Consider the following 105,105-nt stretch of genomic DNA (forward strand, 5'->3'; position numbering starts at 1 on the left):
TTAATAAAATGAAAAGCAAAATCACATCATAAATACAGGTTATGGAAAACTGAAAGCAAGAAGAAGATACAAATTGTTCCAAACTCAACACAAAAATATGAAGATACATTTCACTTGCTCAGAAAAGGAAAAGAACATCATAGGAAATTTCTCACTTCTGAAACAACTCTACCCATTTCTGTTTCACTTTTATTTTTTTCTTCTACTCCCTCACCTCAAAACTGTAAAGAAATATTTTATATATACACACACTCTCTTACTGTACTCTTGAGTTCTCTAAACTCCAACAGAAGAATCACCTACAAGAAAATTTGTTTCCAGTTTCCAGAGAAGCTTCCCACAGTCATCACCCTTCCATTTAACAATTTATTATTTTTTTTCCCTCTGTTTTTAATTTGCACCATAGGATGCCATGCTTAACATTCAGAATTTATTCCTTATGGTTCATGTCAAATCTGTACGTTTCTTTACCTACAGTATGGACAACAAGGATTGTGACAGCTGTTCTTGAGTACAAGAGCAGAGTAGATTATACACTGGCAATTTATTTATTTTTTAAAATTTGGGGTTAGGGTTAGGGTCAGTGGTTAGGCTTAGGGTTAGGGTTAGCATTAAGGTTAGCCTTTGGGTAGGGTTAGGGTTAAGCTTTGGTTAGGGTTAGGGTTACTTTTAGTGTTGCGTGTTAGCGTTAGTTTTACAGTTCAGGGTTAGTATTAGGGCTAGGTTTAGGCTTAGTGTTAGCATTAGTGTTTGTCAGCAAGTAAATTCAGCGAGTACGTCCCTGTCATGAGTCACCAAATTCAGACTATCTTAAAATAAAAATCCATGTTAAATCTCAAATATTTTACCACACCTAATTTTCATGACTTAATCTCTGGATGACAATCACTGAAGAAATGCACACTCACTACAGACGTATTTAGAAGTGTATCTTCCAAACGATTCTCCTCATTCGAAACTACTCATGAAATTAAAATCATGCAAGAGAAGTTCACGGAGAACTGCCTCCTGTGAGAAGGTCACCACGACATAGCAGAGAAAACACTCCTCTCCCTAAGCAAACTGAAAATATATCTGGAGTGACAAACTGGCTAAACACCCCCTTGCCCTGTCTTCCTCCATTGTCGATAGAAATAGGGAGGGGCTGGGGGAGAAAAAAGTTGTCTTAAAGGCTTAATTTATTCCTCATTATCCTCCCCTTACTCTGTTAATAATAAATTTACTTTGTACCTTTAAGTTTAAGCCAGTTTTGCCCATACAATTCTTTCTCCCAATCCTTAACTCATCAACCCTTCGTCACAATTTTCATGGGTGCCTAGTATTTTAACCAGTGTCAAACCATGACACATTGGTATGTCAGAACCATCCCACAAAAAATAAATATCAAAAATGTAAACATTCACAGTGGGTAGCTGTTCCAAATTTGGAGAACATCAGCTTCTGTTGGGCAGTGGTTAACTGTTTGCCAAAGCTTTTTCATACAGAAAGAATCCAGCTGGTGTTTTTTGCAGGGTCTGATGATTTCTGTGGCCATCACTTCCTCAAGCACAAACACTCTGTTCCATAGTGAATGGAATATCCTGTGAATGGCTCTTGAAGCTGCTCTCAGGAGCTACTAGCCTTGACTTTGAAGGCAGAAATAGCTTTTTATCACTGAGTGCTCCCAGTCTGATACGGAATCACAAAAGCAAGCTTAGAAGCTGTTCTTGGTTTTTCCTGATAGATCAAGCATTTTTTCTGATGCATCAGGATTTAAGGAATTCTGTATGACCAAAGCAGTACGCTGGGCAAGTCAAAGCCCTAATTGAGCCACTCTAGTCTCATAGATTGAAGTTCTCTCTGTTGAAACATATTTTCTTGTTCTTGTACTCTTTCCTTAAGAGCAGGATATCTTTTTATTCTTCTGAAAGGATGAACTTGTAACTTCAGGATACTGGGATATTGGCCAGAACTACTCTGCTTGAAGTACAGAGGAGAAAACAGACACTCAGCAGAGACCCTTGAATGTCAAGACACCCACTATATTTCAATGAGTCAGGAGAGCACCACAGCTTAGTGGACTGAGACTAGGAATAGTCCCAATGACTACACTCCCTCTGGTTATAGTTTATTCTATAAATCTTGCAGTGAAATAATAACAGGCATTCTGACAACCTATGCAAATTGCCTCCAAAAGGCAGACTACAACACTGTTGACTCTTCATTCAATTACCCTATAATATATGTTTAGTAGCTCTGGAAAAAAAATAGACTGATGAAATCTTTACAAACACATCTCTCTAAGAAAATTATTTTGAAACACTAAACTTTAATAGATGAAGAAATGCTCTTCTCCAGCTCTCACCTAAGAGGGTACCCATGTATTTTCATAAGATGGACAAGCTTCCATCTTAAGTTTGCTGCATTATGAGGTGCAAACTGTAATTAGTCTTCCTTTTAAGGAGCGTTCTTATCCATATTAAAAGGGCTTTTCACAGCTCTCTTCTGCCTTGTCTTCTGAATGTTAAATGCCAAATCCATTCACACAATAGTTAATCCTATGAGACTGTATTTCCTAAAACCCTGATCCTTCTCAGCCTTGTTCTCCAGCGGCCTCTCATTAGCATCTATCTGCCATGGAAGGTGATCCTCAGAAACAGACATTCTGTCATCGGGGAAGCAACAGTAAAACTCAGACCAGGGATGACTCTGGGAATGGTTTTCCATCAGCCATCAGTCAATCTCCAGTGTGATAAAGACTCATCTCTGTGAGACTGCTGATGGGCAACACAGGTAAGAGGGTGTGGAGGTTTCTGGAGTCCACACCCAGGTGCCTGTTCTTCACAAGAAGAATTTCTTCTTGTCAAGAAATAAGTGGATATGTTACTCCTTTCACCCAGTCTCCTCTGCTGTCATTTTTGGCTGTGATTACCTGAACATACATGAACTCTTGGAGAGTGAATTTCCTATAGTTGGAATTGAAATTGAACAATTTAGTTAAAATAATATTACCATTTCTAATTAAATTAATTTTAATTTTGTATTTCTTTTCGTTTCTTCCTCTTGCTTCTTAAATGTTCACTATCCAAGTGTGGCAAACTAAAGTTGTGTCTGGAATAAGAGGTTTCCATATACACAAACCATGGAGTTCTACCAAGATTATTTCAAGTTCACTCCTTCATATTTTTGTTCAAGGCAGCCAACATGATTATAGGTGATACTGACAAAATTGGTTTGGCTCGACCTCCACTTTCTCTGCAATGGGGTGAAGGCACCATTGCCTACTTTATGGCAGCCAGTCCCGGACAACAAGAATGGAGTCTGCCAGAGGGCATTTCTCTGGCTGATGTGGCCAGCATGGACTGTGCTGCACCTGGATTTCACTGAACTTTGTGCAGGAAGGGCGACACAGCTTGGGCACTTCACTGCTCGCCCTCTGTGACTGTGACTGAATTGGCTCCTGACGCAAGCACACATGTTTCCTGCAGGAGCCCTGTTCCAGTGTGATTCTGTTTTGGGAACAATCTCGTGGAAAAAAAGGCTGCAGACAGCAGGATAACAGTGCAATTTCACAGAGGCCATGATGCCATGTCGTTTTCCTGTGAGATACTAGCAAGTAGTGCTGGGAGACAACCACTGCATGCCCCAGGGCCTGCACACACTCATCCCAAAGGAAGAGGGGCCTAAAGAAAGCTGTAGAGGGCCTGCTTACAAAGGAAGGTACTGATAGGACAAGAGGCAATGACTTGACAGCAACAGAGGGTAGCTTGAGATGAGATATTAGGAAAGAATTCTTGACTGTGAGGGTACGAAGGACCTGTCACGGGTTACCCCAAACAGCTGTGGTTGACCCATCCCTCAAAGAGTTCAAGGAAACATTCTAAGCCAAGGTCCAGACAACTGGGTCTCATGCAAAATATCCCTCCCTGCCAGTGGTAGGGGATCAGAGCTGGATGATTTCCAAGGTGCCTTCCAGCCCAAACCATTCCATGGCTCCTCCATTCGATGTTGCCCCTCCCCCAGTGGCCCCCGGGCCACAGGCCGCAGTGCCCAGGACACGGAACCCACCCCTCTGTGACATCAGCCCCAGGGCCGAGGGCACCACGGGCAGCGCGGCTGCTGCGGGCACTGCGGCTGTGGCTGTGCTGCTGCCCGGATCTCTCAGTGCTTGCAGCTGACACGTGCCTCTGGCAGCCATGAATTGGCTCGGCCTCCTCGTCCTGCTGACCGCTGCCGGGCTGGCGCACGGCACATGGGACAACTGTGGGTAAGTGGCCCCAGGCCCTGGGAGGGAGCCAGGCCAACACTTGGGGCCTTCCCTGGAGGGGGCCCTGCCTGTCCCCCATGGCCGGGCCACGGCTTCCCACCCGCCATGGGCAAGCCTCAGCTCCTTGCCAGCAGCCAGGTGCTGGCACGGACAGACGCACACCCCATGGAATTCCCTGGGCTGCTGTGCGTGCAAGCCCTTGTGGGGAGGGCAGAGGGCTGAGCTTCAGCCTGAGCCACAGCAGGCCACGGAGCAGCATGGAAATGACTTTCTGCTTGCAGAGGGACCTGCGGACTCAGAGCTACCTACCAGCCCATGAATTATTACTACGGCAACGTGGCTTATGACTATGGCATGACCCGCATCGTGGGTGGCACAGGTGCCATGGACGCATCCTGGCCCTGGATCGTCAGCATCCAGCATCCCTGGGCACCAGACCTGGGCCATTGGTGTGGAGGGTCCCTTATCAGACCTCAGTGGGTCCTCACAGCAGCCCACTGCTTCAACAAGTATAAGTAAGGAGGAGCAGGGAATGGGGACATCCCCACAATACCAGCAGGTACCCTGTTGGCAGCACCACCTGCTACTCCCATCCCCTTTGCTCTCAGTCAGCCCAGCTGCCACACTGCTGAAGAGAAGCCTGGGCTGATGCCAAGGCTTCCTAGTAGCTTCCAGCCCAACGTTCCCCCACCCTAAGGTGTGGGAGGGCACTCACTCCTGTCAGAGCACTGCCATGCCACGCAGAGGTCTGGCAGCTGCTGGGCTGCTGTGGTGCATGGCTCTGCTCCCTCTCAGCCCTCTCTCCATCTGTCTTCCAGTAATGTCAGTACCCTGTACGTGGTGCTTGGGACCAGCCAGTTCACCCAGCCGGGCCCGGGGGTAGTAGTGCGCAATGTCAAGCAGCTGCTGATACACCGGTACTACAAACGGGCCGACTTGAGCTACGACATTGCCCTGCTGGAATTGGACCATCCTGTCCAGTGCAGCCCCTACATCCAGCTGGCCTGTGTGCCTGACGCCACGCTGAGAGTGTCAGAGCTGCAGAACTGCTGGATTGCTGGCTGGGGTGCCGTCACTGCAAGATGTGAGTTCCCAAGAGGGATTCCTGAGCCAGCTCAGCACACTGGGGACACAGCTTGGGCTTCCCCACAGCAGAGGCCAAAGTCAGGCTGTGGGACGTACGCCTCTGCAGAGATGGACCTGCTCTGGTCCCCAAAGGCAGGCAGCAGAGACACAGAGCCTCTGCAGAGGCAAAACAAGCCCTAGGGAAAGGGATCCCCCACACAGGGGATGTGAGCTGGCAGGGAGCTGCTGGGGGCTTATTCCTTGCTCTGCTCACAGCTCAAGATTCAAGTGATCGCCTCCAGGAGGCCAAGGTCCAGCTCATCGATACCAAGCTCTGCAACAGCAGTGGCTGGTACGCAGGCGACGTCCACCCCTACAACCTCTGTGCTGGTTACCCGCAGGGCACCATCGACGCCTGCCAGGTAGGAGCGTGCCACGAGCCCCTCAGCCCCCAGCAGCGCGGGCAGCCCGGGCAGCACCGCCCCAACACAGCCCAGGGCCTGCTCTGCCCGGCCACTCAGTCGCCCTCCCAGCCCCGGCTCCCCACCGCTGTGGGGGCTTCCTGCACACTCCCCAGCCACACCTGCTTGCCCAGGGCCCCCTTGTGCCAGAAAGCCCAACTAGTGTTCTTGGCAACCCAGAGATCCAGGTGCCAAATGTCCATCCTCTGCACATCCAGGAGCCCTGTGCAGAGAGGACAGAGAGCACTTCCCTTACAGGACACCAAGCCTCTTGCAGACAGGATTCTGGATGCTCCAGCCCCTGATGAGCAGAGCCTTGCTCTGCGTGGAATGCAGCTCTGGCACAGGCACTGTGGGAGACAAGCAGACAGCCCCAGTGCTGACAGGGACCACCCAACACCACCTTAATCCTGTCTGCTCCCCTGCAGGGTGACAGCGGTGGTCCTCTCATGTGCCAAGACAACAACGCTGACTACTGGTGGGTCATCGGAGTGACCAGCTGGGGAGAAGGCTGCGCCAGACCACAGCAGCCCGGAGTCTACATCTCCACTCAGCATTTCTATAACTGGATCCTGGTCCAGATGGGCTTAAAGGCAGCTAAAAGTGCTTCTTGAGCAGCAGGACTGGCAGCATCCAGAGCAGGCTGCAGTGCACTGCAACCATTTGCTGCTGGGGCAATGCCTGCTGATCCAAAGGCAGCCTCAGTGTCATAAACCTGCTCTGTCCTGTGCTTGCTCCTCTCCTGTGTGCATGCAAACACTGCAGTTGATTCAGTTGTAGAAATAAAGTTACCTTTGTTCACAGGGAACCATCTTTTCAGTGCAATTCCAACTCCTGGGCAAGGCAAGGACTGCCACGCTCAGCACCTGCAGAAGGAGCCATTGGGCACAAAGGGACAGAGTGGCTCCAAAGAGCCCCCAAGTGCCTGGGCAGAGAGGAGAGTGCTCTCAGCCACCATGGGCTGCAGGAACCTGGTACATCAAGCCTAGCAAGGGGATAGGAAAAGAGCAGACACCTTGGGGGTGGTGCTCAAAGGTACATGGGCTGGGCATTAGGGCCCAGGGTATGAGCCTGGGCTAAGGGAACACCACACCTGGGAAACTCCCAAGCATGACCAGGGAAACTGCTGGCTCCTGACAGGAGTGCCAGTGCCCTAGGCAGAGCCAGATTTCATGAGTACTAAAGGGTGATGGATGTGCCAGGTGGTCACACTTGAGAGATACTCAAAGGAAGGGCTGGGGTCATTGTGGGGAGAGGAACCTGGCAGGAACAGTAGGAGAGCACCCCAGGAATGCCATGGAAGGCCAAGGTGAGTGGGCCAACAGCAGCTGCAACACCAAGTCTGTTCACAGGAGGGGCCAGCCTGGCAGCCAGGGGGAAAAGGTCCCTCAGCTTGGCTCCATATTTGGGAGGAGACAAGGGCAGAGAAAGAGAGGAGTTGAGGAAGATGAGGGGGCTGTATGAGCCTGGTAAATGGAGAGAAGGGGCAATCAGAGAGCCAGCTGCACAGACTCAAACTGCAGCTTGGTGTGCTTGTCTGCCTGAGTGCTGCACATAATCACCACAGGATGGGCAAGAACCTTCTTACCTCGACTCGCTAATCAAGAAATCATCTACAAACTGTACAAATTCACCCCCTAATTTTATACCCTTTTCAATCAAACCTCGATATTTGGGGTGGTGGGGGAGGGAAAGAAAAAATAGTAAAGGAATGCCATGGGGAAGACTTGTTGGAGGCAATGGCTGTCTTTTCCAAGTGAAGTGAGGCAAACATTGACTCCCTTCATCTAATGGAATGCTTCAAAGTGCCTCGGGCTAGGTGTCACTCCATCTGCTTCTGGATACTCTTCTTGGCTTCCAGGCCAGTGGAGTGCTGTCTCATGGTGGGTGGCACTCTTCCCTTTGTGTTTATCAGTATGGGCTGGGCTGAGAACAACCGCCCCGCATCTCTACTGGTCCCTGGCACCCTGGCAGAAGCTTCTTCAAATATTTCCTGAAGTCAGGGGCTGCCTGCTCACTAAAGATGCTGACCACAAGAGTGTCACTCAGGCTTGGGCATGGCCATTACCCTGCCCAGTGAGCAACCAGCTTAGAGCAGCCCGATCACCCTGGCACAACCTTATGGCGCTGTCTTGGCAGAATCCTGCTGCCCATAATGATTTCCCCCAGTTTAGCAACACCTCGGCCACAAACATTCCCTCACCTAAACCAGGGATATTTCCCATCACATCAAACACCTCGAGGCACGTGAAACCCCTTTTTGCATGCCAAGAAGGGTTCTGTGTGCGTGCCCAGGGACTCTAGCACCTGTTGTGTGCCATGATGGACACAAGGCTCTCCCTGTGCCTGTCTCCAAAGGCCTTTGAGCAGAGACTCAAGCGTCCTGGCAGAGACTCCAGCCCCTCCACCTCACAACTTACAGGGGCCTCCATAACTCCTCTGTGGCCACCTTATGCTGATCATGCTGCGCACCCATGCTCCACACGCTACCAGTGATGTCACCAAATATGCACCAAAGGGCACTGTAACACCCTACAACATTCAAATGCTAGGGGGTGACCTGAGGTTCCTTGACTTTGGGTCAGTGCATGGGAGAAATACCAACCACATTATCTCAAGAGGTCAAAATCACACAAAAATTTACCAACAAAATACAGAAAAACAATGAATTTTGGCAAAGGATTCAATACAGCATCCAATTCGACATAAAACACTTATCATAGCTCATTTTACCTAGAAACCTTTAAAACAGTTCAGTGTTATCTTACCCAAAAGGTTCCACAAAAAGAGAATTAGAAGAAGGAGAGAAAGACAGAAAAGATATAGAAAAACACACATAGAGTTGGAGCTACCAACTCCTGGGTTCCAGTGTGGATGGGATAGAAACTCCAAGAAGCTGATAGGGTCCAGGCTCTCGTGCTTCCCTCAGGGGGCCTTTAAGCCCCAGAGCCTCTATGGGCCCTGCCCCTAGGTTGGGCTTCCAGTCACCTGGCCACACAGGAGCTGGGTTAGCACAGCCTCTGGAGTGTGATTGACTGACAGCTCTGCCAGCCTGGGATTCAGGCTCTGGGGCTGGAGCAGAGCACATCCTCGCCTACACAAGGCCTGATCTGCCCCACATCCCACCACACACACACACACGGAGGCATCCCAAGCATTCCAAAATATCTCAAGACATCAATCTTATCCAGTCTCTGACAGCCACACAAATAGAGAGGCTCAAATCCACCCTTATAATTTACATGGAATCTGCACACGGAACTGTAACACTGCCCCTGTGGCTCCTTCCTGCTCAAAAGATCCCAGGAGAACTCACCTGCTGCCAGCAGTTGGATGTTTGGAGGAGGGAGGCTCCAGCAGTCCTGCTCTTGTGTCCCATCTGGGCTGCCAAAGTGCTGAGGGAACTCCTCTCCCCTGTGTGACCATTCTGGAGGCACGGCTGGCTCCAGTGAGCCAATGTGTGCCCCATTTGATTCCCTACACACTCCACTCTCACCCAGTCAGAGCGGGTTTCCGTACCCGTTCAGCCCCGGGATTCCCCCAGCAGACTCACAGATGTCTCATTCCATAAAGAGCCACCAGCTCCTGCTGCAGCTCTCCGTGTCCATTCAAATCCCTGGCTGGCACCTCAGCTCCCCGTGCCCTCGGTTATGCAAAGGCTGGGCAGCTCACGGCCCCTGGTCCCGGGCTCCCCCCAGCCAGAGCTCAATCTGCAGCTGGCACTGCAGCTGCACACCCAGCTCCCTGCCCCAAATGGATTCCTCAGCAGCTGCCTGCCCCGGGGACTGCCCAGGCTCATCCCGCAAGAAGAGGGGCCTAAAGAAAGCTGCAGAGAGCCTTCTTCCAAGGGCAGGCACTGATAGGACATGGGGCAGTGGCTTGACAGTGACAGAGGGTAGCTTGAGATGAGATACGGGGAAGGAATTCTTGATGGTGAGGCTGCTGAGACACTGGCATGGGTTTCCCAGAGCAGTGTGGATGCCTGTTTTTCATGTAGGCAGGGTCAGCACAGAAGACACAGATACCAACTTCAGGAGTGTCATTTCCTATAATTCAAAACTGCAAAGAATTGCAAAAGGATAGGTAAGCAGTACATCAAATCATCAGCAAACATTGACAAAAGGATAAGCTAAGCAATGCATGTAATCATTACTACAAAAGACTGCCTACAGTGATGAAGGAAGACACATCACCAGTTACCCTAATCCTTGACCATCATCCAGGTCTGCCCATCAACTGGGGGAAGCCACTGTCACAGTGAAGGACTGAGGAACCACTCCTGGCAACTGGGAAATCCTGCAGGTGCCTGCAGGCAACGAGGCTTCTGACCACGCTGTGAGAGGGTCCAGTTTTTACACTGTTGAATAAACAAGATACCAAAACTTCTGTGTACAGGAACATCTGGTTTCATTATTCTATTGGGATGCTCCTGAGGCCTGGGAGGGCTTCAGGAGGAACCAAGGGAGTTGTCTGTGATCCTACACCCCCAACACAAGGCCGGATGAGGCCTTATCTGTTTTTATGTATGGAAAGATAAATCCATGTTTCTCCAGTGAGCAGATTTAGATAACATTTGGTTGGAAAGTCCATCTAGAGGTCATCTTTTGGTCATGGCCTGTTGTTCCAGCCTCAGTCATGTCCTGTTGATCAGGACTTAGTACTTCAAAGCCCAATCCCTCAAAGTGTTCAAGGACAGCTTCTGAGCCAGGCTGCGTTCACTGTTGGCTACTGGGTCTAGTGGAAGCTATCCCTCCCTGCCCATGGCAGGGGATCAGAGCTGGATGATTTCCAAGGTGCCTTCCAGCCCAAACCATTCTATGGCTCCTCTATTCGATGTTGCCCCTCCCCCAGTGGCCCCCGGGCCACAGGCCGCAGTGCCCAGGACACGGAACCCACCCCTCTGTGACATCAGCCCCAGGGCCGAGGGCACCACGGGCAGCGCGGCTGCTGCGGGCACTGCGGCTGTGGCTGAGCTGCTGCCCGGATCCCTCAGTGCTTGCAGCTGACACGTGCCTCTGGCAGCCATGAATTGGCTCGGCCTCCTCGTCCTGCTGACCGCTGCCGGGCTGGCGCACGGCACATGGGACAACTGTGGGTAAGTGGCCCCAGGCCCTGGGAGGGAGCCAGGCCAACACTTGGGGCCTTCCCTGGAGGGGGCCCTGCCTGTCCCCCATGGCCGGGCCACGGCTTCCCACCCGCCATGGGCAAGCCTCAGCTCCTTGCCAGCAGCCAGGTGCTGGCACGGACAGACGCACACCCCATGGAATTCCCTGGGCTGCTGTGCGTGCAAGCCCTTGTGGGGAGGGCAGAGGGCTGAGCTTCAGCCTGAGCCACAGCAGGCCATGGAGCAGCATGGAAATGACTTTCTGCTTGCAGAGGGACCTGCGGACTCCGAGCTGTGGTATCTGACTATGGCCTCATGACTTATTACTATGGCAATGTGGCTTATGACTATGGCATGACCCGCATCGTGGGTGGCACAGGTGCCCTGCCAGGAGCCTGGCCCTGGATGGTCAGCATCCAGCATCCATGGATGCCAGACCTGGGCCATCTGTGTGGAGGTTCCCTCATCAGCACTCAGTGGGTCCTCACAGCAGCCCACTGCTTCAACGACATCACGTAAGAAGGGGCAGGGAATGGGGACATCCCCACAATACCAGCAGGCGCCCTGTTGGCAGCACCATCTGCTACTCCCATCCCCTTTGCTCTCAGTCAGCCCAGCTGCCACACTGCTCAGGAGAAGCCTGGGCTGATGCCAAGGCTTCCTAGCAGCCTACAGATCAACATTCCCCCACCCTAAGCTGTGGGAGGGCACTCACACCTGCCAGAGCACTGCTCCCTCTGTGCCATGCCACGCAGAGGTCTGGCAGCTGCTGGGCTGCTGTGGTGCATGGCTCTGCTCCCTCTCAGCCCTCTCTCCATCTGCCTTCCAGTAACATCAGCATGATGTACGTGCTGATCGGAGCCACCCAGTTGACTCAGCCAGGCCCTGGGGCACAAATGCGCAGTATCAAGCAAGTGGTGATGCACCAGTACTACAATCACGGTGACATGAGCTACGATATTGCCCTGCTGGAATTGGACCATCCTGTCCAGTGCAGCCCCTACATCCAGCTGGCCTGTGTGCCTGACGCCACGCTGAGAGTGTCAGAGCTGCAGAACTGCTGGGTGGCTGGATGGGGTGCCACTGCTGCAAGAGGTGAGCTCCCAAGAGAGACTCCTGAGCCAGCTCAGCACACTGGGGACACAGCTTGGGCTTCCCCACAGCAGAGGCCAAAGTCAGGCTGTGGGACGTACGCCTCTGCAGAGATGGACCTGCTCTGGTCCCCAAAGGCAGGCAGCAGAGACACAGCACCCCAGAGCCTCTGCAGAGGCAAAGACAAGCCCTAAGGAACAGGCCCCCTCCAAAGTCAGGAGAGGAGAATGGACAAGGAGGTGCTTAAAGCTTATTCCTTTCTCTGCTCACAGCTCAAAAATCAAGCGATCACCTGCAGGAGGCCAAGGTCCAGCTCATTAATACTAAGCTCTGCAACAGCAGCGGCTGGTACGCAGGGGAAATCCACACCCACAACCTGTGTGCTGGTTACCCACAGGGCACCATCGACACCTGCCAGGTAGGAGCGTGCCACGAGCCCCTCAGCCCCCAGCAGCGCGGGCAGCCCGGGCAGCACCGCCCCAACACAGCCCAGGGCCTGCTCTGCCCGGCCACTCAGTCGCCCTCCCAGCCCCGGCTCCCCACCGCTGTGGGGGCTTCCCGCACACTCCCCAGCCACACCTGCTTGCCCAGGGCCCCCTTGTGCCAGAAAGCCCAACTAGTGTTCTTGGCAACCCAGAGATCCAGGTGCCAAATGTCCATCCTCTGCACATCCGGGAGCCCTGTGCAGAGAGGACAGAGAGCACTGCCCTTACAGGACACCAAGCCTCTTGCAGACAGGATTCTGGATGCTCCAGCCCCTGATGAGCAGAGCCTTGCTCTGCGTGGAATGCAGCTCTGGCACAGGCACTGTGGGAGACAAGCAGACAGCCCCAGTGCTGACAGGGACCACCCAACACCACCTTAATCCTGTCTGCTCCCCTGCAGGGTGACAGCGGTGGTCCTCTCATGTGCCAAGACAACAACGCTGACTACTGGTGGGTCATCGGAGTGACCAGCTGGGGAAGAGGCTGCGCCAGAGCGCAGCAGCCTGGAATCTACACCTCCACTCAGCACTTCTACAACTGGATCCTGGTCCAGATGGGCGCAAACACAGCTGGAAGGGCTTCTCCAACATCACAAGCCTGGAGTCATTTTATGACCGCCCACCTAACAACTCAGAAGCCACGGCCGACACGACCCCCAACTCAAATGCCTTGGCCAGCACTACCCCCCACTCATAAGCCATGGCCAACACGACCTCCCACTCATAAGCCATGGCCAACAGCAATCCCCTCTCAAAAGCCCTGGCCTACAGCACCCCCCACTCCTATGCCATGGCCAAAACCAACACCATCGGGCGAGGTTAGCTCCTGCCCATTTCCACTCAACAAGCTGGTAGAGTTTTTTACTAAGGTGAAGAAGCTCCTTCATCAGGTCCTTGGACAAAACACAGCTTGAGCAACAGGACAGACAGGATCCAGGGCACACTGGAGTGCACTGCAACCATTTGCTGCTGGGGCAATGCCTGCTGATCCAAAGGCAGCATCAGTGTCATAAACCTGCTCTGTCCCAACCACAATCCTCTCCTGTGTGCGTGCAAACACTGCAGTTGATTCAGTTGTAGAAATAAAATTACTATGCTCAAAGTGAATCAGCTTTTCAGTGCAATTCCAACTCCTGGGCAAGGCAAGGACTGCCACGCTCAGCACCTGCAGAAGGATCCTGGGCACAAAGGGACAGAGTGGCTCCAAAGAGCTCCCAAGTGCCTGGGCAGAGAGGAGAGTGCTCTCAGCCACCATGGGCTGCAGGAACCTGGTACATCAAGCCTAGCAAGGGGATAGGAAAATACTTTTGTTAAGGCTCCACTATTTGTTGAAAATTCCTACAAGACATTATACTGCCTCACTGTACTCAAGATAAATGCCTCCCATATTAACCATTTGTGAGAAGAGTGTTGCTTTTTTACAACACTGCTACTGCTCCCTCCTTGTCATTTCCCCCTCTCCTCAGTGGCAAAATAGGCATTGTGCTTTGCAGTGCAGATACCAGTGCTATTACTTGTATTTTTTCATTTATCTGGTCCAATTTTCACATCTCACTTGTGCCTGAAATGCCCTTTGTTCTCTAAAAATCCTAATAAAAAGAGGAAATGTTAGGGGAGGGAATTAAAAATCCCACACATGGAGCACACCTTGAGCTATGACATTCATCAAGCATAAGCAAACCCAAGACTCCACACCTCGTGGTCGTTTGGGGATGAGGGAAGCCGAAGGCTCTCACAACCAAGCTGGTTGCAGCCAGCCTAAGCACCAGCCCCACCTCTTTATCTCTCACCCAGACAGCCCTTCCCACCCGGTACTGGTGTGGTCACCCCAGCTTCCCTCAGATCAGACCCCAGCTCTGGGCCGAGCCCTTCCTCTTCCCACGGTACCAGAGGTGGCAGTCCCACACCTCCAGTGGCCCCTCACCTGCCTGGCTCAGTGCTTCTCTCCACCCTGCCCAGTCAGGGATGGTACATCCACAGCTTCTCTGGGCAACCTGTTCCAGTGCCTCATCATTCTCACCGTGAAGAATCTCATCCTTATATATGCTCTGAATCTACAGTTTCCATTTAAAACCATTCCCCCTGGCCCTATACCTTCAGAACCTACTAAGTCTAAACCAAGTAAACCAATACTGTTACAGCCTTAATCAATGGCCTGCTAAAACACACTTGTACTCAGTGAAAGTCACCCTTTGCATTATGCCTAGTACCAAAACACAAAGCCACTGGAGGAAAAGGAAAAAAAATATTATGTCATGTATTATTCATGCCATGGCACAAATTCCACCTGTTCTCCATCTCAAGAAGTAACACAATCCAAAGCATTCTCCTGCCCCCATGCATTTAAAGCCCTTGCCCACTCCCCACACTGCTGCATCCCCCAGTAAACACTTCCAGCTTCTCATCCAAATCACTTACAATTCACACAAGTGCAATTTAATCTATGCTAATTCTTCAATTAATTCAGTATTCTGTTCTCCAGCATTCTAACCCCAGCTGACATGAAAAGCAGACACCCAGTTGTACATCGAGATGGCAGAACAGCTGAATGCTTAATGACTTAAGTAGTGCAGTTCACTGATGATTATTAAATCCTAGAAAGGTTTCCAAAGTGAACTGTAGGCAGTTTCCCCACCACACAAGCTAAATGTGAGACCATGAGTTTTATTTTAGAATTAGTGGAAAAACTTGTTAATGTTTGATTTTCTTCAAGGGAAATAGATGGTTTCAACAGATTCTAAAAATGCTTTGTTAAAAAAATCTTATTAGTCATGCCTTACTCAGCTAACACTTAGCCCAAATTGAGTCTGTTCCCTGGAGTTCTTCCAGCTACCCACAAGGCTGCTCTGCCAAACTGCCCTGTCTTGAGCCTGATATTTGCAAATCTGGTTCTTCCAATACTCTGGTCATCTGAGTGCAATGAAACCTTCAAAGAGTAGATTGTCACCTGTGCTCAGAAGTGCATTGCAACTTTTCATCCTCAACCCTGCAAAGCAACACTCTTGCTCATTGAAAATATTTACCAGGAATTCATATATATATATATATATATATATATATATATATATATATATAAATATTTGGAACTAAGCTGATTTTTGTACTTGGAACCAAAACTTCACCAGTGCTTCAAAAATCCCCACATCAACTCCACTTTTTGGCAACCTTGGGAGCATTTGATGAGTACATTGTTGACAGTTCAGAAAGTAGGGCAGAGTTTTGTGATTGCCAATTACAAGGTTACACTGCACCCCTAGTTCTGCCAGGGTATAACCTATCATTAAAAAAAAAATAAAAACAGTAACCCAACAAAAACTCTCAACCACAGGAAAACCCTGTGGGTGATGTATTTTGAGTTGGTCTGTGGGATCTTTGGGTCACTGGAGTCGACTGCCTGCCTAAGAGTATTTGCAGCATATAACAGCACTCCCTCGAAATCATGGTCTGTCAGTTCTGATCGTTTACACCATCCACATAATCGCATAAATTGCTTTCACTTCCTCTTCACTGTATACAACTCAAAACAATCAAAGAACAGAGTTTGGGCATCATTATTCCTTAGCACAAACATGTCATTACATTAATTAACATATTAATGCTGATTACTTAGGGCTGCATATCATATAAGGGTAATCTATCCTAGAATGGTTTGGGTTGGAAGGAACTTTCAAGATCATCTTGTTCCAACCTCTGCCATGGGCAGGGACACCTTCCACTAGACTAGGTTGTTCAGAGCCCCATCCAACCTAGTCTTGAACACTTCCAGGGATGGGGCATCCACAACTTCTCTTGAAAAGCTGTTCCAGGGTGCCTCACCACCCTCACAGTAAAGAATTTCTTCTTAATATCTAATCTAAAATTACTCTCTTTTAGTTTAATAGAGTTTGTAGTCATTCCCCCTTGTTCTGTCACTACATTCTCTTGTAAATAATCTCTCTCCATCCTTCTTATAGTCTCCCTTCAGGTACTGGAAGGCCACTGAAGTTTGCAAAAATAGATTGTATAGAAGTCAATTTTACAAGTCTTCAGATAAGCAGGCAATGCATTGCAAACTTTACTGGGTTTCATTTTACTCGTTCAAGACAGGACATTAGGCTTTCGCTTCCCTGAATTTGAGTCCCAAACACAAAACCCACTTGTGCAAAACCTGATACAGTTCCTTCCAGTAAAAAGTTGCTACTAAACTTGCACATTTGTTAATAGAAGAACAACATGTAGCGAAACAGTAAAATCTCCACACATGACAGAGCAATCTCTACAAAACCAACATGTTCCACCTGCAAGCCATGTTCTGCTTGAAAGAATCACTGCAAGATGCCCCTGCCCAGAGATGGAGGGAGGAGGTCAGTTGTTATCCTGCCTGACTATAAGACACTGCTGCCTGAACTCACACTGTTTTGCTGTCTGTGGCATGGAATATCATCTACAGGATTTTTATGAGAAGCTGAATTCAGCATAATGTCTACAAAAATGGTTCCAATTAAGTACAGTTAAAACAGTCGTAAGAAGCCCTTGGTTTCCATTGCACCTTGGAAAAACAGATTAGGAGAGGAAAAAATCCCAAATCTAAAAAAAAATCCTCTCTACAAAGACAAGAGAGTGGGAAACTCCATTGCTCACTGGAACTGTACTCTTACCAGTGTGTTGAAGTCAGAACTTGACAGAATACTTTAGTAGTTCTTTGCAAAACAAGCCTTTTTCCACAAACACTTTTCTCTAATGCAATAGTGGTTTAAATAAGTGATCCAAACATTTATCCTGTGATTAATAACCACAAAGAGTTTATGCCATACATTTCAGTGACTCCATAATCACAAACATGCCAAATTCCTTTAGCTCAGGCATGATTGTAACCCAAACTAAAATGCCACAAGATATTAGCTTCATGTATGACATCAAGGAAAGTTACAACTGTTGTCAGAGCTTCAGACATCTGTATTCTGAAGCATTTAATATTCAATGCATAGGAGTGGAATTCTGCATGCTGCCCACAAGAGTAGAACTGTTCCACTCTTACTTAAAACCACGCTGATCTCTCTCTGAAATTGCTTTAAAATTTCAGGAAACACAAGGCTTTGCAATGACATCAAGTCACCACAGAGCCTCAAGGTACGAGGTACTGTCTTTCTTTTCTGCCTCCATCTCTTTTATTTTTTCTGCCTGCCCCCCAAGTACACGTCAGTTTTCATTGAGAACTTCTATTTTGGGAATATAAAAGCAAGAGCATTTCTATGTTAGGGCCCAAATGAGACACCATCCAATGAGAGAGCACAAGAACATATCTGGAGAATAAAAATGTTTTTTGGATTATACATGGAAGCTTCCATATAGTTCCATAAATTGATCTCTTCTACCAAAGCTTCATGGAGCAGCAGCATGGACAAGCATGATTCATGAGTGGCACAATTTATCAGCACACACCTTCTGTGTAGCCACACATAGGGGAATGAAAGTGCCACTGAGTACCTGACTGGTGCACAAACACCTCCTTCTTACATCTCAAATCTGAAAGCAGAGATGTTTGAGGATAAAAACATTTTAAATTCTCAGTTGAAAATAGCTGTTAGTGATGTGGCTCAGAGAAGCACAGGTCAAGAGGTCTGCCCTTGGCCAGGCACCCAGCTGGGTTGAGGCAGGAATTTGCATCAGGTCAGGAAAACAGTGGGTTTGTGACTCACCTGGCAGAGCAGGCTCCACTGTTTGCTTAGGACACCCCAGTGAGTGGGAGGCACAGAGCAGCTCTGGGATGGAGGACCTGGGAAGGGAAGCACTGGAGTTAGACATAGGAGATGTTGAAAGGAGATAGAGGACAAACCCAAAAGAAACCAGATGTTGGTAGCATAACTCCTATCTACAGCCATCCCTTCTTCCAGTGAGCCGAAGGAGGGGCTGGGAACAGGAGCTGTGATCCAGTGCTGGCATAGGGTCACCTGGATGTTTATCCAAAAGCTGTCAGACTTATCCTTACACAAGGAAACACTTGGTGCAACACAGGGTTACACTGTTGATCCTTCAGGAAAGTGTGGAGCTATACAACACCAGGGCTGGCGCAGGGCTGCCCTGCGCAGGTTTGTCGCAGTAACAGCAACAAGAAAATGTTCGCTACAAATTATTTCTTCAAGGCAGCTAAAGATAACAGACGCCTGAGACCTCCCTGAGACACTGACCAGGGATGTCATACCTTACATGCCCAGGCAGCGCACACCTCTGTGTTAGGGGGGCCAGCAAGCCCGATGTTTTATGCCCTGCTCTTAACAAGAGGTGCTATGAGTAATGACAGTGACGAGAGGCATATGATGGACCAGAAGCATGTAGTGCCTGCAATGAGAGCACAAATCCTGGCTTTGTTTCCTGGTTGGAAATTGCTTGAATCTCTTGGAAACATTTTTGAAATCTCTTGAAAAATTAAAAAGTTGTTTCCATAAAAAGACTTCATGCTTTCACCTTAAGGAAGAAATCACAACAGGTTTCCCAACTCCCCCTTCCCCCCTCTCCCCCCCCCCCCCCATCATTCAGAAAGTACTTTATAAATAATGTATTGCTTTTCTCTCTCAAGGAGATGACAACACACTAAAAAAAAAAAAACCCTCATTATTTCAATAAAAAAAAATCTAAATAAAACTGTTTTAAAGGGTTTTGTAAAAGTCACTGAATGAGCATTTTGGTGATGTTTACCACTTCTCATAAACAACTACCTTAAAATCTTATTTCAGTGGTAAAGCTTAAGAAAATATGGCTGTCTCTTTTATTGTTTGGGGGTTTTTTCCTTAATGTTGGGCAACTTTTTCATTCATTCACTCCCCCTTTAGGCTCCTCGCAGCGCCAAGCAGCACCACCAGTTAATTTTCCGAGTGCCCACTAGAGGGACCATTTCCATAGGGCTCAGCTGCGCAGCAGGCAAACCTCTTTATCAGCATCCCCATCCCTATCAATCAAACCACGACACTGCGAGCCGCCGTGTGCCTTTGTGATGTTGAAAGGTAGTTATGGTTCAGCAACAGCTCAGCTACCCGATGGGTGTTTATTTGCCTGGTTTATGAGAAGAAATTATTCGACTCAGTCCTTCAAGCTATTTTACATCTGCAATTAAAATTTACCTCAGAATAAAAGACTGGTACAAACTGGCATTGGAGCACAGTTAAACGAGGTGGGATAAATGTATATGTCTACAGCCCACTGAAACAAATGTAAGGCTTGAGTGAAAACTCACTAAAGAGGCAGCAGCTCTTCATCTTGTAAAATTCCTAGTCTCCTTCAAGAAGTGTAAAATGCAAAAATTAGTCTCAGAGTCCCACAAGGGGATAAAGCTTCTGCTGTCTGGAAATTAAAGTGCCCTTAAGGATCTTGTTCACCTCGGTACAGGCAGCACTGAGCCCTTGGATTTCACAGTCCTGCTTGTACAAACCTCAGTGCCAGCAGCAGGCACTAAATCATGGCAAGTCTCCTCTTGTTGCAGGGGTTTATTAAGTCACCCACCTAACAAACTCATGGGTGACTTCAGCTTTCATTTGGGAGAAAGAAGGCTTCTAGTGCTCCTGGTGGGAGAAAAACCAACTGAAAAAGCTGAAGCAAGCACATCACAGAATTATGGAATCATTTAGGTTGGAAAAGACCTTTAAGATCATCAAGTGCAACTGTAAACCTAACACTGCCAGGTCCATCACTAAGTCTTGTCCCTAAGTGCCACATCTACATATCCTGGAGGCTAAGGGATCCTTCCCTCTTTACTGTGGCTGTTCAGCCTTGCAGGGCTCACAACATACCCAAGCAGGCAGTACCTCAAGCTGCTAGCAAAGCATGAATAGCCTCAAAACCACAACAAAAATTTTGAAATTAGATCAATGAAAGGGACATAAGAACAAAAAGAAACTGAAGGCAGATAAAAACTCAACCCAAGGACAGATTTTCTGTGCAAGGTGTGAAACACCAGGCATATTAAAAGATCTACTAGCAACTTTGCTATTGCTACTGATTTTTCAGGAGCTGTGCTCACAAGTTTTGGTGAAAAACAGCTCTAAAATGAGAAAAATAGACCAGTTGTGAGGACTGAAATTGACCTTGGAGCAAATGGTTTGTTGTTTGTCCATACAGGGAGAGGTTGATCTCATTCGGGACACTGGGGAATGATATCAACAGGAGGCAGGAATGGGTCAAGTGGATGTTGCCAGTGGCCCAGAGGTGATCTCTGGCCTAGGAAGACATAAAGAACCCGTGGACAGAGATAGCCCAGAGGCTGGTGCCTTCACTCAATGTGAGCACTGAATGGGCCTTGTTTGCAAAAAACCTGTGCGTGTCAAGGGCATAGAACCATTTATAGCATTCAGAGATTAGGAGAGTTCAGGGTATACAATCCATCCTTACATACAAAGAGCGAATTCTTAAAGGCTGTTAACCACCCCATAAGTGAACTCAAATCATAAGGTGAACCCAATGGCCACCAGGAAAGGCTGATAGCAGAGCAGCAAACTCACTGCCACCAGATTGCTCCAATGACTTGCACAAATGGGCTCCGGGATCTGCGTCATGGATCCGAATGGAACTGCTGTGTAGGCAGAGTGTTTGTCATGACATCTTGCTGTTTGGTAGAAAATGTCTCATTCTGCCTCTGCTTTACTGGTCTTTTTCAGCAAACAGTAACTTTTTTTTTTTAAGAAAGGCTCTGCAGCATTGATTTCTAGTTGCAAATCCCTACACCACATCTCCTGGCTACAGCAAAGTAATTTTCCATTCTTTCTTAACATTTATCTACTCAACTAAGAAATACTTCCTGCAAGGGAAATCACTTCCACTTTAGATTGGCCCTGATACTGTGCTAGATAAATTTAACATAGAGAATGGTCCTGCATGGTAGAAAGAAGAGCCTCCAGGGAAGACTCAGAAGCGTTGGTGTGTCCTGCAATCAGAAGATGCATGTAATTTGTGTCCAGGACATTCCTTTCCTTGCAGGGAAAAGAGGTCATATTTTATGACTGGCCAGTGATACTTCAATAACCTATAAAGAAAATCAGATATATCCATTGTAGAGGAGAAAGTGCAATGGAAAATTCTTGCGTATTACAGTCATGAGACCTATTGAGTTCAACTGTTAATTATCATGGGTGAACTTTTCTTTAGCTTCCACGTCGCTCACTTTTATTTAAAATATCTCAAATGTTAAAATGTGGATACCTGTGTCACAGGCATTGCTATCTTTGTGCGTGCATGCAGCAATGATAACAACTAATCTGCTATTTTCTAGAGCAGAAAAGAAACAAGGACTTGTTGCATATCAGGGAAGAAATGGCTAAAAATTAATTTCAACATACTGCAAGAAAATACATTTGAAGTACCCATAATTAAACAAACTGGGTTTGGGATGGGGGGTTCGTCTGGTTTACTTTTTAACTTATAATTGTGCTTGGCCTTTGGAACAGCCAAGTTTTCTCCCAGCTTGGAGGTAGGCAGCCACAAGCAGAGGAATGTTCAGAAAAATAATTTCAAAAAGTTTTTGGAGGAAGGGTTTTAAATGAAAAAAAATGATATAGCCTTTAGCTAATATTTCTTATACTTCTTCCTTAAGTAATTCCCAGACTTTGAAATACTTTTTTTCTACTCTATCCTGCTTTTTAATACTTACACCTTTATTTTAGAGAGACAAGCACTGTGGTCTTCTCTGTGGTAACCAGTGACAGGACCTGAGGGAAGTTGTGTCGGGGAAGGTTTGGGTTGGATATTATAAAAAGTTCTTCACCCAGAGGGTGGTTGGGCACTGGAACAGGCTCCCCAGGGAAGTGGTCACAGCACTAAGCCTGACAGAGTTCAAGAAGTGTTTGGATAATGTTTGCAGGGATTCTTTTGCATAGGGCCAGAAGCTGGATGACCCCTGTGGGTCCCTTCCAACTCAAGATGTTCTGTGATTCTATGACTTGGAATATTTTACCACTTTTACTGTGGAAAAGCTCTCACTTTCTCTGGAAGTTCGTTCTTCCAGTCTTCCCTGCACATTGATCTTAACTCCATCATCCCTATGCCCCATCAGTCTGCTGGCAATTAGTGATCATTAGTCTGCAGCAAACAAATATAAAATAGCCTTCCTAGGACCATTTACATCTCCTAGATTTTAGTCACATCATGCAGAAATGTATCTTGAAAATGCTTTAACTCAGAGTTTAGTGGTAAATGGGCAGATATCTGAAAAAACCCTGTACCCTATGGCAAAGGGGAAATGAGTTCTTTCAAGCAATCCTCTCTGAGACCGAGATCTAATTTAAGAAAGACCACCTTGGCTGATCCATTTATTATGATTTTCAGACTTGAAATTTGTTGTGTTCATCTTAGGTATTTGCAGCACTAGTTTTCTTCCAATAAGTGCTATTTTAACACCACCCATTTTCAGCCCACTAATAACCAGAATGGTTTATTAAATACATTATTAAGTAATCTTGTAGGCTTCTGTTTGCTAGGTATAATGTTGCAAATGAACTCACTAAAGGATATTTTTTCTGCAGGAGAAATTTCACTAACTAGATTTTTAAATCATATTTTGGAGGAAGATCAGTACTGTTCAGAGATCTTCCCTCATATACTTTAAACCTTGCTTCATATTTCACCTGAAAGACAGCCCTAAGGTCACTGGTTTATTCATTACAATTTCCTTGTATGAGGAATACTATGTCACAATGTACTTGTTAGCCTAAGACAACCAGCACCAGTCTCCTCCCCTATGCTGTTTCATCTGTTTTTATCTAATAACATCATGAAATATTTGGGTTTATTACTTTGGGATTGTTTGTACTGAACACGCATAAATGCTGCTGTTTTGGGAGGGGGTCTTAGCACACATTAACCTGAACAAATTGAACAAATGCATCCCCTGCAGTACTGACTTAAACGAAAGGATGAGTCAGGAGTCCAGCAAGAGGTCCCTCCCACATCCAAAAAAACCCAAAAAGCTACTTCCCAGTCTCTGGGACAGCAACGTGTGACTCCCTGTAAGGACCTCAATGAATTTGGATCTTCAACAGGCTGAATTCAAACAGTATTAGCAGAGACCTGACTGTCTCTGTAGCTGAAGTACTGCAGATGGCAATGAGACACAGGTGACAGTTTAGCCTGCAGCACCTCAAATCACGAGATGAAAATGAAGAGCAAGGAGGAAATACTATGACACCATGCCCATCCTGGCAGAGGGACAGCAGCTAGCACAGTTCCAGGTACCTCGCAGCCTGCTCCATGCTGCAGCTCCTCCTGGCAGCGCTGGAGGAACAGCAGTGGTATCAACAGCGCAGCACTGCCAGTCTCAGTTTGTGTGCAGTTGATGTAGAAGGGCAGAGAACCATGAGTATATTCAGGAGTGGCAATGAGAAGAGAAAATGCTGGTTTTAAACAAGTGGGGAATACTATTGTTTGCAAAACACTGGTAGTTCAAAAGCTGTAGATTTTCCTGAAGCCACTCTCATAGCTGCATTACAGAAAATGTAATGCAGCTATGAGAGTGCAAATGTAAATTACTCTTTCTTCTGGCATAGGAAGGCATGAATCAGTAGCAAAATGGAGCTTCACTGGCAATATGATTCATCTCACCTTTGACCACCACTTTCTGTCTCTTCTATGAATCATTATTACAAATTATTACTGACTCAAGAACGAACTCTTTGTTGAGCTCAAAATCCCACGAGTCATCAAAAACTTTAACTTTGACCACGATCCAGTACCTAGTAAACTCACTAGGATTTTAAATCTATTGCCATTGAGATTAGACTTGTTATTGAGAATTCGAGATACCGCGGCGCAGACCCTACCTTGATTTATTCCAGCATCAACCAGAATTATTTCCATTTGCAGCATCAATATGAAGCCAGCGCAAGTGAAAGATTTAAGTCAATACAATATTTATCAGGCCTGCATCTCTGTCTTTTGTCACAGCAAAGAGAGCAACACTTAGAGCCAGGCTCTTACATAATGGCTCTGGAGATTATGCTGATCTTCAAGTCTAAAGGTGAAGTCTGACTCAGCCCTCTATCTTCCCACCATTTAGTATGAATTCCCATATGATTTCTCTGTTTTACTGACATCTCACCTTCCCCCAGGGGATTTTGGGCATATATGGGAGATGGGGACAAGAGATAACAGTCACCCTCCATTCCTCAGAAATAAACCCAAAGTCTAAGCAGGCCACTTTTACTGTCTCTCAAGCAAGCACTGAACTGGACCCTGCTTAGTTGCATCAGGCCCAGACAGATTCATGTGCAGCCAAAGGCTTCACTAAGATAACAGCAATTCATTCATTCTGTTTTTTCCTGTTGAATGAAAACTAAAGTGTGATTCAGTATACATTAAGTTACTTTATTCCATTCTGAGATGCAAGTGTTTCACTGCAGCTGTAGGGGAGGGCAGCTCATCAGGATCATGCAAGACATGTGAGGGAATTACCATGTAAATGTATAGTTCTCTTACAGGGAACAGCTTCTGATCCCTGGGCAATGTAATAGAAGAGGTGCATGCTTTCAAAAAGCAGGCTAGGTAGTTCATTACTTGCTCATCAAGAAACCCACACAGTTTAAAATAAATGCCTAAGTTGTTCTGTGTACAGCTGACAGAAAGGAGATTTCTGGCTGCACAGTGTGATAAGCAGATAAGAAACAAAGGAACTGCTTCAGGCAGATAATAACATTCCTGATAGTACAGACCTCTGCTCCCAGACAACTCCAGCACGATTTCCATAAAAGTAAACGTTGTTACTTTTCATGTAGGACTTCCTGAAATACTTCTTGGAAAGCATTAATTGAATTACATTGCCAATCTAAGACCTACAAAAGGATATCACCCCTGGACTGCCACAGGCCTGTGACCAAGGACCAGATAACTTCCTTTTTCAAACCACAGGTGAAGCACAGAGCTTGATATAGGCACCAGGACTGGGAGCCAGTCTGAGCATTCCTTTCAGAGCTGTAGACTCATTAACTTCTTAGCCCCTTTATTAAGCCTAAGCTATTTATAGAACCATTGAAATCAATGAGTCTGCTGATTAAAATAGAGCTACATGCATAAATCCTGATGTTAACTTGTAACTGGATTCAGTATCACTAAAGCTGAAGTCAAGACAAAACAATAAAGAAGGAGCAGTAACACATGCTCCTGACATGCTTTTCACCATAGCTAGTTTAGCTAATCACACCAAACACCACTGAAAGCAAAATTCACATCAAAAAATTCTCAAATCAACCAGAAGTTTGAGAATTTGGTCTACATTTTAAACTCTTCAGGCTCAGAAGTGCCACCCATTTTATGTTTCTAGTACATCTGGCAAAACAGGGGTCTGACCTTCATTCTCAGGTGCTCTCCTAGTAAAGAAACAATTAGTAATATTTAGAGTAATAAACTTCAGGATATTTCTATATAGATTAACATTTTTAAATATTTACCCCCTAGTATGTGATCAAACAGGACTTCAGAGGGTTCCTTTACTATGCTCAGCTGGACAAACAAAAGTCAACCTCATTGACATACTCTTATCACTGAAAGCCCAAAGGAGAGGGGGAATTAAAAAGAAAAGAGTTGAGAGAAGGGAGTCATTGGTTCAGCCAGTAAAAACAAACAGCCATGATGGGTGCCGCAGTGGAAGTTCATGAGGTTCAGTCCCACAAGTCTTGCGGTGCCCATGATCTCAGTAAAGGTGGAATCACCAGTCCTTCAAATCAGCTGAACTTCATTTTTAATTAACCACCAGTCTTTCAAATCAGCTGACCTTCATTTTTAATTAATCAGATTGAAAGGTTAAGGGCCTGGAATCTGTGCTCAAGATCTGTTAGATTTCTTTTCTTTAGATGTATAACGGCAGTCAAATTAGTCAGAATCGTTTAATCATTCATACAAGAAAAATTGCTTATCTCAACAGAAGTGCCCTTGTTATCACTTTGTAAATACAGTTGTATTATTCTGGTAGAGGATAACAGGTTCAAAGCTGTAAACCTTGGAAATCTTTCACCATATGAAAGGTTATTGTAGGCATTTACTCATAATGTCTGCTTGCTATCATGACAGTGCCAGTTCCCCAGGGGTCAGCAGGTTTATGCTAAAGCACATAGTGCTGAGTGTAGAGCACGAATAAACATCTATTGTCACTGAACCCAAACACCCTCTTTTCTTCCCTGCTCTGAGCAACAAATTAAGAACAAGAGATACATGCAAGTGCATTCTTCTTGGCCTTATGATCACCCCAAGTGCTCTAAAATGCTCTCAGTGTCTTGAGAAAAATCATGCCTCAGAAAATGCTCTGGGTTTTTCTGAGCACTCCTGCTGGAGGCAGATGGACCAAAGTGGCAAAGGCAGGAATGGGTTGAGCACAGGTCAGCCTCGTGGCAGGCCCAGCTGGCTGCAGTCTAGCCAGCCTGGTCTCAAATAAGACAAAAAACAGATTTACAAAAGAGGTGGTTTGTCAGTGCTGTGGATGAGCAGGACCTCAAGGATGATCTTGAGGTTATCCGTGGTGTTTGCCAAAGGGAGAGCACTCGTCAGCTGGAGGGAGCTTTGTCTTGGTGTCACTATGTGACCCTGAAGGTGCACTGCGGAAAAGAGTCAAGCCAAACACTTCCCATACCCTTGATTTTACATAGTCTCCCACAAAGTCTTTGAGGATTCACAAGTGTTTCCTTAAGCAGCAATATTGCAGAGTATCTTTGTATTGATTCTCTTCTCCAAATTGCTTGGAACTAGTCACCACAGCCTTTCTTTTCATGTTAGTGGTGGTGGAAGTAGTAGTAGTGTTAAAAAACTCTTCAACTTAGCCACAGTAACTAAGGTGGGTTTTCGCATCTTCAAACTTTCTGACCCCTTGACAGTTCTGAATAAAAAAGAGAAATTTGGCCAGCAATGTATATTCAATATCTGGGTCTAGATATACAATTGAACAGCAGTTCTGTAAAAAGCAGGTTAGTTTTGAAGCTGGCTGCACTTTCAAGCCCCAGACCTGGTCACTTCGAATGCCTCCCTTTTAGATTTTTTGCAGGACCAAGTTAAGAAGGTCTCCAAGCCGAAAGACAGCAGCTGTAAATTGGGCAGTGTCATGCTAGGGAGGGAGAGATTGGCAGCCCTGAACAGATGGGCAAGGAAGAAAGGAGATTAGGGGGGCCCTGGATGGCAAGGGAGAAAGCATCTGAGAAGAGCAAGCAGAAGGAAAGTAATCAAAGGGATTAGACAGGCCAAAATTTGGAGTCCTCAGATAGAGGCAAGGTGGAGCAGGGCCCATGCTTGTGGAGGGTGATAAGAGCTGGTCAGATTGTGGCTGTTGCCACCAAAAACCTCATGTTGAAATAGTAACTACCCACTGAACAAAGGACTAGGAAGACTTTTCCAGGGGGATTGGCTTTATTTGTCTATCCATGCCCTCTTCCTTTCTTCCTGTGCACATCTAGTAAACTTTTAAAGACCGCCTTTGTGCTCCTCTCTACCCAGATCAACCCCAGCAGGGAAAATCAGTGCGAACACCAGGACAATGGAAGTCCACTTTTTATGCCTCTGCCCTTGACACAGCTTCAGTACCTAGCAGAAAGGTGCTTCATAGAGCTGGGATCCACATGGCAGTGCTCCATAATGGTAAAGAAAATATACCAAATACACTCAAAACCCTGATTCTAGGTGCTGGCTGTTTCTGCCAGGCAGACACACAGGTAGTTAAAGGACAGCTGTGATGTCCTGACACACTGAATTGGTCCAGTTTAAAAATGATAAGCAGGAAGGAGACACCAGAGAGAAGATATCAGGGATACCCAGTAAACTGTATTTGTATGGCACTGTGATTAAAGCAAGAACTTGCATTTGCTGATACATGGTAATAAATATGGCCATGTATGGTCAGTATCATGTGTGTGTGCCTATATATGTGTGTGCATGCAAAAATAAATACACGCATATATGTCAATGTACCCTAAATATGAGACATTTCTCCACTTCATCAGACCCACTGCTGCTGGCACTTGCTGTGGAAACAACCTCCATCCTACAAGACACTCCATACATCTCTTCCTTATGGATCCTTGTCCTGAAGCCACATTTGTCCAGAATATTTTTTGCTTTATGTGTGTCCCATATAAAGAAGGTTGCCCTGACCCACGCAGCGCAGGCTGGACAGAGATGCTGGATTCAAAGAAGGCACAGGCACGCTGCCAAACACTTTGGCCAAGTGAGCAACTGCTTTGAAAGACCTCTGTGAGCCAGGCTCCTTTTTGTTCCCCTCAGCCTCCTGTTGCTGCTGCCTCACATGATTATTCTCTGGCCAGGACACAAAGTGCTTGGAGAGACAGTGTTTGTCTTTCAGAAGGAAACTTAACGTGTTAGTTGGGTTGCAAATATAAAATAATTTGCAGAAGCCTTTGACTTCTGCCAGAAATAATACATATATACATGTGCAGGAACCAGGAGGAGGTGGGGGTGATTGCCCTGCTGCTCCGTGGTCCCTAGAGATCCCCACTGTAGCCAGAAAAGTAAATTTTCATGCCCTTAAGGAGGCAGCTGAGTCGCTGTGTAACCCCTCCTTGCCATGCTGGCAGCCCAGTTCCCTGTCACGTGGAGAAGAGCAGAGCACAGGGACAGATTTTCAGCTGGTGAAAATAGCCAATATTTCCCTCTAGCCAACACAGTTCTGCTTTCTTCCACCAGCAGATAGTTTGCTCCTGTGTTCCTGCATCAGGAGCCAAATCCCTTTCTTCTTGGGCTGGCAAAGAAGCACGAGGACATTGATGCTCAGTCTGCCAAAGGCAGGCTTTGGGAATAGCCTTCATGTCAGCCCAACCACTAACCCAAAAAGATCAGTTTCCTTCTTGAAGGAGCAATACCCTGCCTGACAACCAGGAGGAAGCATAATCCATTTCATTATTTGTAGAATTTCACAGCTCTTAGGAGAATATTACTTTGGGATCTCTGCTTTTTCTTTTTCCTTTATTTTCAGTACAGGCACACAATGCCAGCATATTGGCATAAAGGTTGGGCCAGTGTTACTTCTAGGGGTAGATGGACTTGCTGTCATTGTGAGTGTAAGGAGCTGGCTGGTTAAAACGAGATTCCATATTTCATATAATAAAGGGCAGAGGCAAGTAGGAGTTACTGCAAACAAATGAAAAAACTGTATGCGGAGACAATAGGAATCAAGGGAAATTATAAAAAAGCTTCAACACATTTTCAAGGAAGTCACTTCCTTTCAAATACAAGCATCATGAGTAGGAGGCAGAAAGATGCCTACACCTAAGGTGCCCACTTCTAGATGACCTCAGAAACTATGCTGGAAAGCACAAGTGACACTCTGAGAACAGGGTTTGTAGGGGCCGCTGAGGGAGCTTCCCAGGCTCCCACTCTTCCCCCTCTGAAATCCTCAGCAAAACCTTCTCCATCATCAGCTGAAGTTGTTTGTCCTGGGGGATGCATGACGTCCCTTTGCCACAGCACAGGCACAGACGTGCAGAGCAGATCCACAACAGGTCTTCTCCCCCAGAGCTGGCCTGGCTGTGGGTGAGAAGCAGGACCCTCCTCCTCCTCAGGAAGGGCTGGGGAGCAGCTCCTCTGAGCACCACGCAAAGGCCACGGGGCCGAGATTATCTCTGCCTGTCATGAGCTATCAAGCTACACCCAGACAAGAGAGGGCTCACTGAACACTCACACTCTTAGAAATTACACACCAGAGAAGTTCATGAGTAGAAGGGTGTTCCCCAGATGGCAATGTCAGCAAAATCATTTGGGGGCAATTTGTTGAAGTGTGCACCAACCAGCACAAAGAGCTGCAGGTACTGTGCTGCTGGTGCGTGTTTTGTCACTGCATAGACCCTTCACACTGCTGGGCTCTTAAAGCCCAGCCATAAGAAAACACTTTCTGTGACCAGTTTGGGCAAAGGAAACTGGGATATGCAGAAAGGCTACCATCTCGACTTCATACAGCAGCTCTGAAAAGAAACAGCTAATCAGAGTGCTGCTCTGCAAGATGTCATAACATTCACTGAGCTGATTTCCCATCTCCTGTAGTTCTTCCTGGTTTACAGCTGGTGGATCAGCTCATCCACATCAGATGCTTTTTACAAGACTGATTTTTAAGGTGTTCATTGAAAAAAAGTTGCTTTCTACCTCTTGAATTATGCAATCCTTTGCTTGCAAAATATTCTGTCCTCTAGGCTGTGGACCTACTGTGTCAATGACTAGTATAAACTCATCACTGGGTTATTTCCCCACACATACCCTGAAGCCTCTTACCATAGTTTTGTTTCCACCTCCTCACCACGGGGTGGTCAGCAGTGTGTGGTTAAACAGACACAGAGTTTATTAAACATGAGTGAACACTGAAAAAAAAGTAAGAATGTCCTAGGACCAGAAGGAGGTAAAGCAAAGGGCAGTGTCATATTGAACGTGCCAGTTGCCTTGCACCTTTCATTTCCAGAGCAATGCAAGGAGCTGGGATTGATAGCATTATCTGCTGACTGCACTGCTGATCAGGGCAGCCTCTCCCCTCTCAGCTTGCCCTGTGCACTGATGCAGAGGAAACCTTTCCACCCTTGAGCCCAAGAAACCACCACCAGCCTCATCTCCTTTTCTACCTGCAGGTCCTGCTACCTTGCACAACAGAGTGGAGGCTTGGGGACCAAGGGCCTCACCAATATTGGCAAATTAAACCACAGCTGGGAATGAACCATGATAATCTGTATTAGTAAGGTGTTCAAGTCTTTCACAGACCATGCCAATTACTGCTCTCCATGCCCAGGTACAGTCCAGAGTCAGGGGCCTAATCTGAGCTGGTCATGAGCAGGGAGCCACCCTCTCCTGAAGCGAGCACTATCTTCCCAGCATAGGTACAAGCTTTTGTGTGCCGGCTGCTCCCTGTGCCTGGGAATAACCCCAGGTATAATTAATTGACCAACATACAAGTAGTTGAGAATAATTCCTGGTTGTTCAAATGCCTGTTATCTGTATTGACCAAGATATGTGTTTCTTTCATCAGACAGCCAAAGTAACTTCAGCAGAGACAAGTTCAACCACAAACCTCCAGTGGCTCTCTAGAGAGCTGATGGTAAGCATTGCAATTATGCTTTTCTGGCTACCATTTTATAGCAAAATAACTCTCTGTCTGTAAAATATGACTAGGATTCAACAATAAATTCCATATTTGAATTAGAGAGCAAAGCTTGTGTCCTTGAAGAGACAGAGGCTTACTCATCCCTGAAGAATACCTCATTAGCTCCCACTGGCATTTCATTGCACATCTCCTACTCTGTTTTACTGAACCTCTACCTTGTCCTAACTGGAAGATTCAGTAACTTCCCCCCAGATATATTCTAAATTTGCCAGACAATTTAACTGACTCTTCATCCCCCATTTGTGATCACTGCTATTTCCTCACTTCTTACTACAGCTTTGGGTCAGAACAAGATCTCCACCAGATCAGAAAGCACTTGCCCTCAGCAGATAGACATGCACCCATTTGTGGGGAATCCATAGCAGCCACCTAAAACATCCTTGCAGAAGGGTATGGATTTAAAACCGCACATTTGGAAACAGAACAAACTGTAATTGCAAACATATAACATAAAATGCGTAAACATTTTGCATAAATTAATATTGAATGCATAAGAAGCTATACAGATTGTGGACTTTTTTTTAGAAGCTGTTTTAAAAGCACAGTCTACCACATCCAGCCCAAACTCATCCTATTTCTGTGACTTCTTGGAGCGTAGAAAAGTATCAAAACAGTAGCAGCCCTCTAAGATAGAAAAATACCTTCTGCTCCAGAAAGACTGAGATACAAAATGAGGGCCTCTATATAGAGAAGTCCTTGAATTTCAAGTGCTTTATGTCAGTCTGTGCAACAGAGAAACTGTTCCTAAGGTGTCAGGATTAAAATCACATGGTCCAAATCTATCAGCCCTTGTTCTTCTTGTCCTAAAACTGGTTTTTTTCAACAATTATTGATCAGAACATGATCTCATATCTTTGTAAAATAATCCCAGGATTGCTTGGGCAGCATTGCTGCAGTAATTTTCATGTACAACCAATAATGGTTAGGCTAAACCCTCAACATTTCTTTTCTGTTCATAACTTTTTTTTTTCTCTTTAGCATATTTTCTCTCTCTGTAAGGAAAGAGGAGACCTGGCTACCCTGGACAAAGAGAAGTCGGAGGTTCTCAACAAAATCTATGCCTGTCTCACCTCTGTGCCAGGCAAGAGAATGGAGCAGATTCTCCTGGAAACTATGCTAAGGCACATGGAAAACAAAGAGATGACTGGTAATAGCCACCATGGCTTTACAAAGCAGAAATCATGCCTGACAAATTTGCTCACCTCCTGTGACGGGGTTACAGCTTTGATGGATGGGACAGAGCAACTGACACCATCTTCATGGATTTTGCAAAGTGTTTGACACTGTACTGCATAACATGCTTGTCTCCAAATTGGAGAGGCATGGATTTGATGGATGGATCACTCAGTGGATAAAGAACTGGCTGAATGGCTGCACGCAAAGAGGGGTGGTCAATGGCTCATTGTCCAAGTGGAGATCAGTGACGAGCAGTGTCCCTCAGGGGTCAGTACTGTAGTAGCCAATACTATTCAGTATCTTTGTCAGTGACATGGACACTGGGATAGAGGACACCCTCAGCAAGTTCACTGGTGACACCAGGCTGTGTGGTGCAGTCAACACGCTGGAGGGAAGGGATGGTATCCAGAGGGATCTTGACTGGCCAGAGAGCTGGGCCGCTGCAAACCTCAGGAAGTTCAACAAAGCAAAGTGCAAGGTCCTACACCTGGGTCATGGCAATCCCAGACACACCCACAGGCTGGGCAGAGAAGTGATTGAGAGCAGCTGTGTGGAGAAAGACTTGGAGGTGACGGTGGATGAAACGTTCAACATGAGCTGGCAATGGGTGCTTGCAGCCCAGAAAGCAAAGGAAATCCTGGGCTGCATGCAAAGCAGCGTGGCCAGAAGGTCAAAGGAGGTGATTCTCCTCTCCTCCACTCTGGTGAGACCCCACCTGCAGTGCTGCATCCAGATCTGGTGACCTCAACAGAAGAAGGACATGGAGCTGTTGGAGCAAGTCTAGAGGAGGTCACAAAGTTGATAGGAAGACTGGAGCACCTTGCTTAGGAAGACAGGCTGAGAATGTTGGAGCTGTTCCTTGAGGAGAAGAGAAGGTTGTGGAGAGACCTCATAGCAACCTTCCAGTATCTGAAGGGGGGCTGAAGAGAAGCCTGAAGAGAGGGACTCTTCCTCAGGAACTGCAGTGATAGTACAAGGAATAATGGGTACAAATTGAAAGAGAGGAAATTTAGGTTAGATATTAGGAAGAAATTCTTTACTGTGAGTGTGATTAGAGACTAGAACAGGTTGCTCAGGGTGGTTGTGGATGTGGAGTTCAAGACCAGGTTAGATAAGGCCTTGAGCAACCTGGCCCAGTGGGAGGTGTCCCTGCACATGTCAGGGGTTTGGAACTAAGTAATGCTTAAGATCCATTCCAACCCCTTAACCTTCTATGAATCTATGTGTAATTTTAATTTTGTCAGGAATGGCTTTAAAACTTTTTCAGTTCTGTCTTCCAAATCACCAGTCATCCACCATCTACAAGCCGAGTAATACCAACCACGCACACGAGCACAGGCAACATATTGGCCAAACCTGAACTGCATTTCTTATGGAGCATTTATGTAGCATCTGCCACTCAGACACACTCAAAGGACTTAAAAAAAGCAAACCAAGCACAATGACCACAGCCTCCTTATTGATTATTCTTAACAAAGTAAGTAGGGACATGAACAACTGGAGAATTGGACACAACAGGGTAGGGAGCAGGTGGCAGATACTTAATACTGATGCTAAGAAGACAAACATATGAGGGCATCTCCATGACTGCTGTTCCAAAAACGGCACCTAAACTTGTAGTGTTAGACCTCACCCCATTTCTAGCACACACATTCAGGTCATGAAACCCAGGAGTGAGAATCATAATCTACACGTTCAACTTTCTCCATGTGGCAAAATGCAAGGCTGCTTGCAGAAGAAAAGCTTTTGAGTGCTGATCCCCTTTTCTTCTAAATACATACAAAATTTGCAACATTAACAAGCTCACAGGTTGAGAACAAACTTCACTCATGCAAAGATCCTAAAATTATCCAGTGAGACACAAGCTCCCTATTGCTAGCAAACATCAAGCTCAGAACAAAGGTTTATTTAAAAATACACTTTATTTACAAGACATTCAAACTTCATTTTGATAAAAATATAGCTGTACATAAAACCTTAAGTCATTTCTCACTAATGGTTAATAAAACCCCAGTGAGATTCAGCAATCATGGAAATTACATTTTGGCACATTAAATCACATCAGGAACAGAAAAACTGGAGGAAATTTTTAAGCAACACAGCTCCATAAATGTAACAATCTTTTACAGTGACATCCTCACATCAAGGTATCACTGTTCAAATAAAGTATTTAACATAGAAAGTGCTTCCACTGTACAGCAGAGTAAGTAGTAGAACCCATAGGAATGTTCATAGCTTTTGAATTATCTTTCACTAAGCTTTCCCCCAAGATGTTAATGACCAAGGAACCCTCATGATTTCACTTTACCTTCCCACGTTTAGAAATCAAACTTTCTTAGGAAGTTGATTCAGTTAGAGTGTTCATAAAGAATTTAAATATACATAAACACATGTGTTCCTACCTCAGGATGACTACTTAGATAACACTTCTACACAGACCACACTACACAAAATAGTCCTTGGATTAACTCACTTCAAGCCATCCATAGAACTTGGATAGTGAACTTCACTTTGGGAAAAATTCAGGTGCTGGTGTGGTTCCTTCAAAGTTCAGAATAAAAGGGAGTATATAACCAGGAATGGGAGAGGGAAAGAAGAGGAAAAAGTAAAAAAGGGCAAAAATTGGTTTGCAGTGGTAAGGTGTGTTTAACATAGCAAAACCAGAAAGTGGGTGTATTTTAATAGAGTGCAAAATTTAAACTTACACATAAAAATGTATTTCTAAACTGTATTGTTGATACACCACCATGACCAGACTATCAAAACCATCCTGCTTTTATTGAAGAGACAATGAAAAGAACATTAAGAGGAAAAAAACCACACTTGCACGATGAGTCAAAGTAAGTATTGTAAAGAAGACAAGGAAAAGGTGGTAAAACAAAGGCAATACTCCTGAAAATAGTAGCAGTTTTCTTTATAATGAAGAGCAAAGGCAACGCCTACATTTAGAGAGCTACAGAAGAAGAAAACATTAAAAATCAAATTGGCACTTTCGGCACACAAGAAAAGGTGAAAAGAATTGATTCTCTTTAAGAAAAGGCACACGACTGATGAAGGCCAGTAAATTGCTTTTGCTTTCAATGTCATGTTAACTTATTCCAGGTTTCACTTTTACTCCAGAATGATCTGGCAAGCCTAGCAAAGGTTTCATCATCATCCTACTAGGTCACATGTATGACTGGCTATGGATCACATCCACAGGAGCTGGACAACCAGTTGAAAGTCACATATAATTTAAGCAGATTTCCTTTGCCACCAGCAGCAATGGACAGAAAGGGACAATCATTGCAAGAGAACGTGAAAGCCATGAGAGACAATCACAAGGCAGTGGTTGAAGGGGACAGAGCAGCACAATCAACCTGCATTTGTCAGGGAGGCAAACAAAGCAATTCAGCTAAAGAGGCCAGAACAGAGCTTTTATGACAGTGCAATAGACTACAAAACTGAATTTAGAACAACTGCCCATAGATAAGGGCTAACATGGAAATATACTATATCTCAAAATGAGGGAAGCCCGCCTCAACAGAATTAGAAGAGATATGCCAAGAACTGAAGGGAAACAGGCCAATACAAAATACACACTCATTGGAATGGAGTCTCCCACAGAAGTAGAGAGGGGACACACACTACAGGAGAAAAATATTTTGTTACTGAAAGGAAGGCAAAGATGTTGGTCAGAAACCTTGGTTGAATACCCTGAAAGTCCCAACATAAAAAAAAAAAAGCAAGGTTTAGCTCATAAATAACATAGCTCTGTTGGTTTTGCTTGCTTAAGTAATAAAGCAATTTTAAAATCTGTTTGTTTTCTAGATATGAAGATTTCTATAAGCCTAGTATTTTCCCATTTATTCACAAGCAGCAGTTACAGTCCATTCAACCAGACAAGAAAAAAAGTTTAAGGATGTTATTTCATTGTATTTTCAGATTACAACACTTTTAAAAAAATTTAAAAATACATAGCCACGGTTTTAACACTGGAAGAATAAAAATTGCCCATTTTGACAAATGCCCCAACATCACACATACTAGTTTTCTTTAATCCCAGAGTAAATACTGCCATTCCAGCTTTCAACCATTTAATAAAATGTGTGTGTGTATATATATATATAAAATTACCTAATTTAGGAAACAAATGCATAATTATGAAAGGGTGCTTGTTTTAAAGGATATCTGTGAAGAAAGTTCTCCCACAGACTTTGTTGTTATTTTGGGAGCTTTCTATTCCAGTTCTCAAAAACACAATAAATACATTTTTCATTTACATCGAAACACCATCACAGATGAAAATAAAGAGGAAAAAAAAGAACAGAACAAAGGGCTGTCTTACTTCACAGCACATGCTTGTAAAAGACAGAGCAATTCTTATGATGTTTCCTGATTTACATTAGCTGGTGCAATAACTGCCAAGCAAGATCCTGCTGCTGCCAAAGGAATCAAAGAGGCTGGAGGATCAAGCTCTTAATTATATTAACAAATAGGTTAATTTGTATAATACAAACTTACAGTGAAATAGTATAAAGTGTCTTAATTCACCCAAAAATTTGTTTAAAAGGGGTAATTACAATTCCAGAAACGTTCTATTTAGACTGGAATCACTGCTTCAGTAAATACCACATTCCAAGTAGTAAAATATCATTCTGTGTTTTAATATCAATTGAATTATTGCAATCATCTTTATTAATAAGGAGTTGGCTGTTTTTAAGCCATCCTTACAAGGAGGTCCCAGTATTTTCCCAGCCCAGGCTGGAAATCAATTTTCCCTTTCTGTTAATGTGTCACTGAGGTAAAGACACCTCTATTTCACAAAGGTGTCCTTGTGAATAAATGGATGAAATTGCCTCTCCAGGCCACACAGATCACTGAAAGGCTGCTTTTGCCAGCAAAATGTATTTGGAATCTTCTGGATCTGATCTGCATAGCCAGGGAGACCAAGCACTAGACTCAGTGTGGATTGGGTAGTGAGTCTCCTCTCCCAGAACCCTGTGGAATGCACCTGAAATCCAGCACTGGTGACAGGGCACACATCACCTTGTTTTCCTTAGAGCACCCCTGCATACCTTCAGAAAGAGCAAGCAGCAAAAAGATAGTGAACTCCTTCACTAAATACGCTTTGAGAGACACCTTTGGGCAGGGGGAGGAAAGCCAGGGCAGAGGGTAAGGTTCAGACCTTTAAAACCAGCCGAGAAGAAATAATCAAGACTAAACCAGGAAAAATTTCCTGGTTTAATTTTTTTAAAGCTCTCTCTGAGTGATAATACTGCATATGAGACTTTAAAGGTGCTTCCTTAATTAATACAATATTAAATTATGCCTTAATAATAGAATTTCAGATTTTCAACTGTTCATAATAAACACATTAGCTTATTTATTCAGCATGAATAATGACAGACTCAGTGTCAAAGATAATGCAATCATCCTGCGCAATGATGAAATAAGACCATGGCTCTTAGAACTTGTGTTGTCAGGAGAAGGATAAAAAGAATTTGAAAAGACTGAGTTGTACAATCACAGCAGTGAAAAAGATAATAGTTATTTGGATGACTGCCTGCATTTCCATTTGCTAGAGTCCATACAGACAATGCTAGTAGGTATTTATTTGCTTTCATGAAAGCAGCCTACTCCTTAGCACACTCATCTATGATTAAGCTGGGACTCCAATATTGTTTGTGGAGAAGCAAGACCAGCTTCTGCTCTGTCCCTAAATACAGGAGTCAATCAAGAAAACAACACAAGTCAAAATTCCTGAGTGCTTCCCCTTAGATACTCTTAATTTCATTCACAAACCCCACTGGCCAGAAGTGTTACTGTGAAAAATGAACTGTCCATGCAAAAATGGGGTTGAAGGATCAGTAAAGCATCTCTACTGAAGTCCTTTGTAAATATACAGTACTTCAGCCCAGTACAGTCATTAACTGGCCACAGAGCTTTTAAGAAACAGCTCTCTTCAGCAGGAAAGGCCAGAGTTTCTCTCCCAGTGCCACTGGCTGTGAACAGCAAACATCAGTGCAGACAGAGAGATACACACCATCCACTCTAACAGCAGGAATTCACCCTTAGTTTGGTAAGGAACTGGGTAAGGCTGCATCACAAAAATCTTAGATGAACACAACAGCCTTGGTGGAAATCTTAATCCTTATTTCAGGTACAAGGGGGGTTTAGGTGTATTTTGGTTTACAGCTAAAGCACAGAAATCTTTTTGCCACACCTACATCAGCTACAATGACTGATGCCCCCCTTCCCAACCAGGATATGTTTGCTCCATGAAAACATGACACAGAGCAGAGGGAATTGCCTAAAATCGTGTACCACACAACTGTGATTTGTCATCAGACACGTCACAATTTTTCGCGTTTCTCACGCTCTCCTCTGCCACTGGGTCCTCCACAGGAATTTCAATGTCACTTTTCCTTGAACCATCGTCTTTGTGCTGTGTGGAAAGGCAACTTTCTCTTTTCTCCATGTAGCCATTCGTTTTAGCCCTGGGGGGCTCCCTCTGGCTGCAGCACAGCTGAGAATCACAAGCTTTTGAGATGCAGGGTGAGCTGCACAGTAGATGAGAAGTCTTGTGGTCAACATACTCAGGCTGGATGGTCACGGAATGGACTCCTGCCTCGTGGAAAACCTTCCGTATTTTGTAAGCAGCATCTTGGTAGTCAGAAGGGGTTTGGCACTTGACATGAAGGGTGGCAATATTCTTCCCACTTGCAAGCTCCCAGACATGCACCTCATGGAAGCTGCTAACCCCTGGTACACGAGCTAGTCTGTCAGCTGGAAGACATAAGAGAAAGGTATTAGGGGCTTTGGTGCATTGATTAATGATCAGTCTCACTAGGCACCCTATTCAAAAGCAGCAGTGTCGAAACTATCATTTTAGAACAAATATACTTGATAAAATATGTCTACTCCCAGCTGCCTTCAGTTCAGCCTCCAGGTGACTGCATGAACAGGCCATCCTTCCTTTTGGATTCACCCACCCCTCAGGCTCCCTAATGGCAATTACCAACTGTTCACAGAGGAAACCTTACAGCATCACTTCCTCTATCAAAATCCCACATCTTCTGGTTTCTTTAACCCTTGAGCATGATGGAATTCCAGAAATACCCAGTGCTACTCCACAATTAACCAGTGTGAACAGCACTAAGAGCTACAAAATTACCCAACCTTAATGGAAATTTCTAAGATGTTTTGGCAGCCTTTCAGAAGTAGCCACTGCAGGGTTGGAAAAGATTGTAACTCAACACTGGTTTTTTCACAAATAACCAACACAAAGCATTAACAGCTCAAGATCTGGTATGTTTGATGTATTGTTGGAGTACCACATTCTCAAAATGCATGCTTTAACTAATCCAGAGAGATTTGAGTCATGTTGCTAGGACACAGGCATGTGACTGTTTCTCACAGTTCTTGAGAATTTAGAGCTAATACGAGTAAATAATCCAAACATATCATTCCACAAATAACATATGCATTGAAATACACCATTAAAATTAACAGCATTTCAACAACAAATTTGACTTACTCAGTAGTTGCATATTAACACCTTTGGGGACCATCTGCAACAAAATAGCTGAGGTCTCCTTTATTAGTGGGAATGCAGAAGACAGGATGATGAACACCATAATTATTGTCAGGCTTGGATCAATGTAGCACTGCCAATTACACGAAGCAGCCCCCAGAGGACGTACATAGAAGATAGTAGCAGTAACTACCACGACCACAGATCCAAGTGCATCTCCCATAACATGCAAAAGAACACCTGAAACAAATGGCACAATTTCCATTAGTGGGATGGGTTTGGGGTTTTTTGTTTTGTTTTGGTTTTTTTTCTGGAGGGGAATGTAATGCTACATTTTTCAAGTATGTTCCACTTGACATGAAGAATGCAATATTCCAGCCATTAATATCGAAACCAAAGTTTCCAGTAACAGCTTTTGGAAAAAAAGCAAGGGAAATACTGACTCTGAAGAACTGCTGTTTAAGTGGGATGCATTATTAAGCATGTAGGGTATGCTAGCAACTGCTGTCCAACTGCAATGCCATGGCAACACAAAATGTGCTTGCTTAAATGCATGAAGATTATTAAGAGATCCTGGCACATTAAATCTAAATTTAAAATTGATGACTAAATTTATCCATTCTACCCTGGAAGTTGAGAGCCACAGACTACCCTCAGCAACAGTTACCCTCCCCCATGAGTTTCTGTGACACCGCTGAAATCTGAAAAATTGCCTAAGTGAACTCTAAGCTGGCTCCAGACACCCCCAGACCCCAATTTTCAGATCAAGCTTGATTACCAGTCATATTGTTCCATCAATATTACTAGTCTTCTGACCTGCCAAAAATCTAGGGTCAGTCACATGGTTTAGTGCCTGGACTACTCTAAATTGAGAGGAATGCTGGGTACCTCTTCTTACATCTTATAAAATAAGGTTTTGTACAAAAGGTAAAGACACAAAACTGTAACATATTTAGCTGCTCTTTAAACTACAATAACCAAAGCTGGTTTTCTGCTATACAGTTACCATAACCCAAGAAGTCCCTTTTTTTTTCTTTTTCTTTTTACTACTTTACATAAACTTTGCTCTTCCCATCACTTCTCATTTTTGTTAGTTTTTACTGTTCAAACTCAGATTTTATTCCAACCCATGACTGAATTCCGAACATCTCTCTCTATATGAAGTCAATTTCTTAGTCAGCACTTTTTGGGGGGGGAAGCTGTGAAAGAAGGAAATGAACGGTCTCCTTTTAACAACCCTATCACATACACTCTCAAGTGCTTCACTGCCATTTAATCCCTTCCTCTGGGCTAGGGAAGCCTTAAAAGGCTCCCCCAAAACTCATTAACAACACAGCAAAGAGTTTTGATGATGCTGGATACTGGTTAACCCTAGAACTGTGCCTGTGCTGCTGTTCCTTGCCAGCTCTGCACACACACCTTTATCTGTGTGAGAAATGAAGGCCACAACCTCTGGAGCTCCTCCAAATCACTTGGGTCAGATAAGAAAATACAAACTCCTAGTGAGTCCAGCTCTTTCTGCTGGAGTCAGGCGTGTTCTGTCCCATTTGGCAGTCTACCACGGGGTTTTACTCCTCCTAACAGTGTTGCAGTGTTTCCTTTTCATTTACAAATAGTCCTGATTCAGCATGGGCTATCAGCTGTTGCACTAAAAAGAGGGACAGGCAGGATGCAATTGCATTGCCCAGGCAACTAACAAGAGAGCACAGCTTATAAAGAACAGGAAAATGTTTCAGAAAGCCTTCTTTTGAGTTAAGAAAAAAACTAACTATGTCAGAATTTTGATGAATTAGTAATTGAGAATACAGAATTTGGAAAAATGCTTATTTTACATTCTTAACATCATTAATATGTACATCTTGGTAAGGCATCACAGAATTAGGGCCCAGACAGAAATGAACCCATTTCCCTATCAAATCCCAAAGACTATGATTATAAGCTGGAAGTGAAAATGAGTATTTACAGAACGAAAGCAGTATGGTAAGACCATAGGTAACTGTTTCCAACAACTTGCCTTGCAAAGTCTCACTGAACTACTCTGCATATGCTCAAGAAGTAAAAGGAATAATTTCACACTACAATAATTAATCCTGCCAGGCAGAATTTATGGATTCCTGTTTCTACCAGTTCTAAAAATCAAGGAATCCATCCCTCTGTCAATCCATTTTGTTCAGCCATGTTTTTCAGGGAGGCTCGAATTCCACAAGAAAAGAATTTTTTGCCAGGTGATCACGACGTATAGCTATGTAGACAACTTAAAATGAAAAGTATTGATTGAATCAGAATTTCAAAGACACATATCTTTATGACTACAGAAGCAAAGAATATTTATAAAGATAATAAAAATAGGTTTTGCTAAGGTGACATACTGAAGTAGCACTTAAAAATTTCTTTCTAAAAAATCGAAGATGAAAAGTATCTTAAAATAACTGTCACAAAACTTCTTATCTTTCAGACATTTTTGAAAGCTTCCAGCATCTTTATACCTAAGCACTGTGGTTCAGGCAAGCAAGGCCTTCTCTAAAGTAATTGGTTTCTCACTCTTCTCTCCTCCATCCCTGAGTGTGACAGTTTGCTTATCCTGCTCAAATAATGTTACCACTATAATGCCATAATTTTCAGTGACACCAACTTCTAGTCATTCAGGCAAGTGTTGAGACTCAAGCACATGGTTTGATTTTCCAAATCATCTTCCCTTACAGAAGCATTTGTGTAGCTGTGCAAACACTTTTGAAAGACAGACAGTCACACATACACACAAAAAGACCCCAGCAAGCCCAGGTGTCTGACTGCCACATTGACCTCTCAAGCTGAATTTATGCAATGCAAACTTACACAACCTTAGAGGAATATCAGCTGCTGAGAGGTGACCATAAAAAGCCTGAAACTACTGTTCTGATTCAGGTTTCTGACAGTCCTTTCCTTGGGGACAAACTCCGTATTTCATATCCTCAAAGACATCTGCTTTTTGCCCTGCTCAGAGTACACACATAAAAGTGTATGCATGGAAACGCCTACACAGACAGGGAGAGACACGTGGGTAATTTATTCCTAGGAGGAGCTTTATGCTTCACGCCACAGATTCCCAGAGACCTGTTGAATTACAACGTAGGAAGGGCTGATCCTGTCACAGACTCTCACAGGGATGGGTTCACACTTCAGGGGCCTGCAAAAACACCATGCTGAAGCACCAGTTTCAGAATCTTTTTTCTTATGCTGACAATAAAACATTATCAGCCTTGGGATTTAGAAGGATTTCTGTTTTCTACCCAAAAGCATTTTAAGGTTGAAAATTGGTCAACTACTACATCAGTGACACTCAAAAATGCACCTCATAGCTACCTGTGTTACTTTCCTGTAAAGCCTGTAATGACTTGAGCTTAGTGCAATAGGGTTTGTGTCCTTTCCAAATGTTCAGCTGTACTCTTCTAAGAATAAAAATCAAAATGTGAGCACACTCAGAGCCAAATCAGCATGACACTATTTTGTTACTACTTATGCTATTTCATACAATCAAAACCTTTCCAGCAGAGATAACTGGATCCAAATACATAGAAGAGTCCTGAGGTTTTGCTCCCCTTCTTGCTGATATTTGTGTGTGTGTATGTAAATCTGAAATGAAAACCACAAAGAGTTTGAAGTTAATATAACGTTAGCAGTATACTCCTATGCCATACCTCTGATGTTCAATGCTTCAGACTTTTTCTCTTTTTTCTTCTCTGACCCCTCTTCAGGGCTCTTTTGGTCATTTGGTGAATCACCTGCATTCAAAGAAGAAACGCTGTGTTGTGTATAAGTTCTACAAACAGAAAAAACATCAAAACCAAAACCTTCTCAAAATCAACTTATTTCAAAGATGACAAGAAGAAAACATAAAAACGAGTCAAAACATTTCCCATGCAGTTCCCTGGGCAACGCCTCCTCCCCCCATCCCGAGAGGACACCCAGAAGCCCGGGGCAAAGTACAAGGTGAAAGAGGCGGCGGGTGCCTGAGTGGGCTTAGTGAAAGCCCCCGGGGCCCACGGGTGGCCTTGGGGCTCTGAAAGGGCCCAGAGGATTGGGCCAACATCTCGGCGGGTCCCGAGGGAAAACGAGAGGGAGAGAAGGGATGGGGAAGGGTACGGAAGGGTGAGAAGGATGCTGAAGGGAAGGAGGGGTGGGGAGAGATGCGGGACACAAGGGGAAGGCGGGGAGGCGAAGTGCAGCCGAAAGGCACCTGCTTCATCTGCCTCGCCGTTCGGGCTGCCACCGGGCACGTCCCGCAGCGCGGCGGCCGCGGGCGGACGAGCGGACGGGCGTCTCCGGCGGCAGCAGGCGCCCCAGTCCTGGAAGACGAGGAGCCCCACGACGTTGACGGCGAGGCCGAGGGTGCCGACGATGAGCACCAGCTGGGCGTCGTCTATGGGCTCGGGCCGGGCGAGGCGGAGGATGGAGTCCACGAGGATGGTGAAGCAGAGGGCGGTGAGGAAGACGGCGTTGCTGAGCGCTCCCACCACCTCGGCCCGGCTGTAGCCGTAGGTGGCGCGGGGACCGCGGCTGCTGCGGCGGGCGATGCGCCCGGTGGAGAGCCCCACGCAGAGGGAGATGAGGTCCGAGAGCATGTTGAAGGAGTCGGACACCAGCGCGATGGAGTTGCCCAGGTATCCGGACACCAGCTCGGCCACGAAGAAGCCGACGGTGAGCACCAGCATGAAGATGAGGCGGCACGTCTTGCCCGAGTACCGCCCCATGGCGGCCGCTCGCTGCCGCCGGTAACGCTCCGCGCCAGCGCCCGCCCGCAATAAGAGCGCCCGGTCCGGCCCGGCCCGGCCCGCCCGGGGGCACCGCCCCGCCCCGCCCCGCCCCGGGCACCGCGGACCCCGAGCGGCCACGGCGGGGGACGCGGAATCAACCAAACGCGCAAAGAACGGAAGAGAGATGGGCCGCGGGGAGGCGCGGAGCCGGGCGGCGGCGGGGGAAGGGCCCTCTCGGGCAGGCACAGCTACCCAAGGCTGTCCTGCCTGCGCTCCGGCCACCCCGCGACGGTGAAGTTCCAGCGATCCAACAATTACGGTCCTTTGGTGCTTTATTGGGGACGAAAGTGCCAAACCAAAGGACAGAGTGTCGTCTACTGAGCTAGCTCGTTTCCAGCCACCAGTCTTTAAAGAGGTGTGTCAAAAAGCCAAGCGAATCCTGGGCTGCATCCGAAGCAGCGTGGCCAGAAGGTCAAAGGAGGTGATTCTCCTCTCCTCCACTCTGGTGAGACCCCACCTGCAGTGCTGCATCCAGACCTGGTGACCTCAACAGAAGAAGGACATGGAGCTGTTGGAGCAAGTCCAGAGGAGGTCACAAAGTTGATAGGAAGACTGGAGCACCTTGCTTAGGAAGACAGGCTGAGAATGTTGGAGCTGTTCCTTGAGGAGAAGAGAAGGTTGTGGAGAGACCTCATAGCAACCTCCCAGTATCTGAAGGGGGGCTGAAGAGAAGCCTGAAGAGAGTGACTCTTCCTCAGGAACTGCAGTGATAGTACAAGGAATAATGGGTACAAATCGAAAGAGAGGAAATTTAGGATGGTAAAATACTGGCACGGGTTGCCCAGGGTGGTTTTGGATGCCCCATCTCTGTTAGTGTTCAAAGCCAGGTTGAATGGGGCTTTGAGTAACTTGGTCTAGTGGGAGATGTCTAAGCATGTGGAACTTCATCTTTAAGGTCCATTCCAACCCTTCACATTTTATGACTCAATGAAAATAATACCTTAGTGTGCACAAATCTATCACCACCCTACAAGAAAAATAATTTCATGCACTTTTTAACCTACAGGAAAGTCTACAAGAACCATAATATAGTAGTAAACCTCTATCTTGTATTTGTAGATGTTTTGTTGTTGTTGCTCTTAGGACAGCTCTTGGGAAAATGACAGCCCTGCTGGCAAAGGGAAAAAGGACAGAGCTGCGCTACTAATACATCATTTCAAATTGATGGGGACAACTAAAGGAGCTGCTGTGAAATCAAGCTATCCTCAACAATGGGGTTCTCAATACCAGAACTCATCCCAAAAATAATAAAATATATAAGACCGAAAGAAAATTATGTCCTTAAGGTGTTATCCTGTGAGAGTTTGGAGCACGTCAGCTATGCCAGAGGCAAACCAGTGCTGAGGTACTGCTTCAGCAGCTACAACTCACACTGAAATGCCACATCACACATTTCACCTGCTTGACAAAGCACCCATCACTGTCAGATTTTAAACCAGCAAGGCCAAGAAACACTATCTTGTCCCACCTACCTAAGGCAGTGCTCTCTACAGCCAGAAATCCCTTCAGGGCCTCAGGAATTTCCTCTTTGTTCTAGCTCTGAAGCAATTGCATTGTTACGGCTGTTGATTGAGTTTGAGCCCTTGGTTGAATACATCTTTTAAAGGAGGCCTCTCCATTTCACCTAACTCTGTGCACAGAACCCAAGATGTATTTTAACCTCTGGAGTGGACTTGAGTAGCCTTTCAGGGGATAGTCTCCCCTGCAAGGAATTAACACACAACTCCCAATTAACCAGAGATTCACGCATTCAATATCCTGCGGTATGCAAACTATTATTATTATTTATTATTGTTATAATAAATGCAGTAAAATGCAAATTATTATTTATTATTATTATAAATTCATAAAAATAAATGTATTGAAATGAACCTTACCATAAACATAAACACAATTGTGGGAGAGAACGGAGTAACTTACATCACCACACATTTCAGCTCTATAATTACTACTACCAACACAGGATACGAGATTTTTAATGGTTGATCCAAATCAAAAGCAGTGGGACATAGGTAAGAAAAGAAAGAAGAAAAATATGAGTTATAGGAAGATAAATAGTCAGATATAAATTTTAAAATGACAGACTACATCTTCTTTACTATAATTAATGATAGAAAATTCTGCCTCTGGCACTTCACTTACAATCAAAGAAAAAAAAAAAAGACAAAAAAAGACAACTCTCTGAAGCTAATTGTACCTTCATAGAACTGAAAGGAATTTCCAGTGGCTTTTATTTTAGGAAGACATATAATACAGTAGCTGAAACACCATTAATCCTCCGAATTATATACATCAATCCTCTTTGAAAAAAAGAAAGTTTCATAGCCCTGAACTCACTTCAAAACATAAAAATATCACAGTTATTCTGAAGAAATGGTGTTAAAAATATTGTTTTCAGCAAATAAGGCTGTGACTAAGTCCTCTGACATGGAGCACAATTACAGCTGACTCTGAAGGTGTCAGAAGCTGTATGTGTTCAGAGCCTCAGCTCTGACACTGTATCTGCTGATCTTCTGATTATTCCTTCTGTCAAGCTCACGCATCCCCATCTGCTTGTCACGATACAGCCACACTCTGACACAGGAACAGCGCAGTGTCTGCTGGGTCAGACCACAGATCCGTGTCTGGACTGTTTCCAGTTCCCATCTACACCTCTTGGAGATGAGGAAACCAAACCTTCACTGTCTTCAGAATACAGGGCAGCCACAGATACAGAGGAACTGCAAAAGTCCTGGCTGTCTCCTTTACTCCTTCCCCTGGATGGTCTCATATTTGATTCACTTTTCTGTTCTGAACATTAAGCACACATTTTTATGGAACTGATCATTCACTCCTGCTTTCTGTTTCTCATCTTCAGTCACAGTTTAAGCCCAGCTGGCAACTCAGTGCCACACAGCAGCTCACCCGCTCTCCCCTGCCACCAGGGGGATGGGGAGGGGAGTCAGAAAAAAAAGTAAAAAAAACCTTATGGGTTGAGATAACAGTTTAATAACTGAAACATAGTAAAAACAAACAAACAAAAAAAACAAACCAAAAATAAACCAAAGAAAGGAGTGATGCACAGCACAGTTGCTCACCACCCGCTGGCCGATGCCCCGCTCATCCCCCAGCAGTGATCAGTGGCTCTTGGCCAACTCCTCTCAGTTTATTTTCTGAGCATGACTCTCTATGGTGTGGAATATCCCTTTGGCCAGTTCAGGTCCTGCCTGTCCTGGCTGTGCTCCCTCACCGTTTCTTGTGCAGGTTCTCGCTGGCAGATCACGGAAAACTGAAAGTCTTTGACTTGGAGCAAACACTACTCAGCAACAACTAAAACATCAGTGTGCTATCAATATTTTTCTCATGCTGAATTCAAAATGCAGTGCTGCACCAGTTTCTATGAAGCCAAAACTATTCCAGCCAAAACCAGGACATCTTCTGCCCAGCTCTTCATCCATGGAATGGATGCTTAGAAGCGTCTTGGAAATCCAAAGTTTTGCTCTTCTCACTGTGCATCCAAACCTCCTTTTCCCTCTTCATCCAGGTGCCACAATCTCTTCAAGAAAAACAACAACTGAAACTGCCAGGTGAACAAAGTTATCCTAATCATTACATGTAAGTAAGCTGTTGCTTTCAATAACAAGAGTAGTTAATTCAGGTCAGTCTTCAGAATGAAGTGTGTGTTATCCCTGTAGCTCTTTTGCACCTTGATTTCTTCCCACACAGTCCAAAAGAAAGCCATGATCCTGCTCATAGGAGTCACTGATGCCATTACCAGTTTCTTTACTTGGGCTCTTCCCCCTTTTTGGGCACTGCTATTCTGCCTGCACCAATCCACCTGCAGTATCAGAACATTTGGTCTCAAATCCTTTTGGAAAGGAGCGATGTTCATGATTGCTTTGCAGTGTGTTTGGCATCCTTGTGTGTTTTACACTGACTGCACACATTCAACAGTGGAATGTTATGATTTCACTTTTTCATTCAGTGCTGAGATGGCCTGAACAAGATACATACTATTAAACAAGACAAGAAACCTAAATATCCCAGGCTCTCCATTTCTGACTATGCTGAGTTGGAACAAGTTCTTAGGAGACTCAGAAAAGGTTGTCCAACACCTTAGCTTTCTGATTTATTTGCCATCTTTAGTTTCAGCTACAATGCTGCTAGAAAAGCTGCAGTTTTCTCATCCTAATTGGGAGCAGAAATTAGAAAAATTCTTCAGAACTCCTAAAATTATTAAAAACAAAAAAACTTCCTGAACCCCGAAGTGCAAAGCACTCCTGTAAGCTTCAAGATCTCTGTGTACCAGGATTTCAAAGTCCTCAACACACCAGTTTTCAACACTTAGCCATTGGCAGCCAGATCCTGTAGCCAAGAGGCTGTCCCCACCTGTGGCTGTAAGGGGATGCTTGGATAAGAGTAAAGCAGGGTAAGTATGTATTATACTTTCCCTTAATGGTCTTTTATCCTTCAAGTGTTTTCAGCCCAAGTGAGTTTCTGAGCCAGATATCTGTATTTAGTAGCCCTCAATGAGTTTTTTTCCATGTACGAGTCCAGCCTCTCACTCATCACTGCAGACTTCAACATTAACTGGAAACAAGCTCCACCATCACCTCTCACAGTGTGAAGAACCATAGGATAGTTTAGTTTGGTACCCACCCTGCCACGGGCAGAGACATGGGCAGGTTGCTCAGAGCTCCATCTAACCTGACCGGGAACACTTCCCGGGATGGGGCATCCACAGCTTCTCTGGAAAATATACTCCAGTGCCTCACCATCCTCAGAGTAAAGAATTTCTTCCTAACATCTAACCTAAACCTACCCTCTGCCAGTTTAAAGGCATTAATCATTGTCCTATCACGACCTGCCCTTGTAAAAAGTCCCTCTCCTGCTCTCTTGTGGGCCCTTTTAGATAATGGAAGGTGCTTTAATGTCTCCCCAGAGCCTTCCCTTCTCCGGGCTAAGCAACCTCAACTCTCTCAGCCTATTGCCTCTTTCTCCTTGTTTTGAATCTCAATCCTGATAGTTTCACTTAACATGTTCTTGTTCCAGAAGACAGGACAAAAATTCAATGGCTACTGACCCTCCCTATGCCACTTTCGGTTTTGCAGATTTGCACATCCTCCTTAAGTTATTAATTTTCAAGGTGGCAGGTAAAAATCTACTTAATTCCTTCCAGAGAAGCCATTACCAGCCCGTGAAAATGGGGTATCTCTGTAATTATGAAATATGACAACAATAACAGCAGTAATGATGGTAATTTTCTTCTACTGCTGAATGAAAATAAGGTCACTCGTGGCCTCGTGCTTCTGTAGAATTTGGATAGTAAAAAGAGGCATGAAAACAAGGAACTAGCTATTAACATTACTGTTAAGAGACATCTTTCTTCATCCTGCTTATCTAAGTCCTGCCAGAGATTACTTCTTAACCATCATAAAAATTACTTACAAAAGACATTACAAGAATTACCTGGAAGGAACTAGAGAATGAAAGAAGCCAACGCCCACACACTGCTGTACATCATAAAGGAGTTATGCCTCCTTAAGGCTGTGGGGAGGAAAATATCACATTTGTACTAAAAAGCTGAGGCTGATCCTGAGCACATGACATTTAGAGGCAGCATCCCTAGCCTGAAATGCAATGGGTGGCTGTGAGAGGGCCTTTAAGCTTCATTCCAAGAAGACCTGGTGATAGCCTTGACTGTGAAGCTTGTGAAGCTTATTTCTCTAAATTAAGAATGATGGACCAAACTCATAGCAAATCTAAACAGAAACCACGTGGTTGGCTTCTGCAACAGATAAATTCGACCACAAAATGAAGAACATAATAAACACCAGCCAACAGACCGAGTTGTGGAAGGTGGTTTGCTCCTCACTCCTTGCTCATTTTATTTGTGCCTCCCTCTCACACCTGCAAGAGGAAGATGGGGTTTCTTGGGATAGACTGAAAGGTGGAATGGCTGGGAAGTCATTAGGTCTGCTTCAAGCCAGGGAGCAGAAGCCTAGACTAGCAAGGCTTCATTAGTCTGCCGGAAAGCTTTATCAGTGTCCTTGGCAGAGCACAGAGGTTGAATGTTCCTGGGTTTTTAATCATAGCTGTGACTCTTCATGGCAGTCCTGAAGCTGTCCTGGGGAGAAACCCTGCACTGGAGGTTGGCCTGAGAAAGTATTTTTCATGCTCTCCTAAATTTCACTTGAATACATTGAATGATGAACCTGCGGGATTATTTATTTCCTAAACTGGAATGTCTTCTTTTTGTTATATTTTTTCCTATTTTAAGGTGGTTGCTCAGGTTTTTAGTTACAAATCACCATTCCCTGCACTTAATACCCAGCATAAACAAAGTTTTGCATACTTTAGGACATATCCAGTCAGTCTCTGCTCTATCACCTGGATAAACCTTCCTGAAATATTTCAAATACTTCACTTTTTAAAAAGTGTAGTTCTGTTATGCTCCTCACATAAATGTGTGTGTGTATATTTATATCTCTGTATGGCCTTTTCTAGGTAGCATAGCATATTGCAAAGAACATGAAGAGGAGAAAGCCATTCACTGATTTCATCACTGTAAATTGCATTGAGTCCTACTGGAAAAGGTTCATTTTCTGTATCAGCAGTATTTCTAGACTGAAACTGATACCAGACTTATGCCTGTGTCAAACTCCCTGCAGAACATCCAAATAAAACAATTGCAGTTAACGTATAAACATGTCAGCCTTAAAAAAACCCATTGTGTTGAAACTGTTTATGACTTTGAACTCAGTTATCTTACAGTCTTTTTATTTCCTTACAGCTCACCAGAGATATTGTGATGTAACTCAGACAGTCTGTCCATGCCCTTATTATGAAATTGGTTCAAGGTTGAGAGTGAATGCAGATACCCAAAGTTCAGCAGCACTAGTACTGTTGGAATCTAGGTTCAGAGAGTTTAATCTCACCTTTATGCTGTTGCATAAACCATCCAGGGATGCTTTGCTTGCTTTACTCAGAGACTCAACTTTTTCATTCTGCACTTTCCATTTTGGATGCAACGTAGCCCTAAAATATTTGCTTTTACTCACTTCGATGCACATTTTTCTCACTGAAAACTAATCCTTAGATTGCCTTCTGAAGTTTCTTTGAAGAGCATTCAAAATTCTGGTGAAAATTTAGTGAAGGATGTTGCTAAATATGCTTTCACAGTCTCTTCCCTTGTCTTTTTAAAGACTTTGTTTTAGAGCTCCACTGAATATACATTAATACAAATCTGATTACCTTTTCTGTGGCTGCTTAGAAAAGATTTGGAAAATTTTGATGAAGACTATTTGCCACACTATTAAACTAAAGAAGATCTTCAAAATAATATGTGTTCAGTTTTCGGCACTTGATAAACACTTAAAAATACTTTGACTGTATCTCTCAGACTTTTTATTCCCTTTGAGAAGACTACATCCAGCAAAGCCAAAAAATCTAAATATTTTGTTACAGTAGGCTCTGTTTACCTGCATGCCAACACATTAACACCTCTGTGATTTATGGAAATAAATGCATAAAGCATACATCCCTCCATTTATGGATTTATGCATAATGTTTAGGAGTTGGGCGCCACAGTGCGTTACAGAGGCAATGTAAATCCCGAGGATGAGGATGCACCGTGTGACAGAACTGTCATTTGGTACTCTGGTGCTGCAAGTTCTACAATCATCTGTATGAATGCAGCCACGGGAAGAATTGGCATGAAGAGTCTACTGAAGTCTTGGTGCTTTCAGGGAAAAATAAAATCAACCTCTTGAAGATACACCCAAAAGAGAGGCAGCACGAAGTAAATGCTGATTATGAGGAAAGCTTTAGGCTTCTCACGTGTGAAAAGCACATTAAGCCAGGGGTTTGTTGTTACAGGTGTTACACTCAGGGTTCCTTCTAATTCCTAAAAAGGTCTCTGAGTCATCATCATCTGGCAAAGTCTCCTACACTTTCAGCAGTACGTTTGAGAGAGAAACCTACTCCAACCAGGGAACGTATTTTTCTATTCTTAAATGTGGCTAAATTGATTGATCATGAAATTCTTCAAACTGAAAGCCTAAGAAAGTGAAATCTTCTGTTCTGGAACTCTAATTCCCAGAACATTTTTGGCACCTGCAGTATAGATTGTTGCCACTGTAGAATCAGAGATCACTGTTAAAAGTACAATTGGTTTTTGATATCTGCACAATTTAGCTCACCAGGTCTCCACCGGGAAGGTCTGTGGCACTAAGGTACAAATTAAGCAGCCATTTATTCCCTTATTTTAGCCTATAAATCTTCTCATTTCCCCTGAGATCAGCATGTTTGCACAAACAGATGTGAATATTTAGTTCAGAATATTACATCAACAAAGTCTTCCCAAGTCACCCAGCCAGTTAAGGTGAGTGCCTCTCTTCATTCACACATCTGCCCCCAAATCTCTCCTGCTTACAAAGCCTGGAAAAAAGATTTGCCTCGCAGCAAGCCTCAGAATAAACAAACTCACTCTGCATAGGTCCAGAAGGAGAAAGGAGGTAAGTTTTCCATTTATGTGATTCCTAGCTACTTGCCAGCTCTTATCTGAGAGGTAGGCTGCTGGTGCATGCTGAAATAGGAGAATCAAGATTCAACAGCGATGCAACACCAAAAGCTCACATACTAAACCTGCTAAATTGCACAAACAGGGACGTTAAAAGCAAGGCACTTGGCTGCTAACACAGAACATGTTTTATTTAATAAGCTGTGAGCTGTGCAAAGACCATGAGTTCTCTCATGAGAAGATGAGAGCTGTTTCTCCCAGACAGACATTTTATGAGTGGCTCAGTGTCAGGTGGGTTGGGCTGGGTGACATCTTTATTTCCTACTTCCCCCCACACCTCCCTGTACAGATCACAAGACGACAGAACAAATGTTTTGTCCAGGTTAAATCTTTATTTCTTTTCTAAGACAATCAAGAGAGAATTACTACGATCAGACTAATGTGGTGCTTTTCAAACTGTGGTCCCTCTAAGAGTTTAACATTGTGTGTAAATGAGTAGAAGAGACAGCTGCACTGACCTACATGGACAAGAGTAATTGGGTCTCTGTGTGCAGTAAAACAGTATTTTTACGACTGATTATAAGGCGTATGGCCAGTATTAAAATTGTCTGGTATTTATTATGGGAGTGTGATGTTTTTTATTTTCATCTGCTTGCTACTTTGCCATGTTCTTCCTCTTTGTGCCAAAACTTCCTGTGTAAGATACAAGACCTCGAAAGTGTCAGAAAACTCTGGCTGAAGGAGCTCTGTCATTTCCAACAGCAACAGTAAAAAAAGTCTTTTGTGAATTTCAACTTCTGGGAAAAGTTTCTTAAGGAAGCTTTAATATTTCTATGTTTTAATAAGTATTTCCTGGATTTGAATCCAAAGCACCTATTATTCTGTGATGCCCTTTGCTATGGATGGCCTAGCTGGCTCAAGCTCCTCTACACAGTGTTTCCTTTAGAGAGTGTAGAAATATTTTTATACCTGTAGTGGCTGGTCTGGGCCAGCATCAAAAGAAAGAACAGGGGCATGTCCTCCCTGTTCTCTTGCTGACCTCTCCTCTTAGTCCTGACTTGGTGCGGGGAACTGCATTTGTCTGAATCAAGTGCAAAGATGGACCTAGAAGACAGAGAGACCTTAGTTCAACCTGGTGAAAAGAGACAGGTACTTGCAGCTGGCAGAGGGGACAGCAGGAATTTGAACAACTGAGAGAGACAAAGGGGAATGGCAACAGCTGAAGACTTAGGGAATAGGACACAGAGCAAAAGGGTAGCAAGAACCAGAATAGGGAAGGGTGAGGGGTTGAACAGTTAGGAATGAGAGGCAAGAAAACCAGAGGCAAAAAAAAAAGAGAGGGAAAAACCACATTTTTATTCGCCCAACAAGAATATTTATACTAAGATGAGAACTTGGGGAGTGGGTGTTGCAATGAGCTAAATGAGGAGTACAGATGTAGAACAAGGGAAAAAGACGGAGAGCTGAGTTGGCACCTGTAAACACCTCCCTCAGAGTCCACTGGGCTTGTTAGACACATCTCACTCTGCCCCTTCTGTCAGGAAACCCACCAGCTATTTTTTCCATCCCTGATGGTAGGCCATGCAACAGAGGAACAAGATGAACTGCTGGTTGTGGCAATTACTTGTGGCACTAATACACGTGGAAGAATTTGCTTCAGTGGATTCAGATGCTCCCACTGCCCTCAGCACACACAGTTCAGCACTAGAGCGTGGACCTACTCTCCTCATTTTTTGCCTTGATATTTCAAAGCAGTGCGAACAAGAGAGGAGAGGGCAGTTTAAATCCATTCCCTACCTGGTCCCCTTTCCTTAGAAAGCTTAAGAGGTAGAGGGCTACTCTACAAACCTTTACCTTCCAGCAAACCATCACTGATGCCAGGAGACTGCCCAGGTGTCTCCAAAGGTGTTGCCTGTGCAGAGCTGGACAGCACCAGAAGCACACATTCAAGTATGTCCATCTGCTTGAATTTCTGCTAATGGTGCTGAAACACTACAAAATTCACCTTGCCTTCCAGCTCCAGGGAAGAGTGTATTTTCCTCATACACAGGATGACAAGAGGCAGAGAGATGGTATCCCTCCTTTTTCACATTTTTTAATATATCCCTAAAATAAATGTAAAGCACACGAGTATATTTTTCAGAGTACAGCTATCTGGGGAACAGCATTTCTTTTGAAAGAAATGCAATAAAAATCCCACTTAGATTGAATATAGAGCAAATTAGAGGAAATAAATATGAAATTTTACTCAAGTGGGAAGTGCAAAATTAAGTCCAGAAGAGAGGAGAATTCCCTCTACAGCATAAAATGGCGTTATCTTGCCTGTAGGCACTACTGCAAGCAGAGAAGTGTAATTGTACCAGAAACAGAGAGGCAAAACCACCAACAAATTTACACACTACATTTATGGGATGGTACAAAATTCACCCCTGGCTCATGCAAATTAAATTCAGTTGGAAACAAAGTCAAGTTGCCAGGTATTTGGACATGAGTCTTTTGGAGGGAGAGGGGTGTCTGTGTTGTCCCAGAACGTTATTAGAAGAAGGATCCTGGAAATTCAGTGAGAACATAATTTAGCTACACAGTTACCATTCATTTCAGTTAATTCCTCTAAAACTGCTGATGTGTTCCTCCTCCCTGCCTTCACACAGAAGCACAATTTTCAAAGCTGTCTTCCAAGAAGTCATCATAAACAAAGACTTCATCAGGAATTGCTGACAGTTCCCAGCATAAAAGCCTATCAAATCCCCCAAATAATTACTTATCACCAGAAATTTAGACCAAGAGCAGCTCAAATTTTAAACAGGTGGGCATATAAACAAGCAGGCACCAAAATCAGTTATGCATCTGGCTTTAATGTTAAACAACAACAAAGTTAAAGCTTCAATATAATCTGGAGATACCTTTAATAATGAACAGAATTATTTTCCAATTTGAAAGTCCATCAGAAAACACATTAAAGACTGTAACATAAACTAACAAATTTTTAATTTCTAGTTCCAAAGCCCTGTCCAGCCTGAACGTCAAACATAAGACTTACCTTACCTCACCTAGAGCAGTATATAACAGCACCTGCTTTTTCAGACAGGCTCTCAGCTTCCTCCCCAGCACATCCAGTTACACTTTGCAAATACCTGGCTCTTATCTCAACTGAAATATTTCTAGTTTTAAGAAATATATTTGTATGTGTATATAAAAACATACAGAGACAAAAAAAGAAGTCGCATGTATCTTACAACAAATAAAGTGAGACAGTTCCTGCAGGAATAAAAAAATCAGCCCCCATCTCTCGTCCCAAATGTAGAAATTTTAAAATCCAATGCTAAGAAAAATAAACTGAAAAGCCAAAACTGCACACCGAAGAGAACCTCCTGCAAAATGTTTCTGCGGCAGAGTATGCCTGTTCCTCCTCTGCATGCTCTCCCAAGCACGGGTTAACAAACATCAGCAGAGAATCCTCAGCTCTGCAGTCACAGGTTTTTTCAGTCAGCATCCTAATATTCTCACAACATATTCCCAAATCAACAAAGGCTGAGACGCTCCTTTTACCCTTACCTATTCTTTTGTCTCCTGCAAACAGTGAACACTGCTCTAAGGATAACCGCGTCTCTGATAAAAATTACAGCAGAATTACTAAAATATTGAGAGGTGGAAATTGGGGATGACTGGTATTTCAGGATTAGGTATTTCATAGCAAGGATCTCCCTGAGGGTGGTAGCACATTTTGTTCCATATTTGGCCAGCCAGAGGATTAGGGAGGAAATTTCTCTTGCAGATCACTGTACATTTTGGAGAGACAACACTTAAACTGCTTGCCCATTAACTTACTGATAAACACATGCGGTGATAGCTGGAAACATGCACAGGTTCAAGCATAAAATCCACCTCCCTTGCTAACAAGAGAGTGAAGACCTCTACATTTTACTCACCCATCTCAGAGAAGCAGTAAATAGTCTCTATAACCAAGCAGAAGTGCCGAGGGGCAGAGCAGCTGCATGAGGTTATTTACCTGTTTCGGTGTCTCCGGGGGGTGCATGACAATAGCAGCACTCCATGAAGATAACGTAGTTCAACACATTGAAGAAGAGACCTGAAACCCCAATAATGAGGACGAGCAGCGCTTTCTCAGTCTTCTGAGGGTTGATAAACCTCTTGACAGCCTCCACGAAGATGCTGAACATGAGCGCGGCGGCAAAAACGGAGTTGCCGAAAGCCCCCAGGACGTCTGCCCGGCTGAAGCCGAACGTGCTGGCCTTGTGCCACCTGACGCGGCTGAACCTGACGCCGAACAGCCCGATGATCATGGAGATCAAGTGGGAGAGGACAGCAAAGGCATCTGAGGCCAAGGAGAGAGAATTGCCCACGTAGGCAACCGAGATCTCAACGATGAAAATGGCGAGGCTGAGCACGCACATGAGGATGAGCCGGCTGCTGCGGCCCGAGTAGCGGCCCATTCCTGCTGCCCCTTGCTCCCAGGATCTGCAGAGACAGAGCTGTGAGAGGAGCAGCCCCCTGCCTGAGATCCTGCCCTTCACCTGTCAGCGCTGCTCACATGTGGGAGCCACTTTTATAGGAAGCAGTAAAACAATAAATCAGTTTAAAGGGCAGTTCAGTGAGATTTGTCATGTGAAGACACCCTGAGGGCTCCAGTCCTGCAGGTGTCCCACCCTCAGGAGGCATTTTTTCCTGCAAAACCAAAAATAAACTGAGGTAGACTACTGGGAGTACCAGCACTTGCTACTCTACTCAGTGTCAGTGCTCTAAAAAACTGAATAAGGCCCAGACAGGAGTATAAGAAGGTGGCTCAGAACTTTAGCTGGTTAGAAAAGGCCTCTCTTTTGCATAAAACTCTCCTTGCATGTCCATTCCTGCCATTTCTCTTGCCAGTAATTTTAGTACTGAAAATTCCTACTATACACCTGTGGAAAAAGACATTTGAAATCCATGTTGGGTGGACATGATTTTTAAGAACATGATGAACATGAGCTGCTTGTGAGAGTCACTGAAGATGTCCACAGAACAAGCTCCAAAGACAACTGATCTTCCATTTTAGCAACCTAAAACAACCGTACAACAACTTCTTGTACTTTCCACACATTTTAACATTGCTCATGGAAATTGAGAAAATTTGGAGGCCGTTTTCTAAACAAACAGCCAGTAGACATGGAAGATGAGGCTTAACAATAAACCCAAAGCACAGTGTTTATGTCCCATTTTGAAACCCCTGACTGTCTCAAAATCTCAAAGTAATTCTTATATGCTTCCATGGAAAAGTCAGAGTTGGGGAAAGCACAACCAGAAGTTCAAGCTGCTCAAGTCCCAGCTTGTATATTGTGCCATTTCTGGAAAAGAGTAAGATCCTGAAGCAGTAACAGTTTTTGTCACTCATTGCAGTACCTGCTGAGCTCTGAGCGTCCCCATAGCTAACACAAACTCACAAACTGCCGCTAATGGCACACCAGGCAGTTGGGCCATAAGACCAGGTGACTTCCTTGAAAAGTTTATGATCCAGCTTTTTATTTTAAATGCCCATCTGTGTACATATATGCACACAGTTAGTTATGAGATAGGAAGGAAGGAAATCACATGAATTATGTGCAGTACAGCCATGGAGAGATAAGATAATATTGATAACCTGAGCTGACCAATTGTCCCTGCTGGCCTTAGGCTTCCCAAGGTGAATTAACTTTGGGTTAAAAACAAACACCCACCCCCCACTCTTCATATGGATTTCTGCTCACAGGTTTCAACAGCCAAAATATTTATGTTTAAAGTCCAGTTTGTTAGAAGCCTTGCCTGCCAACATACATAATTTTTAACATTTTATCATTTGCCTACCTACACACTGCAACTTCAACTCGAGGGTTCCCCTCCTCCTGCCATTTAAAGAACTCCATTAACCTTGGAGGGGTGGATTACTAGAAGTAATTACAACATTAAAAACTGGCACTTACTCATCTTCATCTTCTCACACCTGTGTTACCACTTCTATCCCAGCTATTTCTATGGTGTTTTTTTCCTTTTTGTATTAAAGTGATGTTTAACTACTTATTTTATTACCTGAACTACAGAGCATGAAAAATGAGAAATTTTTTTCAAGTTATTCTCCTTTCAGTGGGTACAGACCAAGATCAAACTTCGGAGCTCTCAAAAGTCCTGCCTCACACAAGGCTGTGATTACCAAAACAAGAGCTAAATGAAGCACTCTCTTTGCAACAGAGCTAAAATGTTCACCTGTGCTCTATTTGCAATAAGGAGCTGCTAGCACCATGTTAAGGCAGTTCCCTTACACCCCCCTTAAAACTTAACCCAAATTTATCTGTATACAAGAACTAAAAAACACCATGAAGTTTGCAATTCTATTATAAACATAAGGCAGTATCATTTAATCAACAGCAGAGTATTATTCTAATTCATATACCTATTTTTCTAACAGACAGAATCTAGTCAGGGTCTGAAAGGTTTTTTCTATAATGCTTCACAGATAGCTCAGATTGTGCTTTTGGCAAAAGGATACTTGACATGGATGCTATCTGTCCCAGGCAAACATTAGCCTTTCTGTGGAAGATCATCACAGGGAGACCTGCATGTGAGGCATCAACATTTCAGACGCTTCAAGCCTTAAGTTCAGGAAAAGTAAGAGGGGAAAAAAAGAAGACAAAAAAAAAAGGCTGGCCTTCTGTGAAATCTGCCTTCAAACAAATCCATTTGTAGGTTCAGAGCAACTCATTTCTAACAGCAGTGTGTCAACATGTTTACTCATGGATCTGATCCAGTCAACTGGTTGAAGGTTGGCTCTTTGTTCAAACTGATAAGGTCAGAGGCTGCATTCAGTTTTGCCTTTCCTTTGTTCTGAGTTACTGACAGCTTCCACATCTCATTTTTAAAATGTGGATACTGTAGAGCATTTCAATGGGAGCTCAGTGCTCATCTATTCCTAAAAATCTGGTTTGCTCTGCCAAAAAATCCTGGCACATTCCTGCCTCTTATGCCTGAGGACGTTGAAGCTGCTGGTTGCTGCTTTTCCCCTTCCCCAGCACCACAGAGGTGCTGTGGCCAATCCCTCTCCAGGCTACTCTTAGTCACCCGCCACTTCAGGCTGTGAAAACATCACTGGTGTTATTGCTCACCCTCTTTCTCAAAGTATAATCCCAGCCAGCATTAGGGGCAGCACACCAGGATAGAGACCTTAAGGCCACTCCTCTGGTTTGTCAACTGAATCCAAAGATAAATGCACAGACACATCCTTCCCTAAATCCTTTGCTCATTACTACACCTGAGAAAATATCTACACAAATGCAAAATAGATGATTTTAAGATGCAACTGAAGCAAACCCTTCAGGACTAACCATAATCCAAAAAATATTACAGAGAATTTCCAACTTTCAAGCACTCTGAGCAAGCTGATCTGAAATATTTAATAATTTTTGTACTTTTCTGTGGAAAAAGTGGGACATTATCCTAAACTGGACAGGCCAGGTTCAAATTCTAACACTCAAAATTTTGACTAGGAAGGCTGACCACAGGGATATGGGCAAAAGCAAACATTCTGCATGCCTTTGAAAAGCAGAGAAGATCTGGCAATAGCACTCTAAGTCTCCTGCATGCTTAAGACTATGGCTGCTACATAAAACCAGTTTTTTGGAAACAGGCAGCAATGTAGTCTTGTCCCAGAAAGAGTTGGGGGAGGATCTTACCGGTCCAACTTTTTAATTGCCAAATTTTCACTATACTCCTTTTAGGGAAAGGCATTCATGTAGACAGCCTTCAAACATACAGGAGAACAAAAGTAATGAGTCAAGAGTGTGTCATCCAAACACTGTTTTGCGCCAGGGCCACCTCTTTTTTTCTCAAAGCCAATCTTGCGCTCAGAGTGGAAGTAATGTTATTTTTAAAATGATTTTGCAACTCTGTAACATCCAGCCTCCTCTGCTAGAGCAACACTTGGTAAGTGTAGGAAAAGCAAAAAACGTTTTATGAAAGATGCTGTAGATGTAACCACAGGCTAAAATCTCTAGCACTGAATTTAACACTCTTCAGATTGCCTTTGCATTACTCACTGCAGTATCACTGTCAGACATAAAGGCCAGTTTGCAAAATAAGAACAGAGCTTTTCAAAATAGCTGCAAGAAATGGCAGCCACCTGCATCTTGCTACAGAGTGGCATTTAATCCTTCAAACTTGCTTTACACCAGGTGAATATCTGGGAGGTGATTCTCTCCCTCTAGCTCTGCTCTTGTGAGACCCTACCTGGAGTGCTGTGTCCAACTCTGGGATCCTCAGCATGAGACAGACATGGACCTGTTGGAGAGAATCCAGAGGAGGCCACAAAAATGCTCAGAGGTCTGGAGCACCTCTCCTGTGCAGACAGGCTAAGAGTTGGGGTTGCTCAGCCTGGAGCAGAGAAGGCTTCAGGAAGACCTTAGAGCACCTTCCAGTACCTAAAGGTGCCTACAAGAAAGCTGGAGAGGGACTTACAAGGGCAGGGAATGATAGGACAACGGGGAATGGCTCTAAATTGAAAGAGAGCAGGTTCAGATTAGATAATTAGGAAGAAATTCTTGACTGCAAGGGTGGTGAAGCACTGGCACAGGTTGCCCAGAGAAGCTGTGGATTCTCCATCACTGGAAGTGCTCAAGGACAGGCTGGAAGGGGCTCTGAGCAACCTGATCTACTGGAAGATATCCCTGTCCACAGCAGAGGGGTTGGAACGAGGTGATCTTTAAGGTCCCTTCCAAGCCATTCTATGATTTTATGCTTTTATGAAAACATTCCTTGAAAGAGCTGGCTTCAGAGGGAGTTTTCTAAAGGTAGTAAATACTTTGCCTACAGGTTAGCAGCAAGTCTCTGTTGAAAAACTTGCAGGTCAGATTAAAAGCAGACGTTTTATGTAGAAAGTAGACGTCAGCACGCTAAACTGTACTTAATTTTTATGACATTCTCTCCAACCTTTCAGGCAAATACATGTGCCAAACCAGAAACAAAGACATGAGCAAAGGATGCCTATTCCTCCCCACTGAGCAACACAGGAAAAACCATGACAGTATGTTACAGCTCACAATACATCTTTATTATTGGAGATCTTTACAGAAAAGTCTGTGAATTACTGCTAGCCTAAGACTGACCATTGGGGTGCTGGGTTGTGGTTTATGGCTTTGTCTTTGAATTCTTTAAAAAGTCACAAAACCGATTGAAGTTTAAGGGGCTATCTCAGTCTTATTAAAAAAAGTTCAATTCACAGATAAAGGAGAAGGTTCTTTCACTAGTGATTTAGTAACTACGACCGAAGAGGGTGTAGAACTTGGCAGGGTTTTTGCCGCACACACATCTTGCTCCAGGCTGGAGTTCACGGAGAGGCTGGAAAGGTATGCAGAGGCTTTTTGCTCCCATGGACGGGGCACCAGGCTCAAGATCTTGATCCCTGCAATAAAAGGGTATTTCTAAATAAATATTCATAAATAAATGTTTCTATTAAAAAATAAAAGTGCAATAAAGTGTATTACACATGAAATCTTAAACCCGCATTAACTATCCTGAAAGTTCCAGAACTAAGGGAAGTAAATATATTAAATTATGCAGGACAGCAAGACTCTGTACATAATAAGTGTTATACCCAGAGGCATCTTGCATTCCTGTTTTATAGTCAAAACATTTTGATTTTGATCTTGGTACATACTCTCAGGTTCAGTTATATTTTACCTGGCAGTGGTCTTCTTGATCCAATCCTCGCACTCAATTTCCCCACAGAAAGGGATTTGTACAATCTGAAGAGAGGAAGGGAGAGAAAAAAACCCAACAGTTAAACATTGAAAAAGTCACCTTTGTCTCTGGAAGATTCCTAAACCTTCAGATCTCATATACAGATCTCAAACTGGGAAAAGTTCCAATTGTTACAATTGAATTTTAATAGCTCTTTTTCATCAGAGAAGTAGATAAGCACAGTCATCCCTCCACAGTGCAGTATGGAAAATCCTAAACAAACCCAAAGCAGCATTTAAATTTAAACCAACTCTTTTTAACCAAATACACTGGAAAGTATAAACACGATTTTCTCATGAAATGTTCTGTTTTTCAGGAAAAGTTTAAAACTTTCAAACTACTGAGCAAATGCTTGCCTTACACACTGCAAGACAGTGCCCTCCCAACAAAGTTCCCATTTTAATTCCATTACTATGAATTTTCATTTTTTCTGAGCATACATATTTTAAGAAAACAGAACTGCCAACAGCACATTTTTCTGGGGACATGGGGGTGGGTGTGCAGCTTTCGGCTGTTTCCTTCACTTAGCTTAACTTAAGAAAACCAAGAGAGTAAGGCTGAAATGATAATGTCACCCACTCCTCTCAGTACTACTCTTAGCTATTGTAGCAGATCTCTTGCCCCTAGTTTTATATTCAATTTTACTGACTTTTATGTTTTTTTTAAATGACTTTCACAAAGACAATTCAGTTTGCTACCAAGAGGTAGCATTACTGTTAGAAAGACACCCTCTACAGACATTTGAACACGTGTGAAATGCTGATAGCTGAGGGCAACATCAGCTACTAAATTGAGGCTTCATTCATTTTAATTCTACCCAAAGTGTGAATAAGGTTTACCCAGTGTGTCTTTCTTTCACCTAACTTACATTCTTACTGCAAAATTCTCAATTTGCCATTAACTGGAACACACCTTTATTAGACTTCACTGTACAGCTTCACTTTCTTGGAACTAAAAAAAGGAACTATTACCACTCTTCTACACTGTTCTTGCATTAACCTTTTGTTAGTGAAATGAAAAACAGGCCAAATTTTTAAAGAGTTAAGAGTCTGCAACTCCATTAAAGGAAAAACAGCAACAGCAATTAAACAGGAGCACTGCGTCTTACAAATTTTCCTCTTAAACAGTAGCCAGTGCTAACAGAACGTAATTTCAAGTAATTCAGAATACATATGCTATAAAATTATGTTAATACAACAAATATAGGTAGAGAGTGAAACAAACACAAAATGACACATTTTTTCAATATTTTTTCAATTCAGATATGCAGCTCATAACAAATTTGTACCACCTAAATACCAAAATGGTGGAAGTATCCAATGTAGAATCTAAAATTATTTGTTCACATCTCCAAGCTTGACTACATTTAGATTATATTAGAGTTCTCAGCGTTATGAAAATAGCTGAATTCTCTTTGTCATATCTAGAATCTAGCTGCACACAACAGTGAGTGTTGGACACTGAAGACCAGGCATTTTACTCTCTCCACATATGTACTGCATCTCTTAAGACTTTTAAAAGAGCTTATGTTGTCCTCAGCCATTTCATTGTCTTGAAAAGAGTCAAGCATCATTTCAGAGTGCTTTTTAAGTCAGAAGTGAAAGACACATGCTGGCACATCTTGAACTCATAACACATGAGAGCAGTAACACTAGCTGAACATCCGTGCACAGCACAATTATGTGTTAAGTAAAGACTAAAGACTTGTGGTTTAGTTATGTGGAGGAAAATAAGGCAGTACCACTATACAGACAGAGAATGTCTAAGACAGGTACATCTTCAGATTGTCAAGCATGCTAAATGAGTCTCTCCTCTGAAGTTCATCATTATTCCTTTAAATATTGTTCTAAATTGAATTTAAGTGCAATAGAAATACAAGAAAATAGTATAATGGAAGGTCAAGGCTAACCAGGAATAACTTAAAACTATTTTTGAAGTTTAACAGAGTACTTATGGATTCTTGGCACTGGTACGTTTTTCATCAGGAATTTTGAAATGTTCAGAGTCGATCTAATTGGTACACAACCCCCCGATCTCTCCTTATAAAATACACAACCTTACTGACTAATGTTGGGGATCCTGTCTCTTGAACACACTAATCTAAACATATAAATTATTTCCCAACCTGACCTCTGACAGAATTTCAGGCTTAAAAAATTCTGTCAGTGGATCTTTGTAAAAGAAACAGCAGCTCAGTTCTGTACTGAAGGCTTAGCCTCTCATCTGAACTTCAATACTTTTTCCCAGATGTCTCAATCAGTAGAGCTCACTCATCCACACGATGGGTAATTGTTACTATCAACCCAAGGAGGTTTCTGACAATGTACCCGATGGCTTCTACTCAGGTCATAAGGGTAAAACTTCCTTGACGTAAACAGCTTGGACTTCAAACTCTTACCTGGACCCTTATATGAGACTTAATAAGTGTTTTGTCACTGTTTGCATTAGAATAATGACAGTGAGGTTATTGTGACCTGAATGAAATGTTTACATCACTCTATCTTAAAAGCATATTCTGATAAAACCATTACTAAGATAAGGGCTAGAAAGGGTGTGAAGCACAAGAATAGAAGTAGTAAATTTCCTTACTTTTCCTGAATCAAGCTCTTTTTGAAAGTCCTCCATATTATTGGCCACCACCATATGACTTTTTAGGTCCTCGGACGCTCTAAGAGAAGGAAAAAAAAATTAAATCAGGGCAGATTTATTCACATAAACTCACTGGCCAAACGAGCTGAGTTTACAGAGTCAGTCAAAACAAAAGGTTACAAAAAGAGCTATATCTTCATTAGAATCTTCCTAATCAGGATATGTCTTTCTACCACTTCTCCTCTCAAACAGATAAAACTTTGATTAATTGGTGATGATGGGATGCTCTTCAGATTGCTGCACATTTCACTGTGTTAATTCACACTGTTGTGCATGTCAGCTAAACACTGACCCGAAGCAGACAGAAATAAATACTATAGATGCATATTTTTCTTTTAAAATTATTTTCTAAATCTAAATCACAAGATGTTTTTGAACATGTTAGATCAGGTCTCTGCTGTGAGAGCACCTGCTTGTGTTTTCCATGCAAAACTATCAGTGAGGAGTGCTCTTTGCTATCCCTTTTCTCCTCAAAATAGTGCTACTTTTCTCCTGTGTTTTGCTTTCCATCTGCTTGAATGTGTTTATTGATTTAGTGTTATGCAAACTGCAATGAAACAGGATCCGTCTAATGATCTCCAGCCAGCTATGGAATATATCCCAAACAATTTAAATACAAACCAACCCCCAGCAGCAATACAAGGTACCTGTCACTGATCAATAGGTAAAAATATTCTGCCTGTAAACAATGTGGATGACCAGAGAAGGAAATAGAAAAGCTTATCTGCTGCAGCACTGCATCAACTCCCTGTTCTTCTCAGTGGACTTATGAGCAACAATCTGCTCTCAGACCTGTGAGGGACTTTGACGTTTGCAATAAGGGCAAAAAACAGTTCCGAAAGTATTTGATTGCTTACAAGAAAACAATCCTGTGAAGGTCAATAGGGTCTTAAAATACACTTTTGAACATAGAACTTCAGCTACTGAAGTTTCTTGGACAGCTTTGTGTCTTTCAAAATTCCACACCAAAAGCATCTTTCATGAATAAGTCCTGTACATAGGATCATGGAATTATTTAGGCTGGAAAAGACCTCTAAGATCATTGAGTCCATCCACCAAGCCAACACTGCCAGGCCCACCACTAAACCACACCCTTAAGCACATCTGAATGTTTTCTGAACACCTCCATGAATGGGTATTCCATTACTGTGCTGGGCAGCATGTTTCAATGCTTGACCACCCTTCCAGTGAAGAAATTTTTTCCAATATCCAATCTAAACCTCCCCTGGCTCAACTTGAGATCATTTCCTCTTATTCTGTCACTTGCTACTTGGGAGAAGAGCCCAATTCTCATGTGACTACACCCTCCTTTAAGGCAGTTGTAGAGAGTGCTAAGGTCTCCCCTGAGCCTCCTTTTTTCCATGACAAACAACTCCAGCCCCCTCAGCTGCTCCTCACAGGACTTGTGCTCTACACCCTTTACCAGCTCTGCTGCCCTTCTTTGGGCAGTGCTAGGTCATTGGGACCTATTTATGGTCTATTTATGGTGCATTTGCTTATCAATAATACACATGAACTCACTGAAGTATTTTTTAAAATAAGTTCACCACCTTTTACCTTCCATTTCATAAAAACAACAGGCAACTTCTATTGCTGTATGTGAAGAGGTTTAAGAGGCAGAAAATTACATGTTGCAAACAGGAAGATGAGCCTAACTTGTCTTCCTCCACAGAAAAACCATTAATGTGTAACCATTAATTCTGACAGGTAAAGTGCATCTGTGATTAGCACAGTCATTTACTGTAACTCTCAATTTACCTGCTGTAAAGGTTTGCATGGATCTCCTCCAAGATCTGCTTAAGTTTCTCTTCTGCCTCATGTTCAGACAAGGTCAGCTTCTGCCCTGTGTCTCTTCTAACAGCCACAAACTGTTGGCTCTTCATGTCTCGTGGTCCCACTTCAACCCTGACTGGGACACCCTTTGTGGAAAAGAAAAAATGATAAGTTATGATGAAGAAGTAATTCTCAGAAGAGTTCATTTTCTCTCTCTCTCTGTAGCTTTTTGTTTGTTTGTTTTAAAGTCCAGTCTTAATACAGACTCACTTCACAAATTTAAGTTTCTTTGAAAAACAAAAGTCACCAAATATTCCAAAGCTTTTATGCATATCTGTCTTTCCCAACCACAATCTCTTCACTTGTGTATTCTACCTTGCTTCACTAGCTCGGAGACTTCGTCAGTGCCAACATTCAAGTAATACTGAAGCAGCACTGAAAGTGAACTAAGTTATCCCACATATTGCAAATCAAATTTCTTAAGTCTGAACAATTAAGACTTCTATAGTAATTATAATGTTCTAGTTCATCCAGTAATACATTTAATTCTGTTTTCACAGAATGCTTTCAACAGCATTTCAACAGCATTCAACAGGTGTTGTATTAACAGCAAACAGCAAAAGTTCTGTTAAATACAGCCCCAGTATCAACATTAATTGCATAGGATATTTGACTACAAACAGCTAAGTGCTTTAGCAAAGCTTTTATGCTTTATAAACTTTGGTGATAAGATGTAATTTCTCATTTCCCATATACCATCAGACAAAAAGATTTTCCATTTTACTGGAAAGAGTCAGTTAAGAGTCTACTGTGTAACTTACTTTCTCTACGTCCTAACACGTATCCCAAAATGTAAACATTCTTTCACAGGAAATGAAAAGAGTAAATGCAAATGTATTTTGGAGGATTCTTTTCCCTTCCTCAAAAGAAATTGAATCAGTAAGTTTGTAAGCTAAAACCATTCCACAGTGTTCAAGAGATGAACAGGAGAATCCCAAGCTTTCTATGCATTGTGTGCTCTGGAATCTCCTCCAGTTCATGGATTCCAAATGATTCCCTATACTCCCTCTCCCCCCACTACCTTAATTATGCTAAAAAGGTGAATAATACAGCAAAATCCATCTGAACAGTGAACTATCTACTACTGCTACAAAGCTACATGAAAAGCCATTCAAAACTGTTATTAACAAGCAATTCAAATGGAACATTCTGGTTTATGACCCACAAAACGTTATCTCCACAATAGAAACTTAGAAGAAAGTATCCAGTACTTTTAATTAAGTAGTATTAATTGTAATAGTACTAAGTGAAAGAATACCTCATGGTCACCCAGGAAGATTTCCCAAGAAAGCAATGGTAATACCAGACATTACAAAAGAAGTACCAGTGACTTGCTTTTTTTAGGAAGTAACATCAGAAATCTGCTAAGCTAAAAAGTACATAAGGCAAAATATTTTCCAGTTAATTCTTGTACTTCTTATTCCAGCACCTTTGTATTTTTTGTATGAAATTCCTCATACACCCAATAAAAGGAGTGTACTGTTCCTGCAATTAGCCTGAAGATGCAGTTTAGGTATTATGCTGGACACATTAGCAGATTTTATAAAAAACATCTAGTTTGTCCCATGCTGTGCCTCCTTGAAAAACCTAATTTTATTTAGGAAGTTTTCCAACATGGATGCATGGTACTAGAGCTCCATTAAAAAAAAAACAGGTTACACAAAGGGAAGAGAACTTGGAGACAATGGGAACTTGGAACAATTTTGGGTCACCTCTATCATGTTACTTTGCAGATTAACACATTGAAACTAATTTTAAATTCAGAATAAAAATGCAATTCTGTAACATCACTCAACACATCACTCAATTTCTAATTACCATTATTACCATTGTTTCATTCTGCTTGCTATTTTTGTTTTATAAAAGCCTCTTACCCTGGAGGTAGCAGAACTGTTCCTCTCAATTACTATGTGAAGGAACACGGCAATTTTGAAACAAAAAAATTGCTCCTTTCTTTGCTGACACTACAGGTTTATCTTCTCTGTTCCACTGTATGCACAGAAGGCACTGCTGTGAGCCAGGACACACTGCAGTATTAGTGCACGTTTTTAAACATGCAAGTAATTTATGCTATTAATTGAAATTTCTAGGTATATAAGTAGAGCCTTGGAAGTTTAAAAATCCCTAATGACATGCAAATCCTAGCAAACAGAACAAGTCTCAGAAAACACCTTTTCTTCATTTATTAATGAAAGCAATCACTGATTATTAGGCAGCAATTCTTAATTTACAGAACACATTTGCCTTCAGAATATAAGGCACACATAGCATACCTCATATATACCCCTCACCTAAGCTTCAAAATACCTTCTGGAAAGAAATGTACCTTAAGTTCCCAGTGGTTGAACTTCCAGCCAGGTGAGTAGTTGTCTCTTAAATCAGCCCGGACACGGATGCTGACAGCAAGCAGCCTGGTACGATATTCATTACATTTCTTCAACAGAGCCTCTCTGTCCTCTTCAGAAAGGGAGTTTGTGATACCACAGGGAATAATTACAACCTGCAATAGAACAGGACATGTACTTTATGCTACAAAAAAATCAGCTCACAGTTATAAAGAACTTAAAACCAATATTGTGGCCTTATATTCCAGTAATTTCTTTCATGCTCTCAGAAGTAAAAGATACATTTCCCTTTTCATACTAATGACACAGATAACATTACTTTACATGGATGGGCTATCAAAAGGGACTTATCCACCACAAGTATCCTAATGATTTGTATTAACTTCATGCAGCTACTCTGTAACTAGACAGCTCCATCCTATATTAAGTCTTCCAGCTGCCTGATACGAAATGCTCATGAATTCCAAGACAAGAAAGGAAAATAAACTACCTAATTTAAGGCATTTTTACACACCTGAATACAGGCTACACGAGGTGGGAGTACCAATCCCATGTTATCTCCATGAATCATTGTCATTACACCAATAGTCCGAGTTGTAATGCCCCAGGAATTCTGATAAGCAAACTGTTTTTCTCCTGGTTTCTTGGGATCTTCAAATACAATTTCAAACATCTTTGAGAAATTCTGCCCTAGATGATGCGATGTTGCTCCCTGAAATAGATGCACACAGAAAATTCTATTCAATGGAAAGTTAAGTCTATCAAGCATCAGTTTAAATATTTCATCTTCCTATATTTAATGAAAAAAAAAATATTTTAATAGGTAAATACCTGGATAGCTCTTCCACTGGCAGATATAAATGCCTCTAAAGTGGTTGTATAATCCCCCCCAGCAAATTTTTCCTTCTCTGTCTTCCTTCCTTTCACAACAGGTATTGCTAAGAGATCTTCATATACCCGAGCATAGAGATCAAGTATCTGCAGCACCTATGAGGAACAAACTGTCTTCAGAATTACTCAGTATTTTCCATTTGTTACATCGTGAAATATTTTTACATGACAGAGTCTGAAATCTTAAAAATCTAACACTTTTTCAAGACTTTGTTTAAAAACTAAGATTTCTTCAATTACTTTAAACTTTGGATGTTATTTTCTCTGAATCAAAAAGCAACAACTATAAGTCATGACAGAAAACAAGAAGAGTCACAGCAGAAATGACAGGCCAAGAGTCATATTGACTTCTAAATTCCACCTAAAAGCCTGAACATCTGCTACATAAAGATATGCCACAACACTCAAATGAAACATGTGCCTTTTGGGCAAAGGAAGTGTTAAAACTCCTAGCAGTAAATATGTGAAGGCATTATTTAAATTTTTAAGGAAAATTGATTTTTAAGTATTTTTAAGAAAAATAATTTTAAGGAAAGTACACACTATGTATCACACTCTTCAAACTCCCCATACTGTTTGTAGAGACTGAAGCCTCAGAAATGGGCTACATCTGAGAAAAAAAAGGGTTCTATTATACTTAGCATTTTTCACAAGGTCTCCCAAAGAAAAGAAGAAAGATTTCTATGAGGTCCCAGTGCAAAGATTTGTTTGCATTGCTATGGAGTAAGGTAACTTCCTGAAAGGAAAAGCACCAGTGCATTTGTTTTTACCTCCTCTGCTGCCTCTTCATATGTTGCAAATGCTGTGTGACCCTCTTGCCAAAGGAACTCACGAGTGCGAAGGAAAGGCTGGGGATGTTTGAACTCCCAGCGCTGGAGGGGCAGAAGTAAAAAACTTTAACACTACGAAGTGTCAAATGATTGTTAAAAATAATGTTTATAAGCAAGTATTAGAAAATTCTCAATAAAGATAAAAGAGCCAACTATTCAGAGATTTTTACATAATATAATCAACCACATACATTGATAAAGAATGTCTTATTAAAAACGCTGAGAAAAACAAATCATATAAACCATGGCAATAATTTTGCCTTGAAATATGTGCTGTGATCAGTATGATCATGCCAAGCCCCCAGAGAATAACTGTCCTACACCACACTTGTGGTAAGAAGAGATACTCAGAAATTGTGTACACATACCACAACACTGCACCACTGATTAAGCTTGATAGGAAGATCCCTGTGTGACTGCACCCACTTTGCATAGGAAGGATACATGACTGTAAAAAGAAAGCAGCTTTGAGTGTCCACACAATAAAGACATTTATGTCAAACTTTTCTTTTTGCTACAGATAAGCTTAACATTCTCTGCTGTGAGTACTATGATTTTATGTTAATTTCCTTTAAAATATATTTTTTGTCTTAATACGTAGTATTTTCAAAGGAGTACTTTCACTTCATCCTCAGTCTCTGCAAAAGAGCTTGGTTGCTGCTGCTCAAAGTACAATCCAAAGCTTATTATTCAATGACACTGTGTTTGAGTCACTGGCTTACAGTACAGTAAATACACCTGGATTCACAAATAGGAATTCACTGACCTCAAGATTTCAGGATGCTATACTAGACCCGACTCAATTAAAAACTCATTCAGCCTCAGATCTTAAAATGCTGGTTTAAATTACTCAGACGAACAGTCAAAACATATGCAAAACTGAAGTGAATTATGAGTTTAAAAAATTTTCTTATAAACACGATAAAACAAACAATCAAAAGTGTTTTCAGACAAAGTAAGTCAGTCTTCAGGATAGTAATTAAAAAAAAATCCTGAAGTCTGCATTTCCTAGAAGAGTCTACTTAAGGGAACATATAGCGTGACATTTGCTATAAGCAGCAGCAAAATTAGGTAATTTTCCCGAAGAGTTACAGAAAACATTCTGAAAAATGGGGGCTTCCACTTTTCAAAAGGGATTCTTGTCTATCAGCTATACTACACCTAAAACTTTACATGTAAGTTCACAGCCAAACTACATGAAAAGAGGCCCACCTGTTTCACTTGTGGGACGTATAGCAATTGGTTCAGCCAGCTCTGTTTTCCCAGACCTTGTGACCCAAGCAACCTAAAAGAAGGAGGAAAAAAAAAATCAAACAAAACAAGTTTGGAAAAAAATCCTCCAACCCTAAACTGACTTTCATACCCAGCTGCAGACTAAGTGGTTGGGTTTTCTTACAGTCAGATTAAAATGGATTTTGAAGCATACCTCAGGAGCGAAGTCAGCAATATGAGACTTCTCTGTCTCGAGGGCAGCCTGGGACACGAACATGGGGAAGTAGCAGTTTTCAACTCCAAGTTTCTTGATCTCTGCATCGAAGAAGTCTTTGATAGCTTCCCAAATAGCGTGAGCCCAAGGACGAAGAATGTAACAGCCACTCACGTCATAGTATTCAATCATCTCTGATTTTGTGATCACCTTGCAAAAGATTAATCAGATGCTGAAGTTCCAGTTTGTACACAGAGAACATTCAGTAATTCAAGTGTGTGTCATGCAATTCAAGAAAAGTCTCCTACTTAAAAGTGCTCAACTTGTTAGCAGCTAATATATACTTTAAGGTAGCTAGAGAACACTCACTAGGAACATTAAGTTTAATAACAGTTGTGAAAAATGTGAACACTTAACTAAAATTGAATTTCATTAATCCAAGTAAGAGACTACAGCTAATTTCCAGGAACCAAAAAACTGCACTTTTGTAAGAAATGTTTCTAGCTCATGTCAGAACAGATTCCTTAGAGTACAGGCAAAAATTATACTACTGAGAGGAAATGTATACCACTGACACCTATTTCCAATCTCTCATAACAAGACTAATCAAAACTAATCATCTCTACTCTGGTTGTTTTCAATCTCACAAGCCAGCAAAATTGTTCAGTATCAACAGACATTAACTTCTGTTATGCATCACCTTGAGTCGAATTAAAACTCTCAAGTCTGCAAAATTCCTAACATTTCAATTAAGTTTTGTACACTTAACAAAAGAGGAATCCAGGTATGAATCAAGAAAATCATATATATATATTATATATATGGGGTTGGGTGGTTGACACTCAACCTTTTTACAGTTTCTTAAATTTATTCAGTTCTTTAATAAAAGGCACCTCTATTTAAGACCACGATAACAATGTAAGATATAAAAAAGAGCAAGTACTTTGCTTTTTATTAAAAAAAAAAAACTTAAACAGAAATACGTAAATCCCAAACAGACCTTGACTTTAAACAGTATGAAATAATTAATTCAAATTGATGTGCACTTACCTGAGAGAACCACTCAGAAAGATTTTCTTCTTTTTTAGCTTCTAGACCCAGCCTATGGTATGACAAAAGAAACAGATTTTTGCTGTTCAGCATTTAGCAGTGGAATTTATCCTAACCCTTTCTTTTTTCTCTTTTTTGGAAGGGCAGGAGGTATGGCATAATAAGGTGGAACAGAATGTTTTAGTTTTGCATCAAAAGGCCAAGTTTTGGCTGAAGGGAGTTAATAGTATTTCCTCACCCTAACAAGAATATTTAATAAGAACAGCTCCATTTTTTTACTACTGTTTGAACCCTACTAATTCTCACTATGAGGGTATCAAAGAACCTCACAATGACACATTAAAAAGAAACAATCACCAGTAACCAGTAAGAACCTAAGATTAACCAGACCTGTGTGTAAGCTGTTTTACTCTTTATTTTAAACATTTCTTACCCTACAACTTCAGGAAAGGTATGCAACTTGAATTCACCATTCACGTGAATGTCAGTCACACTGTTTGAGACAGAAAACTGACCCTACCATCAAAATGAAGATAACCAATTAAACTATAGGATTCTAAAGAAGGCTAACTCACCAGACTCAAATGACAGAAGACAAAAAGTAGAGGTTTTATATCTCTACAAACAGAGAAGTTTAAAAGGTGGGAAATACTTTTTTTTTTCTGGCATTATTACTATACAAAATAACCACACCTCTGTCTCTAATATATGATTTATGTATATGAAACATGAAATACATAGTGCTGCATAATACATGCTGTAAAAAGACCTCTAAACTTTCAGCAAGACACAGCACCACATTTATAGAAGCAAATAATGAAGCACAGAAAGTTCTCAGTGACAGTAACAGTACAGGATGTGGAGGTACAACTGACACTAAATAAACTTTGGTAACCTGCTTTTGGCTTGATCTTGAACATGAAAATCAACAGTTATTCTTCAAATGTCCACACTTTCAAGTGAAATGAGACACCTATCAAACTCTAAATCTGAACAGAGGTAGACAGTTGATGTTTCTATCCAGAAAGATTAAAGATTGCATCTTTACCTGGTTTGTTTCTTAGGGCCTTGGCCTTCTCCTGATCCATTCGATGAGCGCTCATTACCACTCTGCCCTTGCAAAGGTTCTTTTTTAGGGCCATCATTTTGCTTCTGTTGCTTACTCTGCTTTTCAGACTTGTTCTCCTTCTCTTTCTTCTTTTTGTCATCTCCATCACTAGCAGACACTGGTTTATAGTCAATTCCTGCAACAGACTTATACTGGGCCTTCAATTGAAGTAGTTCTTTAACAGCCACATCTATCTTTTCCTTGAAGGACAAAAAGAAAAAAAAATTTAGAGAGAAATCACAGGAATAATATGACTCCATCAAAAAAACCAAGATAAAAGATCTATATGGCACTATGGACATTTGCACAGTGTTAGGGGAAAAATGTGCAAAAGCTGGTACTTTAATGTGTTAACATTTTAAAGGACAGGAATAATTTTAAAAGTACAACCACATCTCAGAATTCAAATGCTGCCTATTCTAAAGGTACATTTCTAATTCCCATAATCGCACTGAATTTCAAAGAGATTTTTAGATTTAAATACATATATTACATTTTTGCACTACAGTGTATATGTTATTACCTTGTCTGCTTTTTCTGCTTTTAATCTCCTAACTTCGTCTCCTTGAAGAGCTACTTTGCTAAACAGGGCTTTAGCTTCAGGAGTGTCTGGACCACTGGGTACTGTGTTTGATGTCTGAGGCAAAGCCCCCTGAGCTGCTGGTGGATGTCCTGGCTTGTACTCCTGCCCAGTCTTCTCCTTGTAGTCAGCTTTTAGAGAAAGGAGGAGTTTCACTGCTTCATCTATTTGATCCTGTGTGGAGGGCAAATAGCAAGATATACTGGTGAGAATTAAAGAGAGAACTGACCAGAAGTATTGATTATCAGGCTATGAAACCAAGCTAACCAAACAACAAAACAGCCCCCCAAAAAACAGCCCAGCACCAAAACCAATTCTGCAAGGTAGAAATACAGGCAGAAAAAAACCTCCCAGAAGCACCTAAAAAATGGCAGGTTTGTCTCGTGTTCTTTTCCCCAGCCATCACTGAATCTGTCAAGTTTTGAAAAGTCTTGCTATTGCTGCAGCACACCAGATATTTAAACAGTCACTTGTCCCAAATACAGCAAGAGAAAGCAAAATACATTAAAACCTTCTGCAAGGTTGACATCTGCCATGCTCGAACCTGTATGTCTACATATGAGAGGTGAAGTTTGACTTTGTATATCTGAGTCAAGAAAGTATTCAGCATCAGAACAGTCTTGTTTGGCATTATCAGAGCATGCATGACCTGGACCATAGGGGAATTTGATCACTGCTTGGTGAAAGATTTCCCCCCGGTGGCAAAATGTTTTCAGTGTTACAATTGCTCACTCCAATGCCTATTGTACCTTGGAAGCTTTCTCTGCCTTGAGTCTGCGTACCACCTCCCCTTGCTCAGCTACAGTATCATAAAGTGCTTTGCCATCCACTAAGCTACAGGTTGCCAAGTTACTGCAGCAGACAGGAGATGGAAGTGCAGTAGAAGATATACAAGGAGGGGTTGAGGGTGGATTTCCAGGCTTGTACTCTTGACCTGTCTTTTGTTTATACTCTGCTTTTAGGCTTAAAAGAATTTTCACAGCCTCATCTATTTGTTCCTGAAGCAGGAGAGAAAGAACAGCAGTTGCAGATAAGGGTAGAAATAACAGAGGTGTAACACAATAGCTGAGATAACACAAGCTTTACTAGAATGGCACTAACACAGCTGTTGTAATAAAACTTCTAGAGCTATCCTGCTAGTATAAGTTCCCATTATTAAGTTCTGTGGTAAAACTTTTTAGCCAGAATACCTACAAGTTGTACACCAAAGGACCAAATCAGGCCAGATATGTAAGGGCTGATTCCTGTGCCATGAAAGCCTCCCATTTAGGTGGCTTAGTCCCCTCCAGTTATAGCAGTCCATGAGTTGCACACTGGAGAATAGCAGCAAATACACAGACTCTGAATAAAGAATGGTTCTTTGGTCATCATCAAATAACTCCCAAATTTATTATCGCCCTTCTGGCTCCAAGTTACAGCCTTCTTTCAAGTTAATGCCTGTACTCTGCTTCACTTATCTTGTATCACTAAAAAAAGAACTTATTTTCCATGCACTAACACAAAACTCATGCAGTCAGCCATATCATCAGCTCAAGATAATTTGGGAAAGCACTTCATGGAACTTGCTTATATTTTGCTCCTCAAATTTCACAAAACCTGCCATTGGGTTTTAGTCTAAACTGAAGACACTGTTCCGCTCAGAAGTATCCACAGGTAGAACACCTTTGAAGCTTTCTCCGATTTAAGCTTGCGGACCACTTCTCCTTGTTGAGCTACTTTGCTGTACAGAGCCTTGCTGTCTAGTGGACATGGGGACGGAAGAGTGGGAACAGGAGAACACTGAGGAGGGACAAAGATCACAGGTGGGCTTCCAGGCTTGTACTCCTGGCCTGTCTGTCTCTTGTATTCTGCCTTTAGGGATAAAAGGACTTCCACAGCAGCACCTATCTCATCCTGAAAGAAGAAAGGAAAGGGCAGAAAGAGGGAGGAACAAAGATACAGAGACATAAGACTCTCCAGTGTACCATAAATACTACCATAAAAAGATCTGCCGTCTATGTGCACCTATTCCATTTCCTCAAGTACTTAGTAGAGCTGTTCAGAGAAGTTTTCTCTACTATTTTCCTATTTTAACAAAGTAACTCCTCTTATGGGATATACAACCCTAACTGTCCTAAGTAAAATTATAGCAATAAATTAACTTAGATCTTCCAATTTATTTAGATTTTATGGTCCCACCAAGACACTACTACTACTAACATTATTCAACCACCAGGCAAACAAATGTTATTTCCATCTTTTCTTGTTCTGCATTAGAAAGAAAGGAAATAACACAGCTAATAGTAGCTACGTTTGCCAGGTACAGTTACAGAGAGGTAGATGTCTCAAGAACATCTGTAGTATTTGGATCTTTCCTTTCTGGTTTTGGGGCTTTGTTTTAAGGTCTAACCAGAAACAATCCAAACCTTTAAAGTCACATAATTTGACCATATTGAGTTAAACAAATGCAGAAATGCTGCAGGGCATTTTAATTCCAAGGACCCAAGCTGGATACCTAATCAGCTCATGATGTGGGGTGAATCCTGTCCATATTTCAGAGCAGCAGTCTAAGAAATATGGGAATTCACTTGTGTCCTTATGAATACTAACACAAACTTGGTCATACAAATCTAACTGAAGAAGTAAGTATTGGAAAACACAAGTTTTGACAGAACAGAGCCCAGTCCAAATGATGACCACTATGGAAACCTGGATCCATAAGCACCCATTCACCTCCACAGACACAGAACAATGGGCTATGCAAACCCAGACAAAACCAAAAGATTAGTTTAATCATCACCTTAGATGCTTTCTCAGCTTTCAGTTTTCGGACCACTTCTCCTTGTTCTGCTACTTTATCATACAGAGCTTTACTGTCCAGGGTACCAGAGGTCTCAAGCTTTGATGACTGTGCAGTTCCAGATACTGGAGGATTTCCAGGCTTATACTCCTGGCCTGTCTTCTCTTTGTATTCTGCTTTCAAGGCCAGCAGTTGTTTCACAGCTTTATCAATATCTTCCTTTGCTGCTTTCTTAGCCTTCAAGTCACGAACTACATCACCCTGTGCAGCCACCTTGTTGTAGATGATCAGGTGACCTTCAGACATAGTACAGGCTGGAGGAGAGGCATGTCCAACAAGTGGAGCAGATTTTCCTTTTACAGCTGAACTAGCCTTAAAAAAAACAAACAACCAAAAAACCCACAAGTATTCAGCATGATAATCTTGTACAACAATAGATACATAGTAAGACATCTTTTGGTACTTTTCTAAATCACCAGTTTACCTCTTTCTTTGCAGTTTCAGCTTTGGTCTTCTCTTTTGACCCAGATGTTGGCATTTCCTTAGTGTGTCCATCAGGGATGTAAATCAAAATGCATGGGGCATCTTTACAGCTGTAAGGACTATAAAAAGATTTATAGAAAACACAACAGTAAAGGAAATACAAAATAAATGTCAAACATTTATTGAAACAAGTGAGCTACTTTCTAAAAGATGCTCTTGCACAACTGCAGATTTATCTTTGTACAAAGCTGTAGTTGCCCAAATTTACATAATTGGGGATCTGCACTGATTCCTCTTACATACAAGTTCTCCTTTTTTTAATAATATTTATGAGTACGTTTATGCTATAATTGCATGTAGATGTTTAGATAGCTTGTTGAAGAAGTGTTACAATTAAGTAGTACGTGTACACTCTAATTGGAAAACCGCCTGCTTTATTCCATAGCACTGCTCCTTAATTTCTATACTTCAAGTCACAACAAAACCATGACCTCTTTACCAAGTCCAGGTTAGCTCGGGTGCACCAGAAGTGCCACGTACTTAGCTTAAGACAGTTAGAAGAGGCAGGAACACACAGAATAAAAGCCATGCCAGTCCACAGAAATATTCCACTGAAAGATCATGGTAAAGGCAAAAATATTTGCAGGAGACATTACTCTTGCCAACGTGTGAGTGTGAAAACACTAAAACACTGCAAGCTAAAGCAAATTCTGTGAAGTCTGTTTAGGCCATTCTCAGGTAGCTTACCTCACTGGCTCATAGGGCTGATCACAAATGAAGAATCCTCTCCTCTGAAGTTGTATGATGTCTCCTTTTTTTAACTCCTTAAGGCACGGATCACCCAGCATCAGTTCTTCTTGCTGTAAGTGTTAAAAGAAATCAGTCCATGTCTAACAGAGCAAAGGAGTCGTAAGAAATACAGTAGAGCTGTAGAAAGATAGTGGTGAATTTCTCCTTTTCAAAGTGTCAAAATGTTATTTAATTCCAGCAGCAGAACAAGTACTAGCAAGAAGATGCCATATCATTAAGAATGTATCAAGACAAAAACTCAAACTATTAATCTCAGATGTGTAAAAGCCAGGTAACACTTAAGAATAAACAAGAATCATATTTTAATTTTGAAATTATGGCAGGTTACATGGAAACATGGAAACCAGACCCACCAGCATGATTTACTCGTTTGACAAAAAACCAATAAAATTTTACAAAGAGTAACTAGAAACAGTGAATGTTAAAACAGACAAACAAACAAACAATCATACAAAAGTTTCGTGGAATTAAAGGGGACAAAAAGATAACTCACCTTGCTGTTTCGGTTGATATATTGCTTGAAGTCTTCATCTTTCCCTAGAACTGGCTTAGTGATCAGATGCTCATAACTAACACAGACAGTTGGGATGAGGGGTGCACGTGGAGTTTCTGCCAACCAAGTGATCTTGGTAGTTTTTTTGAAGTCCTTATTATCTAAGTTCAACTTGGCATTGATGGACACTATTTTTCCACTTGAATTTCTACAGGAAAACAGAAATTTCAGGAGTATAGCCTAAATGATCAGTTCTGATTCAATACTACAAAAAAAAGTGTTCAGAGTTCATTTTTGAAGTGTGAATCATAGAAAATGAAAGAGTGCATTCACTCCTGTTGAAGTTCTCCTTTAATTTTGTTTTCTTAAATATCAGTGTAGAGTAAAAAGCATGGAAAAAAGAATCTTTACATATTTATGTTCTCTATGAGCTCACTCCATTCTGCCACTGTCTCAACACAACCATTTCAGAGACTATGATGACATTAATGTTCTTCTTCCCCACCTCAACAGCTGTGCAACTGAAACTGTGACAGGTTTAGCTTCTCAGTATGCAAAAGCAGTATTTGTTATGGGCTGAAAGTTGTTAAAATTCCAGGTGGTTTTTTTCTGTCTGAAAAAGCTGTTTCACAGTGGCAATATTACCATAGAATCATGGAGAGCACTAGTAAGTCTCTGAGTAAGACATGCAGTATTAGGACTGACTAATGATTTCAAACCTGAATCTACAGTAAAATACACTCGATGCTAAAATGCAGTTTTGTGGCATATTTCAAAGTAGATTTATATATATAGAATCACAGGATGGACATACATGGCCAACCACTAATACTTTACTGTTATAAGCTTCTTATTAAAAGAAAAATGGACAAAAAGCTGAAAAGAAAATTTAATTTCATCTGCCAGTAAACAGGTTACCTGTTTAATTTGGTGATGATGATATTGCCCCAATTTATGAATGTAACCACCTCTCCCTCCGCCAGGGTCTCTGCATCTGCGCCCTCGATCAGGACTCTGGAGCTGTACCACACAGGCTTCAACCCAACGTCAGCATTCTGTGAATAATGGTTTACATTTCAGAGACAACTGATGAAGACAGAAGATGGACAATAACAGTAATGCAAAACTACAATATTCTTCCACAACTCCCTCTACTTTCTTGTTCACAGGTGTTGCATGTGTTCCCCTGACAGTACACTCCAAAAATCCACTGGTAGCACATCCCGTTTCCTTAAGGTCCTTACATCTTTAAGATCTCTCAGGTAAACCCAAAGTTCTACTCAAGTTTCCATTTTGCTAGGCAAATTCCCTCCAAAACTAATTTCATAATCTCATTTTTGCTTTTTCATGCAGTTAATATGGGAATATATACAGAGCTTCTTCTAGCTGCATAGATTTGTAAATACAGAAACCAGCACTACATCACTTAAAAAATACTCAGCTTTAAAGTATCTCAACAACTGAGATAAACTTTTATTTTTTAAAAAGGCTGACAGCTGTCAGTTCAGACCTTTTCAGCTGGTCAGGAGTAGGCAATTTGTTTCTTCTGGTCAGTATTTATTTCATTCTATATTGGAGGCAGCATTTATTGGTGCTATCAATGTTTTAACATGCTGGCTTGTATCTGACGAAACTTCAGAATTTTTGAGCCTTGAAGAGTCACAACTCTCACTTGCATCTGCTCAAAACCTGCTTCCTTGTTAGCAGCCATGGGGAAGAGGGGAAACCCAACGTCCACCTCTCAGTTACAAGAAACAGCTACAGGAACACCCAGAGCAAAACCAAAACAGAGAAATGAAGCAAAGCCTCAACAATATTCACTTATTTCTCAGTGCAAGTGTATACAGGTATAACTAAGGGATGCTTGCAGCGAAGTTTAAGCACAGTTTTAGACATCAGACTCAAAGGAAAGGATCTTTGTTAATTGTAGCACCTAGAGAGTTGTATCAGTAACACACTCCCCTTTTAAGGGATATTACTCTGTTTACTAGATACTAAAAGTATCAAATTGGCAACTTCTTAGCTTTTGATAAGAACTATTTGCTATACAAATTTAAAAGTCATATTAAAAAATCCAGAGATTGACAGAATCAACAAGTTAATATATTACTTTTCCACTTAAGTCTAATTTTGTAAACCATTTAAAAATCACCTCACTGTTAATGGATAAAGAGTGTCGACTGTATTATACCCATAAAGCTTGCATAAAATTTAATAGTTAACTTCTCTGTGAACATTAGCATCAAACAATAAAAAAACCAGCCTGAGCAGCACTTCAGGCTTGTAATGCCTCACCTCTTCTGAAAACTCCAGAGAGGCCTTCCAGGGCACCTTTTATATGCACTCTATATACTTACAGAAACAGATCCCTCTTAAAAGAACAGACATGTTTAGTAGTTGCACAGTTTTTGACAATTCTGAGGCAAAAAAAAAGTACCCCTTGGATAGATCTCATGCTATCTGAGCAAGTTAAAAGCAGGACTCTCCTTCCTGACTGTTTCAAGCCAAGGTACTTTCCAACCTTACTGAGCTGCACTACAAGAATATTAAGAGAGTAAAGCAAGAACCTTTGGATGTTTAGCCACTTCTTTCATCTCCTCTTGAGCTTCAGGAATATTTACTGGGACCACTGCATCTTTCAGTAAAGCAGTGTACCGAGGTGCTACTGGGTCTATAACCTACAGAAAACAAATGAGGTGGATCATGAATAGATGCCACTGACAAAGAAATAAGATGCTGTACAAAAAAATAGCCACGAAAAAAAAAAAGGAATATTAACTGGTATTCTTTATGTTACTGCATTTTTTCAAAGTTTGCTTTAACATCACTTTCACCCAAAGCTACAGAATAGTGAGAAAACTACGAGTGGTAATACTTTACAATTTCCAATCTTTACTAAAATACTCTGAATAAAAGCTGGATTGGGTACTACTGACACCAGAAGTAACCAAAATTATGACCCAATGCCTCACAGGGAAGACACAAAAATGTACTCTGATATAGTTTTACTGTGCACATAGGCTATTACATCTGAACCACTTTCTCTTAACTAAATTTAAAGCATTTATTTATAAGTGGAGTTTGTTCTTTTTCCAGCAGCACAAGACCTGATCCCATACTCATTCTCCAGGCCAGTACTCCAGCAGAATCAGTGACAGAACTGGCTGTAGAGGAGGCACCAATTAAGTCTGCAATTTTACTACAGACACATTAGATACTATAATAAGGCAACACCATAATATTGACTTCATTAATATTCTACAACATGAGTTTGACAAGAAAAAAGTACCACTAGGATGTCTTCCTGTATTTTTATTGCCCCTTATCAAACTTAGCTGCTGTAGTTTTTCACAGAGTTTTTCATACCTGAAATACTGGTTTGTAAAATTGTTCAAAGGCACTTAAATACATAATTCAAGTAAAGCAGTCATCTAAGGGCAAAAGGAATATCAGAGATCTACCATTTTAACTGGAAACTAACACATAGGAAAACACCTGCTTTTATTAATATAAAGTGGTTTTTCCTCTCCTTGGTTTATTCCTGCTCAACTGAAAAGCTACACAGTTACATATTTTTCTATATTTTGGAGAAAAGTATTTAGCTTCTAATTACTTGACATTAGCTGATAAAGTGATATGATGATACACTTTTAAGAAGACACACTTTTTAAAGTTAGTAGTCACTCAAGTCAGACTCCTAAATGTTTGACATACACTTTGAAAAAGGACTTGTGTATGTATCTCAAAATGTAAGGGTATCATATAATTTAGTATCTTAATTTTGATAATTACATGACTAGATTTTATAGTGTTATTACGAGGTTCTTTTTTTTTTATTCATTAAATGTCACAATCCCTCCTCAGGTGACAGGTGCTAAAAATTACAGGATCACCTATAAAATATGAGTTCTCACACTGATGAGCTCAGAACTACCTGTGAGCAGCCAAATGGTTTTGCTCATATTGCAGATAGTTTACAATCTGCACAGACACATGTACATAAAACTGGCTAATAAATAAGGTGCTGTACAAGGAGCTGAGTCAGAGGTCTAAGAAACTCAGTTTAAAAGTCAGTTTAAAAAAAATGAGCCTTGACAGTCCATTTTAGATTTTTCCCCTCAAACCAGTTGTTAGTCATAAATATATGCAGCAACAGAAAGAACCAATTCATAAACCTATGTGTATGTAGCAAATCAAATGCAAAAAAAAGAAGAAATACAAGACACATGCCAGACAAGCAAAAACTATTTAAATGAACAGATCTGGGTACTATCTAAGCAAAACCAAGCAGGAATCCCAATGCAAAATAACAGGTGTTTCCACAATCACACAAAATATGCAATCCTCATGAAAACAAATCGCCTTATTATAGTGTCCAAGCATCTGCTGCCAAAAAGCGACTCATCATGTCAAGATGCAATATTCCTGATTTGCCATTCAGTCAGAAACTCCAGCAGTGCTGGCTTGATCTCCACAGGCAGAGTACGCAGCACGTTCATCCTTTTGCCACAGAAAGGATCGTGGCCAACGTGAACCAAATCGGAGCAGATTTGTGTTTATGTTGACAAATCAGCCAAACCAGAGGTGGGCAGCCTTTGAAAACTAGGAATAATGCATTTTCAGTGGGTTTGTAGAGCTCCTGTTATACAAGCAAGTGTGACTGTGCTATGAAGCTGCAAAATGATAGCTTATGCTATGTATGCTTACAGCACTGTAAGCTATATGCTAAGGTAAAAAGCATTAAGTAATACCTTCTTACAGATAGCTCGCAGCTTGAAAGCAGAAAAATGAAATGCAGTTTTCAGATCAGATTTACAGCAAATACCATTATCTTTTCCCATACTACTAAGTAAGACAAGTAAGTACTGGTATAGGAGAATCAATAGGATTGGTGCTTCTTCAGGTTAGAAGGGGGGGACATTCCATTTTCCTGAGTGTGCCAAATGATGCAGCATACTGCAACTGCTACTTGTTGTGATAAGCACTCCAATGAATGCTGGATTCTCTACATATCCTAGAAAGAGGATATCAGGAGTAGCATCAAATCCAAGTAAATACATACCTTTTTGTTAAAGGACCAAATTTTATCCCACTCCATATTCACAACAGATCGAGAGGAGCCCTGGAAAAAAAAAAAACAAACCCAAACCAACACTACATTAATATAAATATTCTAGCTCTTAGACTAATTTAAAACAAAGTTCTTTAAACTGAAAACCTCTATGGTTTGCTTTCATCAAAAACAGTTTTTGAACTTGCAAAATAAACCCTTCTCAAGTAAGAACCCTGCAAGCTCATTTTGCGAAGAGCTACTCACAGGTGCTAACATTGTTGAAGCAATACATGTCAAAGTAGTAAAACTTCAAAAGAAACTTCCCAGTGACAAGGACACTAACTGAAGCTTCACAAGAACTTGACCTTATCAAGGGAGATTCAAAGAATCAGAAGAGAACACCCACCTGAGCAGCAATAAACTGTTTGAGCCCTTCAACTGTCATGCCTCTTCTCAGGACACCCCGCACAGTGGGAAATCTTGGGTCATCCCTAGTGGAAAAAGGTATTTCATCAGTGTCACATCCCAAATTCTCTAAATTCTACACTGATCAAAACTTTATTAATACTGCCACACATGAAAGGCACAGATTCAGTGTATTTTACTTAAGTGAACTCACAGCTAGGTGGGAACACCTAACTGAAAAGACTGAGCTCTTATCCATACAAAACATACGGAGGTCTTCCCCCTCACCTCAGGAAGGGAAGCCACCTCTCAGTGAAGTGGCCATTTTCCTGTATCTGTGCAATCTTAGGTCTGTCAAAAATGAGCAAGGAAAAGTTATTTCCTTATCCAATATTTCCTTTCCAATGGCACCTGAAAACTGTTACTTGAAACAACAAAGCTTGATTCTTTCTCTTTCAAGAGAAACCAGAAACAGATGAGTGACCGTGACAATGCTCTCTGTTGATGAAATAAGTGATAAAATTCTATGATTTTTTTTCTCTGACGGAAAAAACAAAAAGGCATAATCTGCAATGTAACATTTGAGTTGGTGGGAATGTGAATCAAACCTTGCTGAAGACCTAACAGGGAGGCTTAGGGAAGGAAAGGTCTTCATAAGACCAGCTACACCTCATGGGAAAGAAAAAAGGGCAGGGGGAGGAAAGGATAAATTTGGCTCTAGCAAAGTGGCTCCATGCATGAAGTAGGAATCTAAGCTTCCAACTCAATTGACAACTAGGCAACTAGTCCACCAATCACTGTTTGTAGAAATTGAACTAATCTGAAAAAATTAACAGCAGGAAGGAGGGGGAGGGCAGGTGGGAGAGAAGTTGGTGGATTTGACTAGATGAACAGAAGTACTTCAATCCAGGCCCTCTTCTGGCATTGCTTAGGAATGACTCCAGTGACAACATCCAATGACTCAAGAGTGGACAATGTGTAAGTGGCACCCACAGCAAAAGCCAGAGTCCAAAAATAACTGCCTCATGTTTATTACAGACATTAATATGTATGTACATAGCCACTGTAGAGTAGGAAACAGACATGTTATACGTGCAGAAGCCACTGTAATTAATCTATATTCTTAAATATTGTTTAAATATTCATTTATACTGTCCCAAAGTGAAAATGAATGTGCCAGCCATGAGGATCTTAGGAAACGCTGCTGAGCTACAGCCATGGAACATACCATCCATCCACAAGGCCTTCGTTGACAAACCATGTGAGCTTTCTCTTGGAGAGCACAGTGTTGTTGAGGTTCAGCCTGCTATACTCCCATATATATGGTTTCCTTATGCCCAGAGCCTCAATAATCCAGTAGAATTGTTCATCTCTGTCATGGTATTCAGTTGTTCTCAGTGCATGTGTGACACCTTCAATACTATCAACAATGGGGCAGGCGAAGTCGTACGTGGGATAAACCCTGACAAAAAGATCTTTAATTAGCAGGGCAGAACAAAACTTTCCTCCCACACAAACATTTAAACTCAGCACAATTTATATTCATATATTATGAATATTTATAACCTATGATCCTGAAAACTTTCAGATCAAGACTAAAATAACACATACACAACAAATTGTCCACAAAAAGATCCAGGGGGCAAAACATTTTTAAGACAAAGAAAGCCTTCAAGAAATTAACTGACCACAGCCTTAATATTCAAGCCTAAAAAAACAACCCTACACTGCTAGTGTTTTTTTCAAACACATGTAAGGACCAAAACTGAAATAATATTCACTGCTGACCATGACGGCCAACTCACAGGTTTTAAAAGTCGCTTGCCCAAGTTTCAGAAAGTCAAGAGACTAATCACATATTCTGGTTGAAAAATGCCAGCAGGTTCCAAGTATCAAAAGAAGTTTACTAAGGAATGGTAAAAGCCCTCAAAAGAGCAAAAGTTACAGGCCACACAAGAAGAAAGTGGACATACTTGTAGGTACTTCCAGTCCGAGGGTGAGGCTGGTTTTTACAACGATAAAGAGTTGGATCCCTCATACATCCATTATTACTACTCATATCTATTTTTGCTCGTAGACAGCAAGTTTGTCCGTATTCTGTTCCCTTTTTCATTTCTTCCCACATTTGTAGATTCTTATTAACACCTAAGAACAACAAAAATAAACCATTTTCTAAGGTATTATGAAGATGATACTGAACCAAGTTTTATTACTGCAGTAACAAAAATCAGTGTCACCCCCCTCTTTAGACACTGGAATTTATTTTCACACATTTCACATCTTGAATTTTTTAAGTGGTAATGAATGGTGATTAATTCATACATACACAAGTTTACTGCATGCTCTAAATGTATACTTAATCCATCCAGCCTTGTAGAACAAAGCACTAAACACTTCAAAGTCCTTGTAAGGACCTTGAAGACACGCAATTCAGTAATCTCACTCATATTTGTTAATAAAAATCAAGTTTTGATGCCAAATCAAAAAGGTAAGAAAGCAAGACTGAAGCTTAAAATATCTTACAGTTATTTCTGTGTTTAGATTCCACTCTTTGCTCACGCTCTGCTTTCATTTGTTCTGCAGGAGTGTCATCCACATATGCCTTCCCTTCTTGAATAAGCTTCTCAGCATATTTCATTATTGTTTCAAAGTGATCTGAGGTATATGTAAATTGATCCGGTTTGATGTGCAGCATAGCAACGTCTTCGAGAATAACCTGCAAAGCGTGAAATCGTACACTGTAACACTCAGGAAAGGTAGCTTTCTTAAAACTTTATCCTCTTCATGTCAGATGTGGTGTTTTTAATGCTCCATTGTCCAGGAAGGATAAGCCAAAATAATAAGCATGAAAGAAGAGAGAGGCATGCACTTCTCATTCATTCACAGCCTATAATCACACGAGGTCAGACTTAACTTCAAGAAGGAAGTAGGACGAGAAAAGGAGATGAAAGCAGAAACAAATTACTTGTTAAGGACAAGTTTTGTGCAATGAAAACAACACTGCATTGCAAGAATTGCCTATCTACCTACTGTAAAATAAATATTGGACAAAGGGAAGAAGCCAGCTACCAATAAAAGGGCTTTAAGCTTTTTAAGGTAAAGTTGACAGAAATTCCTTCAAATCATAAAACTTAAGCGTAACACTAATATTGTAAAAACCTAGTGCAAAAAAAGTGGGCATTAGCAGATCTCTATGTCAGTTCCCCTTGAATTAGCTACACAGCAATTGGATTTCTCTGCTCTCTTATCATACCTTTTCAAAGTCTTCTTTCTCTTTTTCTGGATTTGTGTCATCAAATCTCATAATAAGTTTTCCTTTAAAGTTAACTTGGTAGTGCTGATTTAGCAGGGCAGCTTTGGCATGACCAATATGCAGATATCTAAAAAGGAAAAAAAAAAAAAAAATCTATACACCAGAACTACTTCAGCTAGACTTCTTTATTTCTGAGGGAAGGAGAAAGAATGGAAAGCAATACCTAAGTGTAACAAACAAACTAACCTAGGATATTGGTTGAAACACTATACATTTATGAAAGTAGATTATGGTTCTTCTTTCATAAATTTAGTAGTTAACTGCTAAAAATATCTAAATCTGTAAATTAGAGTGTCGTTATGGATATAAAGAGTGGACTGCATTTATCTCCACTTTTACAGACTAACTTAAACCAACTGTTGATGATACCCAGTAGCAGCTACCAGATAATCTGAACCTCCGACATTCACAAGAGTGGAATTTGGTGGTTGCTGTGTATTTTTCAACATAAGCTATAAAGCTATTGACATTTTAAACTAAATATAAATCCCCAAATCCACAAAATGAAAATCTCTTACAAAAAGAGAATAACATGTCCCTGAAGAACAGTGTTTTAAAACACCAGGATTAAGACACTGAAAACTACTAAAGTAAGTTGAGAATGTTATACACATACATGTACACAATACATAATTTACAATATTTTAGAAACAGTTTATACTGGACTAATAGAGCAAGAAACACAACTACAAAAGTCATGTGATGCTGAACAGCCAGTTTAATGAACAAATGCGATCATGGAAATTTTATAGGTCATCAGGCAATTCCAAAAAGAAACAGAAAATTAAAAGCTGGCTGAAAATTGAATTTATTATACTGGCTCATCACATCTCCTCTGTGTGGTCTTTAAGGAGTTTGTGCTTTGGTATTCCATACAGCCTGGGCCCCCGAGCCTCCATTATACATCTGGTGTCAAGCTTCCCCCAGGAAGGCTATCCCATACATCTTTCCTTTCTCAAATCTAAGCTTCCTTGGAAAGCACTGAGTCCCTTGACCCATTTCATAAGGACTGCATGTCCACATCATAGCTCCTGGCAGGGCACACACATCCGTCATCGATACAAATGCCATCCTCCTGCTTCTCCTAATCCCACTGCTGAGCAGCACCACATCACCTCACAACCAACCTCCCTATTCCAAGGTCAGGCAACAGTGCAGTGGAGTATAGAGGAGAAGTGAATCAACAGCTCTAGTGAAGACAAAGCTTTAACACTCATTTGGTTTAGCAGCCTTGTCTGATAAGCTGATTAACATCTTCACCAAAGCACTTTTTTTTTTAAAGACAAAACACAAATAGAACCTTCTCAAAGTATTCATGTTTCTTACCCACTTGCTTCAGGAGGAAACCTTACAATGACCTTTCCCATCTCTGCACCAGGAAGTTCAACAAACTTCCCAACATCCGCTTTCTTTTCTTTTTCTGTTGCCTTGAAAAAAGACATAATTATAGTTTGTATTAGCTGTAAAATCAGATACAAAACTGTAGATAATACCTTCTGTATCAAATTCTCCTTTCAAACCTATAAGCTGCCACATTGGACCCCAAACTCATCTCTTCACAACTTTCACATTACTCAAGGCACTCCAAAACAAGATTAATTCTAGAGTTTTAAGTTATTTTGTCTTCAAATCTGGTCCAGGACTGAGAAGTCCCACCAACTTGTCTAATTTATTTTCCATAGGAGAAAACAATTGCTAGTTAAGGTTTTATATCTTAGCGTTCTTAACTGAATGTGATTAACAAATTCAGTCAACTGAAGAGCGCAACCTTTGCAGCTCCATCAGAATCTCAAACTCTTTCTAGAAAAAGCAAACAATGTATCTAAAGAGCAGTGCTGATTAAAAGAAGAGGTGCCATATTACCACGATTCCACTTAAGCACTGGACTACACAACTCATGCCTTTCTAAATTTGGAAGCGACAGCTTTATCTGTAAACAAGAGTTTCAAAGTTTAGTTCACTGTACAACTGCTTACTTTTAATTTTTAATTCTCTAACTAAAAAAAAAAAAATATCTTGCAGTGTATTCACAGGAATAAAGCTACTCTCTCCAGAGGATCTGAGTAAATCTTACCATTTTAACCTTTGGTGCAGCAGCAGCCCACTTGGCTCCTACTGACTGGAAAGCACGTTGTACCTCAAGGAAGTTGTACCATCGCTTTGCATGCACAGGAGCTTTGTTTTGCTCTAATTGCTCTTGCCACGTGCTATTATCTGTTAGAAAACAAATCATTTTTCAAGTTATTAAATTATAAAAATAAAATTACTTTTATCAACAGCAGCTTTTTAAGACTAAAAAAAGATTTTGATTTTAAAAATCTACTTACTCTCTCTTCTCTACTTGTGTCACAGGGACACAAGTCATTCAAAATCAAATTAAAGAAACAAATTCCCTTCAAACCCAAAACATACTGCATTCCTTCTTGGATTCATCACGGCAGAAGGTGAGGGGGAACAGTCAACACACATTTTTCTTTGTATCATCCACCTCAAAATTAGTAGCAACTTCATTTCAAGACAGAAATATAGGATATCCTTTCATTGTGTGTACATTTGATGTTTTCTAAGCTTTATCATAAGTGAAACATGTGCCAATACCACCCTTTATTTCTGCAGGGCTGTATTCCCACAATCTCATTTCCAAGGAACACAACTTCACTAGAAGGATTCTGATGGGGAAAAGGAGGGAAAAAACAGGACACTCCCTTCAGATTTCCCTCAAGAGCAGCAACTTTGAAAAAATACCAAAAGCTGCTAGCTTTTAATCTTAATTATGCACCTTAGTTTCAAGTGGAATCTGGTTATACTGAATGGCAGATTGTCATCTACTACCTTTAGATACAGAGCTAAGAGAAAATAAAAACCAAATCCATAAAAAAATATCATCAAAGCTTCTTTAACCTCTGAAGGGTATTTCGCAGAGTAACATGTACCTCTTTTAATAATTCAAAGTAAACACCAAAGAAATTTCCTCTGCCAAGATAATGTCATGGAAAGGTCTGTGCATATAATTTTACATTGCACATTTTTGTATTGAGGCAACAGGCAATAAAAGATGCTATTACAATTATTAACACAAGAAGTTAGAAAAAATTCCACCTAGGTATTACATCTCATAAATTTCCAAATGTAACAACAATTTAAAAATAAGATCTAGGGTTTCCTAAGCTATACGATTGCCATCACTAGTGATGCACTGGACACAGAAGTGTGCATGACAGTACATAGTCTGTCATACACCTAAGAATCACCACTAGCATCCACAAAAAAGAAAAATTGGGGATTTCTGTTGTATACTGATTGCAAGCCAATGAAACAGAGAACATAAACCAGTACCTTTTAGGACAGCCCAGACACACACATCTGCGAGACTCAGAGAGTTTCCCACCAAGTAGGTCCTTAGAGACAGACAGTGGTTGAGTTCTTGGACGGCTGAAGGGAACTGGCTGGCAGTGGATAACTTTGTAGCACTGAACTCCAGCCAATGGTCAATCTTGTTTGAAGGGACAAAAGACAGTTAAAGTTACTGAAGGAATGAGAATTAAGTTTGTTAAATAACTGAATAATACACAGTCGATCTAATAGCTGAACAGAAAACATTAACAGGAACATTAGCATTAAATATATCAGATCATAATATACGTTGAAAGACTACTTAAAATAAATTACACTGAAAAATTCACCCAGAACTATACCAAATGACAAAATTTAATTTCTTCCTTCAGCATGAATTCAACTGCTGAAAACACCAGCTGCACTGAAGTTATTCTCATCAGCAGAATAATAAGCAGTTCTTAGGTACTCACTTATGACACAGAGCATATAATAATACCATTATCCCTTAACTATTTAGATACCATATTTGTGACCTATTTGATCTTCCTGGTGCTGCTGCTGGTTAAGTATACCATTTTCCCTTCAGTCCCTATCTTCTCTTCCTCATGTCCTTTTAGATTTGAAGAAATCAAACCCCACCCCTTCACAAGTCCTACTCCCCTCTCCGCAGAAGTTTTTTTTCATCTATCTTTGTACATAAACGTACAAAAAACTATGAAGAATTAGGCTGGTTAATAATGTAGCCCTGTCTATAAACTGAACCCCTCAACTCTGCAAGAGACTCAGTGTCTCTTCTACTCCTCTGGTCCTATTTCATGTGTAAGTGTTCTGCAAACTGCAACGGGAATCCTTCCAACGTTCAAGCCAACGTGGCAGGCACAGATGTAATTACAACCACCACAGAATTCAGTTCAGTCATTTGCAGTTACACGCCAAAATATGTGCACCACAAATGCAGCTGTCACCGTACTTCTCCAAGTACAGTATTATTTTTGAAAGAGGCAGAAGTGAAAAGAAGTATTGTATCAGAAATACCAGCCCCAAAAGTGTGTTTGCTGAGGTCTGGTCTTAACTTAAAAACAAGGGATTTGGACAGAAATTTTAAATAGCCACAAGGTAACTTACAACTTTTTTAATGCCTCACAGGCAAAATACTAAGACAACACTTCCCTTGAGACCAGCTATGGGGGCTGAAGAGTGATTACTACTGGCTTCAAGTAAAAAAGACCTGAAGACTTGTAGAAAAGACTTGAATCAAGTCCTTCCGTCCCTCCCCAAATTTCAGAGGAAAGTAATTTCAATTTGTCTGCTAGTTTCAGTTATCAACTTAAAATTCAGCATATGATTGATTATTCCGAGCTAGACCTAGGAGGAAACTGGGGTCAGGGTTTTGTCTATCATATAGAGCAAAAACTGCTACAGGATTACAATGCCACACAGCGTTCCTTGGTGTTACACTGAAATGTTACAAGGTAGCAACTGGTGGCAACAGAGCTGAGGAAAGTGAGAAGGGAAAATCCCATGTATCACCTTCCAACCTGAATTATTTTATATTAGTGAGCTGTCAGCTTAGGAGCTGCTATTGCAGGGGTGGGAAAGAGCAATCCTTCCAAAGCTCAGACTTCTCAGTCTACTTTATACAAAGGAGGAAGCGTAGCAAAACAAAACCCTCAGCATCCCACATAGCTGGAACCTCAGTCTAACAGTAAAACGCAGAACAACAGACACAAGGTCAAAAAAAACCCCAATCCCAAAACACACCCCTGCCCCTGCAAACATTGAACAGGCAAAAAGAGAAAAAAAGGAAAAGAAAAAAACAAAACCAAGAGAGAAGAGCATGATTCAAGGCCACGATGGATGGGGTTTTGAGCAACCTGGTCTAGCGGAAAGTGTCCCTACCCACAGGAGGTGGTTGGAAATAAATGGTCTTTAAGGTCCCTTCCAACCCAAACCATGTTATGATTCTGTGATTCCTTCTCACCTCAGTGTGTTCCAAAAGATTCGAGCCATACAACCCAGCAGAGGCAGCAACTCGAGCCAGGTACCGAGCTATTGAATTCACATCGGTAAATGAAACTTGCCTAAAACCAGAAAGAGGCAAGACAAACGTAGGTTAAATTACTACATCCCGTCAGTTCAACTTTAATTGCACACACATAGCTGAAACATGTGCAAAGCAAACACAAAATAACTTCCCTGTAAACCAACAGGTACCAGGTCACCAGAGTAAAAAAAAATAATAAATAAACCTAGCACAAGAATAAATAAGTCCTTGCTTTTCTACCACCAGATGGAATAATGAGCTTCTAAATATGAAAGAATTTTTTTTAGGCTGAAAATAAGAAAATAAGATTCTGATTATTCTTTCAAATACTAAAACTTTCTCCACATCTGACAGAATTCATAAGTATAACCTGAGCTACAGATTTTCCAGATTATAAGGAGCTAATCAATACTTGTTTTCTCTTCATAAAAGAAGGATGACTTTGAAGAGGATTCCTAGTGAATCAACAGAAGAATTGAGAGCTCTTCATCATGGTTTTAAGGGCTAGCATCAGGGGAAAAAACCCTGTCCTTTTGTTACTCACTTTACTTAATTCACACTTCACAGAGACCATCCCCTGGTGAAGAAACTCGCCTGCCTGTATTTGTTTTTTTACCCAATCTCCTCCAGATAAAAGGAGGAGACAACTAATTTGAATTTGTTGTCCCCATTCCACTTACGAAAGTTTTCAATAGATCTGCAGAAGAAAGGCTCTCCAAAGGGCATATTCCTTTCTTTGTTTTCATGTCCCTTTTCCACATTATATACAGGATCAAAAAAAGCTGCATACTGTCAGAAATCTAGCTTCCAATTAGTCTAAGATAAACTAATATTTACTAAACAGCTTTGGAAGAAAGATGCATCACAAGCATCAATTCTCCAGATTATACTCATCTCTACTCTACAGTTCCACATAGATGCAGACTGCAAAAATAGAGCTCCAATTGCTTCTAAATCAAGCATTGACATCAACAAAAGGAGTCCCTATAAGTGGTCTTTAATGGACTGAATGCTACACTCCAACTTGTCCAGCCAAGGTTCCACTTCTGTTCTGTCATTGTCCTCTATTTCCTTTTGTACCTACTGCGTCCTTTATAAAATTAAAAGAATTCTGATAGCCCTCAAGCCTTGCAAAGATCAACAAAAGCTTTGAAAATTATACAGAAGACTTCTTGATATATTAACAATTAGAATGTGTCCCATTTTTAGTAGAAATGGATCAGACAGTCTCATTAGGATAATTGCAGTAAAACCTAATGAATATAGTTCAGTGGGAGGGGCTTTTTGTTTGCTTGTTTTTAATTTTGCCTGGTTTCCAAGCATCTAGGATCCAGTAAATATATATAAGAGCCATAAAATATAACTAAAACCAAAAGTCACAGTAGGGCGTTTAAATTACACAAAGTGTATCCTATTCTAATTTCACACCATCAGATTTTAATGAAGCTTTTTTCAAACTGAGAAAAACAAAACACTTCCAATACATTTTCATTTGAAAAGCCTGTGAAATGCACTTTCATTATTTCACTAGTTCACACCAAAACAAATACCCCTTGATTACTCAGGCAAAACTGAATAAATGTATGAAAAGGGAAAATGTTACTCTGAGTAAAATCTTATTTATGCTTTAAAAGTTGTTATTTTCTTCAGGAAAAACAAAATACTTCTACCCAAACAGCACTAATTGACCTCTTTGGGAAAGTTATAAAAGGCTCTTTGCAGCCAGTGCCTGCTAACTCCAGGGATAAGTAAGGAAAAATGAACAGAGCCAATGCAATGTTACAGGCAAAGAGCAGCTCTTGAGAGTGACATGAAATGCCACATAATTACACCAGGGCAAAAATTCAAGAAGTACAAGACAAGATGGGGAAAAGGAACAAAAAAACCCAGCAAACACAAAACAAAAAACCCAAATAAACAAACAAAACCAAAACAAACACAACAACAAACAACAAAACAAAACACAAATTATTTCCAATCATAATAAACCCTTATTGAATTGTCTTGCAAAAAGCTTTCCAGAATGGTTGGATTCACCTGCCTCAGAGGAATAAGTACTCTGAAACGTGCATGTGCTCACCACACAAAACACAAAAGTTCTACTGCAGTTTGTTACCTGAAAGACAGAGGCATACCAAAACTCTCCATAAAGCCATCAGCACTCAGCAGAGTGGTTTGCTTAGGATCTATTACTACACAAAGTTTTGAAGCCAAGGCTTCAAAAATAACCTTTAAAATAAAATTTATCATCTCAAATTAGCGATAAACCTTTCAGGTAGCTAGCTGACAGCTAAGTTTCAGCTAGTTAGCTGAAAATTTTGTCACCAGATTTTAATTGAGCTTCAAAACAGAACCTAGAAGAATCACAAATAAAATATTCTTTCTTGTTCAAGTGAAGTCATTAAAACTAATGGATTCCTGAAAAAAAAAAAAAATCAAAACCTGAAACATCCCAAGTGCTTTTCACATCATGCCAAAACAAGATGCTTCAGCAGAACTGATGCCATGAAATCCATTTACCAAAAGCATTAGCTGAGATATGAGTTCAGCTGATGCTTCTCACATTGCAGATACACTTTTAACAGACTTTAAGGTAGAGAATCAATTTTTAAAATGATTGTACAACCAAGCTAGGGAAAACTAATGCAATATTGACATCTGGAATAACTTCTTGAACATAAGCCAATGCCAGGGATGAGAGGACACTAACACACAAAAATTTCCATCTGATGGAACCATGATTCTAGACATTATCCACACGGGGCCAAAGTGCAGAAGAAGAGCGTTTGCTTTACATTTCTGCAAGCTCCATTTTAGCCCAAGTGAGTGGTTTTGCAATGCAGTAGGAAGAAGGCACGGTAATACTAAATTATTCAACGAAATTAAATATTATTTTAAAGCCAAGTATATACACTTAAAATATTCCAAGATAATTTCCAAGTGTCACAGGAGTGTATTCGTATATTTTGACATACACATCCATACACTGCCTAAACTGTCAAACAAAATCTAAACCTGACTAAGGCTACTTAAGGGGAAAACTTTCTCCTGCAACTAAAAAATATCCAATTAACTTTCTGTTATGCAAGCTGTGTCCCACACGTGCAAAACACACACTGAAGATTATTAAAGCTATACCAATTAAATCCCAATACAACCTGTCACATTTCTCTTGCGTTAATTCAAAACCACAAATTCAATGCCATCACCAGGCGCAGAACACTAAAATTTTTAGACTAGAACCCGTTCTATTTAAGGCTATCCAGGCACAGCAAAAGACAACATTATATAAGAACTCCTATCTGAGTTCAGGTCTAACATTTTAAACAGAAAACAATATTTGCAACCAGTAAAACAACCATGACTGAAGACTGTGACTCTTCCTCTGCTTTGATTTTCTGCAAATATATGTACATAGTGACAAGTTCTTTACCTAAGCTTAGAAGACATGGAAATGCTCAGTTGGTGTTAATTTATGGGGAGCAAGTCAGTAACTCTGCAATACAAGATGAAATATGTGGCTTCTATAGCCATTCTAGAGACATGCAGGTATTCCAATCTATGATGCATTGGTGGCTTTAACAGCATCTTCTACTGAATTAGCTCACAAAATGAGAGTTTGCCAGCAAGCCCGTGGACAACAGATTTACCCCTGATCTTCTAAAAAACAATCAGTGTTCAAAAACTATAATCAGCAATTCCAAATTCATCATGGTGTTAGTATACTTTAAGTTACAACTGCTATGCTTATGTTTACAAATATGCTCCTTACTGTAGATACTAAATGCCAGAGTTTCCACTGATATGCCAGTCAGTAGGATATCTCCTCTTGATACATCCAAATGTCTTAACTGATATGGAATTTAAGATGACAGTGCAGCTTCCCAAAACTAACAGTGTTACTCCTGCATTTCTGATAGGCATTTGATCTTACTCAGATTGTAAAAAACATCTTCATGCCTCAAACTTGAAATTATTCATTCCAATGGCAGAGTATTTTTAAAAGGACAGACAATAGATTACTACAAAAATTCCCAATACTCTTTCTACAGTGTGCAGATGGATACATCAGATAGCACAGCACAGGTAATTAGCACTTTCCTGAGATAACATCGTGCCTTTGCTTATACACACACAGGAGGGAGCCTAAAATAATTTCACCTAAACATTTAAATTTCAGTCCACCACACACATACAAGTACAAGAAATCTTATACACCAAAACTGTCTAATATGAAATGGCCTTGCTGTTGCTAATCCATGGCACCACAAAAAGTCCTAAACAATAAAGTGACTGGTACAGCATAAGTGATTATACATAGGTACATGCAAATAAAAACAGAAGAGTTTTTCCCAAAAAGATCTAGTGGAGAATATATTGTAAATGTTTTGCTTGTGCTACAGAGACATCAGTAATGCAGTGATGAATAAAACTGTATTCTTTTTCTCTTCCTCCTACCTCAAAAGGTTACTGTCAATGTTACAACCATGTGATTTTTAAAACTGCTGACCCAAAGGTAGAAGGAGAGATGCAAAGTCACTTACTCGGACACACAGAGGATGGTTTCCTTGCCTTCTTGCACTGAAATTTCAACATCATTCTTCACATGCTCCACCGTCAGCAGAGCTCCTTGAAAAAACAAGAGAAAAAGTTACTGAACTTCCTTCTGGGAGAGATACCTTTCACAGTCACAACCAACCAGTTACATCTCTTATCCAATAGCACCAGGTGACTGAACTGGCTCCTTCAAGTAAGAATGCCCAGGGAAACAAAAAAATCAATGCTCAGTCTCATATGCAAGAGGCTTCTTCTTGGCAATCTTTACAGCTTCAAATTGATAATGTCCAGCACACAGTGATCTGCAGTGAGCTCAGCAAGTGTCAGCTGCAATACATTTGCTTCCAAAGGGTATGGCAAAAATTAGTCCTGTCCCCCAGTATATGAGGAGAATGTAATCAAAAAGCTCTTAACTACTGAGCAGTATTACTAATGTACTCCATCCCAGCCCTGACACATGCATCAAAGGAGATCAATTACTGAATATACCAGTACTTTCTGAACAAGGATGAGACTATTTTTAACCTGATTTAAAGTTTATTAAAAGATTAGCCATTCAAAACCAAGAAACTTGATCCATGTAAATGTGCAGGGAGCTTACACAGGGTTTTCAGAATAAGTAGTTCACCAGTGACAGTAAAAAATGGTCTCCAGCAGGAAAAGAATTGTTGAAGTTTTTAGGCTACACCACTGACTGGAAGACAGCTCTGCCCACATCCAAAGAGGCTTGATGCAAACCTGCTCTGATGTCGACACTCTACAGCAGACACAGCAGCTGAAACAAAGCACTGAGCTCACTTGGCTGTGTTTCTGCACTGGCTCCACTCCAGAGCCAGCCTGCTGAGCACAAGCAGAGGAGCTGGTGTTCTTTTACTTTGCTCAGAAGCACGTACGAAGGCAGCAAGCTTTTGCATAGGCAAACCAGCCAAAGGACTGTACTCTAGGTCTGGAAAGGCACCTAACCTGTTACAGCCTCCACAGAATGCTGTGCACTTCATCTTCCCTAGAACAACGCTCCAGCTACCAAGGCAGATGATACTATAAGCTATTAATACACTGGCCTAAATACAAACCACTGGCGCTAGGAATCCCCTAGCTCTCACCTCTGCTCAGCTGAAAACCTTTCTTGTGGCATTAAGAGTAAGTCAAGGTTCTTCTTCTCATCCCTCAGCTATTCATCTGTGAAACTCGGGGTGACATCCCTTATGCAATGTTAGTAATACACGTAAGTATTTTAATAACATGCATGGAAATGCTTTGAAAATGACAAGTATTATGTGCACCAAGCTATGTAATTAACACTAATGACATTAAAAGCTACTATGCTTTTCCCACTGCACAGCAGAAATGATGAAGAGTATGAAGTAGGCATGAGTAGGATGAGTGTGCTTGTCTTCTTGATATAAATGTTTCATCTGTAATATGTAATATTTTTGACACAATCATGCAACCTCCTCAAATAAACCTCCAGTGCCACTCACCAGCTATCAAAGAAAATAAGTCTCCAAACTCCAAAACCTGATGTTAATCACAACTCATATTGCATCATTTTCTTTTCTGGCAAATCAGTATAAACAAGTATCAGGAGAAATTTTATTTAAAACTCATATGTTTTTACACCTTGAATCAGTAATCATGCAAGTTGTATTCAATTCTGAAATACATTTGGGAATAACAGAGAGAAAAATAAATCAATAAACTACGATGAACAATAGGAAGCAAATTTATTTTGAATAGCTAGAACAAAATGGAGAAATTGTATGGAACACGTACAAAAGATTGTTTCCAGATGGGCGGAAGTGCAATGAAGGAGGTTCTCACATTTTTAAAGGCAAAATAACATCGAAGTGCAGTAAGCAACTGAGAAAGTAAGATTTCACAGCGCAACTTCGAGCCAGCTCCCCAGAGAGGAATTTTAGCAGCAAATTAGAACTGAAAATGAAAGACAGCAGCACACTAGCAGAGCTCACGAACAAGCAATGTGAACTAGGGCTGCCTCGAAAATCCAACCTCAACGTGCCAAGTCACCCGAGGCTGCACCCGTGCCCGAGTTCCTTCAGCCCGAGTTGTGCCCAGTGCCGGCCGCTTCGCCACGGCCCGAGCAGCTGCCCAGAGGGACCCGCTGGGGACCCGCGGCCCGCCAGGTGCCAGGGCCGCAGTGGGCACTCGGCCTCGGGAAGGTCGGGAGGAACGGGAAGGACGGGCACGGGCCCCGGTGCCGCCTCGCCCGGCCCCGCACGCGGGCACAGCCGGCGCCGCATGATGCAACACGGGCGGGCTGAGGGAGGGGGCAGAGCCCCGCCGGAGCCCCGGCAGAGCGGGATCGGGGCGGCGCGGGGCGAGGCCCGGCCCGCACTTACCGAGCGGGGGGCTGCCCGCGTCCACGGTGAGGCTCAACGCCGCCATTCCCGCCGCCAGCGCCGGAACCGAGGGAGGCAGCGGGGCGGGGCGCGCAGCGCTGCCAGCTCGGCAAGCGCCGGGGCGGCCCGGGCGGCCGGCAGGACCCGCCCTGGGGCGGGGGAAGCGTCCGTCACTTCCGCGGGAGAAGCCGTAGAGGCGGAGCCGGAGGTGAGGGTGCGTGCTGGGTGCCTTCGCCGCTGGTCAGTCCCGCTGGCTGCTGCCACGACCCAGAGCCCGCCGGAGTGAGGCGGCGAGGCCGGAGCCGGCGGGAGGTGACGAGCGGGCAGCGCACGGGGCCCTCCCGGCCGCGCCGGTGAGGAAGCCGGGAAGCCGTCCGGGATGAGGCACGGGTGCTGGGTGAGGGCTGGCTGCCCTGCCCCTCAGCAAACCCGGTGCCGGTGCTTCCCTTCACACGGCTCCTCCGGCTGAGCCTTCCCGAGGGCTTGGCGGGCGCTCCTGCCAAAACTCTTAGCTGGATGTCTGGCACCAGCCGTGGAGATGCCTCCAGCCCCTTTACGATGTGTGATGATCCAAACAAATCGAGCAGCGAAACACACACCGAATCGTTTGAGTACGGTGGTTTCACTCCTCTGTTTTTTGTAGGATGTTACTTGTTAAACTCCTGACAAACGTGCAGATTTTGCAGTGGGTCAAATGAGTCCTACAATATCCCGAGTGGGAAGGGACCCGCAGGGATCATCGAGTCCAACTCCTGGCCCTGCACAGCGTGGTCCAAACGCTTTTGAGCTCTGGCAGGCTTGGCACTGTGACCACTTCACTGGAGAGCTTGTCTCAGTGCCCAGCCACCTTCTGGAGTCTTGGAATGAATTACAAAAATGCTGTGTCACCGGTTTTTCACAGGAGACTGGCTCAAATTCACTTTGTTGCAAGGACAATGCAGTGTCACTGTGAATTTTTTTTTTCCTCCCATCTATTTTATAGCTGTTACTGTAGCACCTACTGCGCTAACAGAGACATTATCAAATGCTTGATTGGTGAACCAGTGCTTTTTGTGCAGTGGAGGTAGTGGTGTAGTCAGAGCATGACTGCACACGTGGTGCAGTTTTTGTGCACGTGCTGGTTTTTATGCTTGATTCCTGCTGCTGGATTTAATCTCAACTTTCCTTACTATCCTCCTGTGTTAGCAGTTTTACAGCTTCTGTAAGCATGGAAAGTATTTCCGTGTGTTTCCATACACGGAAACACACCATGCAGAAGCTGATACATGCTGTGTGTTCTACTCCCATTCAGGCAACTAAATGAGCAGACAGAATTTACAGCAGAATTAGAAAGAAGCTTATGCTGAAGGGATTCTCAAACCTATTGCAAGTTTCAGATGAAAATAAGGATATAGAGGCAATAGATGAGGATTACTAACAGCGGGTTCTGTACTTTGTATTTTAATGATTGCATGGAAAGAATTATTAGGGCAGGCTTTGTGTTGTCTGAGTTGTTCTACGTTTTATCTTAAAATGTTTTGCAAATTCACATGCAGATTTTGATGGGAATGCTATGGCATACATATCAAAGAATCCTGTATAAGGTAAAGGTGAAAATTATGTATAACAAGCAGTGAAATCACTGTACTTGCTATGTGGTTCAAACTTCAGTTGATGCCATGAAGATTTTTTGTCTTTTCTTTTATACCCCTGTTGTACCTTTCTTACAACTTCTGTATTCTTAATGCTTTTTCCCTACATTCTTGGACTTGTTTGTCAAGCTGAGAGACTAAACATTTTAGAAGCTTCGTAGCTGGGGATCAGTGTGCCCCAGACCCCAAGGTCCTCTCCAGAACACATTCTGTAAACCAAGATAGAACCACCCAGGGGAAGGTTCCTTGGGGAGGGGGGCTCACTCGAGCCTCTCACTGGGGAATCTTTGATAGATATGCTAATTAGTAAAACCTATAATGTTATACCCGAGCTTATGGGAGATATTCGGTGGGGTGCGTCTCGATGCATATGGCCTGGACATGTGCACCTAAGGATCCTTAAAATAAATACCAAGGTAAAATCCCTTTTCCCCTTCTAACCATGTATGACACTTGATTTTAAGACCAGGAAAAGGCATCACAGTCACAATCAGTATATGGAATGACTAAACTTAAAATGGGCCAAAATATGAAGAATGTTCTAATTAAAGCAGGCTGAATCTGTCTTGCATGCTCTTACCAGTTATGCAAATGAGGGGAGAGAAGAAAGGTAGACTTTAGATCCAAGGATTAGAAGCACACGTTCCTATATATGCAGCTCTAATCCAGTGTCACGATAGAATGAGGTAAATGCTAATCTTGCTAATTTGTCTGTAAATGTTAGGTTAAGATGACCTCACTAAGGAAGAGATTCCTTAGATTCTTCCACGTGTGCACATGGAGAGACAGGAACACTTCAGCAAGAAGTGCCTTGTTCGTATCTTTCGGTGGCAAGATGTTCCTGCTTGTTGGAAACAGAGTCAGCTTTAAGCCAGTGAAGTCATATTGGCATTATCCTACTGTGAGGAAAGGATCTAATCTAAGGACTCTAAGTGGAGTTGTTAAATATCTTGTGCGATGACAGGAAAAAGAAGTAACTTGAACACCCTGTGGAAAACTGAATTTTCAATTTTTCTTCTGTATGGAAAACACCTTTTTTTACCTTGAGGCACTAGTTTAAGGATAGTTTGTCTGGCTGAAGAGTGTAGTTATTTAGAAGACCTAATTTTGTGGGCAGAGAGGAAGTGAGAAAGGATACAATGCATCTTGCAGGCTACTTTGGCATTCATGGTGCCAGCAGAAGGTAAGGAAAAAAAATCATGTGGGAGAGCTTAGGGATTCAGTCCTTATATAGGCAAGTGACTGTGGTCAGACACCCTCCCTGACACCACCTGCCTGACAACCTGACATATGTCACTCTTTTCTCCACATGGAGAACAGAAAGAAAAGCAAATGTCTGTGTTGTCTGTTGAAACTGGCATCTCTCCATGGCATGCCTCAGTGTGTGTCACATTGTTAGGGAAAAGGAGGCCCTAGGACTCCTTCATTTGAGAGTGAGGGACTTGAGTCACAACATCTGGAAAAAAGAAGGGGCACTGGTTCAAGACCTAATTTCAAAATCCTTAATTCAGCTTGAAGAGACTTCAAAAGAGTTTGGCTAAGTTGCCAATTTTAGCTAGTCATATGTAATTTATTACTTGTTCTCTTTTGTGATCAAGTGGACTGGGCAGTTGAATCCTGCTTTACTATCACCCACACCTAAGGGAAAGCTGACTGAAACAGGATCTCCAACTTCAAAGTTAATTTTAGGTGATCTTGGCCCTGTTTTCTCCCCTCCTCTAACATGCCTGTGTTCCACAGGAGGGGGAAGTGGTACTGTCAACTTCCTCAACTCTTGGCACTGTTGGAAATGTACCTGGTTTATCTCAAAATTTGGACATAGAAAATTTCAAGGTCTGGCATT

General features: G+C 42.1%; 5 protein-coding genes and 1 long non-coding RNA gene across 12 annotated transcripts; 3 read left to right on the plus strand and 3 right to left on the minus strand.

Annotated features, from left to right (window-relative positions):
• Positions 1-4,145: 4,145 nt before the first annotated feature.
• On the plus strand, positions 4,146-6,550 carry LOC125322727 (acrosin-like). The gene is made up of 5 exons (XM_048296760.1): positions 4,146-4,246; positions 4,528-4,761; positions 5,065-5,330; positions 5,588-5,733; positions 6,201-6,550. The coding sequence occupies exons 1-5, from the start codon at positions 4,176-4,178 to the stop codon at positions 6,384-6,386; spliced, it is 903 nt and encodes a 300-aa protein (XP_048152717.1). The 5' UTR covers positions 4,146-4,175; the 3' UTR covers positions 6,387-6,550.
• Positions 6,551-10,757: 4,207 nt separating this feature from the next.
• LOC125322725 (acrosin-like) lies at positions 10,758-13,559 on the plus strand. Its single transcript, XM_048296755.1, has 5 exons — positions 10,758-10,867; positions 11,149-11,391; positions 11,706-11,971; positions 12,241-12,386; positions 12,854-13,559. Exons 1-5 carry the CDS (start codon positions 10,797-10,799, stop codon positions 13,364-13,366), a joined length of 1,239 nt encoding a protein of 412 aa, XP_048152712.1. The 5' UTR covers positions 10,758-10,796; the 3' UTR covers positions 13,367-13,559.
• A 19,801-nt stretch (positions 13,560-33,360) lies between these two features.
• LOC125322729 lies at positions 33,361-46,300 on the plus strand. The gene is made up of 2 exons (XR_007202191.1): positions 33,361-33,731; positions 45,783-46,300. It is a non-coding gene; the product is annotated as an uncharacterized LOC125322729 (long non-coding RNA).
• LOC125322724 (zinc transporter 10-like) lies at positions 34,622-45,014 on the minus strand. The gene is made up of 4 exons (XM_048296754.1): positions 44,451-45,014; positions 43,912-43,995; positions 40,238-40,474; positions 34,622-39,486 (listed from the first exon to the last, which is right to left on the minus strand). The coding sequence occupies exons 1-4, from the start codon at positions 44,962-44,964 to the stop codon at positions 39,011-39,013; spliced, it is 1,311 nt and encodes a 436-aa protein (XP_048152711.1). The 5' UTR covers positions 44,965-45,014; the 3' UTR covers positions 34,622-39,010.
• An 11,189-nt stretch (positions 46,301-57,489) lies between the features above and the next one.
• LOC125322728 (zinc transporter 10-like) lies at positions 57,490-58,019 on the minus strand. The gene has a single exon (XM_048296761.1). The coding sequence runs from the start codon at positions 57,979-57,981 to the stop codon at positions 57,529-57,531; it is 453 nt and encodes a 150-aa protein (XP_048152718.1). The 5' UTR covers positions 57,982-58,019; the 3' UTR covers positions 57,490-57,528.
• Positions 58,020-62,575: 4,556 nt separating this feature from the next.
• EPRS1 (glutamyl-prolyl-tRNA synthetase 1) lies at positions 62,576-101,755 on the minus strand. 7 transcript variants are annotated; one of them, XM_048296736.1, is made up of 35 exons: positions 101,632-101,755; positions 99,259-99,343; positions 94,652-94,751; positions 92,671-92,827; positions 91,409-91,548; positions 90,661-90,761; positions 89,275-89,401; positions 88,545-88,737; positions 87,995-88,166; positions 87,250-87,483; positions 86,023-86,107; positions 85,626-85,685; positions 85,315-85,335; positions 83,131-83,241; positions 81,482-81,618; positions 80,564-80,771; positions 80,008-80,120; positions 79,262-79,379; positions 78,778-79,149; positions 77,661-77,891; positions 76,748-76,996; positions 75,942-76,172; positions 75,359-75,618; positions 74,311-74,362; positions 73,261-73,470; positions 73,047-73,119; positions 72,203-72,282; positions 71,775-71,876; positions 70,945-71,100; positions 70,628-70,825; positions 70,095-70,268; positions 67,694-67,854; positions 65,876-65,954; positions 63,227-63,291; positions 62,576-62,948 (listed from the first exon to the last, which is right to left on the minus strand). In XM_048296736.1, the coding sequence occupies exons 1-35, from the start codon at positions 101,675-101,677 to the stop codon at positions 62,798-62,800; spliced, it is 5,052 nt and encodes a 1,683-aa protein (XP_048152693.1). In that variant the 5' UTR covers positions 101,678-101,755; the 3' UTR covers positions 62,576-62,797. The 7 variants fall into 7 exon arrangements, with proteins under 7 accessions (XP_048152693.1, XP_048152694.1, XP_048152695.1 ...); XM_048296737.1 differs by lacking the exon at positions 85,315-85,335; XM_048296738.1 differs by lacking the exon at positions 77,661-77,891 and having other exon boundaries at positions 101,632-101,754.
• Between the last annotated feature and the right edge of the window lie 3,350 nt (positions 101,756-105,105).

Source organism: Corvus hawaiiensis, chromosome 3, assembly GCF_020740725.1.
Source record: "Corvus hawaiiensis isolate bCorHaw1 chromosome 3, bCorHaw1.pri.cur, whole genome shotgun sequence".
NCBI classification, from domain to species: Eukaryota; Metazoa; Chordata; class Aves; order Passeriformes; family Corvidae; genus Corvus; species Corvus hawaiiensis.

Excerpts from the sequence above, each read along its gene's own strand:
- LOC125322727 (XM_048296760.1), top strand. The coding sequence starts at position 4,176 with ATGAATTGGCTCGGCCTCCTCGTCCTGCTGACCGCTGCCGGGCTGGCG. Across the intron at positions 4,247-4,527 it reads GGCACATGGGACAACTGTGG|AGGGACCTGCGGACTCAGAG; the intron begins GTAAGTGGCCCC and ends TTCTGCTTGCAG. Across the intron at positions 5,331-5,587 it reads GGGTGCCGTCACTGCAAGAT|CTCAAGATTCAAGTGATCGC; the intron begins GTGAGTTCCCAA and ends CTCTGCTCACAG.
- LOC125322725 (XM_048296755.1), top strand. The coding sequence starts at position 10,797 with ATGAATTGGCTCGGCCTCCTCGTCCTGCTGACCGCTGCCGGGCTGGCG. Across the intron at positions 11,392-11,705 it reads CACTGCTTCAACGACATCAC|TAACATCAGCATGATGTACG; the intron begins GTAAGAAGGGGC and ends TCTGCCTTCCAG. Across the intron at positions 11,972-12,240 it reads GGGTGCCACTGCTGCAAGAG|CTCAAAAATCAAGCGATCAC; the intron begins GTGAGCTCCCAA and ends CTCTGCTCACAG.
- LOC125322724 (XM_048296754.1), bottom strand. The coding sequence starts at position 44,964 with ATGGGGCGGTACTCGGGCAAGACGTGCCGCCTCATCTTCATGCTGGTG. Across the intron at positions 40,475-43,911 it reads TGAAGCATTGAACATCAGAG|GTGTTCTTTTGCATGTTATG; the intron begins GTATGGCATAGG and ends CATTTGTTTCAG. Across the intron at positions 39,487-40,237 it reads TGTTAATATGCAACTACTGA|CTGACAGACTAGCTCGTGTA; the intron begins GTAAGTCAAATT and ends TATGTCTTCCAG.
- LOC125322728 (XM_048296761.1), bottom strand. The coding sequence starts at position 57,981 with ATGGGCCGCTACTCGGGCCGCAGCAGCCGGCTCATCCTCATGTGCGTG.
- EPRS1 (XM_048296736.1), bottom strand. The coding sequence starts at position 101,677 with ATGGCGGCGTTGAGCCTCACCGTGGACGCGGGCAGCCCCCCGCTCG. Across the intron at positions 88,167-88,544 it reads ATCTAAACACAGAAATAACT|GTGTTAATAAGAATCTACAA; the intron begins GTAAGATATTTT and ends TGTTGTTCTTAG. Across the intron at positions 72,283-73,046 it reads ACGTCCCACAAGTGAAACAG|TCATGTATCCTTCCTATGCA; the intron begins GTGGGCCTCTTT and ends TTCTTTTTACAG.